General features: G+C 42.6%; 1 protein-coding gene and 1 pseudogene across 6 annotated transcripts; both read right to left on the reverse strand.

Annotated features, from left to right (window-relative positions):
• Window positions 1-1,815: 1,815 nt before the first annotated feature.
• Window positions 1,816-97,517, reverse strand: LOC144227726 (zinc finger protein 37A-like). Of its 6 annotated transcripts, none has more exons than XM_077759479.1 (4): window positions 97,348-97,517; window positions 91,651-91,777; window positions 21,022-21,143; window positions 1,816-1,914 (listed from the first exon to the last, which is right to left on the reverse strand). In XM_077759479.1, the coding sequence occupies exons 1-4, from the start codon at window positions 97,360-97,362 to the stop codon at window positions 1,906-1,908; spliced, it is 273 nt and encodes a 90-aa protein (XP_077615605.1). In that variant the 5' UTR covers window positions 97,363-97,517; the 3' UTR covers window positions 1,816-1,905. The 6 variants fall into 6 exon arrangements, 4 of the variants coding, with proteins under 4 accessions (XP_077615605.1, XP_077615607.1, XP_077615604.1 ...); XM_077759481.1 differs by lacking the exons at window positions 1,816-1,914; window positions 21,022-21,143 and adding exons at window positions 33,808-34,611; window positions 81,480-81,575; XM_077759478.1 differs by lacking the exons at window positions 1,816-1,914; window positions 21,022-21,143 and adding exons at window positions 47,865-50,378; window positions 81,480-81,575.
• On the reverse strand, window positions 75,310-77,672 carry LOC144227725 (uncharacterized; annotated as a pseudogene).
• Window positions 97,518-135,829: the final 38,312 nt, after the last annotated feature.

A 135,829-nucleotide genomic window follows, 5' to 3' on the forward strand; every position in this document is an offset into this window, starting at 1 on the left:
AAGTCTGTAGAAAGCCGCTTTAACAAAAGCCTTCTTTCTGAGTTCAAAATTCAAACTTGGCTGGATATTTGGCTGATCATTTGTAGGAAGGCCTCGGAGGAATTTTGGTCATCTGTTTCCTCTATGGGTTGTAAAGTGTCACTAATCTTTTTAATTTCTCTCTACATTGGGTGGGATCTTCTGAAAATGGAAGTAAAAGGACTTTATCATTTAAAAGGCCACTGCTCGAGTACCTGTGTGGTTCCGTTAAGCGTCTGACTCTTGACTTCGGTTCAGGTAGTGATCTCACCGTTCAAGGGATGGAGCTGTGCGCTGACAGCGTGGAGCCTGCTTGGGATTCTCTCTCCCTCTCTCTCTGCCCCTCCCTTACTCACACGTGCACTTGCGCACGGTCTCGGTCTCTCAAAAATAAACAAACATTTAAAAAAGACAAATAAAAGATCTGCTGCTCTCCTGGCGCATGGCCTTTTCTTCTGATGTGTGTGTGGCATGGTTTAGGCTACATCTGCAGAGGACCCTGCACAGGACTGCCAGAAGCCGGCGGAGCCTTGTTACAGAGCCCTGGAACACAGAAGGAAGAGTAAGCAATGGCATCTGCAAAATTCCTTTCCTCGCTTTTAGCATGTGCATGGCTAACCTGTACACTTTGGGCCAGAGTGCACTCTGCGTATCTCGTAGGGGAAGGCGAGTTCTAAGAGGCAGATGCGGGCCAGCTTTTGAGAGGGGAATTTGTTAGATGTGGACACTAACTTTTATCTTAATTCTAATTTCTGTTGCTTCACCTTGTCACGGGAGTCCGTAAAGCTAACCATTGTATTAATAAGACCACCGAGAATTTGTTTTCTCTCAGAGACGATTTGTAGGATCCATTCTCTGGCCATTGACAAGATGGCTCCCATTAATCTCAATAGCCACTGAAACTGATAAGCTTTTTCATGAAAAGACTCGAAGGTAAATTCCAGGCTTAGGCCACAGACGCCAGGGGACATCCTCGGAGAGGGCATCTATGATATAGTCTCCATATTCCAGAGCTTTACTCCCAAAAATAGTCTAAGAAAGCCAAGGCCTTTGATATATAGGCTATAAGGACAGTGTTTAGAAAGTGGGGTCCCCAGTCTACCACGAGTGCGTGGCACCTCCAGTCGTAGACCTGCTAATCTGGGTCACTGCTCAAGTGCTACTGCAATAGGACTTTTCCAGCGCTAACAAGCAGCAACGGTTAAAATGCCAGAGGCCCCTTGTGGGCTGGGACCGCCATGATAAACTCCCTTGAGAGCTGGCATGGCCAGAGTTTTGCCTTCTTTCTGAGTTCAAAATTCAAACTGCATCCTGGGAAGTGTACCGACAGTGGGGACCAGACAGATCATTCTCACTGGTCACAAAGCCAAGCTCTTAGCACACAGAACTAGATGACAGGAAACATCATCTGGGTTTCACATAGGGGCGTAACCACAAAATTGGTGTAAACAGACACCGGTCAGAACTGTGAGGCTGGCGGAAACAGCAGGTTACAGGTCATATGCCCACACTCTTTTCCCCTTATGGTAATTTCTTTTTATGACAAATACCCAAAATCCAAAACAGTGACCATCTCTGGGAGGAAATGGGTGAGTCACAGCAAGAGTACTCTGCCGAATTTACCAGAGTCCACGAAACGCAAGGAACAAGTTTCACACATTTTTCTCCCACTGACAGAAATTTAGAAAGAGGGAGAAAAAGATCTCTCGCCACTCGTTTCCACTAGACCTGCGGGCTGACATGGTAAAGGAGTCTTACCTTCTGCCGCCTGTTGGTCAGATGTCCCAGCGTCTCTCAGCTGCGGGGGGATCCGGCCGGTTAAAGTTTATCCTGCTGACGATGCCAACAGTTGGAGAGGACATTTTCCCTCTACTCCTCAAAGTTCTTCTACCTGTTCTAAGAACCAAATTGACAGGAGACTAGTTAACAGGAGAGAAACCCACACACACGTACATTTTAAATACAAGCACAAAGAGGCCCAATACTAAAGGTGAGACCCAAAGAAATGATCAAAGTTGGCAGCATTTATACTTTTTAGATAAACAATACATCTGTGAGGAATTGACAGGACAAAGAAAACTTTTGTTGAGGAGCCTCACTTGACAAGGAAATCTAAACTGATTTTTGGGCGGGGGTAATAAGTGAAAATAACCAGGTTTGTTCATATAGCCATTCAGCTCTGAATGTCCTATCTGTAGGGGTTAAAATGTCTGTCTAGGAGCAGCTGGGTGGCTCAGTCAGTGAAGCTTCCAACCCTTGATTTCAGCTCAGGTCATGATCTCACAGTTCGTAAGTTCAAGCCCTGCATTGGGCTCCATGCTGTCAATGTGGAGCCTGCTTGGGATTTGCTCTCTCTCTCTCTTTCTATGCCCCTCCCCCATGCTCTCTGTCTCAAAATAAACAAACTTTAAAAATTTTTTTAAAAAAAATGTCTGTCTATACTTCCTGGTATAGGGAGGGTACCTTTCACATGAGACTTATTTCCTGCCTTCTGGAAACAAAGGGCGCACAGGGTATTCTTGCACAGGCTGCTTACATTTAATTAAAAATAATCAATATGCAGATGTGGTATATTTTGTGCCCCCCTCCCCATGGGCATTTGTGTAGGTTACGGTTTGGAATTATCCAGATTCCCTGGACCCACAATTGCCCCCTTCTTGTGTCCTGGCCTCTCTTTACACTTGTCCCGTTTCAGGTTCCTTGCAGAAGTAATCTGAGTGGTCTGTTCTCATGCAGTACACACGTCGTCAGCCCGTCTAGGAGGCCTGGACGCTCCAGGCCTGTGGAACCAGTTCCTACCACCTGCAAGCCTCCAACACGGAGGGAGCCTCTGCTGAGAAAAATCTTCCAGAGGCGAGGGGACAGCTTTTTAAAAAAATTTTTTTATGTTTACTTATTTTTGAAAGTGAGACAGAGCACAACCGGGGAGGGACAGAGAGAAAGGAAGACACAGAATATGAAGCAGGCTCCAGGCTCTGAGCTGTCAGCACAGAGCGGGACACGGGGCTTGAACCCGTGGACCACAAGATCATGACCTGAGCCAAAGTCAGATGCTTAACCAATTCAGCCACCCAGGCGCCCCAGGAGGTGACAGCTTTAAGCTGGAAATGCTCAGTCCCCATTTGGACTAATGGGGTTCCTGGCTTCTCTAGCAATCAAGGCTCTCAGGCGTCTCTTCTTGGAGGACAGACACACTGGCAAGGCCGCACCATTTCTTCCAGCTCTGCCTTCCCAGGGAATAGGCACATTTGAGTAGGTTAGGGCTTGAGATTGCCAACAGCTTGCTCCCATGACCAGGCTTCTGCTGACACTTGCCCTGTAACAGGTCCCCGATGACCCTGAACTACTGATACCAGCATGTACAGAATGTATCTCATCAGCCAACCTTAGGAAGCCAGGGCACAGCCCGCCTATGCCATGGAGGCTAGTTCTCCTTACCTACACAGCCTCCAGGGTGGAGGGAGCAAAATCTTCCTGACGTGTTAGCTTCACACTAGCAAAAATTCAGCCACCATTTTAACTGGTTATTTGATGGGGTCCTGGGCTTAGTACTAATCAAGGCTCCCAAATGTCTTCATGAAAGGTGTCCCAGCAGCTAGCTAGGCCTCGTCCTGGTCAGACAGTCCAGGCTCCCCTGCTTTACGAGGAAGATGCATATTTGCGTAGGCTGGGTCTACAGAACTGGCAGGCGTCTTCTACCCGCAACTGCCAGCAACCACGACACAGCTCCTCCTGACACTTGCTCTCTTCCAGGGCAGCAGATGCAGATAAAACATTTGACAAAATGCAGCAGCAAGTAATGATAAAAACTCAGCCATCTAAGAATAGGGGGGAACTTCCCCACCTTAATAAAGATCATCTATGAAAACATACAGCTAGCATTACACTTAGTGGTGAGAAATTCCACGCTTTCTCACTATGAACAGGAACAAGGCCGGGATGTCCCCTCTTATCACTGCTTTTCAGCATCACAATGAGAGATGTCAATATTTTGGAAGACAGAAAGTGGATAAGTGAGGAAAACTGACTTGGTAGAGAGCTAGATAATACAAATAGACAAAAAAAAAAAAAAATCAGATTCTCAGCAACTATTTTTTGTGGCTATCAACAAACAGATTCTAAAGTTTATATGCAGAGCCAAAAGACCCAGAATAGCCAGCTTAATATTAAAGGAGAAGAACAAAGTTAGAGGACAGACACTATGACCCTACCTGACTTCAAGATTTACTGTACAGCTAATCTCGACAGTAGTCAAGATGGTGGGGGTACTGGTGAACTAACAGACATATCAGTGGAACAGAATAGAAAAGCCAGAAAATGACCCACATAAACATAGTCAATTGATCTTTGATAAAGAAGTACAGAACACAACAGAGCGAAGACCTTTCCATAAATGGAGCTAGGACAAGACATCCATGTGCAAAAAGAGTGAGTCTAGGCACAGACCTTACAACTTTCACAAAGTTAATTCAAAATGGGACATAGACCTAAATTCACAGATATTGCACCCCCCCCTTTTTTTTTTTTTACACAAATTCTAAGTTTGTGGTAATGCCACATCACCAACACTATTGGTGCCATTTTTTCAACAGCATTTGGTCACTTCACGTCTTCATCTCATTTAGGTAATTCTCACATCTCTAACTTTTCTGTGGTTATTATATTTGTTATGGTGATCTTTGATCAGTGATCTTCGATGTTACCATTGGAATTGTTTTGGGGCACCATGATATAAGACAGCAAATTTAATCAGCAAATCTGTGTGTTGTGATTGTTCCACTAGCCAACTGTTCCCTAACCTCTCTCTCTCTTTCTCTCTTTGGGCCTCCCTATTCCCTAAGACACAGCAATATTGAAACTATGGCAATTAATAACCCTACAATGGCCTATAAATGTTCAACTAAAAGGAAGAGTCACATGTCTCTTGCTTTCAGTCAAAAGCTAGAAGTGACGAAGCTTAGTGAGGAAGGGATGTCAAAAGCCAAGATAGCCAAAAGCTGGGCCTCTTGCACCAAGCAGATAGCTAAGTTGTGACTATAAAAGAAATGTTCTTGAAGGAACTGATAAGTGCTATTACAGCGAGCACACAAATGACAAGAAAGTGAAACAGATTTGTTGCTGATATGGAGAACATTTAGTGGATAAAGTATCAAACCAGCTACATTCCCCTCAGCCAAAGCCTAACCCAGAGCAAGGCCCTAACTCTCTTCAATTCTGTGAAGGCTTAGTAAAGAAGCTGCAGGAAAAAAATCTGAGGTTAGCAGAGTTGGTTCATGAGGTTTAAGGAAGGAAGCCATCTTCATAACCTGAAAGTATACAGTAAAGCAGCAAGTGCTGATATAGAAGCTGTAGCAGTTATCCAGAAGATCTAGCAGAGATAATTAATGAGGATGGCTACATTCAACAACAGGTTCTGAATGTAGATGAAACTGCCTTCTACTTAAGGAAGATGCCATTTGGGACTTTCTTAGCTAGAGAGAAGTCAATGTCTGGCTTCAAAGGATAGGCAGACTCTCCTGGTAGGAGCCAATGAACTGGTGACTTTAAGTTAAAGCCAATGCTCATTTACCATTCTAAATACCCCAAGGGCTCTTAAGAATTATGCTAACTCTATGTTTCCTGTGCCCTATAAATGGAACAGGACCGGACGGCAGCACATCTGTTTACAACATGGTTTACTGAATATTTTAAGCCCACTGTTGAGGCCGACTACTCAGGAAAAAAAAGATTCCTTTCAAAATGTTACTGCTCCTTGACAGTGCACCTGGTCACCCAACAACTCTGATGGAGATATAGTCAAGATTAATGTGTTTTTCATGCCTACGAACACAACACCCAGTCTGCAGCCTGTGGGTCAAGGAGTTACTTTGGCTGTACTGTCTCTTTATTTAAGAAATACATCTCGGGGTACCTGGGTGGCTCAGTCAGTTAGGCATCCAATTCTTGAGTCTGGCTCAGGTCAGGATACCAAGGTCATGGGATCGAGCCTCATGTGGGGTTTCATGTTGAGTGTGGACCCTGCTTGAGATTTTCATTCTCTTTATCTCTCTCTCTCTCCCCCCTGCCCCCGCCCCCACCACTCTCCCCAACTCAGGCATGCTCTCTCTTTCACGGAAAGGAAAGGAAAAGGAAAGGAAAAGGAAAGGAGGAAGGAAGGAAGGAAGGAAGGAAGGAAGGAAGGAAGAAAGAGAGAGAGAGAGAGAAAGAAAGAAAGAAAGAGAGAAAGAGAGAAAGAAAGAGAGAAAGAAAGAAAGAAAGAAAGAAAGAAAGAAAGAAAGAAAAAGAAATGAAAAACATTTCATAAAGCTATCATAGAGAGTGATTCCTTTGAGGTACCTGGACAGAATAAACTTGAAAGGATTCAACATTCTTTTTTTAAAAAAATTTTTAATGTTTTTAAAGTTTATTTCTGAGAGAGAGAGAGAGATTGAGAGAGAGAGAGAGAGCGAGCGTGAGCAGGGGAGGGTCAGAGAGAGAGGGAGACACAGAACCCGAAACAGGCTCCAGGCTCCGAGTTAGCTGTCAGCACAGAGCCTGATGTGGGGGCCGAACCCATGAACTGCGAGATCATGACCTGAGCTGAAGTCAGACGCTCAACTGACTGAGCCACCCAGGTGCCCCAGGATTCAACATTCTTGATGTCATTAGGAACATTTGTGATTAATGGAAAAAGGTCAAAATATCAACATTAATAAGAGGGTGGAAGAAGTTGATTCCAATCTTTATGGATGACTTTAAGAGGTTCAAGACTTCAGGAGAGAAAGTAGATGCAGATGTGGTGGAAATAGCAAAAGAAACAAAATCAGAAGTGGAGCCTGATGATGGGACGGAGCTGCTGTGAAGTCATGATAAAACTTGAGCAGATGAGGAGTTGCTGCACATGAGTCAGCACAGAAAGTGGTTTCCTGAGATGCAATCTACTCCTGGTGAAGATGCTGTGAAGATTGTCAAAATGACCACGAAGGATTTAGAATATCCCATAAATGGAACAGGTTTTGAGAGGACTCCCAATTTTGAAAAAAAATTCGACTGTGGGTACAAAGTTTTTGAACAGCATCGCAAGCTACAGGAAAATTTTATGTAAAAAGAAGAGCCAATCAATGTGGTAAACCTCATTTTTGTTTTATATTAAAGAAATTGCCACAGTCCCCCAACTAGGGCAACCACCACCCTGTTCAGTCTGCAGCCATCATCATGGCAAGACTCTCCAACAGCAAAAAACATTATAACTCGCTGAAAACTTGAATGATGGTTAGCATTTTTTAGCAATAAAGTATTTTTTAATTAAGGTATATATATTGCTTAGACATAATGTTATTGCATGCTTAATATAGTATAAACATATCTTCATATGCACTGGGAAGCCAAAAATTTGTATTTACCATAATATTTGCATAAATATTATATATTATTTTATTATTACTTATTATTTACTTGAATATTTGAATATATACCATACATGAGAANATTAGAATTCCCAAAACTGATTCAGACACAGAAACCCAACGGCTATTAAATGTATGGACCAACGATGGGAAAAATCTCATCCTCCAGGAGCAGAGATTGTGCAACTCAAGTCCATTACCATTGATGCTAAAACTTAATCAATACCTTAGAGCATCTGGGGAAATAATACTCATTTACAAACAGCCTTGACTGGGTAGGAGCAAACTGGAGACTAAGATGGCATAAACCTAACATATAATCCTTTAAAATATCTCCATGGAAAACAGCAGGAGAACCTACTAATATACTAATAAAATTAGGACTATTCACTATGATTTATGATAGAAGACAGACACCCTCACCACCACATACAGTGGCAACAGAAAATTTAAAAAGTTTAAATGCTGTGCCCTCACCCAACAGAACAGCATTATTTACAGTATTTGCAGATGACAGACACAGAATTGATTAATAAGAACTAGTGAGGAAATAAGTCATGATAAATATTATAAATGAATTCAGTTCAGTTGCAGGATACAAAAGTCAATGTACAGAAATCCATTACATTTCTATAACTAATAAAATAGCAGAAAGAGAAATTAAGAAAACAACCCTGTTTACAATTGCACCAAATTAAAAAAAAAAAACACCTGGGAATAAACTCAACCAAAGAGGTAAAGGACCTATATACACACTCTGAACACTATGAAACATTGGTGAAAGAATGTAAAGATGACACAAAGAAATGGAAAGATTCCAAGCTCATGGATTAGAAGAACAAATATTGTTAAAATATCTATACCACCCAAAGCAAACTACACATTTAATGCAATCCCTATTAAAATACCAACAGAATTTTCACAGAACTAGAACAGACAATCTTAAAATTTATATGGAATCACAAAAGACCCCGAATAGCCAAAGCAATCTTGAAAAGGAAAAACCAAACGGGAGGTACCACAATTCCAGACCTCAAGTTATACTACAAAGCTATAGTCATCAAAACAGTATGGTAGTGGCACAAATGTAGACACATCTATCAATAGAAGAGAATAGAAAGCCCAGAAATAAACCCACAATTATATGGTCAATTAATTTTTGACAAAGAAGGCAACAATGTGTAGTGGGGGAAAAATAATCCCTTCAACAAATGGTGTTGGGAAACTAGACAACTACATGCAAAAGAAACTGGACCACTTTCTTACACCAAACACAAAAATAAATTCAAAATAGATTAAGGGCCTAACTGTGAGACATGAAACCATAAAAATCCTAGAAGAGAGGACAGGCAGTAATTTTTCTGACATTGGCTATAGCAACATTTTTCTATATATGTCTCCTGAGGCAAAAAACAAAAGAAAAAATAAACTACTGGGATTACACCAAAATAAAAAGCTTCTGCATAGAAAAGGAAACCAACAAAGACATAACTGAGTGGGAAAAGAGATCTACAAATGACTATCTCATAAAGGATTAATATCCAAAATATATAAAGAACTTATACAACTCAACATCAAAANATAAAAATGGGCAGAAAACATGAACAGTCATTCCTCCAAAGAAGACATACAGATGCCCCCCACACACACACACATATGCCAATTGATAGGAATATTACATGGGCACCTGCACATCACGAGATAGGCTATGCTGGCAAACACAGCAGGAGAACGTGGTTAGAGGCAAGGAACATCTATATCCTTACCAAACGCTTCCACTCTCAAAGAAATGTGCAAATTCCCAAAGATGAATATTGAAGTTCATTAATGAATACTCCAGATTTGGTCAAAACTGATAGACTCTTCTAAATTATACAAATTGTTTATAACAAACTCTTGCCTGTATCAGAGAATAAAATATATCCATGCACCGTTGAAGACACATGGTCAGGAATAGGATTCCCCTATCTTTTCTAGAAAAAATGATTTAAAAAACCAACATGCGAGGATTAGAAAGCTATGTTGCTTGCTGTGGTAGCCCAACCATCATCATCAGATCAGATCAGATCAGAGCACGCACTTCACAGGAAAGAGATACAAGAATGGCCGGAGAAACAAGGCATAACATGGTTGAACTGAAAGACACAGTGGCTCACTCACAAAATTCTCGGTTCCTTACTAACGATCTAGATATGAAAGCTTGGGCTAAAACAATCTGGGAGGCTGCAAGATCTCTAAGTCACAGACATAGGAAGGATGGAAAAACTTCTCTGAATGAATAGTGCAGACACCCACAGAGGTAATAATGAGTACTAACAACACCCCAGAATTAAATTAAACATATTAATTAAAAACATACCGATATATATATTACTGGGAAAACTATAGCACTCAACATTGATAAAAACCAACCTGGTGACTAAAGGAAGAGGCATATTAAATGAAATTACAGAAAAGAATAGGACAGCTCTGTAAAAATTTCAAGCATAAAGAACATCATTTTCGATTATATCGACACTAGGTGCCTTATATTTAGCCTAGCGTGATGTGAGGCAGTTATGCTGGAGTCAGCATCAACACTAATGGACATAGTAAGCATAGATTTCCTTGAGTGGAAAGAATGAGAGAATTGAAAACTGACAGGGCACTATCTTTATGTAGCAGGCGTGAACCCACTTGCTGGCCATAGCATCCCACCAACTTGTCTACCCAACCCCATACTCTCTGCAGCTGTGGATACTCTTCCAACAGCTCCAGAAATAGCAGTCATACTGCTGTTCTGAATTGGAATGCCACCTTTCTGGTCCAGGTGCGACTTCACAGTCTGTGACATCCTCCACTTCCTCTATGGATCATCATCCTGGTCGCTTATTGCAACAGAGGACTCACCGGCATCACCAACACCCGCAGCATCACCAAGACCAGCCCCTCCACTCCGCCCTTGGCTATCAGCACCATCTGCTCATGGGGAAACCCTCAACCGCCTGAGAAACCAGATACTTAGGGAACCCTCACCTCAACCTCCATAAGGATCAAGGGGGCTGATGAACAACACCCCCTATTATGCACTAAATTGGAGGATAAGATTGGCCTGACTACTCACTGGATCTTGGTACTACAACCCAGTGTAAATACCAAGACAACTAGGTACCGACTTCCATACTTTTCCATTATCTTACTGAATTGAATGCAGCATTGGACACATGGTGGATCACCATGATTTGATTCATGAGTTACTTTGCGAGTTGAATTTTTCTGTAAAGGAACAAATTATACCTTTAAATATTAATTGGCAAAAAAACTGATGCTTTACTACACTCCCAGTTTCTACTGTAAACAGTATACCCATAGTCACTATTGGAAAAGATTGTCTAGGGGGTGTGATGACCAGGTCACTGGAACCAGACCTGAGTGAGTAGAGGCTCCTCACATCCTCCCCTGCCCTTGGAATATGGGTGCTGCTTGCCTTCCCTGCTCCTGGAGGCCACTCCTAGACCATGGCCTTGGGACAGTGATGTGTTGAGGCCACCTGGATGGTGTATGTGGCTGAACCTAGTTAAGGCCTCTAGATAAGCCTTAACATGTGGCAGGCCGGTCAGAGATACACTCACCTTTCTTCTGCCCAAGACAAACCTCGTATGTACGTTCCCTGGCTTACTAAACTTGCCACCTTCCATTCTATAATGGCTGCCTCTTTCTTCAGTCTCTCCCTGCCTGCTGAGTACAGGGACTGGGTTCAGATTATTCCTGGGGAGCTCCCACGGAACTTGCAACCCAAGATTGATGAGCCAGAGATGGGACAGAAGAAATGGGCCTTAGGAAAGAGGCATCTGTGGGGGAAATCCCGAGTTGGTCAGGGACCTTTGTGTGGGAGCAGTGGCCCAGAAGTCACATGCCTGTGGACCGCCACATGAGTGTAGGGACAATCTGAAAATGCCAGCCCTTCTAATGCACCTGATGGAGGAAGTGTACCAAGTGCATTGCAGCAGAGAAAGGAAGCGCATGGCTGTGCAGGGACTCCCTCCCCTGTGGGCAGTTCAGCTGCCTCCTGATGCCCAATAAAGGCTGAAGCTGGAGTTAGAATTTTGGAAGGAGAGCTGAGGTTAGGGAAGGATGGGTGTGTCCACTACTCTGTTGGCTTCAGGGCCTGAAGACAAGGTGGGAGAGAGAGCAGGATGATAAATTGGGCCTTCGCACACAATTCTGCAAAACGAGAAAGACAAGATCGCTGACAGTTAAAGCCCGATCCCATGGGACCACACCCAATTGAGAGGCTGAGAGATGGAGTCCCTGGGCAAGGTGATGTGGTGACTGACAGTGAAGCAGACAAAATGCCCCGCGCCATTCAACCTTTAATACAAAAGGCAAAAAGCACAGTAACACAACCCCGCCCCGTGGGCACCGTCCAGGTTAGGAACTCTTATGAGAGGAGCATATCCCACTGAGATCATTAGGTTAGCTGCCAAGTTCCAATAAAGAGCCAGGAGTACCCAGGTGTGGTTAGTGCAGCCATAGGATACGAGGGTTTATGGCAATCTTCTGACTGGGCAGGAGGCACAGAAAATGAGCGGCATCACCACACCCCCCTGCCCTCTGACAGCCCCAGCAGGGCAGGGAAGGTACTCACTCACTTATATAGAGGATCATCCTATCCTGCAGGGGGACCTCCCTGGGCAGGTGGGATGCCGGAAATCTATGGAGAAGGTACAGCAAATTCTTGGGGAGTTGGGAATGAGACAGGCATCCTACCTTCCTGTCTCTGAAGGCCCTGATTCAGCCACATTCACTGCAAGAATGAAGGCCAAGATTCTTCAGCTTGTCCACAGTGTGTCCTATGGGATACTGGTATCCATGCTGAGCCCAGTTGTGGAACAAGACATTTACGATGTTGGGCAATCCATTGCTTTTCTGGGGGAAACAGATAAATCCCAGGAATGGGTCCAGGCTGCGGGAAAGACTCAGGACACAGAGGAAGCTTAGAAAACCAAAAGCTCTCCCAGTTGGCTATAAAGCTTCCAATAATACTAACCCACAAGTAAATGTGGTTTGACCTCATTGCTGCAGGTTGCTCCCTTCTCTGCAACACATAGACTGACAACATAATACTGTGCTTGTTAGCCTGTGGAAAGGTCATATTTGCCCCATCTGCCCTTGCCATCCCTGATGTCTCACCTCTTCCAGAAAAGGCCTCAGGGATACAGTCCCAGGCAGAGGGGGTGCGTCTCTTCCCCAGGTCCAGGATGTGGGCCAAGAGTACCTGCAGGAGAGGACCACGGGAGGCCATCAGGGGCTCCATGGTAAGCTCATCATTCCCTGGTCCTCCAGAAATAAACAAAGGGTGACAACTCTGGCAGATATTGGAGCTGGATGTACTTTAATACGTGGTAGCCCGTGGAGGTTTTCTGGCCCCCTCCATGCCATTGATGGTTAGAAGGGCAGACAGTTATGGTCAGGGAAGGTCCTCTCACACTGCAAATATAGCATCGCCCCACCTCTACTGAGAATACAAGGTTTATATTTCTCCAAGACCAGAGAACATATCGGGCATGGATATCATCCAAGGATCAAACTCTGTAAACCTCTATTAGTGAATTCTGCCTCTTGGTTCAAGTAATCAAACCAGTACTAAGGGAAAGGGGAACTGGGAACGGCTAAGCCTACCATACTTGTAGAGAGTGGTTACTGTTAAATAGTGTAAATTGCCTGGAGGCATAAGGAGATAAAAGAAACCATCCAGTAACTGTACCCAGTAGCTATTGTATGTCCTGCCCATAGTAGTCTCGATAGCCTGGTATGGTCATAAAAAAGCCAAATGGCTCATGGTAGATGACAGTGAGTAACTGAGAATTAAATAAGGAAGCGCCCCCACTCTGCAGCTTTGCCCAACTATGATACTACCTTAGATACTGTGGCCATGTTCCTAGGAGGGTACCATGCTGTGGTGAACTTAGTAAATGCTTTTCCAGTATACCCCTGACCACTCAGTCGCAAGATCAATTTGCACTCGTGGGGCAGGGACAACAGAGTCCCTTCAACTGCTTTGTCAAGACTACCTGCACAGCCCCACCACGTGTCCTAGGATGGCAGCCCGAGACCTGTCCCTCTTCTCCTTCCCAACATCAGTGAATTGGGCCCATTACACTGGGGGGCCCAGCCTGGACCCATTCCTGGGATTTGTCTGTTTCCCCCAGAAAAGCAATGGACTGCCCAACATCGTAAATGTCTTGTCCCACATCGGGGCTCAGCATGGATACCAGTATCCCATAGGACACGCTGTGGACAAGCTGAAGAATCTTGGCCTTCATTCTTGCAGTGAATGTGGCTGAATCAGGGCCTTCAGAGACAGGAAGGTAGGATATAATGTTAACATGTGAAGATTTTCTTCTGCTGCGGGACACCCTTCAAGCTTTACTGGAGCATCTGTGAGGTTGAGGATGGGCAGTGAACCACATAAAATTCAAGGTCTATGGACGGCAGCAAGGTTTTAGAGAGTTGTCTGGTCAGAAAAGACTGGTGTACCAGGAGCTGTGATTGATAAGGTATAAACGTACCCAGCCCCTATGAATGTGAACAAGGCACAAGACTTCATAGGGATTTGGGGGCTCTGGAGAACTTTATTCCACCCCCTGGCACAATGCTTCCGTTCCTTATACCACCTGGTAAAGAAAGGGAACATGTGGAGAGGGGAGCAGAGGAGCAAACCACCCTGAAAAGCTCAACTACTAGTGAAGTAGGTTATAGCTGTGGGCATCTCTCAGGCAGGACTACCATGTGAATTAGATGCGTCCGCGCTCCAGACGGTATGAGCTGGCCATGTGACAGAAACAAGAGAATGAGACGGTGTCCCTAGGATTTTGGTCTCCCCTCTGGAAGGGGACAGAAAGCCAGTACACGCCCATGGAGCAACTGTTCCCAGGACTGTGCACAGTGCTCCTCCAGGGAGAGACTCTCACTAAAGAACAGTCCATGGTGGGGAGGACTTCTCTGCCCGTCAGTGAGTGGGGGGAGAATATGTTCCATTGACCCATCCCTACTATGGCTCAAAACCCCACTGTGACTAAAGAGCACGACCATTTGCAGAAGAGGAACACCCCGTCCACCAGCCTACGGTCTCTAGAAACACAGGTACCACTAGGCCCTGTAGGGTACGTCGGTCCGGCAGATGTCCCCGCTCCTGTTCTGTGGTCCCTGCAACCTGCAGAGCGGGAGCAGGAAATTCTGGCTGATGCCTGGTAGACAGGTGGGTCTAGCCTTTGCGATCTACCACACTGTGGTCACTATACAGCCCAACACTGACACCATCTGGATGGAAACAGGAACCAAGCGCAACAGCCAGTTCTCTCATGGCTGAACTCAGAGCTGCTTGGCTGGTGATCACTTAGGAGCACTGGACATCAACCCTTTGCACTGACAGTTGGGTTGTTCCAAATGGTTGAACCCTATGACTTGGGCAATGGGAATCCAAAGGTTGGATGATCATGAATGAGCCCTTGTGGGATCAGGATATGTGGAAAGACATTTAGGTCTACTGCAAGAGTATGAGGTTTTTCATATCTCCACTTGGCACGGTCAGCTCCTGGCACGAGTAAGTAGATGTTCTAGCTCAGGTACGAGCAGTTACAACTGACTCTCTGTAGATACAGAGGACTGGGTGCACAGAGTGGCCACCACAGAGCCCAGGTGAGATGCCGGATTACTCTTAAAGTGCAGTGACTTGGTTAATACAGTGGTACCATATCCTGTGTGTTTTAAACACCACCCAAGGCAAGAGCCAAAGGGGATTGAGATCACCCATTGGTATTCCTAAGTGGGGAGAGACTGGCAAATTGATTATATTGGCTCCCTCCCTCTGAGTGAGGGTTGTAAATATACTTTGGTTTGTGCGGACACTGCATCTGGCCTAATCCAAGCTTTCCCCTGTTAACCTGCAAACCAGGCTGCCGGCGCTAGAGGATGAGAGAAGGAAGCGGAGTACCGTGGATGGACACTCTCCTCATAGAGACAGTGATGGGGGGAGGGTCACATTTCAAAGGTCATGATGTGCAAGATTGGACAAAAGGTCATGAGAGTGAATGGAGGTCCCATCTCCCCTATAACCGGGTTGGTAGAAAGGAAAACGGGATATTAAAGCAGCAGATTCAACGACTAACTGGTAAAACCACCTTGGCCAAGTGAACTAAAGTACTGTCCAGGCTTTAATACATTTGAATGACCAACCGGTAGGGCCTGTTGCCTCTATATCAAACTGGGGACCCTGCTGAGGTACCCAATACTGTAGAGGTATGGAAATCGTAGGACATGGCCATTGCCCCGACTCTCACACAGGGTCAATGTCCTCTGCTGCTGATAACGGCCATCCCATCACACCTGGGAAAGGAATCATGTACTGGAATTTGCAATGGGAAGTCCTACAAGATTGGGTGAGTTATTTCATAGGAAACTACTCAGTCTCCACTGAGATCCCACTGTCCTGCCACAGCCAGACCTGCTGCAATGCATTATACCTGGAATGGAATATATACCATAGGATGAAGGGAGAAGGTGGGCATCCCTGTTTGGCATAGCCCACAGCTGCCTCCCCCAGCCAACATGGCGGGAATGTACAACTTGGTTAGATTCCTAAGACTGCAGCCACATTAGCATCTAAAGATCAGGCCACAAGTGTCATTCTTGTAGAAGGGGAAGACTTCCCCATACAAGTTCCTACTAAATATCTGTCTGTCAACTTTAGGTTCCACTGCTCTGTGGTGTCCAGGCACAAGATGGGCACCTGAAGGAAAGACCATTCTACAGCAGGCTCACTCATCTGCCCTACCAGGAAGTCAACCTAACTCTTGGGTATGTAGGCAGGTGCCTTTCTCCAGCCTGCCAAGGCTGCCATGGTGGGTACTGTCTGTCCTGGGAAGGGACTGAAAGGCCTTAAAGCATGACATTGAGCAAGAACAAGCTAGAACTGCCACCCTTGGTTCATCTGATATCACCAATACTGATGCAGAAACCTGGTCTGTACACACACTATCAGTAACACACAAGGCATGGGTATTCCTTTTCTACCAAACTATAAAGGCAGCCCATCAGATTGCTGACTGGAAAGGTCCTAAAAAAGACTGCCATCAGAACCATGAGGGGCTATGCTCAGATCTGGGCTGGGCTTATGTGCCTTACTCTGGGTTAAGGAGATTTGAGCACCTGGACACCCCTATGTTGGAAACAGAAAAAAAAAAAAAAAAAAAAGTCACTCTAAATGAAATCAACCCAGTTTTACCAGAAACACAGGATGGATACCACTGGGGTGAAGGGAGAGTGACTGGTTTGGCACTGACTGGTCACACCATGCAGGTATTTATTGGGTAGCCCCAAATGGGGCCTAATGGTTTTGTGGGACAAATCCCTGGCCATGGTTTCCACCTGGGTGGTTGGGCCACTGTATTCTGAGTACAGAGGAGACCTGCCCCATGGTAACAACAGTTGACAACCTCCCTCTCCTTGAGGCCAGATGGGCACACTCTGTCTTTGCCGGTCGATCATTTGGCTGCTGTCTTTGTACCATTGGCTTGGCAGACACTGCAGCATATAGAGCCCTCACTGAATTCTCTCGGTAAGCCTTGAAGGACTGCTGAAAAGCCTGTCCTCATTAACACTGAAATGTCTCTAATGAGAAAAGCTGTTCTCCAAAATACAAGAGCTTTGCGCATTATCACTGCCTCCCAAGGAGGGCTGTGTGCTCATACCTGAGGAGTCTGCTAATGTATCATGTTTATCAAGTCACAGAAGGACGCGAGTAAATGCCCTGAGTGGTCTGATCATCAGCCTTGGGGGTTTAATGCATTTTAAGAAGTTTCCTTGAAATGTGGGTTTTGCTTTACATCTCTGCTCCCAGAGGCTACCCAAGGACATGGCCTGGAGATAGTGAGGTGGTGTTGAGAGCATCTGGATGGTCTACATGACTAAACCCACCTAAGGCCTCTATATACATCTTTAAGAGGTGACAGGTGGGTGTGGGATCTGCTCCTCCTGCTGCTGCTCAAGACAAGGCTTGTATGTAAGTTCCCTTGCTTACTAAACCCACCATCTCCCAATCTGGACAGGCCTGCCTCCTGCTTTGGTCTTTTCCTACGGTTTAAACAGGGGCTGCCCTCACATTACACCTGGAAAGGTCCCAAAGAGCTTGCAAAACAACGGTCAACAGTCAATCAATCAATCAATCAGTCAACCAATAGTCTAATGATTAGGTCATTAACTACAGATCTGCAGACCCTATGTCCCGACTTTAACAGAACAGGGACACTTGCAATGCATACAGGGACACATAAGAAGCGTAGCACATAACACATATTATCCTTGATGGAATGTATCAGGCTTCAATCTCCTACTACAGGTTTCTGCCCCAAGAATATGGGATTCTCGGCTAATAAACCCTGTCACAATCATATTGGGAGCTACAATCGTGGCTTATGAGTTGAACTTTAATAGGCAAGACTTTCTAGACAGATACAGATTCCCCCAGGTGGGCTCAGTTTCATCCAACTTCACCGATGACCAATTTGCAAACTCTGCCCAGATCAGGTGCACGAAAATGAAGGAACCCTTACAGTTCCCTGCTGGCCTACAAGGTTTAATTGGAGCAACAACAGCAACCACTTTTTCTCAATTCCAAATCGATCAAATTGCATTAAGCTCTAAAGGTTTTGAAACCAGACCATCTTAATTTAACACACATGCCACGGCAGCATTGTCATAATTGGGCACACAGACGGATACAATTAGCAGAAGAGAATTTCACGTGGAAGTAACCAGAGCAATGGGAATTCCACAGAAAGCAGCTGGAGAAGTCGCTAAAACTAACAAAATACCAAAAGAACGACATGAATGACGTTTCTCCCATTGGAGACCGACAACTGTTGCAGTTCAGATTGGTTGAAACGAATACACAGTGGAAGACATTGCGGAAATTACGGAACATTTATGATCTCCAGGCAATCCTGGTCCCCTGACACGCCAGACAGCTCAGCCAGAAGTGAAGCAGGCACCACACGTCCTAATGGCCGTGACTCTTTGGGCAACTGTGAAATTAGGCTATTGGCACTTCAAGGAGGAAGCAGGACACTGGGTATCACACTTTCATGGTTTCTCCAATATCAAAAGATAGATGGAGCCTAGAGGCCACAGAAAGCCCTTGATGATAGACAGGAAAACATGTTCCTAAGGATGTGTTGGCAGAATGGAGTGATGAGGTGTTTACACCTTTTAGGCTTTTGACTGTATCTATGGTGCAAGTATCTGTGAATATGGCCTCAAATATAGAATATGGGAATTGGGCCAGGACAGTATGGTCTAAGCCCAGCCTCACCCTAACCTATGGGTGTCAAGGGGAAAATAGGAACACAGCATTATGGGCCATGTACAATCAGAGCAGGTCATGGAGGTAACAACAGAAGGAAATGATATTATTCAAGGCCAGAGAAAATAAAGGAACTATTAAAATAACCAGAGAAATATTTTACACTGAGCCTCCAAAAGTTAATCTAATATAAATAGAAGTCACATGCTAGAAAAATAGAGTAAAGCAACGAGTGAAGTTGAGGCTAATCAAGTGAAGTAATTGTGCTGGAAACGCAAAGAGAAGATACGCATTCCCTTAACAAATGCTGTGATGTTGCAGCATTTGAACACGTGTTTGATAGTGTCCTGTGAGATTGTGTCCCCTGGAGGGGGACTTTAAAAAAATAATTCTGGGGCCCCTGGGTGGCTCAGTTGGTTAAGTCTTTGACTTTGGCTCAGGTCATGATTCCACGGTTTGGATCTTCTGCTTCTCTCGCTCTCTCAAAAATAAACAAACACTTAAAAATAATATTTACTTGAAAACATGATTGTCAAAGAAGTTAAAATGGTTTAAGAAATTTAACTTTTGATCTTCTGGCGATTAGATATGGTACGGCATTAAAGACTTGTTGGGGCACGGGGCGGGGGGTGGCTCAGTGGGCTAAACATCCGACTTGGGCTCAGGTCATGATCTCAGGTCTGTGGGTTTGAGTCCTGTGTCGGGCTCTGTACTGACAGCTTAGAGCCTGGAGCCTGCATCGGATTCTGCGTCTCTCTCTCTCTCTCTCTCTCTGCCACTCCCCCTAGGAGACTCTGTCTCTCTCCATTTCTCAAAACTAAACATTAAAAAAAATGTAAAGATTTGTTATGCTTACCTCATTAGGTATACAGTTGTGTAAGCTGGTCATTAAAGTATGCTGTAAAAGAATGTGCCTCAAAGGAAAAAAACACTCACAAAGTACGATCGAGTGTGATTCAGGTCGTAAGTGACGTGCAGTCTCCGGGGTACTGATATTTCTGTGGACTTGGATTTGTACAAGGCATTGGGCCCTAGTGTGAATTAGTGTGGGAGTGATTTGAAATCACAGGGTGGGATCATGGTGTGTTGATCTGATACAATTTCAAATCCACTTGTTAATGGCAAGCTTCAAAAAAAATTCGTTTTTAGGAGTGAAGGGATTTTGGTTTCAGAAGCCAGAGGCAGGTAGTCTCCAGCTGCGCTCACCTGTACGACGTCAGTAGCTCGGCTGCCGCAGGGACCCACTGGGGGCTTGTGAATGAAGACACGGGAAGAACTATGATCGGGGGACACTTGGAATATAAACACGGAGAGCGTTCGGTCTGGCAAAGCTGACCTCAAACCTCTCTCCAGAGACCTCAGAGCAACGAGCTCCCTCTGAGGGAAAGGAGGGCCTTTTACAGGCAGTGGTAAAAGCCATGCAAAGGTCCTTCAGGGAAGCACTCTCACCGTCAATGCCAGCACCCTCCTTCCCTGAACACGTGCGCCAGCAACACCCAACTTTTACTCCGGCTCTGGCGGCTGGAGGCCAGGGCTTGGCTGGCAAAGGTGTCTCTCCAGGTGCCAATCCCTATAAAAATACCTCGACTGCTTGAACTTCATCGCTTTCACCTCCCTCTGCCTGGAACAACAGTATGATGAATCTAGCATCTGTTTGGAATATTTTTTTTTAATTTTTAATGTTTCTTTATTTTTGAGAGAGTGAGAGAGGCAGAGCATGAGCGGCAGAGAGATGGAGAGAGAAGGAGACACAGAATCCGAAGCAGGTTCCAGGCTCTGAGCTGTCAGCACTGAGCCCGATGCGGGGCTTGAACCCACGAACCGTGAGATCATGACCTGAGCCGAGTCAGACGCTTAACCAACTGAGCCACCCAGGCGCCCCTGGAATATTTCTTTAATGGTAAACGGAAAAGCGTTACCCCGTCTGCCACCACCGGCTGGAGAGATGTGCACGGTGAGCCAGTGTTAAAGATGCTGTTGGTGAGGACAGTATCAGTCTGAGCATTACTTGCCTCCCCAAACCAAGCAGACCTCGGGGGGAATATATGCACTTGTGTAGGTTAGGACTTGGATTTAAGCAGATGCACGTACCCCCCAGGGTCTGCTACTGACCTCACCCAACCCTGCCCTGTTCTGTGTCCCTGCCTCCTGGGACCTGAGGGGCTCACACAGACACGGCATATACCCCGCCGAACTCCCCAACCCCCTGCGTTGCTGTAAGCATGGAAATACCTTTTAAGGTGGCCACTGACGTGGGTGAGGGTCGTGTGTACTTACCATTTTCTGAAGCCCCAGGCTGCTGCCGCAATCAAGGGTCCCCGGAGTCTCTTGCTGAGGACACCAGGGCCGGCGTGCTGGAATCAGCACTTGCAAGGCTCCCAGATTCCTCAGCTCTGCCTCTAGGGGGGAAGTGCACATTTGTGTAGGTTAGCATTTGGAAATAGGTGCCCCGGGCCCTGCTAGCCCCTCCTGTGAACCAGCCTCTCCAGACATTTGCCCTGGACCTGATCCCTGGCTACACTTGCCTATGCAGCACATACATGCTCAGTAAGCACCGTGTCAGCCCACGGCGGGGAGCCAGGCGCCATTCAAGCCTGCAGGGTGTGGGCTGGTCTCGAACCGCCTGCATAGCCTCCAGGCTGGAAGGAACCCTCCACTCAAAAATCTGAGAAGCACCTTTCAACTGGCCGAGCTCCGTCCCCATTTGGAATGGCTGCCTCATGGGTCCCAGGCTTCCCAGCAAGCAGGGCTCCCAGGCGTGTCTTAGTGAAGGGTATTCCTGCAGCCCAGCAAGCCACGTCCTGGCCGGGCAGTGCGGACACCTCTACCCGTGCCTCCAGACAGAGCACGCACGATCACGCAGGCCAGGGCTTGGAAGCGGGGTGCACTGTAACCCCAACAGCCTGCTCTGGAGACCCAGCTCCTCAAGCCGCTTGCCCTGTTCCGTCACTGGCTGCATGGACCTCCTAGCTCACCCATGCGCTTAGTAAGCACCCCATCCGCCCACCAGCCTGAACTGTCTGCCTGGCCGGCAAAACCCCACAAATACCTCCGAGCAGTAGCTTTAAACTGGCGATAAGCAGCCCCAGTTTGGACTGGTGGGCTGATGAAAGCCTGCCTTCTCCAGAACGCAAGGCACCCCCAGGTGTCTTTTACAGGAGGATAACCAGACCCACCTGCCAAGATAGCTCCGTTTCCTCCAGCTCAGGCTTAAAGGGAAACATACCTATTTGTGTAGGTTCAGGCTTGGACACGGTAGAGTTCACATGCCCCCCCCAGCAGCCAGTCCCTGAGACGCGGCCACACCCAACGTCTACCCTGTCCCAGGTCCCCGCGTCCCCTGCCCTGGGCAGCAGCATGCCCTGTCAGCCAGCGGGGGACCTCCAGGCCAGGGGAGGTTCCGATCAGTCCCAAGTCACCCCAATTGCCTCCAGGGGGGAAGCCCTCCCTCCAAACATTTTCTCAAGTGGCAGCTAGAAATGGTGACACACAGGCCCGACTGGCGCTGGCTGCCTGCCTCATCGGGTCCTAAGTTAGAAATCAAGTCTCCCTCAGGTGTCTCTTGTGAAAGGTAGCGTGGCCACACACATCCCTGCAGGCAAGGCAAGGCTCCTCAGCTTTACCTTTGGGGGAGAAACACAGGCATTTGTGCAGGAGAGGGCTTGGACCGAGTCAGGCCTCCTGGCCAGAGGGATCCCACCCCTGAGAGCCTATCAGAGGTGACAGCTTGAATGTGGCACCGTCAGTCCCCGTTTGGACTGCTTGCCCTGTGGGGTCTCCGGCTGGTCTGGGAATCACAGCTCCCAGAGGAGTTCCGTGCAACGGTTCCCCTTGCCAGCTGGCCACCACCCAGCAACCCCCCCCTCACCCCCACCCCGCCGAGTGCCGGCGAGGCAGTGGCCTCCAGATCGCCGTTCAGGGAGAAAGTGTGCATTTGTGTTCACTAAGGCTTCTAATGCGGCAGATGGCAGGGACCCTCGAAGAGCCTGTGCCTGTGACCTGGCGTCTCCCTCTCCGTGCCCTGTTCCAGGCGGCTGGTACCCTGTACCTGTCAGTCCTCAGTTCTCCACCCGGTCATCCAGCAGGATATGCGTCTTTGTGTAGGTTTGGACTGAAATCAGGCAGATGCCGTGTGTCCCCAAGCGCCTGCTCCTGTGACTCGGTCTGTCCCTACAGCTTCCCTGGCTGAGAAGGCTGGGTCCCCCGGCTTATCTGGCTACATTCGCATGCTGGCCCCGTGAGTTGGCCTCGGTGACCCGGTCTGTGGAGTGCGGGCCCACCCCCAACCACCTGCACAGCCTNGACGCTCAGGCCTCCCTGGGGACTGGGCGTCTCCAGCAACCAGGGCTTCCCAGGCTATCTCTTCTTGGAGGGTCCCCCAACCATCCCACGTGGCCCTTCCACTGCTTGTGTTCGCAGGTGTTTAACAACCTGCTGTGACTGTCCTCTGCGTAGGACACTTGTCCTTTCCCACATCCCTAGTCACCCTGGCTCAGGGTGCCCGGTCTATGGACAGTCAGCACCCTGCCAGTTGGCCTTGGGCTGCTGGGTGCACCCCAAATCTGTGGAGCTCTAGCTGGACCAGAAGCACCCAAATGGGCTCAGGGTGCTGGATGTCCACACCCTGAATATTTTTCTGAGACTACATTTTAAAGTGGGCATCTTTTATTGGATATGGTGAGTATTAGAATTAGGCCCATACCAGGTCCTTGGTGTTGTCGCTACTGCGGCCCAGCCTCCCCCTGTGGGCCGGCTGCCAGTGACAGCTGCCAGCATATGTGTGCACGTGCACTGGCCCCTCAAGTGAGGTAGCTAGGGGCCCGCATAAAGTCCTGAAATGGGGACGGTAAGGTCACAGGAGCAGGTGCTTGTGCGTCCAAGGCATCTCTTTGATCCCAAGCACTCTCTGCCATAAACAGGCATATTCATCCTGAAGGCAGAGTTGGAAGAAACTGGAATGCTTTGCCGGGGTGGGGCCTGCCAGGGCTGCCTGGGTGTCCTCCAAGCAAATGCATTTGTGAAACTTGATACGGGAGAACCAGGTCAGGCAGCAGGTTCACACTGGGGACTGGCTGTCGCCAACGTGAAAGTGCTGCCTCAGAGCGGTTAGCAGGAGGGTGGACTCCACTCACCCCGGAAGCTGCAGGCTTTGGGTGCCTGGCCCGCCTGGCCCAAGCTTCACAGGCTTGGAGGGCCTCCTCTCCAAGACCAGCTTTAGGAGGGCATAATGTGTGGCTGCAGCTTTGCAGATCAAGGTTTCCAGGAATCTGGAATATGGAAGGGTCTGCAGATGCCAGGTCACTGGAGATGGCCCTTGGGGACATGAGGCAAGCCTAACAGCAAGTCCAAACTTGTGCAGATGCATATTGTCAGCGAACACGCCCTGGGACTGAAAAGCCAGAGCAAGGCAGGGCTGCTGGTTGGCGGTTCCTCCAGTGAGAGAGACCCGGGGACCCTGTTTCGGGAGAAACCCGGGATCTGATCAGAGAGCAGGTCAACTGTGGATTGAGTATCACAAATATGCCATTTTTGCCTCCGACTGATGTTGGGGAGAAAGAATTTTTCTCTGCCCTTCAAGGTCCTTCTAGCTGGACAAAGAATCAAACTGACAGGAGACAGGTGAAGAGGAGAAAATAAAATTGGGTTTCATAGGTAAGGGGACCCACGCGGACCTGAAACTTGAAAGATGGTCAGGCAATAGGAGGTTTCTATGAACTAAGGAGAGGGCTAGGGGCCTGAGGATACAAAAGGGGAGAAGACCATTAACAAGAACGTGAAGCATGTTTGGAAAACAAAGACTGCCGTATCAGGCAGAGAAGTTTCTTAGGTGAAGAGGAATCTCTTAGTAGCTCTCTTCCTGGTGCAGGCGGGCAGTTGAGGGGGAGGCAAAGAGCTTTTCCTGAATCTGCTGGATTTGGATTGCTTTCCACTCGAAATAATGTCAAAGTGGCTCATCTTGGGCAAGCTGCTCTTGGACTCTCCGTAATTTTGCGGTGCGTGGGCTTTTACCTCCCTGGAGACCCTGGAATTCTTTGGGGCCATATGCTGGCTCCCCGGGCCTAGAGGGCTCCTGACCCAAGGCTGGCTGAAGGAATGTGTGCTGGGCATGGCAGGGGGGACTCCCCAGTTCAGGGGTTCCCACTGTGTGGAACAGGATTAGGTCTGCAGATGCTGGGTGACTGAAGATGGCTCTTGGGAGTGTGTCTAGTCTCAAACCCTAGCCTGCATCACTGTGCGTAGTCCCTCCAAAGGCACGGGAGGAGGCTGCTGCACCGAGGGGCCAGGAAGGGCAGAGCTGGTAGCTGGGGAGTCCCCCAGTAAGAGTCACCGGGGTGCCCTCCTTTGGGAGAAGCCTGGGAGCTGATGAGGCAGCGGGACCAAATGGAAACTGACTTGCCAGCTTGCAGCTGCTGGATCAGAGTGGCTTCCAGGGGGTGGGCCTGCACCGTCCTAGGGACCTGCAGCCCTTTGGGTCCACGCCTTAGTCTCCCAGGCCAGGAGGGCCCCGTCTGCCCAACGTGGGCATACTGCGCATATGTGATCGAGCACTTGAGGGCTGCCAGTGCCCACTGAGAAAAGCAGATGAAACCGAAAAAAGAAAAGGCCTTTTATTTAGGTTCAGAATTACAATTCAGGGAGCACAGATCCTGGCAGCACTGGGGGAAAATTCCTCTCCCCTCCCCCCATGCAGGGAAAGCAAGGGGTTTTATGCGAAAGAGGAAAGGGGGCAATTCTCTGACTTAGATGAAAGGGGTAAAGAATCTACCAATTGGTACCAACCAGATAGGTTGGGTTTGGCTCCTCTGATCAATTACTCTGTTGGTGGAAATAAAGGGAGGCATTTGTGGAGGCCAAGGGCGAGCCGCCCCTACATGGGCCACTTTGGCAGGAAGATTGTTTTGACTTAAAAAGCAATCAAAACATAGCAGATTCAGGAAAAGCTCTTCTTCTCTCCCCAGAACCGCCTAAAAGAATTTATATAGAGGACCTGCTCCAGGAAGACAGCTGTCACCACAGATAACTACAGATTGATATGCACTAGGGACCGTAGACAGAGAGGAACTTAGCTTGTTGGGTCAAAGTCCGCTCTTTGTCCCACGGTTCCTGAGTGGCTCAGCAGACATTTGTTTACCAAACATTTATTTTTTTCATTCTTCTTGAGGATTGCGTTCTTTCCCTGTGAAGTCCCAGACCCCTCCCCTCTTCTCCTTAGTTCAGGATACACATTTCACTGTGCCTGACTGACTGGAATTTCCACATCTGTGCGGGTTCCTCATGTTCATATATATGCTGTTATTTTTTGTTTAATTAACTACTTTTTTAACATTTATTTTTGAAGTAGAGAGAAAGAGAGAGTGAGTAGGGGAGGGGCAGAGAGATAGGGAGACCGAGAACCCGAAGCAAGCTCCAGGCTCTGAGCTGCCAGCACAGAGCCCAACGTGTGGCTTGAAACTGTGAACCACCCGTGAGATCATGACCTGAGCCGAAGTCAGATGCTTAACCGACTGAGCCACCCAAGCGTCCCCTATTTTTTTTTTTTAATTTTTTAAGATGTCTGTTTTTGAGAGAGAGAGAGAGGGAACGGGTAAGAGGGAAGGGCAGAGAGAGAGGGAGACAGAGAATCTGAAGCAGACCCTGTGCTGACAGCAGGGCGCCTGATGGGGAGCTTGAACCCATGAACCATGAGATCATGAGTTGGAGCCAAAGCTGGAGCTTAACCAACTGGGCTGCTCAGGCACTGCAATATGTATGCTGGTAAATTTGATTTTCTCCTGTGACTCTGTCTCATGTCCATTTGATTCTTAGTCTAGCTAGAAGGACCTTGAGGAGAAAGGACAGTCTCGTTCATTCCGACAGATTTATGGTCCAGATCCCAGTCATCCTGCTGAATTTTAAAGAGCAACTATTTGTGAAACAGTGGCTACTTCTGGCCCAGTTCAAAGGTCTTTCTGCCCAGTTTGAGTTCATTAACTATGTGTTTCAAAAAGGAAAATGGAGCCTTTGTCGAGATGGCGTTTTTCATGTACAGGAGTTTTACGTGAGTCCACATCGGGGATCTCGAGCAGAGCAAGGACCTGCAGATGCCGGTCATGGCTGTCCAAGGACAAGGTGGGATGCCTTAGTGACAAGTCCTAGCTTGCAGATATGTGCCGATTCCCCCTGAAGGCAGACCTAGAGGATACTGGACTGCACAGGGCGGGGCGGGGCTGCTGGCTGGTTGCTGAAGTGAGGATCTGCTGGGACTGACTGTTGCCAGTTTGTGGCTGCTGCCTCAAGGTGATTTGGGGGGCTGGGCTCTCTCCACACCCAGTAGGAGTGAGTTGGGTCATGTGATGCAGGAAAGCAGCCCCCACCTGCACTGCACTGCCTGGAAAGCACCAGGTGAAGACCACAGCCTCTCGGGCTTCACCTGCTTTGGTCACTGCAAATCCCTGCAAGCCAGGGAGTGTGTGTGGGGGGGTGGGTGGGGGGNATTGAGCCTTCAGTGGAGGCTCCATGGGGCAGCGACCCGGGGTTTGTTCACGATACAGCCACAGCAGGGCCCAGCTCCAAGGAGGTACCAAAAATGCTCTGTGAAGGATGCGTTCTGCATGGGGTCTGGGGTGGGGGTGGGGGACCAAGAACTCTACTGTGGGCTCATGTCTTCAATCCTAGAGGAGCCCCAGCAAGGGGGGATGTGAAAAGTTGTTCAAAGTGGCTGCTCAAAACCTTTACTGTGGCAGCTGCTTGCCATCAGGTACAATTTCTAGAGACATCTAGAGGGCATGACCTGGAGAGTCACTGGGCCCCCCACCCGCTCCAGGGCATTGGGGTAGCCTCAGTCTGGGGATGCTTGTGCAGGGAGACGGGTGCATGGGGAAAGCTGAACTGGAGAAGGTGGAGGTAGGGGACCTGGAGTAAAGAGGGGAGGGGGCAGAGAGGGAGAGAGGGGAGAGAGGGAGGGAGAGAGCTGCAGCTCTACCTGGCTATGAACCTCACCTCAAATGCTGACACCCCACCACAGCACCACGGTCTTTCATGGAGTGTAGCGCTCATGGCGTGACTGGCGCGGGGCTGGAAGCTTGCAGCTGGGGTCCTAATCTCAATCCTGACAGAGCAAGGACTCCCCACGCAAGAGCCTGTGGTTCTACCTTTTGGCCTCCACAGTTTCCCCTGTCTGCCCCGGGAGCAGGAGGGCGAGCAGGGCAAGGTGGCCCGTGGGGCTCCCGTTCAGAGGCCTCCAGACTCCAACCCCAGAGACCCTCAAGGCCTGGAGTCAGCAGCCCCCCAGCCTGAGCCCATGCTGAGGCTTGCAATCCCACTGAAGAAAAGAGCCTGGGTCTCCATTGAACCTTTGCCTACATCTACGCAGGGTCTTCGGGCTGGGTGTTTTGGGATTCACTTTTTTCTGACTTCTGGCATCCTGGCAGCACCTGGGCCATGAACCACCCTTGTAGGGGCTTCCAGTGCCGGAGGCTGGCCCCAGCAGGTCCAGGGGTCCCCGAAGGATGGACGGTGTCGGTGAGAGAGAGAGTGAGAGAGCCCCGAGATCCTTTCTGATCACCAGGCAGGCATCTTCATCCTGTCGGTTTTGGGGTCTTTATTTAAAGGTTCAACAACAACATGACATCAGAAGACAGAATTTTTACAGGGGCTAATTATTTGTAACAAGATGCTTTGATCAGCAGAAGGTATACAGAAACAGGCTTTACAGAAGTATTCTTGCAGAACCTCCCCATATTCTTGACGTCAGTCCCCCAGATTAAGGTACTAACAAACGTATCTTACTTTGCACGGGTGGGCCTCCAGACAGTTTTTAACCACAAGAGGAAGAATGTGTATGAGGCTCATTCCTAAGTTGCTTGAGCGAGCCTTCTCCTTGATGCTGAATGTGTAAGCACCATGGGGGCCCTGAATGTGTCAGTCTTTGCACCTGGGTTTATGTTTTAGCTGCTCTTCTCCATCCTCATCCCAGCTGCCAGTGTAAGGCAGGGGGTTTGTGGAACGTAGGCCTTGAGGAAGGGACTGCTATGCTTCAGCAATTAGCAAAGATACATGTAGTAACTTATGTTCTGCCCTTATCTGCTCCTTATCTCTAAATTAGGCTCTTTGTCTCGGGGCCAGGCTCAATTGTCTTTGACCTGCAAGGCCCATAGGAAGAGCCTTCTGACAATCATCCACAGAGCTTTCATCTAAAATCTCTTTTGTAAAGGCAGGAACATGCTTTTCCTTATGAGGTATCTGTGTTCGGAATATCGGTCTGATCTGGAATATTGTGAGGCCTGGTCCATACCCGCAGGCTCATTTCCAACATGAGCCAGTAGCAACAGAAGAGATACCAGTTTTCATTTCTCATGGCAGGAGCTGTGCAGACACTGCCATTTCCTCGCTGTGACCGCCATCCAGAGAGGCCGGTGCGGCTCCCAACACTCCAGGACTCACTGTGGTGCCTCCAATTGGAGCGGGTTTGCCAAGAATAAGGACTCCCGGATCTGTGTCCCTGGCTGCATATGTTGGTCCAAGACTCCCGGGCTGGGGTGACCCAAAATAGGGAAGCTCCTGTCACTGCTCATCTCGGACCTGCAAAGTCCACGGTGGCCTATGGTGGGATATAGGCTTCTACACCCGGCCCAAATATCTTTCAAAACTGAGGTAAGCAAAAATCGTGTGGAAAGGAAATGAAACTCTCTCTCTTTGGGGATTACATGCTCCTAATAGCAGAAAATTCCCAACTAATCCACACACAAAAAATAACACGTCGACAAACTAATTCTGTAAAGTTGTCGGATACAAGATAAAGACTAGCTGTTCTACATTAGCAATGAACAGTCTAAAAAGGAAATTAAGACAAGTTTCATCTATAATAGCACCCAAAACAATAAAAATGTCTGTGAATAAATCTAGTTAAGGAAGCAAAAGACTTGTACACTGAAAACTCCATGATGTTGCTACAAGAGATTAAAGAAGGCAAGAAATGGAAAGACAGCCCATGCTCACGGACTGGAAGAGTTCATGAGGTTTGCAGCACACCTGAAGGGGTCTAGACTCAATACAGGTCCTAGCAAATGTTTTTCTGCTATATTTTCTTTCTTTTTTTTTTTTTTTTAAAGCTTATCTATTTATTTTGAGAGAGAGGGAGAGAGTGCATGTGTACAAGCAGGGGAGGGGCAGAGAGAGAGAGGGAGACAGAGAGAATCCCAAGCACGCTCCATACTGCCAGCACAGAGCCCGATGCGGGGCTTGAACTCACAAACTGTTTGATCATGACCTGAGCAGAAACTAAGAGTCAGATGCTTCACTGACTGAGCCACCCAGGTGCCCCTCTTCTGCATTTTCTAATCGCTGTCACTCTCTCACAGTCCACTTCCTTTCAGACACTGTGATTGGCATCTCTTAAAGTTAGACGGGGTCATTTATGTATTTTCCATTTGTCTACTTAACGTCTTGATCCCACAGACTACCGCTTTAATACATGGTTTAATGTCCTTCTCTGGTGATTCTAAAATCTGTGCCAGCTCTGGGTCATTTTCAAATGAGTGATTGGCCTCCTCATTAGGGGTCACTTCCCTGCCTCTCTGCATACCGTGGAGTCTCGGATGGAACGCCAGATGTTTTACCTTGCTGGCTGCTGGGTATTTCTGTGTTGTATAAATTCTGAGCTTTGTTCAGGAAGCGTCTACTTGGAAAGTTTCATCATTTCAGGTCCTGCTTTCAGGATTTGCTAACTGGCCCAGAGCAGTGCTCAGTCCGGAGCTGATGAGCTTCCCGACACTGAGGAAAGACCTCCCTGAGCCCTCCACCCGCTTCCCATGAATTATGAGGGTGTTTTTTCCTTCCAGTCTATCTGTTGGGACCAAGCACCATTCCCAGCCCTGTGTGAGTGCCAGGCTCCGTTGCCTCTAATCCTGTCAAATGACTTACCCCTGACCTTGGGCAGTCTGCCTCACATGTGGGTGCCGATCACGCTGGAGGCCCCCGACACATGTGTTCCTGAGTGGCTTTCTGCAGCTCTCTCCTCTCCGGGCCTCTGTCCTGTGGCCTCTGGCCACCGTGACCTCCTCAGCCTCTCGGCTCAGTGTCCTCAACCCGAGGCCCACTGGGCTCCTCTTCAGCTTCTGCTCCCCGTGTTTCACCTGGAACTCTCTCCGCCGTAAATGGAAGCAACCCAGGGCGCACCTGTTCGTTTCCCCGTCCTTCGGGGCATCACCGTGCTCTTCTGCCTGCTGCCCCGTGTCTTGAAAAATCTGCATTTCACGTATTTTGTCCGGTTTCGTTTTTGATGTTTTCTTGTTGCGGGCAGGAGAGTGAATCCAGTTTGTATTACTCTGAATTGCTGTGGCACCCCTATTTTAAGATCAAGACTGTAAAATGTGGATCTAGATTCTGAATAGAGACTTTTACACAATAGAGAATACAGCCACAGCCAGGGCCAACCCTTGAAGGAAGAAAATCCTTCAAGCTTGCATTTAAAAAGCATGGCGCCAGTTCTAAGTGCAGTTTTTGCTAGACTCTGTCTGGGATTCCAAGAAGCCCCAGGTCCCACGTCCAAGAGCTGAGTGGGTGTTCCTGTGAGCTCTGGGGGTGGAAACAGGATCTCTCCCAGAGACATGCCTCTTTAAAAGACATTCTTTAAAGACTCGATCATTTCTATGCTCTCAAAATTCTTCCAAAGGAAGTAGTAACACCACCACAAAGTGGTTTGATGGGAAGTCCCCACTTTCTCTAAGATTTTATAGGTTGTTTGCTGGGTGTCCCTGGGGAACACTGGCTCAGCCTGACTTCTCTCCTCTGGGGAGTGAGCAAGAGACAGCAGCTTTGCCAAACGGACAAAGATTCCCAGACACCTCAGTACACTGCTCCAGAGGACACCCCGGAAGGGGCTCCACTCACCGGGCCCTTCCCTGAGGATCCAGAAAGACCTTTGTGCATGCCCAGCTGGCCTCTTACTCACACCCCCACTGTGATCCGCATTCACAGCCTGAAGTGGTGCAGTCGCGTTGCAGGCATCTGGAAAACGCCCCACAGGAATAAACAATTCTCAAAAGGAAGGAATAAGCCCAACACCAAGAACTGTAACCTCATAAACTGGCCATTTCCTCCCACTCCCACCCCCTGCTGCTCTCCCACATGGCTATTCCAGCTCTGGTCCTCCCAGCCTCCTCCCTGCAACTCCTGTCCCCAGCCCCTGCCCTGCGCACGCACATATGCACACCCGCGCGATGCACACACACACACACACAGCGGCCAACCCAGGAGAGGCTGCCGGGGCTGCGAAGATAAGAGACTTCCCGCCCCCGGGGAAGCGCGGATGCTCTTTCTGGTTGGTGCCTGGTTTGGACGAGACCTAGGAAGATGGCTTTACCCGAGGAGCCGGGCCTCCGCCGCCACCCCACCCCCAGGCCTGCGAGATGCCGCCCGGGCCAGCCCTGGGCCGGGGGAGGGCGTGACCACACTTCAGCAACCTCTGCACACTCAGGCGGACCCCGCCCCGCGAGATGCGGCCACACGGCATATCCTGGGGGCCCGCTTGTTTACCAGGCTGGGGGTTCCAAGGGAAGGACCGCCGCGCCCCCTGGCGGCCGTCTGGGGGAGGCGCACCAGGATCCCCGGGCTCTGGCAAGGGCAGGTGCAAAGAAAACCATCCCACCAGCCCCCTTTAGATCCAGCTGAGTGCGGTCCTGGCACGCGGACAATCCAACGCCTTCCCTTCCTCCACTACTGCACTCTTCGCCTTGGACGAGATTTCTACCATCAGTCTACTTTGCAGGGGGAAAAAAAGCCACATCTGAAAAACAAAACAATGACTCCAAAGAGACTAGTACTTGTGCGATTTCTATGGTCATCGATGGAGCACTTCTAAGGTTCTAATTTGGCTTTGTCTTCATTCGCTGTTCTAGTCTGTGCCCTAGCGTAATGTCTTGATTTTCCTAAACTGTCAAAATTAGAAAAGGTACGTTTTAAATTTCAATATTTATCAGTTGGCACCTGAGTGAATAGTGTGGCGGGAGGCAGAGTAACCCGCCTTCCTGCCCAGGAGGTCCCCATTCCGGTCCCCGGAACCTGTGGTTGGATCACAGGGCAGAAGGGGCTTGGCAGGGGTGCTTATGTTAAGGACCTTGAGAAGAGGAGGTAATTCTGGACGGTTCAGGTGGTCCCATGTCATTATATGGGGATTTAAGATCGGAAGGGGCAGAAAAGGAGGTCAGAATGATGCCGGCTGAGGGGCCTCCAGCTGCTGTTCCAGTGCTGGAGACGGAGGAGGAAGGGGCCAGAAGCCAGGGAATATGCGGGGAAGGGGGGGGGCTCTCAACACTAGAAAAGGCAAAGAGACAGACTGTCTCCTAGAGCCTCCAGAAAGGAAGGGAGCCCGGGTGGCATTCTGATTTTAGTTCCGTGAGATCCTCGGTGGGCTCCTTACCCACAGAACTGTGAGATAATAAACGTGTCTTCTTCTAAGCCACCAAGTTTATGGTAACTTGTTAGGACAGCCGTAGAAACCAATACAAGTGTCTAGCTGATCTGCTCGAGCAGTACTAGATCTGCTGGGTGTAATAAACCTTGTATACATTTTGCAGAATGTCAGGTGAAGAGCTGGGTCCACGTGTTTAAGTGCTACATTAGGTACTTGCCTTTTCTTTTCCATAGGATCATACCCTGTTCCCTACACAGGGCTCAGCATGGTTCTTATGTGAATTATACACATTGGAAGCCACTGGTGGTCACACAGATTTTTTTTTTAAAGAATGGACTCTGTTTTGGGGCACCTTGGTGCCTCAGCTGGTTGAGGTCTGACTTTGGCTCAGGTCACCATCTCACAGCACATGAGTTCGAGACCCGCATCAGGCTCACTGCTGTCAGCACGGAGCCTGCTTTGAATCCTCTGTCCCTACCTCCTTCTGTCCCTTCCCTGCTCACTCTCTCTCTCAAAAATAAATAAAACATTAAAAAAAAAGATAATGGGCTGTTTTTGTTACCTTACCTAGCAAGAAAGAATGTACCATAAAGAAAGTAAAATACTGAGGCACCCTCCTCTCATATACTTTTTATTTGCAATGAGTTTTATTAGGACACACAGCTACTTTTCAACATTGCACAAAGAGTGGAATGCAAGGATGGTTTTAGAAGTCTTTTCCCGGGGCGCCTGGGTGACTCAGTCAGTTAAGCATCCGACTTCGGCTCAGGTCATGATCTCACAGTACGTGGGTTCGAGCCCCACATCGGGCTCTGTGCTGACAGCTCAGAGTCTGGAGCCTGCTTCAGATTATGTGTCTCCCTCTCTCTCTGCCCCTCCCCCACTCTCTGTGTCTCTCTCTCTCAAAATAAAATAAAAACATAAAAAAAATTAAAAACTAAGTCTTTTCCCCAAATGAGATTAGTGACTGGATCCTGAGCAGATCTGAGATTTACATCGTATGTTGTTGCTTTCATAAATGTCGTGCACATAAAATGGATTTTGTAGAAGCAAAGTAGGAGTTCTTCACAGATTACTGATTTTATATTCTCAATGCCTACCAGCCCTGGCTCCATCCATCTGGATGAAGGAAACATTTCTGATTGCTTGAATAAGCGTCTTGCTACTTTGCCTTTAAGTAATGTTTTATGGTTTTGCGGACTTTTCACCCATTCTGCTGATTCTCCAATGAGCGTCTCTGTATGGACAGCCAAACACGGTCATGGAGCAACTGAAACCACTGAGTGTGAAAGTGGATGTGGAGGCCACTCTGTCCATCATGAAAGTGGGCCATGTCTGCACCCCAGGCAGCAGTCTGTTGGTGGATCTTTTTGGTGGTGGTGGTGGTGATAGTGTTTGAGTTGTTTGTTCTTCTTCTTGTTTTAAATTTTCAACTGTTTCTAGGAAATAACTGTGGAGTGAGCTTTATTTTAGTGCTGGAAGGCAAAAAGACATAACTAAGGACTTTCTCTAAGAAATATTTGAAGATCTTTATGTCAAGATTTATGGAATGACATATACTTTTCAATTCCAAGTTCTCAAAGTAAAACAAATTTACTTACATTTTTAATGCTTATTTTTGATAGAGAGACAGAGAATGAGCTGGGGAGGGGCAGAGGGAAGAGACAGAGAGGGAAACACAGAATCCGAAGCACGCTCCAGGCTCTGCGCTGTCAGCACAGAGCCTGATGCAAGGGCTCGAACTCACAAACTGTGAGATCATGACCTGAGCTGAAGTCGGACATTTAATTGACTGAGCCACCCAGGCGCCCCTATTTACAGTTTCGATTCAATGTTGTGGAACAGTGTTCTGTTAACAGTGGTCTGCAGCCCACATGTTTTAGAACTGCCTGGGTGTTTTTGTGAAACATGCAGATTCTAAGGCTTTACTCCAACTAAATCTCTTGGGACTGGAGCCCAGGAAGTGGCTTTTTCACCTCTGATTCTAAGTCTGCCCAAATCTAAGAACTGCTCTTTCATATTTTCTGACTGGGGAATCTTATAAAATGACAAAGAAGGAAAAATGAATTCTTTTAAACACAGACTTCAAGCATTAGACTGTGAATTTCTTAATGATAGAGTGTTTTTCCTGCTCTCACCCACCTGGCCAGGAAATGGTGCTGAAATTGGAAACAAAGCAGGTGAACAAAAGTTTATTTCTTCATACACACTTTCCATTCATAGACACCAAAAAGACCATTTCATTTCCTCTAAAGGAGCCTCTCCACCAGAGACCTGTTGGCCATCAACACACGACTATAACAACACACATGGATATGTATCGTACATATACATTTATACACACACACACACACACATTCTAAAGCACCATGAGACACAAGGTAGGCATTTGCACAAAAGCCATGTGCAAACGATCATTGGTTTGCTTTACACAAGACTTTCAATGGGCTTGGTCTGGCCATTAGCCCCAGTTGCCCAGAGAGGAGTTAGGATGACAAAATGTGGCAGTATATTTAGAGTGAGGTCGCTACACTTTGGTGATCATAAAAGAACGGCAATAGGAGGTGCTGGGCTAAGCGTGAGATGGCATCTGGGAAGCCACCAGTTTTACCATGTGGGTTCAAAGCACTGGGGTGCTGCAGTGTAGACTGACACCCAGGCTGATGGTGACCTGGCTGAGTTGGCCCTGGGTTAGGCGGGGGTCCAGGAGTAGGGTTGGCTGCTCCATCATGTGCTTCTAGAACTGCCGAGGGGCTCCAGCAGGGGGGGCTGCGTGCCCCCTTCCTAGGAGGCAGGGTCCTGGTTCCCCTGAGTTGACCATCTGAGGAGGGGTGCTGAGGGGAGACGCACATACCACACATGCCATGTGCCCCATGCTCCCAGTGATGCCAGCCACAGGCCTTCATCACACGTATCCATGTTCCTACAATGAGCTATGTGAATATTCAGTGGGACAAATGAAAAGTATGAATATCCTCTTATCAGTTATTTATCATGTTTTGATAAATAATGCTTAACCGACTGAACCACCCAGGCACCCCTATTTTATCTTTTTACAGAACTAGTTCCTGGTTTCATTGGTCTGTTCTATTACTTTTTTTTTAGTCTCTATTTCATTTATTTCTGCTCTACTCTCTATTTCATTTCTTCCACTGGTTTTCAGCTTTGTTCTTTTTCTAGCTCCTTTGGGGGTAAGGGTAGGTTGTTTATTTGAGATTTCTCTTGCTTTTTGAGAGAGGCCTGTATTGCTATAATCTTCCTTCTTAGGGATAGCTTTCGCTGCATCCCACTAGTTTTGGACTGTTGTGTTTTCATTTTCATTTGTCTCCACGTATTTTTTTTATTTCCTCTTTGGTTTCTTGCTTGATCCATTTATTGTTTAGTAGCATGTTATTTAACCTCCAATTATTTGTGTTCTTTCCAGATTTTTTTGTGATTGACTGGCCTCTAGTTTCATACCTTTGTGGTCAAAAAAGATGCATGATAGAATTTCAATCTTTCTGAATTTTCTGAGGCTTGTTTTGTGGCTGAATATGTGATTTATTCTGGGGAATGGTCCATGTGCACTGGAGAAGAATGTGTACTCTGCTGTTTTAGGATGAAATGTTTTGAATATATCTGTTAGATCCATCTGGTCCAATGTGTCATTCAAAGCTACCATTTCCTTGTTGATTTGGTGTTTGGATGATGTATCTATCCAATTATGTAAGTGGGGTGTTAAAGTCCCCTACTATTATGTTACTATCTATGTATTCCTTTATTAATAGCTTCTTTATGTATTTGGATGCCTCCATGTTGGGTGCATAAATATTTACAACTGTTTTATCTTCTTGTTGGATTGTCCCTTTTATGATTATGTAGTGTCCTCTTTTTTTGGTCTCTTATTATAGTCTTTGTTTTAAGGTAAATTTTGTGGAATGTAAGTATTGCTACCTCAGCTATCTTTTCACTTCCATTTGCATGGTAAATACCTCCCCATCCCTTCACTTTCAATCTGCATGTGTCTTTAGGTCTGAAATGAGTCTCTTCTGGGTAGCATATAGATGGGTCTTTTTTTAAATGTTTTTTTTTTTGAAAAATTTTAATGTTTGTATTTATTTATTTATGTTTATTTATTTTGAGAGACAGAGTGTGAGTGTGGGAGGGGCAAAGAGAGAGGGAGAAAGAGAATTCCAAGCAGGTTTCATGCTCAGTGCAGAGCATGACGTGGGGCTCAATCTCATGAACCATGAGATCACAACCTGAGTTGAAATCAAGAGTTGAACAGTCGACAGACTGAGCCACCCAGGCGCACTGGTCTTGTTTTTTTATCCAGTCATCCCCTATCTCTCCCCCACCCGCCCCCACCACCATGTCTTTTGATTGGAGTGTTTATTTACTTTAAAAAATTTATCTAAATTCAAGTTAGTTAACATACAGTGCAGTATTGTTTTCAGCGTTCATTACTTACATATCACACCTAGTGCTCATCTCAACAAGCACTCTCCTTAATGCCCATTGCCCATTTGATTGGAGTGTTTAGTTCACCTAGTGCTCATCCCAACAAGTACTCCCCTTAATTGCCCACTTGATTGGAGTGTTTAGTTCTTTTACCTTCAAAGAAATTACCGATAGGTATGTGCTTTCTGCAATTTTGTTACTTGTTACAGTTGTTTTTGTAGTTCTTCTTGGTTCCTTTCTTCTCTTGCTCTCTTGGGGTTTGCTGGTTTTCATTAGTGATATGCTTGGATTCCTTTCTCTTTATTTTCTGCATACTTATTACAGGATTTTGATTTGTGGTTACTATTAGGTTTATATATAATATCCTATGCATGTAACAGTCTATATTAAGTTGATGGCTCAAACCCATTCTAAAAGCACTAAATTTTACTCCCCACCTCCTCCCATTTTAGGTATATGGCGTCATACTTTACATCTCTGGATCCTACTTGATAATCATGTATGATTATTTATTGTATGTTGAATTTGACTTGCTAATATTTTGTTGAGGATTTTTGTATCTATGTTCATCATGGATAGTGGCCTGTAATTTTCTTTCTTGTAGTATCGTTAGGTTTTTCTATCAGAGCAATTCAGGCCTCATAAAATGAGTCTGAGAGTGTCCCCTCCTCTTCTATCTCTTGTAAAGAGTTTGAGAAAATTTTGATTTAATTTTTCCTTAAGTGTGTGGTAGATTCACCAGTGAAACCATCTAGTCCTAAGTTTTACTCTGTTGGGTGGTTTTTGAGTACTGATTTAATCTCCTTACTAGTAACCTGTCTGTTCTATTTCTTCATGATCCAGTACTGGTAGGTTGTATGTTTTTGGAATGTATCCATTTTTTATAAGTTGTCAAATTTAATAGTGCATAATTCTTCATAGTAGAATCTTATGACCCTTTGTATTTCTGTGGTATCGACTGGAACATCTCTCTCATTTTGGATTTTACTTTTTTCTTCTTTTGGTGATTCTAGCTAAAGGTCTGTCAATTATAGTTATCTTTTCAAAAAAGTGAGTCTTAGTTTCATTGATGTCTTCTATTGTTTTCCTATTCTTTATTTCTACCCTGATCTTTAAATTTCTTTTCTTCTACTAACTTTAGCTTCATTTGTTCTTTGTCTAATTCCTTGAGATGTAAATTTAGAGTGCCTATTTTAATGTTTTGAAACATTAAAAAATGTTTCTTGATGTAGGCATTTATTGTTATGAATGCCCCCCCCCGCCCCCCACTTAGTACTGCTTTTGATTAATATCATAAGTTTTGGTATGTTTTAATTCTATTTTCAGTTGTTGTTTTTTTTCCTCTTTTGATTTCTTTGACCCACAGGTTATTCAGTAACATGCTGTCTAATCTCCACTTTTGATGAATTTTCATTTTCTTCCTCTAATTGGTTCCTAGCTGTGGTCAGAAAAGATGTTTGATTGGATTTCAATCATAAATTATTAAAGACTTGCAATCTGGCCTAACATATGTTCTCTCCTGGAGAATGTTTTACGTACATGTGAGAAGAATGTATAGTCTGTTGCTTTTGGATGGTATGTTCTGTATATGTGTTTAGTCCCTCTGGGCTAACATGCCAATTAGGGCCACCTCTTCCAGTCTCGAGGGAGTGGCCTCATTTAAGAGATGAACCTTGTCATTCAACTCTGCCCTAGCTTTTGGTTGTCTCTCAAGCCACTGTGATTATCTAAGTAGTGTATTTTTTACTTAATGATTCCCAAGAGTTGAGGATAGGCCAACCTGTCCAAAGGGGAGGACCCCAGCACCTTTAGTCAGGCAGCTGGAAGCTAGATACTCAGGCAGCAGCTTTTAAAGTATGTGAATATATTTGGTCCTGTGGCACCATAAGTGTAATCCTCACTGACCACCACAGCGAGGTGATCTGGAGATGTCCCCTGGGTGGTGGTTGCAAAAACACAGGCTCCAGACGAGTGTTTAAGCTTTTTTTTTTGGGGGGGGGGTGGTTACTGGTGAGTTGTAGCAAGGCAGAGGGAGAGTGCAAACATGGTGTCCAACAGCCTACATTCTCTGAGAACACGTCTGTAGGTCCTTAGATATGGGCCATACCAGAAGCCTGCCCTTTAGGCTAAAGCTCCAGGACAATCAAATAGGAGTTTTTCACAAAAAGATGGGGTATGTCTTAGTCTGTTTTCTGAGCAGTGCCCTATGATGGTATCCTGCCAAGAACTCTCTCTCCAACTGTTACCCTCTCATAGGACCCGAAGCATTAGCTCCCCGGGCTGCCAGAGCCAGGAAATCAAAGGGTATCCTCTGGGTGGCAAATGCAAAAAGCCATCACACCAGATGCCGACTATCAGGGCACAACATGCACATAAAAGCTCCTGTCTGGGAAATACTGGTGTCCTGGAGTGCGGCAGAGGGAGAGCATGATGGTAACACCTGCACACCTAGGTCTCTGGAAAGGATCAGAAGCCTACTCCTCAGGCTGTAGGTGTAATGATAAGCGAATGGGCCTTTTCACAGAAAGACTGGGCTACAGGGTCTGCTGACCCTTGCTGTGCCTTGGGTTAGTAGCCATTTAAGAACCTTTCTCCGTGTTTGTACAGTCCTATGCAACGGGACCCATGAACACAAGTCTGCACTGGTCACCAGAGCCAGAAAATGTAGAGATGTCCCCTAGTGGCAGCCACAAAAACTGGGGCATCAAACTAGGGTAGAAGCTCTCTTGCCGGAGATATCGGTGAACTGGAGCAAAGCAGAGGGAAAGCACAAAAATTGTGTCTGACTTATGTTCCTGGAGATCACCTCGATTCCCTGCTCAAGCAAGACTGTAGGATGGATTTCACAGTTGTCTGGCTTCTCTGATCAAGCTTTCTAGATGGTCAGGACTGAGAATTAAAATATGAATTAGCTTCTCTGCTCACTTGGGGCTGCAGAACAGGCTCCAGGATCAGCAAGGCTCTTTGAGAATCCGATCCAAGAAACATGCACACTAAGCTCCCTTGACAGATGAAGTCACCATTTTGGCTCTGCAGATGCAGAGCTGCTGATCAGGGTCTCTGCTCAAGGGCTACTGTAATTGGAGCTGAAGGATGGGCTACTAAGCATCCCAGGAGCTCGGGTTAGGTTTCCTGGTTAGCAGGGTTGGAGGCTGTGTTCAACAACGGGCACGGCTATGAATTAGCTACCCTGCCTGGGCACAACAGGAGGACCTGGATCCAAGCCTGGCAAAGCTCTCTGTGGTCCTGACTCAAGTCGACTCTCTCCACATTCCCTGGCCACATGGGGCCACTGGGTTTGCTCTTCAGATGATCAGTTCTGACTACTGGCCTCTGCTTGAGCACTGCCGGGCTATGAAACTTCCAGGTGATCTGGCCAGTCTTTCTGATTGGGTAGGGCTTAGAACTACACTCGGCAGTGAGCAGGGCCATGACTCAGCCCCCCATCCTGGGCAGAAGATGGGGACAGGCCACGATCCAGGGCTGGAAAGGGTCTTTGAAGTCTTGATTCAGGCAGACTTGTGCCCCACCGGGTTCTCTGGTCATACTGCACCACATCTTGGCTCTGTAGTTTAGCAAAGTCACCGCATGGGAGTACTACTTGGGTGCTGCAAGCAGGAACTTAGTTTCCCCTAACAGAAGCACTGGTAGCTATAAGCTCCTCCACCCTTCTCATCACAGTTTGATTCCCAGTGCTCAAGCCCTGCGGATTCCCTGTGATCTCCATGAAGCTGAACTAGAGTGGGGACTCCCAAGAAGTGAGTTACAATGTTGGGGGCGCTAGACGCCCACCCTGGGCTCTCTTCTCCTATTGTAGGAGGAACTTCAGGCTTCGGGGAGACCTCTCAGTGCAGGGCTGCACCTGCTTGCGGGAGAAGCTGCGTGGTCAGTGTAATGTAGTCTGTCTTCGTCTCCACCAGTGGTGTAGGCAGAATGCTTCAGCTTCCTTCCAATATATGGAGAGTTTTTATCCATGGTGCCTTGTCCAGGGATAGTTTTGTTTGTTGTTCTTTTTTAAAAAATTTGTTTAATGTTTTATTTATTTCTGAGAGAGACAGAGAGACAGTGTGAGCAGGGGAGGGTCAGAGAGAGAGAGGGAGACACAGAATCTGAAGCAGGCTCCAGGCTCTGAGCTGTCAGCACAGAGCCGGACGTGGGACTCGAACCCATGCACCATAAGATTATGACCTGAGCCAAAGTGGGACGCTTAACCGACTGAGCCCCCCAGGCGCCCCAGTTGTTCACTCATTGTTCTAATGAGGGACAGGGAAGTTAAGAAGGACTTACATTGCGATTTGATGACGTCACTCTTGCTCAACAGATATAAGACGTTCTAGCCTCTGCACGAGCATGTAAGACACAGGGAAGGTTGCAGACGAAAAACGGAGAGAATGAGATGAAGAAGATGCAGAATAATTTATAGTGGGTGCAGTGTGAGTCCCTAGTCAGAATAAAATGAAGAGGAAGCAGCCACAGAGAACAAGATACAGAAGAAAGACAGAGGCTACTGTTTGCCAACAGGCTCGGCAGTGCACAGGCGCGGCTGGAAAAGTGGAGTCAAAAGTCTCCAGATACCTTATCTTAGAAGCGAGGAGACTAGGCTGCAGACCTTTTTTTTTCTTAAACAACTTTATTCACACACAAAATTCACCCACTTCAGGTGTACAATTTGGTGATGGCCAGTAAATTGTACTTAGTTGTGCAGCCATCGCCGTAAATCATATGAAAACATTTTCATCACCCCAATAAGATCCTTCCCTCAGTCCCATTTACTATGAATCCTCATTCCCACTCCTATTCCAGGCAACCAATGCCTGTCTCTGGAGCTTTTTGCCTTTTGAAAAACTTTTTTTCATAGAAATGGAGTCAGACTGTTCTCTCACATCCAGCTCTTTTCACTTAGCGAGGCTCACCCGCGAAGTAGCATGTCTGTAGATGGCTCCCACGTACTGCCGGGTAGTATTCCATTGTATGGATTCACCACACTTGGCTACCCTTTCACCAATTCACAATTGGGTTATTTGGCATGGAACATTCCTAACGCCCTCTAGCGTTTCTTTGGTGTCGTGTCCAGTGAAGAACTGGCTGCAGGTCTCTCTCACTGCGAACAGGACGCAGAGGAGACCTAGCCGGGAGGCTGGAAAGGCAGAGAAGCCAACAGAACCCTCCCCGCCGCAGCCGTCCCTACAGCCGACCTCACGGAGCTTCAGAACACCCCCTAAGGAACAGGGTGCGTGCTAACATGAAGGATTCACAGATGATGGAAATAAGCCCTACAGAGGGGGAGTGTCTCAAAGTTTGAGCAAGGAAGTTGAGAATCTCTAATTTCTGGCCCAAATCTCTGGATTTAGCAGTATTTGCAGCCGCACACTTCTCATCTGATGGTCTGTTGTGCCGTAAGGAGGAAGAAGCAAGGATGAGGCTAAAAATCACAGCACCAAGCTCTCTCTCTGGCTGCAAGGGGGATCACGGAAGGAAGACACAGGATGGCTCCGTTTCCCCATCTCCCACTCCAGCACCCATCGTAAGCAGGGAGGAAGCCCATCGGCTGCAGGGGTGTGTTGGGAGATGACTGAGCCTGCTGCTCCCTAAACAGGCCAGGCTTAGAGCCTCTCCCCTCTTCCCTCACCAAGTTCTGCTCCTCACCTGAACACACATCTCTATATGATGTGCTTCTTCCAAAGTACACACATCGCAGTAACAAACGCAGTGGCTCTGACCCCGTCCTCCGCCCCACGCACCGGGTGTAGTGCTGCGTGGGGACTGCATTCTAATCTTTTTTTTTTTTTTTAAATGTTTTATTTCTTTCTAGGAGAGAGAGAGAGACAGCGTGAGCAGGGGAGGGTCAGAGAGAAAGGGAGTCACAGACTGAAACAGGCTCCAGGCTCTGAGCGGCAGTCAGCACAGAGCCTGACGTGGGGCTCAAACCCACAAACCGCGAGATCATGACCGAAGCGAAAGTCGGATGCTTAACCAACTAAGCCACCCAGGCGCCCCTTCTGCATTCTAATCCTTATCGGCATCAACCCTTTCTGGACTTCAACCCTCCCAAGACCTGAGCCCTCGTACACGGTTGTTTCCTTTGCTCCTCACAAGAGGTTGCAGGAAGTGTTGTTTAGCCTTCAGCATTCCATGTAGCAGGTGAATCTCTGCACCTCTTCAGGGGGACATCGTGTGACACCTTGTTCTGGTATCTCCATCCCCTTTGGGCAAGACTGTGTCAGGCTCATGGGGCCGTGTGATGTAAGGATAGAAGCTAAAATCCCAGCCCTTTACCTTCCAAGGTTTCACTGCAGGTGACAAACACGAGAGTTCTTGGCAAAGGAGTCAGGCCATAAAGAGACCCGAGACTAGAATCTTTGGGGGGAAAAGGAAAGCAAACCCAGACTGATAAATACACTGAAGAGACCTTGGCTGTGAGGCCCAACCCACCTCCTGAACATGCCTGGTTCCCACTGGAAAAGCATGTGAGCCTCCCAATTCAACACTAGTCACTGGACACGGCGAGGTCTCTGTGCAGTAGGGCAGCCCTCCTGCACACGGGTCTCGTCTGCCTTTGCTTACGTGTCCTGTGCCTCCAGCAGCTTGACACTCTGCACGGCGGCTGGGGCACCCTTACATACAGGTCTCAGCGTACAAGGCAAGGGGTCCGGCCGATTTAGCCTGAACTCCAGCACCTCGGGTGCAACTGTCTTCTTGAAGCTTATAGTCCAGACCAGCCCGGATGGAGTGAAAGCCTGAGTCCTGCACTCCAGAAAATGGCCGCTGCAGCGTACTGTGCTTGAGCCTCCCCCACTCACAGTAAGCAGCTCTAATTCAGAGACACCTCTTCTCTAAAATTAGGGGATTCTGCTCCAGATTTAACAGAAATATATCTGTGATGATGCTGGATATCTCCTCACCTCCCCTACCAGTAATAATTTTTTTTAATGTTTATTTCTGAGAGAGAGAGAGAGGGAGAGAGAGCGTGAGCAGGGGAGGGGTAAAGGGAGAGGGAGACCCAGAATCCAAAGCAGGCTCCAGGCTCTAAGCTGTTAGCACAGAGTCTGACCCGGGGCTTAAACTCGCAAACCGTGAGATCATGGCCTGAGCCGAAGTCGGACGCTCAACCAACTGGGCCACCAGGCGCCCCTCCCCTACCAGTACTAACGGGAAGACTGCCAGATCTCCAGACCTGCAGCGTCACAGAGAAGCCCCCACATTCACCTGTGCTGTGGCCTTGCTGACTTACGACGTCTAGTATCAGCCTGAATTCTGCCACTTCTGCTGATTCTCATTCTCAGTAACACAGGGCTTGGCTTCCCTGCTCAGCTTCATCCGTAGCCTGAGGGCTCTGCCCTGTCGCTGTCACAGTGCAGGGAGTGCTTGTCTGGTAACCAAACCCGGGCCAGGAATCTGTGTTGGCCAGACCCGGACTGTGGTAAGAACAACTGTGTGATTCTTTTGTAAAAATGTTTATTTATTTACCTGGAGAGACTGAGCAGGGGAGGGGCAGAGAGGAGAGAGCGAGAAGGGAGAGAATTCCAAGTAGGCTCCGTGCTGCCAGCAGAGCCTGTTTGTTGGGCTCAAGTCCACAAACCCCGAGATCATGACCTGAGCTGAAACCAAGAGTCGGACGCTCAACTACCGGAGCCACCCAGGTGCCGCCAAACTGTGTGATTCTGTGAGGAGACAACATAAGATTTCTACTGAGAGACTGAAGATTCTAATTTCCTGCCACTTCAAGTAAAAAGTTCTGCTGTCCTGGCCATTAGGGGGGTGGCCGAAGGGTCAAGAAGACTCGTATGAGACGGCAGGATGGGAAAGACAAAAATCTTTCTTTGGACAAGCTGCTCATTATGCACAGGGCCCATGGGGACACGAGGCCGAAGGAAGGAAGGAACAGAGAAATGGCACAGAGACAATCTGGGGAGTGACATACAGGTAAGGCCCAAAGGGACCAACCAGAGGAGAGGAGGCTCAGCACAGGCCTGACAGGGTTTATTAGATGCTATCTAATAAAAAGTAACAGCAAAAGTTAGAAAGTCTTAGGTCTCAGTCTCCTCCACAGGCTACATCCATCCGCCCCACACGATTCGGCCTCAGGTACCAGATACCCCATGTCACCCCGGACAGATCCAGGAGAAAGGAGAGCGTGGCTAATCCAGCACCCCTGCACCAGTGCAGACACCATCACCTCATGAAAGCACCGGTGGAGATGTGTGTGTCCAAGGATTTACAATTGTCTGAAAGATGTTCCACGCGGTGACTGGCTCATTCCCAGAGAATCCCATTCACCACATTCTGATTTGTAATCCTAGGTCGGGAGTTGGTCTCCCCAGCAGTGATGCCTGGAGATGCGTCCCACCTTACTCCTCTCTACGTGGCTGGATAAAGTGGGGAAGATGGTTACTGTGAGGTCCCTCCTAGCCAGACTCACCAGGCCAAACCATCCATGTGAAAAGCAGAGAGTAATTAAATACGCCCCTTCCCAAATACTGAGATGATCAACGTTTAATTCATGCCCATTATACACTGAATGGGTCAGATCATGATTGCTCTGGGAATCTTTAATACAGAATTAAACTGGATCAATTCCATCCTTTATTTTTAAGAGAATGAACTCCTCACTAAAGCTTTACATTTCTGCCTTTGGTTGCCCTGAATCACCCCCATCCCTGTGGTTTTACGTATCTATGAGAGGGGGCTTACTGGGGGCAGGTCAGGAGGAGAAACAACTGACAGATGAGGCCTCATCCCGAGAAAGAACCAGATGGATACAAATAGGAACTGTCCATGGTGATCCTGGCCAATGTCGTGGCCAGCCTGGCAGGGCAGAGGGGGGATGGGGCCAGGGCACCCGTGGATGGCTGAGTCCCTGGCTGGGTTCTATGCATGAACTGGAAATACCAGGAGCCAGCTCCTACTCATCTCCTCTCCTCCATGTATCTGGCAAACACTGACCATAGTATGGGGCTCTGGCCTTTTTCCATCCAGGTCCTAAAAAATGGGTGAAAACCCAAGACATGGCCATAGATCCCAAGGGACTGGCAGCTGATACCCCAAAAGAAGGAAGGGAGGGCTATTATAGTGAGACACTAGAGTAAAAATAGGAGCTATTTTAAAGGAGGAAGATGCTCACCTAATAATAGTGGAAAGATGTTAAATATTTATTCAGTTTTTGTCTGTCTTGTTGATTATGTTCAGTCTCCTTGAGAAAGAAGGTCCAGAAAGACAGAGCTTTTTCTTTTTTAATAAACTTTATTTTTAGAGCAATTTTAGGTTCACAGCAAGACTGAGAGAAAGGTACAGATTTATCCCACACACCCGTCTCCACACATGATTAACTTCCACCAGTATCTACATTCTCCACTGAAGTGTACATTTGTGTCAATTTATGAACCTATATCGACACATGATAATCAGCCAAAGTCCACAGTTGATGTGTGGGCTCAATCTTGGTGTTATACAATCTACAGGTTTGGACAAGTGTACAATGACATATGTCTATCATTACAGTATCATACAGAGACGTTTCAGTGCTCCACCTAAATGTCCCTCCATTCACCATTACCCTGGGCAACCACTGATCTTTTTACAGTCATCGTATATATTAATAACTATACAGCTGCAATCAGAGTATCATATAATTGGAATCATACAAACTGGTAGCCTTTTCAGATTGGCTTCTTTCACTAGTACTATGCATTTAAGATTCTTCCATGCTTTTTCATGGCTTGATAGCTCATTTCTTTTTAGCACTGAATAATATCCCATTTCCTAGGTATATCCTAGTTTATTTATCTCTTTACCTACTTAAGGACATCTTGGTTGCTTCCAAATGTTGGCAACTATGAATAAAACTCCTGTAAGTGTCTGTTTACAGGTTTTTGTGTGGAGGAGATATTTCAACGCTAGGTAAATAGCAAGGAGCACAATTTATCAGATGGTAAGAGCATGTTTAGTTTTCTAATAAAATAGCAAACTATCTTCCAAAGTAGTTGTAGCATTCTTCATTCCCACCAGCAATGAATGAGAATTACTGTCACTCCACATCCTTCCCAGCATTTGGTGGTGTCAGTGTTTGGAATGTTGACCATGCTAATAGGTGTGTAGTGGTATCTCACTGTTGCTGTAAATTTCCCTAACATATGACGTAAAGCAGCTTTCCATGTGCTTATTTACCATCTGTATTATCTTTTTGCTGAGGTGTCTGTTAAGATTTTTTGGCATTTTAAAGTTTATTTATCTTAAGAGAGCATGAGCGGGGCAGAGGGAGAGGGAGGGAGAGAGGGAGGGACGNTCTGACCCTCCCCTGCTCACACTGTCTCCCTCTCTCTCTCTCAGAAATAAAAAACATTAAAAAATAAATAAATTGACTTTTCTTATTGAGTTTCAAGAGTTCTTTATATATTCTATGTAACAGTCCTTTAACAGATCAGTCTTTTGCAAATATTTTCTCCCAGTCTGTGGCTTGTCTTCTCATTCTCTTTGCATTGTTTTAGCAGAACAAAAAGTTTTAACGAAGTCCAGCAAACTAGTTCTTTCTTTTGTGAACTGTGCCTTTGTGGTCTTATTTAAAAAGGTCATCACCAAACCCAATGTCATAGAGGCTTTCTCCTATTTTTTAGACTTATAGATTTATATTTTATATTTAGATTTGTGATCTACTTTGACTTAATTTGTGTGAAAGGTGTAAAGTCTAGATTAATTTCTTGCATGTAGATGTTTAGTTGTTCTAGCATTTGGTGGAAAAATTATCTCCTCCATTGTGCTGCCTTTGCTCCTATGTCAGGTATCACCTGACTGCATTTTTGTGGGTCTTTGTACCGTTGTGGGTTCTCTATACTGTTCCACTGATCTGTCTGTCTATTCTTTCTCCAATACAACACTGACTACTGTATCTTTCTAATTAAAATTCTTGAAGTTAGGTACTATCAGTGTCTTTGTTCTTCTGTCTCAATATTGTGTTGGCTATTCAGGGTCTTTTTCTTCTCTAAGTAAACTTCAGAATCAGTTAGTTGATATCCACAAAAAAGATTCTGGAAGTTTTATTAGAGTTGCATTAAATCTATAGATCAAGTTGGGGAAGAGTGAAATCCTTCCTTTTCATTAACATGAAGTATTTCATTTATTTAGTTCTTTTTTAATTATCTTTAATCAGGGTTTTGTAGTTTTCCTCATAGTCTTGTACATATCTTGTTAGATTTATACCTAAGCATTTTATTTTTGTAAATGGTTTGGTGTTTAATTTCAAATTCCACTAGCTCATTAAAGGTTTAGAAGAAAGGTATTGACTTTTGCATATTAACCTTGTATCCTGCAACCTTGCTATAATTAGTCATCTTAATATTTTTTAACTTTTTAATCTTTATTTGTTTTTGAGAGAGAGAGAGAGAGAGAAAGAGAGAGAGAATGGAGGAGGGGCAAGGAGAGAGGGAGACACAGAATCTGAAGCAGGCTCCAGGCTCTCAGCACAGAGGCAGATGCAGGGCTCGAACTCACAAGCTGTGAGATCATGACCTGAGCTGAAGTCAGATGCCCAACCGACTGAGCCACCCAGGCGCCCCATAGTCCAGTTTTATTTTAGATTTTCTACATATACAATCATACCATGTTTGAAAAAAAGATCATCTTATTTCTTCTTTCCTTATATGTATACACTTTTTTTCTTTTCTTAATCTATTAGCTAGTCCTTCCAGTGTGGTGTTGAAGAACAGTGTGAAAGAGAACATACCTGCACTATTCTTAATCTTTTTTTTTTTTTTTTATGTTTTTTATTTATTTTTAGGGGAGAGACAGAGAGAGAGACAGCATGAGCAGGGTAGGGTCAGAGAGAGAGGGAGTCACAGACTCTGAAACAGGCTCCAGGCTCTGAGCTGGCAGTCAGCACAGAGCCCGACGCGGGGCTCGAACCCACGAACTGTGAGATCATGACCTAAGCGAAAGTCGGACGCTTAACCGACTAAGCCACCCAGGCGCCCCATTATTCCTAATCTTAATAGGAAAAGTCTCAGTTTCTTACCACTAAGAATGTTAGCTGTTGGTTTTTGCAGATACTCTCGTATCAAGTTCAGTTTGTTCCCCTCTAGGTATACTCAGAGTTTCTATATTTTGTCAAATACTTTTCTACATATATTGATACAGTCATGTGATTCTTATTTAGCCTGTTAATGTGATGGGGTACATTAACTGATTTCCAAATATTGAGTCAGACTTGCATACCTAGAAAAATCCCATTTGATGGTGGTATACTATTTTTTTTATATGTGGTTGCTCAATTTGGCTTGCTAATATTTTATGATTTTTCCTCTATGTTTGTAAGAGATTTCATCTGTAGTTCCTTTTCTTGTAATGCCTTTGTTTTTTGGTATTAGAAGTGTGCTGGCAGGGCACCTGGGTGGCTCAGTCAGTTAAGCATCCAACTCTTGACTTCACCTCAGGTCATGATCTCACAGTTGGTGAGTTCAAGCCCCACATTAGGCTCTGCATTGACAGCACAAAGCCTTCTTGGGATTCGCTCTCTCTCTCTATGCCCCTCCCTTGCTTGCCTTCTCTCAAAATAAATAAAAATAAACTTTAAAAAAGTATGCTGCCCTATAAAATGAGTTAGAGAGTATTCCCTACGCTTTAATCTTCTGAAAGGGATTGTACAGAATTAGAATTTCTTCTTAAACTGTGTGATAAAATTCACTAGTGGAGTCATTGGGGCCTGGTGCTTTCTGTTTTGAAAGATTATTGATCCAATTTCTGTCGTAGCTGTAGGTCTATTTACATCATCTATTTCTTCTTGTGGAGTTTTGACAGACTCTTTTTTTTTTTTCTAGGAGAGAGAGAGAGAGACAGCGTGAGCAGGGGAGGGTCAGAGAGAGAGGGAGACACAGACTCCGAAATAGGCTCCAGGCTCTGAGCTGGCAGTCAGCACAGAGCCCGACGCGGGGCTCGAATCCACAAACCCTGAGATTATGACCTAAGCGAAAGTCGGACGCTTAACCGACTAAGCCACCCAGGCGCCCCAGACTATGTCTTTTAAGGAGTTGGTCTATTTAATCCAGGCTATCAAGTCTGGAGCACAGTATGCCTTGATTATCCTTGCAATGTACATGGGTGCCGGGAGCCGCACCGGCCTCTCTGGATGGCAATCACAGCAAGGAAATGGCAGTGTCTGCACAGCTCCTGCCATGAGAAATGAAAACTGGTATCTCTTTCTGCTACTACTGGCTCATGTTGGAAATGAGCCTGCTGGTATTGACCAGGCCTCACAATATTCCATATCAGACCCATATTCTGAACAGATACCTCATAAGGAAAAGCATATTCCTGCCTTTACAAAAGAGACTTTAGATGAAAGCTCTGTGGGTGATTGTCAAAAGGCTCTTCCTATGGGCCTTGCAGACCCAAGACTTGCATAACACAAGAGTTACAATTGAGCCTGGCCCTGAGACAAAGAGCCTATTTTGGGGCTAAGGGCAGAACATAGTTACTACATGTATCTTTGCTAATTGGTGAAGCATGGCAGTCCCTTCCTCAAGGCCTGCATTCCACAAACACCCTCCCTTACACTGGCAGCTGGGATGAGGATAGATAAGAGTAGCTAACACATAAACCCAGGTGCAAAGACTGACACATTCAGGGCCCCCATGTTAGTTTCCACAAACAAATCAATTCAGAAACATTCATCCTCTTGAGAGCCGGAAAGAATGACTCCTAGCTTATCTATATACAATTTAACCTATATGTTATCCTGTTTTTCACTAAGAGCATCCTGTTAATTCCTTGGTTGTAAATTCACTATGACTGGAATAATTCTGCAGAATATCAAAACCTTGTTATCGCAAAAGGCCTCCCATTGTATAAATTCCTTTCTCTGACCTCATGTTGTTGCTGAACCTTTAAATAAAGACACCAAAACCAACAGGAGAAGAGATGCCTGCCTGGGGATCAGAAAGAATCTCAGGTCTCCCTCACTCTCTCGCCAACACCGTCCATCCTTCAGGGACCCCTGGACCTGTCGGAGGCGGCCTCCAACACGTGGGGTCTGAAGTGATGTGCATTCTTCAATTTCTAATTAATTACCAAAGTATTAGTAACTTGTGTGTTCTCTTTTTTCTTGATTAGCTTGGCTAAAGGTTTATCAATTTTATTGATCTTTTCAAAAACAAGATTTTTAGTGATTTTTTTTGATTCCCTGTTTCCAATTTTATTATTTATGCTCTAATTTGTATTATTTATTTTCTTCTGCTTACTTTGAATTTAATGTTCTCTTTCTAGTTTCTTAAGGTGAAAGTTTAAATGACTGATATTAGATCTTTCTCAATATATGCATTCACTGCTATACATTTTCCTCTAAACACTGCTTTCACTGCATCTCACACATTTTGATTAGTTGTGTTTTCATTTTCATTTAGTTGAAAATAATTCTAAAATCTTCCTGAAGATTTCTTTTTCGTCTCATGTCTCATTTAGAAGTATACTTTAAATCTTCAAGTGCTTTGGGAGTTTCCAACCATTTTTCTGTTTACTGATTTCTAGTTTAGTCCATGTGGCTTGAGAGCATATACTGCACAATTAATATTCTTTTATTTCTTATGGTGTGTTTTGTGGTTGAGTGTGGACTATTAAAATAGTTCCATGTGAATTTGAGACAAATGTGTAATGTTATGCTATTGCATTAGTCTATTGATAGTGCTATTGATTTTAACCACATCTTCAGTGATTTTCTGTGCATTTCTAAAGCAAGTGCTGAGGTTCCCAACTCTGAGAGTGAGGAGATTGGCCTCTTTCTTCTGGCAGTTTTCCCCTCACATATTCTGACATTCTGTATTTAGGTTCACACACATTAAAAGCGGTTACATCCTCCTGAACAATTTGCCTTTTATATTATAATATAGTGGCCCTCTTTATCCCTGACAAATTTCCTTGTTCAGAAGTTTGTCTTGCATGATACTCCACCAAGAATGTGCTAGAGCTGATCCATGAATTCAGCAAAGTCACAGGATATAAAAATCAATGTACAGAAATCAGTTGCATTTCTTTTTAAAAAAATTTTAATGTTTATTTATTATTGAGACAGAGAGAAACAGAACATGAGTGGGGAGGGGCAGAGAGAGAGGGAGACACAGAATCTGAAGCAGGCTCCAGGCTCTGAGCTGTCAGCACAACGCCCGACGCGGGGCTCAAACCCACCAACTGTGAGATCATGACCTGAGCCAAAGTCAGACGCTTAACCGACTGAGCCAGCCAGGAGCCCCAGGAATCAGCTGCATTTCTATATACCAATAATGAAGCAACAGAAAGAGATATCAAGGAATTGATCCCATTTACAACTGCACCAAAACCCATAAAATAACTAGGAATAAACCTAACCAAAGAGGTAAAAGAGCTGTACGCCAAAAACTATAGAAAGCTTATGAAAGAAATTGAGGAAGACACAAAGAAATGGAAAACCACTCCATGCTCATGGATTGGAAGAACAAACATTGTTAAAATGTTGATACTACCCAAAGCAATCTACATGTTCAATGCGATCGCTATCAAAATAACACCAGCATTCTTCAAAGAGCTAGAACAAAGACTCCTAAAATTTGTATGGAACCACAAAAGAAACTGAATAGCCAAAGTAATGTTGAAAAAGAAAACCAAAGCTGGAGGCATCACAATCCTGGACTTTGTCCTATATTACAAAGCTGTAACCATTAAGACAGAATGGTATTGGCGCGCGCACACACACACACACACACACACACACACAGAGATCAATGAAATAGAGAACCCAGAAATGGACCCAGAAATATATGGCCAACCAATCTTCAACAAAGCAGGAAAGAGTAGCCAATGGAAAAAAGACAGCCTGTTTATTAGCAAATGGTGCTGGGAGAACTGGACAGCAACATGCAGGAGAATGAAAATGGACCACTTTCTTACACCATACACGAAGTAAATTCAAAATGGATGAAAGACTTAAATGTGAGACAGGAACCCATTGTAGGAGCCCGACAGTGGNGTCCTATATTACAAAGCTGTAACCATTAAGACAGAATGGTATTGGCGCGCGCACACACACACACACACACACACACACACAGAGATCAATGAAATAGAGAACCCAGAAATGGACCCAGAAATATATGGCCAACCAATCTTCAACAAAGCAGGAAAGAGTAGCCAATGGAAAAAAGANACAGGGTATAAAAATAAACCGCAAGGGGACTTGCGGAGAATTTTTTCCCTCCGGCCAGAGTTGTGTCTTTGTCTTTTGTGTGTCTTGTCTTTGTGTCATTTTGCCCGCAACATCTGGCGCCCAAAGTGGGGCATGAGCGAAACCGAAAGGGTGAGTACCCCTTGGGGACTGTAGGTCCAAGGCAGGGGAACTTTCGGGAAAATTATGGGGAATTCCCCATCAGCAAAGGCACAATACATGGAGCTAGTCAAAGGACTTCTCCACTCCATCGGGGTGAAGGNCTTTTTCAACAATGGTGGAAAACACAAAATGAAGGTACAAAGAAGGATCCTACTCCCACGGCCCCTCCCTATGCTTCTCTTTTTCCGGTATCTCATGGGGCTCCAGATATAGACCGAGAGGGGCGTTCCTTCTCATTTCCCATGTCCATGTTCTATGATGATGATATCCCTGTGCCCTCTGGTGGTTTCATAGATCCTCCACAATTATTTACAATTCAACGGCAAGCAGCTCCCAACAATATGATTAATGTTCAATATTCGCCTTTTGAATATAAGTTTTTCAAGGACCTTAAAGCTGTTGTCGCTCAATATGGTCCCCAATCCCCTTTTGTATTAGCTATGTTAGATTCTGTAGGGAAAACAAAATTGGNCTTCTACAGATAGTGAAACTAAATCTACAAAACCTGAGGTGGTTTATGAGGCAGTCCCTAACGAGAAACAAAAGGAATCAGATGCTGCCGCTTTAAATGACGCTTCCGCGGCCGCTGCTTTGCATTCCAGGTCTGGGGAATCAGATGCCGAATCGGATAGTTCTAGTGAGTCCTCCTCGTCGTCTGACGGGAACGACGAGGTTGATAAAGTGACCCGACTTTTTCAACAATGGTGGAAAACACAAAATGAAGGTACAAAGAAGGATCCTACTCCCACGGCCCCTCCCTATGCTTCTCTTTTTCCGGTATCTCATGGGGCTCCAGATATAGACCGAGAGGGGCGTTCCTTCTCATTTCCCATGTCCATGTTCTATGATGATGATATCCCTGTGCCCTCTGGTGGTTTCATAGATCCTCCACAATTATTTACAATTCAACGGCAAGCAGCTCCCAACAATATGATTAATGTTCAATATTCGCCTTTTGAATATAAGTTTTTCAAGGACCTTAAAGCTGTTGTCGCTCAATATGGTCCCCAATCCCCTTTTGTATTAGCTATGTTAGATTCTGTAGGGAAAACAAAATTGGTTCTTCCCCTGGATTGGGAGGCCATAGCCCAGGCTGTGCTTGAAGGATCCCAATGGTTGCAATTAAGGAGTTGGTGGGAAGAAGCAGCCCGAAAGCAGGCTCGAATTAATGAGGGACAGAACCCTCCTGGTCCTCTACAGGATAAACTGATGGGAGAGGGACAATTTCGAGCCTTAAGAGATCAGGCTCAATATTCTGACCAGGATTTACAACAGGTGCGCCAAGTATTTCTTAGGGCTTGGCGTCATGTTGTACCTACTGGCCACGCTCAGCCTTCTTTCACAAAAACTTTACAAGGACCCAATGAACCTTATACTGATTTTCTTGCTAGATTGCGGGTGTCTGTTGAGCGGGCTGTTGGACATGATGAAATCTTGGAGATACTTTTGCAGACACTTGCTTTCGAAAATGCAAACCCGGAATGTAAACATGTTTTGGGTCCTTTAAGAGGGCAAGGAGCTTCTGTAGCTGAATATAGTAGAGCTTGTTCGGGAGTGGGAGGAACTGAACATAATGCTACTGTTTTTGCTACCGCCTTGGCTCAAGCTATGAAGCCCTCTAAGGGCGGAAATTGTTACCATTGTGGGAAACCTGGACATATGAAAAAGGATTGCAAAAATTTTAAGGCAAAACAAGGATATACAAAATAAGCCCCCTGGGCTTTGCCGCCAATGCGGCAAGGGGCTTCACTGGACCAATGAATGTCGTTCTAAAACTGATAAATACGGCAATCCCATTGGTAACCCACATTCGAGAAACTACTTAGCGGGCCTCAGTCCCCAGGGCCCAAGAACAATGCCGGGGACTCAACTGGCCACGCCTCCCACTCCTCCAGTAACCCCTTTGTTTCCCAACAACCCTTAGAGATGACTACTACATCAGGAATAACCAAACCTTTAATGGTGTCAGATTTACGCTCTGCAACTTCAGGAAGTGCTGCTGCTGATTTGCCTCTCGCTGAAAATGTTTTGTCTCCGGGAGGTGGCATTTATAAATTAAGAACAAACATATTNAAAACTGATAAATACGGCAATCCCATTGGTAACCCACATTCGAGAAACTACTTAGCGGGCCTCAGTCCCCAGGGCCCAAGAACAATGCCGGGGACTCAACTGGCCACGCCTCCCACTCCTCCAGTAACCCCTTTGTTTCCCAACAACCCTTAGAGATGACTACTACATCAGGAATAACCAAACCTTTAATGGTGTCAGATTTACGCTCTGCAACTTCAGGAAGTGCTGCTGCTGATTTGCCTCTCGCTGAAAATGTTTTGTCTCCGGGAGGTGGCATTTATAAATTAAGAACAAACATATTTGGCCCATTGCCTAAAGGCACCTTTGGCTTAATACTGGGCCGCAGCAGCGTGGCTTTAAGAGGTCTAACCATAATTCCTGGAGTAATAGACTCTGATTTTGTTGGAGAAATTTTAATCATGGTTTCTACTTCTATCGTTTTCACTATTGGCTGGAGAACGTATAGCACAAATACTTCTTTTATCTCATCTTCCCTTTTCTGCTCTTCCTAATGAAAGGTCAGGAGGTTTTGGAAGTACTGGGCAACATATATTTTGGGAGATGCTTATCACGGATTCTCGCCCTATTCTTTCCTTGACCATACAAGGAAGGAACTTTGAAGGGTTAATAGACACAGGGGCAGATGTTTCAGTCATTTCCTCTCAACAATGGCCCCAGGACTGGAACAAAGAAAAAAGTCCTCTAATGCTGACAGGATTAGGCTCCATTGCAGATGTTTGGAAAAGTACTCGTCCTTTACAATGCCAGTTCCATAATGGAAAAACAGTTTTTGTCACTTTTTATATTGTTAGTATACCTATTAATATATGGGGAAGAGATCTTCTCTCTCCCATGGGGGCTTCTGTAACCATTCCGTCGGGAAACTAGTGGCCTCTGCTCAAGGTCCTCGAGCACTCCCAGTAAAATGGATAATTAATACTCCTGAATGGGTTGAGCAGTGGCCATTACTAAAAATGAAGCTCCAGGCCTTAGAGCAATTAGTATCAGAGCAACTTCAACTTGGCCATATAGAGCCCTCTACTTCCCCTTGGAATTCTCCTGTGTTTGTTATAAAAAAGAAATCTGGAAAATGGAGAATGTTGACGGATTTAAGAGAAGTTAATAAATGTGTTGAACCTACGGGAGGCTTACAGCTGGGCCTTCCTTCTCCCGCTCTTATTCCTCAAAATTGGCCTCTAATGGCACTAGAGCTTGAAGATTGCTTTTTTACTATTCCTTTACAATTACAAGATAGAGATAAATTTGCTTTCACGGTTCCTGTTCTTAATCACGCTCAGCCTGTGAAGCGCTACCAATGGACAGTCTTGCCACAGGGAATAGTCCTACCTTGTGTCAAGAGTTTGTAGCTCGTTCTTTACAGTCCATCCATCAAGAGTATCCTAATTATATTCTCTATCATTATATGGATGATCTTTTATTGGCAGCTCCCAGTATTGCTGAATGTGATAAATTCTTCTTAAAGGTACAGGAAGCTTTGAAACAATATAACTTGCATATAGCACCAGAGAAAGTTCAGAAGGATTTTCCCATTTCTTATTTAGGGACAATATTAGAACAACACCGAATCCGGCCTCAAAAATTACAAATTAGAAGAGACCATTTAAAAACTTTAAATGACTTCCAGAAATTATTAGGAGATATTAACTGGCTACGCCCGGTACTTGGGATACCTACTTATCAATTACGACACTTATTTTCTACTTTAGAAGGAGACACAGCTTTAGATAGTCCCCAAATCTTAACCCCCTTGGCTTTGCAAGAGCTTCAATTTGTTGAACAAATATTAAATGACGGTTTTTTAACATGTATTTCTGCATCTCAACCTATTTCATTCATAATATTTCATACCCCTCATTCTCCATCTGGTGCGACTGCTCAAGAAAAAGGATTAATAGAATGGGTTTTTTTACCTAACAGTTTCTCCAAAAAATTAACTACATATATGGATAAATTAGCATTTCTTATACAGAAGGGTCGCAATCGTATTCTACAATTATCAGGGAAAGAACCACACCAGATTGTTACTCAATTAACGAATGCTCAGATATCTTCATGTTTACAATTTAATGAAAATTGGCAGATTTCCCTTGATTCATTTCCTCGTTCATTTTCTAATCATTATCCGTCATCTAAATTGATTGATTTTCTTCGAACTAACCCCATGATACCTCAATCTCCAATTTCAGATGTTCCAGTTAAAGGACCCACTGTTTTTACTGATGCAAATAAAAACACCACTGGATACTGGACTTTTGAACGTTCTAAAGTCCTTCCCCATTCGTTCTCCTCTGTACAGCCTGCTGAGTTGTGGGCTATTTATTTAGTTTTGCAAGATTTTCCTCAACTTCCTGTTAACATTGTTTCAGATTCTCGATATGCTGTTCTCTCTTGTCTACAGCTTCCTCAGGTTTCACTGCCTATAACTCTTAAGACAGATATTGATAAATTGTTTTATCAGGTACAACAATCGCTTCTGTGGCGTTCAGAATCAATTTTCTTTACTCATATCTGTGCACATTCTGCCCTTCCTGGACCCTTGTCCTTCGGAAATGCTACAACTGATGCATTACTTTATCCTATAGAAGCAGCAAAACAAGAGCATCGTCTGCAACATACTAACTCTAAAGGATTAAAAAAATCTTACTGTTCGCTCTTGTTCCATTTGCGTGCCTTTTACCTTACCATTTACCCCACCAGGTGTCAACATAAGAGGATTACAAGCAAATCAGAAATAGCAAATGGATGTAATTTTTATTTCATCTTTTGGACAACAAAAATGCATCCATCATACTATGGATACATGCACACATTTCCAATGGGCTACTGTATTACATTCTGAAAAATCTGACGCTGTTATTACTCATTTATTATCTTGTTTTGCAGTTATGGGGGTACCAACTGAATTGAAAACTGGTAACGCACCTGCCTACCAACCTGCAAAATTAGCTCATTTTTTATCCCAATATCATATAATTCATACTTTTGGCATCCCTTATAATAGTCAAGGACAAGCTATCATTGAAAGAGCTAATCATACTTTACGTGAGTATATTGAAAAAATAAAAAAGGGGGAACAGGAGAGATTTATGAAACCAAAAGACATCTTGAATAAAACCTTACTTTAAATTTTCTGAATATTTGGAGCAAAGAAAATCTATCAGCAGCAGAATTGCATTTTCGAAGGAAAGAAGAGGATAAGAAGAACTTGAATACACTCATTTGGTATAAAGATAAAGGTTGGGTTCCAGCATCACTGATACATTTGGGGCGAGGTTATGCTTTCATATCTATGGATAATTTTAGGTTTTGGGCACCAACTCAATTGATCAAGATTCATAATGGATGATCACTTTGTGCGAAAATTTGAAGAGCTTTCTGCACGGTGGAGCCTTACCTTCCCTACCCGATCTGCGTCGCCTCCAACATGGGGGCAACTGAAGAAGCTTACACAGGAGGCTGAGAAAACGCTCGTTAATGCTGGTCAACCTCGTAATCCTACTAATTTGCTGTTGGCTATGATGGCNCGACACCGATGAGTCACCATCCTGATATCTTTATACCATTATGCCCTTCTAATTTTTTTATTCCTTCTATAGAATCTTTGGAATGGGAAAGTTGCCGAGGTCATTGGCCTTTTAAGGTCATGAACTATTCTGGATTTGTTATTGTAGACTGGAGCCCTGATCATGGCCAAATTTTGGAAAAATGGTCTAACAAAACTCTCAAATGGCATCGAATTAATGGTACTTTAGTGGGTAACAGTAATGAAACCGTAAAATGGCAGCAGTTTGCACTCATTCCCCCTCAGTTGCAATTGTTAGGGTATCCCCACTTTCAAGGGAATATTTGGAAATTATGGGCAGTTTCAGGGAATCTCACTATATGGTCGGGAAACTATACTTTCAATATGACTGACAGTTCAGGTCCCTTTCATGTTAACTTGCATGTTAATAAATCTTATTCTGCTACGGCTTGTCTAAAATACCCCTTTGCATTGTTGTATGGGAACTGGACTTGGAATGCTACAGAGGGATCTATATCATGTAATCATTGTAATTTAACAGAATGTGTAAATCAGTCATGGTGGAAAAATTTTGAAACACAAACCAACAACTCTAATTTTTCACTGGTGGTTGTTAAAACTCGAACCGAAGTATGGCTACCTGTAAATCTGACAAGACCTTGGTCGGATTTTTTTGCTGTATCTCATTTGGTGACTGCTGTACAGACCTTGCTTCACCGGTCCCGACGCATGCTTGGAGTAATCATAGCTTCAGTTCTTGCAGTGGCTTCAGTTACTGCAACCACTGCCATGGCTGGACTTGCTTTGCATCAAGGAATCCAAACAGCAGACTTTGTATGGGAGTGGCATAAAGACTCTCATTTATTATGGCAACAATGAGATTTGGATGCACAACTTGCAACTGATGTACTCAATCTTCAACATAGTGCTTCTTGGCTTGGGGATCAATTAACTGTCTTATCCACAAAAAGGGTGTTGAAATGTGATTGGAACTCCTCTCAATTATAACACCTGTGCCTTTCAACATGAGTGAGGGTTGGGAAAAGCTGAAACGGTCATTAATAGGGCATCAGAACCTAACTAAGGAAATTATGGAATTAGAGCAACAAATTTTGTCTACATTTAGCAAAACGCTACCTGACATTACTGGGTCCGATCTGTTAAGGGATTTACAGGAAGGGATGAATAATTTGAATCCTCTTGGGCATGTATCTACCCTAATTGGAACTACTTTCGGGAATACCTTGTTCATAATACTCTTATGCTGTGTTATTATTCTAGTCTTCCGGTGCTGGCGAAGAGGGCAACAACCAAAAAAGGATAGGCAACGCGTTCTCGCCACCTTACAGCTTGCTACTGCTTCTCACAAAAAAGGGGGAGATGTGGGAGCCCGACAGTGACCACGAGAAAGAATGGTTAAGGAAACAGAGATGTGCCTGCAAACAAGACTCTCTGCTTGGGTAGATCATGCTTGCAAACAGGATGTTCTGCCAAGAGGCCTGTACACAATATCCAAGGTTAATGATCCACTCGCATACGAGGGAACATGCCCTCCTTAAAAATAAGGAAGAGGCTGGAGTTCCGGGCAGGCCTCGGGCAGGCCTCTTAGTAAACATGCTGTGGTCACTTCCTCCCTTTGCTCCCCCCTCCCCCGTCCTTGGAATGTGCTTGGCTTTTTGTCCTTATTTGGTAAAAGAATGCATTTCTTAGATTCCGGTATGTGTCCAGCTACCGGGGTATAAAAATAAACCGCAAGGGGGCTTGTGGAGAATTTTTTCCCCCCGGCCAGAGTTGTGTCTTTGTCTGTCTTTTGTGTGTCTTGTCTTTGTGTTATTTCGCCCGCAACAACCATCAACATACTACTGGAGAAAACAGGCAGCAGCCCCTGTGACCTAGGCCTCAGTGACTTCTTACTTACCATGTCTCCAAAGGCAAGTGAAATAAAAGCAAAATGAACTATTGGGATCTCATCAAGATAAAAAGCTTCTGCACAGTAAAGGAAACAATCAGCAAAACTAAAAGGCAACTGATGGAATGGGAGAAGATATTTGCAAATGACGTATCAGATAAAGGATTAGTATCCAAAAATCTATAAAATATTTACCAAACATCCAAACAATAGTCCAGTAAAGAAATGGGCAGAAGGCATGAATAGACACTTTTTCCAAAGAAGACATCCAGATGACAAATGGACACGTGAAAAGATGCTCAACATCACTCATTGTCAGAAATACAAATCCAAACCACAATGAAATACCAGCTCACACCCGTCAGAATGGCTAAAATTAACAACTCAGGAAGCAACAGATATTGGGGAAGATATGGAGAAAGGGGAACCCTTTTGCACTGTTGGTGGGAATGCAAACTGGTGCAGCCACTCCGGAAAACACTATAAGGTTTCTCAAAAAGTTGAAAATAGAACTACCCTATGTCCCAGAAATTGCACTGCTAGGAATTTATCCAAAGGATACAAAAATGGGGATTCAAAGGGACACATGCACCCCAATGTTTATAGCAGTGCTATCCACAGCAGCCAAATTATGGAGAGAGCCCAAATATCTATCAATTGACAAATGGATTAAGATGATGTGGTAGGGGCGCCTGAGTGGCTCAGTCGGTTAAGCATCCGACATCAGCTCAGGTCATGATCTCGCGGGAAGTGGGTTCAAGCCCCGCATCTGGCTCTGTGCTCACAGCTCAGAGCCTGGAGCATGTTTCGGATTCTGTGTCTCCCTCGCTCTCTACCCCTCCCCCACTCATGCTCTGTTTCTGTCTCAATAATAAAAAACGAAAAACAATTAAAAAAAAAGATGATGTGGTATATGTATACAATGGAATACTACTCAGCGATGAATGAAATCTCGCCATTTGCAACAATGTGGATGGACCTGGAGGGTATTATGCTAAGTGAAGTCAGAGAGACAGATGTCATGATTTCACTCATATGTGGAATTTGAGAAGCTCAACAGATGAACATGGGGGAATGGAAAGAAAAATAAGATAAAAACACTGAGGGAGGCAAACCATAGGAGACTCTTAAATACAGAGAACAAACTGAGGGGTGCTCAAGGGAGGGGTGCGTCAAATGGAGGATGGGCATTAAGGAGGGCAGCTGCTGGGATGAGCATGGGGTGTTGTATGTAAATGATGAGAATCACTGGGTTCTACTCCTGAAGCCAAGACTACACTGTATGTTAAGTAACTTGAAAATAAATAAGTTTGTCCTGTCTGAAATATAGCTACTCCTGTTTCCTTTTGCTGTTAGCATATTTTTCTCCATCTTTTACTTTTAATCTACATCTTTATTTAAAAGTAGGTTTCTTATAAACAGCATGTAGTTGGGTCATGTATTTTTTCCCCCATTCTGACAATGCTTTTGATTAGTGCATTTAGGCCACTGATGTTCACCATCAGTACTGATATAGCTGGACTGATACCTATATTTGTTACAATTTTGTTTGTTGCCTTTGTTCCTATTTTTGTCTTCTACTCTTTTCTGCCTCTCACGGTTTCAACTATTTTACATCATTCCGGTTTCTCTCCTTAGCATAACATTTATTTACTTATTTTTACATTTCTTAGTATAACTTTGTAATACATTTAAAACTAATCAGAGTCTACTTTTAAGTAACACTGTTTCACGGGTACTAAAAACCCATTATAATACTCTTAATTTCTATATAAAGTGTATCTGTGTATATTTTTGTCCGAGAAAGTATTTCTCCTTCACTTTTGAAGGATATTTTCACAGGGCATATAATTCTAGGTTGGTGAGGGTTTTTTTTTTTTAATCTTCTTTTGTTTTGTTTTTGTTCTATCAAGACTAAATATTTCACTCTTCTCTCTTTTTGCTGGCATGGTTTCTTAGGAGTCAGATGTAGTTTTTATCTTTGCCTCACTATAGGTATAGTGGTTTAAAAAAAGTTCTTTCAGGACTTTTTCTTCGGTTTTGGTTTTCTATGGTTTGTAAATGATATGCCTTACGTATAGTTTTAGCATTTATCGTGATTGTTCTCTGAGTTTCCTGGATCAATGGTTTGGTAGGAATACAGGGTAATTTTCAGCCATTTTTATTTCAAAAATTGCTTCAGGTAGTTTTCTTCTCCTTCTGATATTTCTGTTAGGTGTATGTTACCCCTTTCATAATTGTCCCACATTCTTAGATATTCTGCCAGTCTTTTTTTCTCTTTGCTTTTCAGCTTTGGAGGTTTTTATGAATAAATCCTGAATTCAGAGATTCTTTCCTCAATCATGTCTAGTTACTAGAAGACCCATTGAGGGCAATCTTCATTTCTGTTAGTGTTTTTGGTATCTAGCATTTGTTTGATTCTTTCTTAAAATGTATTATATTGCCCATTTGTTCTTTCATGGTGTCTACTTTTTCTATTAGCACACTTAGCATATTTATCATTATTTTATATTACTAGTCTGATAATTATAACCCAGCCATATATGATTCTTGTTTTAGGTCTTCAAAGTTTTAAAAAAGTGGGCCTTGTACATTTTTCTGGAGTCTGGAAGTGATGAATTGCCTAAAATAAACTGCTGTCAATGGGCCTTTAGTAATTTGGTGGCAAGGCATGGAGGAAGGAGGTGTTCTATAGTCCTATGGCTAGGTCTCAAAGTCATTTTGTGAGCTTGTGCCTCTGGACTGGGAACTAAATATGTGCTTCTGCTCCCCCTCTACTTAATGGAACAGGACAGCTAGAATGGGCCGTAACTGGTTATTTCTTTTCAACCACATGGAAGGCTAGGGGGGACTGGAAGTGTTTCCTTTTCTTCCCAAAGAAGGTTAGAATCCGTTGAATTTGGGTTATTTCCCTTCCCCCATGTCAGTTAGGCTCTGAAAAACCTCCAGGGGGTTTTAAATTTGGTTAAGTATTTTCTCCTTAGGACAGACCTTTTTAAGAATGGAATGCTGTGCTGTATTTAAATATGGTTCCTTTTGCCCTTCCTTCAATATGGTTCCTTTTGCCAGAAGCATGAGGGGATTTTTCTCCAATATTCACTACGAGCACCTTATAGAAGTGGGCAGTGCTATATTCACCCAAAGTGTGTCCCTCTGGAGCCTTTAACTCTCAGACTTGTGCACACTGACCTTCCAGCAGTTAGTGAATTACAGTATAGGTTCCCCTACACCAGCACCTATTCCTGTGGAGGCTGACACTCTGGTAAGTTGTGAACAGCACAGGTTTTTTTATTCACTGATGTGTACCCAGTGCCTGGAATAGTCCTTGTGTACAGTAGGCACTCAAGAAACATTTTAGAATCAATGCATGAATGAATGAATGCACAAATTTGCTGTCAGTTGCACAGAGGATGATCGGGCGGGTTTACAAACCAGCATAACTGACCAAGAAAAGGTAGAAAGTACCCCAGCCACTGCTCTGTTGTTTTTGCTTCATAAATCAGTATCTGTCCAGGCCTGGGTGTCTATGCCTCTCACATCACCATTCCTCAGATGATGCTTGTACCCTGTGGGCACATGTGTGCCCCATCCTGATGTGATCCTAGCTGCTTGGATCATTACACAATTCTTTTACTTCAATGCAACTTTCATTTAACTCATTCTAGCTCAGATTAATAAGTGAGTTTATTATACAGATGTATGGGTACTTTAGGTTGAAAAAGATATTATCTGAATCTCTAATGACCAGATTGGGTATGTTTAAAATGGGGCAGTTGTTAGTCCATTAAATACCTATTAAGGAAATAATTACAAATGTAAATACATGTTACCAAATTCTCTAAGGGCACAGTTTAGGAAAAGTTACAAATAAATGGATATATAAATAAACCAAATCTCAAACTATTTACAATTAAGAAGCACACACAGAGAAAATGAGATCACTGCCCAGGGACTCAGTAAATTTTCTGTCCACAGAACACCACCCGCTCCAGGTCTGCAGGAGGTCAGCTGCTGGAGGCCACGGGCTGCGGCACAGGACACCTGCACAGCGTCCGGGGGAGCAGAGATCAGGCAGAAGAGAGGGAAGTCTAGGCTGGATACAGACACTGTCGGTTACTCTTGTTCGCTGGCCCTGGGAACTGTGGGAGCAACAAATGTTTCCGGTGACATTAAAGGAAGGAAGGCTGGACTGGATGAGAGTGGAAGGGCAGCGTGGCCGACCTCCCGGCCCACTGTATGTAACGAGAGCCCCCTCCTCCTCTGCCATATGCGGCACTCTGCCGCTCGTCCTGTGAGTTGTAGCTGGGACCCCTCATCTGAGGCCTTGGTGATGTCACTCTCACCCCATCAGGCACATTAAAAACAAGATGATAGGTCCAAAATGGAGTTGCTTATGCTGAGCCCCATGTCACCAAAATGAGACAACTTAATTACAGTTTTGGGTATCCCTGAAATGGAATCTTAAAGCAGCTATTCAGTATCACCTGGTCAGCACTAGTCAGGTAATCTGCCCGACAGACTCCTGTCTTCCCTGAAAGGAAAAGAACCTACCTTTTTGCCCTTGTATTACTTCCTTCATCCTGCTCCCTTCTAGCTAACTTTGCATACTTCCTTAGAACTTCTATCTGCTAGATGGATGCTGCTTATTTCAAACAGGTCTGTCCTCAAACTCTTAAAAATCTTAATATGCCTCAGTTTATCTTTTAAAAGTTCTGGTGTCTGCTTCTCCAAAGAGGACATCCAGATGGCCAACAGACACATGAAACGATGCTCAGCATCCCTCCTCATCAGGGAAATACAAATCAAAATCACACTGAGATACCACCTCACACCAGTCAGAGTGGCTAAAATGAGCAAATCAGAGAATTCTAGACGCTGGCGAGGATGTGGAGAAACGGGCACCCTCCTACACTGTTGGTGGGAATGTAAACTGGTGCAGCCCCTCTNTCTGGTGTCTGAACACTAAACTGAAGGAGACCCCCCAACAGCCACAAAGGGCAGTAAGCAAGCAGGTGTACTTCCCCTTGAGCCCCTGTGCTCACTGCTTCCCTGCTACCTCTGGAGGTTGTAGGTGACTCTGTCGCAGATTCCAGCCCTGCAGCTTATGAGCTTTCAGGTTTTATTTGAGCCTTTAGTTTCCTGGACTGTGTCACCTTTTTCAGTTTTTTATTTTGAGAGAGAGGGAGAGTGTGAGCAGGGGAAGGACAGAGTGAGAGAGAGCCCTGACATGGGGCTCAACCCATGAACCATGACATCATGATCTAAGCTGAAGGCAGACACTCAAGCTACTCAAATATCCATTTTCTTAAATTTTAAATTCCAGTTGTCCTCTGAATTTGGTATATAGAAAAGTGATGTTTGGATACTGAAATTAGAGGCTATAACTCTGCCAAATCTGTGTATTAATGCTGAGTTTTTTTGCAGCTTTAGAGTTTTCTATATAGACAATGATGTTATATATAAAAAAGATACTTTAATTCACACTGAACCAGATTCTAATCAAATTGTTGAATGCCAAAGCACAGAGTGAATCCTGAATGAAGAAGAAAAGTTACTCATCAAATGCAGGGATCCTCAGTAAGATTATCAAGAGACTTCTTGGCAGAAACATCACAGTGCTGAGAGAAATCTATAGTTGTAAACACATTAAAAAAAGATCTCAGATGAAGAACCTAAACTTTAGTAAGAAAAAGAAACAAATATTCCAAACCTAGGAGGAAGAAAACAATAACGATTATAGTCAAGATATAAACAAAACAGAGAAAAACAATAGGGAAAAAACAACAAAACCAAAAGTTTGCTCTTCACAAAGATCCAGAAAATTTACCTTTCTTTGGTTACAATAAAAGAGAATAAACTCAAATAACTAAAATCAGAAATAAGAGGAAAACTACTGCCAATTTTACAAAAATAAAAAGGATTAAAAGAAAGTACAATGAACAATCATATGCTAACAAACTGGATAACCTAGTTAAATTAATAAATTCTTAGAAATGACCTACCAAGGGGCGCCTGGGTGGCTTAGTCGGTTAAGCATCCGACTTTCGCTTGGGTCATGATCTCGCGGTTCNCTACCAAGACTAAAAAACAAAGAAAAAGAAAATCTTAATTGGCCTAATACCAATAAGTGCATGAAATCAGTAATCAAAAATCATCCAATAAAGAAAATCCCAGGACCAGATGAATTCATTAGTAAATTCTAACAATTCTAGCATTTGAAGACACCAATTCTTCTCAATCTTTTCCTTTTAAAAAAGTGAACAGGGAAAGATTTTTAAGTTCTTCTCTGAGGCCAGCATTACTGTGATACAAAACATAGGAAAAGATGGTACAAGACAAACCACATACCATATCACTTAGGAAAACTAAAGTTAAAACTACTCAACAAAATACTGGCCAACAGAATCCAAAGGCATATTAAAAGGATCATACACTGTGACCGAGTGAAATTGATTCCCATAATATGAGGATACTTCAATATATGAAAATTAATCAATGTAATACACAATGTTAACATATTAAAATCAAAAGAAGCAATCATCTAACTTGATGCAGAAAAAGCATCTGACAAAATTCAATACCCCCTCAAGAAAAAAAATCTAAGGAAGAATCTCTAAACAATAAAAACTATCTATGAAAAATCCACAGCTAAGATTATACTGGACATGGAATGACTGAAACTTTTCCCACTAAGGTCAGAAATAAAACAAAGGTGGCTGCTCATGCAACATTTATTCAACACAGTATTAGAAGTCCTAGCCAGAGCGGTTAGGCAAGAAAAAGAAATAAAAAACAGCTAATTTTAAAAGGAAGAAGCAAACTTATCATTGTTCAGATGGCATGATCTTAAATACAGAAAACCCTTAAGATTCTACACACACACACAATCTGTTAGAATAAACAAATTCAGACAAGTTGTAGGATACAATAATCAGTAACAAAAAAATCTGTCCTTTTTAAACTTGAACAATGGAAAATCAGAAAATAAAATTAAAAATAATTTACAATAGAATTTAAAAGAATAAAGTGCTAAGAAATAAATTTAAAGAGGTCAAAGACTTGTACAGTGAAAACTATAAAACACTGCTGAAAGAAATTAAAGAAGATACAAATACAAATAAAAACAGCCAAGTTCATGGCAAGACTGAAAATTGTTAAGATATCAATACTATCCAAAGCGATCTACAGATTTAATGCACTTCCTATCAAAATTCCAAAGGCAAATTTTTAAAAAGAGAAATAGGAAATACTATTATAAAGTGTGTATGTACAATAGGTCAACTAGTCTTCGACAAAGCAGGAAAGAATATCCAATTGAAAAAAGGCAGTCTCTTTGACAAATGGTGTTGGGAACACTGGACAGCAACATGCAGGAGAATGACACTGAACCACTCTCTTATACACAAAATAATAAATACACACTATACACAAAAATAAATTCAAAATGAATCAAAGACCTAAATGTGACGAGAACACAGGTAGCAACCTCTTTGACCTTGGCCAGAGCAACTTCTTACTAGACACATCGCCAGAGGCAAGGGAAACAAGCAAAAATGAACTACTGGGACTTTGTCAAGATAAAAACCTTCTCCACAGAGAAGGAAACAATCAACAAAACTAAAAGGCAACCTATGGAATGGGAGAGGGTATTTGCAAATGACATTATCTGATAAACAGTTAGTATCCAAAATCTATAAAGAACTTATCAAACTCAACATCCAAAAAACAAATAGCCTGGTTAAGAAATGGGCAGAAGACAGGAACATTTTTCCAAAGAAGGCATCCAGATGGTTAACAAACACCTCACACTTGTCAGAATGGCTAACATTAACAATACAAGAAACAACAGGCATTGGTGAGAATGTGGAGAGGTGAGGATCTTATACTGTTGTGGGAATGCAAACTGGTGCAGCTGCTCTGGAGAACTGTATGGAGGTTCCTTAAAAAACTAAAAATAGAACTACCCTACAATTCACAATTGTGCCATTAGGTATTTACCAGAAGGATACAAAAATGCAGATTTGAAGGGGCACATGCATCCTGGTGTTTATAGCAGCACTACCAACAATAGCCAAACTATGGAGAAAGCCCAAATGTCCATCCACTGATAAATGGATAAAGACTGTGGTATACATGGAATATTAACCATAAAGAATGAAATCTTGCCATCTGCAACAATGTGGATGGAACTAGAATGTGTTATGCTAAGTGAAAGAAGTCAATTAGATAAAGACAAATGCCAGATGATTTCACTTGTATGTAGAATTTAAGAAACAAAACAGATGAACATATAGGAAAGGGAAGAAGAGGAGAGGGAAACAAACCACAAGACAGTCTTAACGAAAAAGAACAAACTGGGCTGATGGAGGGAGGTGGGTGGGGGATGGGCCGGATGGGGTGAGTACTAAGGAGGGCACTTGTTGGGATGAGCACTGGGTGTTGTATGTAAGTGATGAATCACTGAATTCTACTCCTAAAACTCCTAAATTTTGCACTGTATGTTAATTAAAATTAAAATTTAAAAAATTAGGGGCACCTGGGTGGCTCAGTCGGTTAAGCATCTGACTTCACCTCAGATCAGTATCTCACAGTTCATGGGTTCAAGCCCCGTGTCGAGTTCTGTGCCGACAGCTCTGAGCCTAGAGCCTACTTTGGATTCTGTGTCTCCCCCTTCTCTGTCCCCCCTCCTCCTACCTCTCAAAAATAAACAAACATTAAAAACAATTTCAAAAAATTAAACCCACAAAATAAAATAAAATCATTTTTATTAAAAAATTTAAGAAGTTGAAAAAATTTGTATGGGTCTTCTGGGACTCTGAAGACACAATGATCTTGAAAAAAGAACACACTTGAAGTCTTGCACTATCTTATTTCAAAACTTAATACCTGAAGAATTTCCAGGTGAAGAGACACATCAGTAAGATGGCAGAATAGGAGGTCGTCTACTCTTGTCACCCCTCACTCACAATAATTTGGCAGAGTGCAAAAGTGCCTCTGTAGGAGCTTTGGCTCCAATAAAAAACTATAAAACTAGGAACCCACCAGGAGACACACCAGTCCCTGTGGCCAGAGGTAAACACACTATATAAAGATTAAGGTGTCAACTCATTAAGACAATATAACAATTTTAAGTATATAAGTGCCTAAAAATAGGGACATCTAATCATACAGAGTAAATATTACCAAGAATGAAAGAAGAAACAGGCAGCAATATAATAATAGAAGGGTACTCCTATGCCACACTTTCATCAGTGGATAGATCATGTAGGCAGAAAATCAATGAGGATACACTGGACTTGAGTAACACTATAGAGCAAAGGGATGTAACGGACATACACAGGAAATATTCCACCCAATAGTCGCAGAATGCACCCTCTTCTCAAGTGCACATGAACACTCTCCAGGATAGATCATATGTTAGATTACGAAACAAGTCTTAATAACTTTAAGAAGACTGAATTCATATCAAGTATATTTCCCCAACCACTGTGGTTTGAATCTAGAAATCAGTAACAGCAAGAATGCTGGAAAGTTACAAATATGTGGAAACTGAACACACTCTTGAACAACCAATGGGTCAAAGAAGAAATAAAAAGGAAAATCAGTAAGTATCTGGGACAAACAGATTGAAAAAAACAGTATACTGAAACCTATGCAAAGCAGCAAAAACATTTCTAAGGAAGAGTTTACAGTGATAAAACCCTAAATCACAAATAAAGACAGACATACAGTTAATAACCAAACTTTACATGTCAAAGAACTAGAAAAAAAAAAAGAAAAAGCTAAACCTCAAATTAGCAGAATAATACAAATTAGAGCAGAAATGTATCAAATAGGGACTCAAAAAACAATGAAAAGATCAATAAAACCAAAAGCAATTTTTAAAAATGATAAACTGAGATCTTTAGCTAGATTAACCAAGAAAAAACCAGGACTCATATAAATAAAATTATAAATGGAAGAGGAGATATTACAACTGATACTACAGAAATAAAAAGAATTGCAGGATACAACTGTTAGCAAATAAAAGCCAACAAACTGGATGACCTAGAAGAAATGGGTAAATTCTTAGAATCACACAAGCTAACAAGACTGAATTATGAAAAAAAATCATCTCAATAGGCCAATAATGAGTAAGAAGATTGAGGCAATAATCAAAATCCTCCCAACAAAGAAACATGTAAGACTAGATGGCTTCACTAGTGCATTCTACCAACACTTAAAGAAAAATAATGCAAGCTGTTCTCAAACTCTTCCAAAAAACTGAAGATAAGGGAAGACTCCCAAACTCATTTTATGAGGTCAGCATTACCTTCATACCAAAGCCAAATAAGGACACTCCCAGAAAAGAAAGTTACAAACATGACAAACATAGATGTGAACATCCTCAACAAAATACTAGCAAACTGAACTCAAAGGCGTTATTAAAAGGAGCATACACCATGATCAAGGGGGAATTTATCCCTGGGATGCAAGGATGGTTCAACATATGCAAATCAATAAATGCAATATCCTACCTTAATAGAATGAAAGCTAAAACTTATAAAATCATCTTAACAGAGGCAGAAAAAGCATTTGGCAAAACATCCTTTCATGATAAATGGCTCAACTTAATAAAGGCTATATTTGGTAAGCCCGTAACTAATATCATACTAAATGGTGAAAAGCTGAATGATTTTCCTTTAACATTAGGTACAAAGCCAAGGTTGCCTACTTCTACTCAATGCTAGTACTGGAAGTCTTACCCAAAGCAGTAATGCAGGTAAAAGAAATAAAGGGCATACAAATCCAAAAGGAAAAAGTGAAACTGTTTGTAGATTATGTGATCTTAAACATAAATTCTACAAAAATTCCACCAAAGATATGTTAAAATGAATAAATGAAGTTAGTGTGGTTGCAGGACACAAAATCAACATTCAAGTATCAGCTGTATTTCTACAGGTATCAACTATCAGAAAGAGACTTAAGAAAACAATGCTAAATAGCTATTTACAACAGCATCAAAATAAAAAAAAATATTTAGGAAGAACTCTAACCTCGATGATGAAACATCTGTACACTGAAAACTTAAAATTAACTTTGATGAAAGAAACTGAAGATACAAAAAATGAGAAGATATTCTATGCTCATGGTTTGCAAGAATTAATACTGCTAAAACCCATACTACCTAAAGCAATCTACAGATTTAGTGTTTGTTACTACAAAGCCACCATAATCAAAATAGTGTAATGACAAAAAAATATATAAATCAATGGAACAGAGACCAGAAATAAATCCTCACATATAAGGTGAAATGATTTTTGACAACGGTACCAAAAACATTCAGTGGCGAGAGGAAAAGTCTTTTCAATGAACACCACTGGGAAATGTGTAGTATGAAACTGGACTCCTATCTTACACCATATTTAAAAAAATTAATAGATCAAAGATCTACACACTAAGAGCTAAAACTATAAAACTCTTTGAAGAAAACATAAGGGAAAAGCTTCATGACATTAGATTTAGTAATGATTTCTTGAATATGCCCAAAGCACAAGAAAGAAAAGAAAAAAATAGAATGAGATGCGTGAAAGATTCCACCAACAAAATGAATAGACGAGCAAGCCACAGAATGGGGAAAATATCTGGAAACCATATATCCATCAAGAGAGTAATGTCCTGAATATACAAAGAACTTCTACAATTCAACAATAAAACAAACCACTTGATTAAAAATGGGCAAAGACCTGAATACAGAGTTTTCCAAAGAAGATACTCAAATGCCAGTAAGTACAAGAAAATATGTTCAACATCACTAATTGTTAGAATTAGTATGGCTATTAACAAAATAACAGATGACAAGTATTCGGGAGGATGTGAAAAAAAAAATCAAAACCCGTGTGCACTGCTGGAAGGAATGTAAAATGGTGCAGCTGCTACAGAAAATGGTATAGTGTTTCCTCAATAAACTAAAAGTTGAATTACCATATGATGCTGAAGTTCTACCTCTGGGTATATACTCAAAAGAGTTGAAAGCAGGGTCTTTAAGAAATTATCTGTACACTCATGTTAACAGCAGCAAAATCCACAGTATCCAAAAGGTGGATGTAGTCCAACTGCCCACTGACAGATGAATGGATAGATAAGACCTGGTATATACATACAGTGGAGTATCATTCAGGCTTAAAAAATGAAGGAGATTCTCACACATGCTATAGCACTGATGAAACCCGAAGACATTTTGCTAAGAGAATCAGTCACAAGGGAACAAGCAATGCATAATTCCATTTATATGATGTGCCTACAGTAGTCAAATTGATTGATAGACAGAAAGCAGAATGGTGTTTGCCACGGTGCGGAGGTGGGGTAGACTGAGGAGTTAGTGTTTAACAGCTATGGAGTTTTAGTTTGGGAAAATGCAGAACGTTCTGGAGATGAATGGTGGTACATGGTTGAACAGCACTGTGAATGTATTTAACGCCACTGAAAAGTTACTTTGGAAAATAATTAAAATGGTAAATTTTGTTATGTATACTTAATCTTGATAAAAAATTAAAAATAAAAAAATTACCAACAAATATCAATAAGAAAACACTTCATAACTACACAAACATGTTTTGAACTCATCAGTCACAGAGTAGCTTTTGGATACTTCCTGGCAAGTCTTGCTTGGTAACTGCACACTATCTTTTAGAATACGGAACAGTTCCAGCTAAGATCCTGTGGCCCAGGTAAACTGTGTCAGAGAATTTCATATCAACATCCTGGCACAGCTTGCGACCCAACCTTTCCATTTTCGTTTTTCCTTTTCCTCTAAGAAGTTAGAATTTAGACGCATTTCCTCTATTCCTTTATTCCAAAATACCTGACCAAAACCAGGAATGAATACATTTTAATATCAAGCTATACATAAATGAAACTGAATGAATGAAGTACAACCATCCAAATCAGGATGTATGAATGTTAGGTACATCACACTGAATTAAAAAAAAGCTATGTCACAAAAGCAGGACATGTGACCATTCTAATTATTTTCAAAATAAGTAGAACCAAACAATTATTGTTTATAGATTCATAATTCATGGTATTGTTTTTTAAAAGGCAAATCAGTGATACACACGCGTGCACGCGCACACACGCACACAATTTTGAATAGCTGCTGTCTCTGGGCAGGAGGGGATAGACAGGGAAAGAGTATTCCAGTAGATACATTCACAGTTTCACAGCCAATACCATTATGCTTAAGTGAGGTAGTGGGTTCATAGATTGCATTCTACTGTGCTTCACAGTCTGCATGTTTCTCACAGTCTCTACACACAGAACGTTTTTGTTTTTCAGAAGCAAGAGTCTCAACGACAAGTCTGGGGAATGGGCATGGGAAGGAGGAGAGCGTATGAAGGGATTCTACCTTGCCGCTTCTTCAGAACTTGGTTTATCCATTAACAAGTCAGGAGACCTGGGGCCAGTTTCTCCTATTTGGGCCCCTAACACCAACCATGAGCATGTTTTCCTCAGGTTGGGAGGTATTAGAAATGGTGCAAAGGCCATGTTCCAAACGAATGAGGTTTTCCAAACTCCACTTCTACCACAGGGAAATCAAAGTGCTTATCTGCAGCTTCTTGCCTGTGAGCATCCCCATAATCTAAAGTTGAACATTTTCATTTTCTGTGCCTCCACCACAACTGGCTTGAGCTGCATCCTTCCTTCCACCTCATGGAAACTAGCAAAGGCCATCTCAGCTTTTTTGAACTTCAAGACTGGTGAGATAATTTAGTCACCGGAAGACCCCAAGTGCTGAGTCTTTCCTACACCTAAGAGGTTCCCTCAAGTCATTTTTCTAATGTCAGAGATGATTTCTGAAATTGACTACTTCATATATATATATACACACACACACACACACACACACATATAATTTTTTAAGCCACTGTTCTGTTTCTATAAATATTTTTTCAATTAGTTTCTATAGATGGCAAGTTATAAATTGGTTTCATTTATTATTACTGATATAAATTTTTCTTTTAAAATGTGTTCATAAATCAAATTACGAGTTGCTTTAAATAAAAATAATGTAGTTGGGCTCCACGTATTTTAAAGATTATAAAGAAACTGCAAGAAAGGCTTATTAGTCAAGAAACCTGGACTTCACCCAAATCCTTAGTGCTGGCAACAGAACTCCCATTTCCAGCCCACAAAAATCTCAAGATGGTTGCTGTGGCCCTGAGCTTGTGTCTGTGAAAACCAGAGAAGCAGGTCTCTGAGGGCAGTTTGCCACCACTGTGGTTGACCAGGGAGAGTCGAGTCATGACGGGATGAGACCTGGCTGTCCCGCATGGGAAGGGCCCAAGAAGTAGCGCCACGAGCCCCACCGAGCACTGTAGGGATGCCTCTAGCTCAGATTTCCACCCCTCCTTCAGATCTCTCGCTTTCCCTTCAAGTTCCTGTCATCTCCATACCCCTGCCTGTTCTTTCCCCTAACTTTACCTGTAAGCATCTCTTAGGAGGTGTAAATTATGTAAGACAGAAGGGAACGGATATTGCTCTGTTTCCACCCGGTGCCCTTTAACCCTTGCAACGACCATGCACTACAGTTCACAAAGAAGGGAATGGAGACTCAGGGCAAGGAGGTCATTGGTCTAGTAAGTAGCTGAGTCAGGATTACACCCAGGTCTACAGGTTTATACGAATCCACTGAACTCCTGGTTCTCTATTGGGGTTATGGGACCCAGGGAAGGCTGAAAGCTACACACATGCTCTGAAAGGGCTCAACTGTTTGGTAATTCAAAAAGCATTCTTGTATTAGCGACACCACATCAGAGGTTTCATGAAGCCAGACACACACACGTGTGAGCAGAAGTAGGCCAACCTGGGCTAATATTCAGACAAATGACAGGCCCTGGAAAACTTCTAGAAAAGCAGTTTGAAGCCTGTAACACAGAACAGCTACAGTTCTTTTGTGTATCTGGTTTGCAATCAATGTCTTCCTTCCCTCAGTAGGGTCATAAGGCTTTCCTGGGTGTGTGATCCCTGAGGTAAGTTCTTCTACATTCATTCCATTCAGTGTTCCTTTTACCGTGTAAGTCCTCTGACGTTTTCTGAAGCCTGAGTTATGGCTGAAAGCTTCCCCACATTCAACACATTAATACATTTCTCCCCTGTAGAAGCTTCCTGATGTCTTCTGAGGAATGATCTGTAGGTGAAGGCTCGGCCATGCTCTCTACATCCATACAGCTTCTCCCTTGGGTGAGTTCCTTGCAGCAACTGAAGCCAGTTTTCTCGCTAAAAGCTTTCTCACATTCATCATATTTAGAGTTTCTCCCTTTTATGAATCTCCTGATGTCCTCTGAGGATTGATTTGTAGGTGAAGGCTCTGTCACACTCATTACACTTGAAGGGTTTTTCCCGTGTGAGTTCTCTGATGTATTCGTAAGCCAGATTTCTCACTAAAAGCTTTCCCACACTCATCGCATTCGGACGGCCTTTCCCCTGTGTGAGTTCTCTGGTGTATTCGTAAGCCAGATTTCTCACTAAAAGCTTTCCCACACTCATCACATTCATATGGCTTCTCCCCTGTGTGAGTTCTCCAGTGCTTTCCTAAGCTTGACTGATGACTGAATGCCTTCCCACATGTATAACATTTGTACGGCTTCACCCGTGTGAGTTCTCCGGTGTTTTCCTAGGCTTGACTTCTGACTGAACGCCTTCCCACACGTGTGGCTTCTGCCCTGTGAGTTCTCCGGTGTATTCTTAGGCTTGACTTCCGGTTGAAGGTCTTCCCACACTCCTTACATTCATAGGGCTTCTCCACTGTGTGAATTGTCTGATGTGTTCTGAGGGTTGAATTCTGAGCAAAGGTTTTCCCACATCTGTTACATTTATAAGGCTTCTCCCCTTTGTGAATTGTCTGATGGGTTGTGAGCGTTGACTTCTGCACAAAAGTTTTTCCACATTCACTACACTCATAGGGTCTCTCCCCTGTGTGAATTCTCTGATGGACTCTCAGGCCTGACTTACAGCTGAAAGCTTTCCCCCATTCCACACATTCATATGGTCTCTCCCCTGTGTGAGTTCTCTGATGTTTCTGTAGGCTTGACTTGTGACTGAAATCTTTCCCACAGTCATTACACCTGTAAGGTTTCTCCCCTGTGTGAATTCTCTGGTGCATGAGGAGGTACGGTTTCTTACAGAAAGATTTCCCACATCCGTGACACTCATAGGGTCCTCTGACATACACTGAAGCCTGACTGGGGGCAGAGGATTCCCCTACATTTGTTATAATCGTCCAATTTCTCTGTTGTGTGAGCTGAATTATGGCTGAAGTTTCGTCCACATTCAGTGGGTGCCACCTCTGCCTGATTTCTCTGGTTTGCTCTTAAGTGTGACCACTGGCTGAAACTTTTCCCTCCTGTGTCAGTTCTCTGAAAACGAGTAAATAAAACTTGCCACAAATGTCTGTTTTGGATTCCTTGGCTCTTCTCTAAGAGGGTATCATGTTGCCAGTCTTCTAAAAATGAGAAAATTAAAAATACCTTATGAATCTTAAGACACATTCCTCATGGGAGGGAGCCTATATACATACAGTCTATTATGTACTTGACTCTGGTTCTAGTCCAGTCACACAAGATTAAGTAATTTAAGTATGTATTTCCTATATTGCTTTCATTTGAAAATAAATTGGCTGGAGTGGGAAATATTGGAAAACAATCTGGCAATGAATATAGATGTATATATGACATTTAAAAATATGATTTTCAAAACTACATGGAAGAGAAGTGCAGGAAAGAAACTATGGACACACAAGAATAGTTGAATTCGGGAATTCAACAGATCGAAGAATAAATTCCATTCAGCAAAGCTTATGGACAGGAAGTATGGACAAGGAGGACTGTGAGGAAGGCTTTCAAGGGATACGTACGAGACAGGGTGGACCAGGGACCCTGTATTACACTGCCAGATACAGATTATGGGGTAGGAAACTCATTAGCCTCCATGCTTCTACTGGGAGCTTTCTTTCTTCCCCCTATTTATACATTAACACCAAAGTACACAAATAATAGCACAATTTCCTTCCAATTATCAAAACACAGGTCTCTACCCCAAACTCAAACTCCCCTGGTTGCTATTCACAGGAAGACAAACATATAAGGAAGGAGGAGTATAGAACCACTGAGAAGAAAAGCCATCTCTCAGCCTGGAGTGAATTTCCTGCCCTACGCTGGCTCTGGTGACTTGGTACATGGTATCAGGGTTATTCAAATAACGATACTCTCCTGACCATCAAAATATAAGCTTTCTTTCAATGTGCTTGAAACAAGCCCATCTAAGAGTCATCTATAAGTCAGCATTCCATCAATGTTTCAACATACATAGTTTTACTGGTTTCTGGAACCTTCAGGATTATATTTCACCTTGTTTCTAGACTTCAGACATTCTTTATGTTCATTTATCATAAAAGACTTTACTTTTATCCACGGTATGCTTGACTCCTATTACTCAGCTGTTACCCACAACAGTTCCAGCAACAATTTCAGGCCTATACTGAAAATCTAAGATGGTCCTAAAACCACTGCCCCAGGCTCCATCAGACAAGAGTCAGGAGACATTCTGGAAGACAAAGTTTTGCACCAATTCAGGAGTGTCCGCTGTTCAAGCTAGTATTATGGAAGTCCACACTGTTTTCCGTGTGTAGTCTGGCTAGGCTATTTGACACCCTTATAAGAACTCATTCCAGCAAAAATCTTGCCTCGCATTATTTCTCTAAGTTACCATGCACTTCTGTTTTTACCTCAAACTCTACATATCCTTCAGGGCAAGACTATTTTCTCAAAAAAAAAAAAAAAAAAAAAAACCTTCTTACATCACTCCATGAATTTAAACACCATTTGCTTTAAATCTGAAAGCAATTAAATTTACTCCACTCATATGAACAATAGACACATGAAGAGCGGTTATATATACTGGGACACAATTTTTTTAAAGTAAATTACTATCACTGCAATCACAATGCAGCTCAAAATTGACGACACCTGTCCATATCTTGACCATATCTAAAATAACATTTTATCTTTTAACTGATGGTATTTTAAATGCTATGAAATTCATTTTTGCAGCTCTGCTTTCCTTTATCCAAAACAAAACCCTGATGCTCTGATTTTTCCTTGCACTCCTCTGTGATACAGAGGGTCCTTGAAACACAATGTGCCTGGAGCTCCCTAGACCGCTTAGTGACCCATCAGCTCAGGCGTAGTGCCAGTGTAGACCTGATGATTCACAAGTCACAGAAATGTGGCCGGGGCATTTGCATTTAATATGAAGTATCTTTCGCCTAAACAGCTTTAGGGTCAATCACAGTGTAGTGATAAAATGTCACATATTACATTCCAGAATAGGGAAGGGTAAAAGAGATTATTATTTTTGGTAGAACACACACACACACACACACACACACACAGTATGTATTTATATTTAGTTTTCAGTATACCCAAATATATGAATATATTTTCTATATGCAAATTTTTGGAATGTGCTTCTTCATGCCAGGTTTCTTAGAATGATCCACATCACACACTACAGCTATATAATGATCCATTGTTTGAATATATCTTTAAGTTTACTCATAAACATGGAAGTTATTTCTAGATTTGTACTTATACCTTCAAACTTTTCCCAGTAATTGTGCCAATTTACACCACTGCCTGCCTTGTGGACGTTTCTCTTGCATTACCTAATTATTCTTACTACTAGTGGAATAAGTCCAAGATCATTGTACTGTGGTCTGAAGGTGCATTCCTGAGATTGCCAATGTTACATATTTTTCATGTTTATTAGCCATTTTTATACCCTCGTTGTCCTTTATTTCTAATGAATTGACTTTATATTTGCAATTCTTGGAAGTTCAATAAGGTAAACCTATTTGAATGCCAAATTACATACCAAGAGATGAGGCACCAAGCACAACAATAAAAAAAACACTGCTTCTCAGAAAGCATATGTTCCAGTAGAAAAAGGGAGACAGTGAACAAAACATAATGCATATTGATATATAGTGTTAGACAACGACGGTTTTGAAGGGAAAAACATCCAAAAATGATCCTAGCATGCACTTTGTTTTGGCACAGTGATTTACTATTTTTCAATATCAAACTTTCCAAATATCGAATATCAAGCTATCCTTCAGGTCTATCTCTGATAAAATCTGATAATATATTCTCACAGTCATTGGCTTTAACCCATTTTCATTAGTTGCTAAGGCAGCTAGTTTTCTATTCATGTTGTACTGCGTGCTTAACAAAGCTTTATAAAAAATGTACTGAGTAATAGGCATGTTTGTTTTGTGAAGTGAGTTTTTCTTCTAATAAGCAAGAAGGGTGTATTTTGCCCCTCACAGTCATCTTTATAATCTAAAGTAATTCCTTAACCATCTACCTCTTAAGTCAGTATTTAGTAATTCCCTAATACAAAATCAATATTAAGTTACTTCTCTCTTCCCATTCATTAACCTCCAGTTTTATATGCTTTTCTAATATTTCTTAGTTTTTACCTTTTTTTAACTGTTCCATAGAACTCTATTACTTGATTTTTCAATTAAAATTTTTTTTAAATGTTAATTTATTTTTGAGACAGAGAAGGGAGACAGAGCATGAGCAGGGGAGGGGCAGAGACAGAGAGAGAGAGAGAGAGACACAGATTCCAAAGCAGGCTCTAGGCTCTGAGCTGTCAGCAAAAAGCCTGATCCAGGGCTCGAACTCATGAACCAGGAGATCATGACCTGAGCCGAAACTGGATGCTTAACTGACAGAGCCACTCAGATGCCGCAATTTTAAATAATCTATACTCAGGCTCCCAGCTTTTAAAGATGAGAAAATGATCTTCATTGCATTCACCCCTTGTCTTAGACCTTCTCCTCTCATATGCTGAATATGATACATTCTTCCAAAACACCCACATACGTAGGGGCTCTATAAGAAAGTGTTGAAATTATTTCATAGTAGACATCACTCACTGACCACTCTGAGTCTAATTTACCCTGAACACTTTCTACTCGTACTTGACAACTCACCTGAAGATCTCCTGGTTAGAAATGCTTTCTCTAATGAGCATGGGTCTTCTGCTTGCTCCAACCTTAAGATCATTTCTGGTTTTGTATAGCAATATCCTGTAAATGGGAAACAATTTAAGACTTGGGCCTGCTGCATGGGCTTCTAGGAGACACATTTTCAGGGATGGCAAAACAAAGATGCTCATTTGAAGCTTTCTTTGCAGAGCTGACAACAAAAATGTTTTTCTTTTTTTTCCGATACTCAAAAAGTATGAATCTCCTTGAGCTAAATCACAGCATACATACTATTGAACTTAACAGGGATCTACTACATGGGGCTTCCACTTCTCGCCATGACGGAACAGCATCAGATGACAGGCACTGCAGGCTAACGATCCCAGAAAAAGAAGAAAGAACGGAGTTTCAGATCAGTATACGGCACACCAAAACAGAACGCAGAGGCCTCCGTAAGTTGAGACAGAACCAGAAATTCAGAGGCCAACACAACTACCATTTGTGGTGTAATATACTGGAGACAGAACTGACTGGAAGAGACCGTGAGTTTATGAGTCTTGAGTCTTTGGCTGAGGATGGTACATGCAGGGCAACTACCTGCGGCTACAAAAAGAACCACATTAAAACAGTAGATTGAACAACGTCTGAAGTACATGGGGAGATGAGAAGTTTGTAAATAGGAGAGGATGTACTACTGCACAGGCAACTAGGTACTCTGCCCTTGGAAGTGTATGCTGTCTTAATAGTGGGCTAGAAAGTATTCTGAAGTTTGTCCTGGACCCAATTAAAAAAAAAAAAAGTCTTGGAAGTATCAAACTACATGGAAGGAATGTATGGAATCTGAGAAAAAAATGTCCCGAAATTTAAAAAATACAAAAAAAAACCCCTAGCACCCACAATATAGGAGTAGAACCCTGAAAAGAACAGTCAAATACAGTTATGGTTGGATACGACACTTCGTTCTCAATCATAACCATACAAGAAAATGAAAACATAATGATGTAGATATAGAAGACTTGTAGCAGTAACAGCCACTTGAGTTCATTCTCACCTATAGAACACTAGGTCCAAAAACAAGAAAATATATCTTTTCATGTACACGTGGAACAGTGACCAGGATTATATACGGGTAACAGAAGTCTCCAGAAACTAAGAAGGACTGACAATGTTTTCCAAACAAGAACAATTAAATTAAAAATCTATTAACATGTTGACTGCTGGTCTCTGGTCCAACATGTAAGGAATTTAGAACTTGCCATTCCATCCTAACAACAAGTAAAAGCTAAATGAACTGAAAAATTAATGAAACTTCTTAGATCTATCACAGAAATCAGGTCACGGGGCAAACACTGGAGACAGGCAGAAACACAGATTCAGAATCTCCCAGAGCAGAAACCTGCATGGGAGCTAAGGCCAGGTTTGAAAGTCTGAACAGTGACAAACGGTGAGAAGCTCAGTGTGGATCAGTCTGAGAACGATATGGCAGGGACAGGACAGGGGGGTGGGGTTCCTGCTTTTGTGAGTTTTGCCCGCAGAAGCCCTACAAAGTGTTTACGGTGAAAATCAGAGAAAATTCTTCTCATGCTCCCAGCACAGGGAAGGGAAAAGAAACCGTTGGATATATGCCAGAGCATTCTATTCTTAACGAAGCCTGCCCTTAGAGGAACCTATTTACCTAGAGCCCAACCTGCTGGGGGTTTGTCAGAGCCTAACCAAACTGGGAGAAAGGGAATTCTTCATTCTAGTTCTCTCTAGTCTTCTGCATAGGCTTCCGTGTGCCACTGGGCCAAGCTCCAAGCTCCACGAAGTCAGATGCTCCTTTGTTTGGGGCCTCACCCTATGTATCTCTTCATCTCACAGTTGATTCACATCTTTTTGTCATATCGTTTAGTAAACTGGGAAACCGAAGTGCTATCCTGAGTTCTGTGAGCTGCTGGAACAAATTAATTAAACCTAAGGAGGAGCTCTTTGGAACCCCCAATCTGTAGCGGTTGGTCAGAAGCACAGGTAACGGCCTAGAGCTTGTGACTGGCATGTAAAGTGAGAAGTGGGGTCAGTCTTACAGGCCTGAATCCTTAACCTGTGCAATTAACCAATGCTATCTCTAGGAAGACTGCATCAGAATTTATTTAAATTCTCAGACACTCTGAAGACGCCAGAGAACTGCTTGGTACTGCGTGTGAGGGAAGCCCCCCACACTGCAATTGGATCTGCACACCCTAAAAGAAGTCTTTCTAGCCATCCCGTTCCACCTTAACTAGCTCTTCACACACCTTAAAAAACTCAGAAGTGCCCGTGAAGTTCAGGGTCTGGGCCCACAAAAAGACTGATCTAATTACAGGACTACTTAACATTTCTCTTGTCCTACACCTCACCACTAAATTACTAAAGGCCTATGGCCTCAGATTCTTTTACCTAGCACATCATATCCACCTTATGACAAAAAATTATAAGAGACGCCAAGAGGCAAGAAATACAGTTTGAAGAGGTGGAACAAACACCAGAATCCAAGTTAGATATGGTAAGAATGCTGGAGTTATCAGACCAGGATTTTTAAAAAAAACTATGATGAATATGTTATAAGCTTTATTAGAAAATTAGATGACAGACAAGAACAAATGGGTAACGAAGTCAAGAGTTAGAAAGTCTAAGAGGCAACAAGAAATGCTAGAGGGGAAGAGAAAACACTAACAAGTGAGGAATGCCTTTGACGAGCACATTAGGAGACTGTACATGGCTGAGGGAAGAGTCACTGAGCTTGAGAACCTGACACTGAAATCTTCAAAAGTGAAAAACAAAGAGGAAAAAAAAGACTGAAAAACAATGAACAGAAAACCCAAGAATGGTGGGACAACCACAGAAGGGTAACATGCGTGTAATGGAAACACTAGGAAGAGAAGAAAGAGAGGGGAACAGAGCAGTGTTTGAAGCAGTAACAACTGCAGCTTTCTAACTGGTACCAGACATGAAACCACAGATCTGGGAAGTGCACAGCACACCAAGCATGACAAATGCAAACAACAAGACCACACTTAGGAATGTTCTTTCAGAACTTCAGAGTACCAAAAATGAAGAAATCTTGAAAGAAGCCAGAGGAAAAAAACTCTTAGCTACAGATGAGCAAAGATAAGAATTATATCCAATTTTTTCTTTTCTCAGAAACCATGTAGTAAGGAGAGTGAGATGAAATATCTAGAGTGTTGGGAGAAAAAAACCTCCACCAATGTTGAATTCTGTACCATGAAAATTATCCTTCAAAAGTGAAGAAGAAATACTTTCTCAGAAAAACAAAAATTGACAGAACCTGTTAGTAGACCTGCCTTGCAAGAAGTGTTAAAATTAGTTCTTCAGATAAAAGGAAAATGGTACAGGTTAAACTCAGATCTACACAAAGAAAGAAAGGATCCTGGAGAATGAATAAGTGAAGGTAGAATAAAAGCTCTTATTTTTCTTACTCTGAATTGACCCAACAGAAAAAGTCTGCTCTAAATGATAACATATCCTATTATCTATACCTGTATACATACAAGTAGAATTAGTGACAGTCCTGTTAAAAGGAATGTAAGAAAGAAACTGGGAATATTCTATTAAGGTATCCATACCACCTGAGAAACTGCAGAATGTTACTTGAAGCAGACTTAGGCTACTTGGGGAGACAAAAATAGAAACAAAGGTGGAGGGCAAAAAAATAGACAACAGTAACAAATACGGCAGTTATTAATCCAACTACATAAAAAATCAGTTTGAATGTCAATGGTCTAAATATACCAACTAAAAGACAGAGACTGTCAAGGTGAATCAAAAAACAAGACCCAAGCACACGTTGTCTTCAAGAAACCCACTTTATTTTTTTGAAGAAACCCACTTTCAATACATAAGACACATGGAGATTAAGAGTACAGAGATGAATAAAAAATTCACTAAACTAACATTAATTTAAAAAGGGAGGAGCAGTTATATTAACTTTCAGAATGAGGAAATGTATCAAGGATAATAAATCAGGGGATTACATAACAATGAAGGAGTCTAAAAGATTTAACGACCTACTGTGGAGGCACCTAAGGACTGAACGACTGAAAGTCAAAGTATGTGAGACAAGCGCTGATGGAACTGCAGTGAGAATCACACGGATCCATGATCTATGTATTACAGTTGGGGACTTCAACACCCCTCTGTCACAAATGGATGGATCACCAGGCAGAAAACCATCAGGGACACAGCTGAGTCCAAGAGCACCATAAATCCACTGGATATAAACTACATCTACAGATTTCCTCATTCAACAACAGCAAATTACACATTCTTCTCAAGCTCAGAGGGAAAAATCTCCAAGACAAACCACACTCTGGGCAATAAATCACACGTTAACAAATATTTAAGAAAACAGAAATCATACAACGTATGCTCTCCAACCATAATGGAATTAAACTAGAATTCAACAAAAAAGTGGGAAAAAACCCAAACCACTTGGAGATTAAACAACACACTTAAAAAAAAAATTTTTTTTTAATGTTTATTTTTGAGAGAGACAGAGTGAGAGCAAGGGAGGGGCAGAGAGAGAGAGAGGAAGGCACAGAATCTGAAGCAGGCTGTCAGCACAGAACCTGACATGGGGCTTGAACCCACAAACTCTGAGATCATGATCTGAGCTGAAGTCAGACGCTTAACCCACTGAGTCACCCAGGTGCCTCTACAAAGAACTCTTAAAACTCAACAGTAAGAAAACAATGCACCCTATTACAAAATGGGCAAAAGACCTTAACAGACCTCACCAAAAAGATATACAAATAGCACATAAGCATATGAAATGATGTTCAATATCCTATGCCATTAGAAAGTTCCAATTAAAAGAACAATGAGATCACTACTACCCACCTATCGGAAAGGCCAGAATCTAAACCAATGGCAACACCAAATGGTGGTTTGGAATTGGAGCAGCAAGAACTTTCACATACTGCTGGTGGGAATGCAAAGAAAATATGAGGTTCTTCTATGGTAAAAACTAACAGAAACTAAGCACCAAATGATAGTAAATATACACCAATTCTTCTAGAAGACAGAAGAGGGAAGCTTTATCCCACTAAGAGAAAAAAAACTCTGTGAATTTTTTTTTTTTTTTTACAAACAGGTAAATAATCTCTAAGAAACTGTTAGTAAACTAAATATAGCAAAACGTAAAAAGGATGACATATCACGGCCAAGTGGGGTTCATCCTAGGAATATATGGTTAACATTCCAAAAGAAATATAATTCATAATATTAACTGATAAAGAAAAACCATAAAGCGACGTCATCAATATAAAGAAAGAGCCTGAAAAACTTAACACCTACTGATTAGATTAAAATGAGGGACGGGAACTTCCTTAACCTGGTAAAGGACAGGTCTGAAAAACTGACACTAACATAGTACCTTGTGTGCCCCAGTTCAAGATGGTGAAGGAAGATCTTGCTCACCTACTCCCAAGGACGCTGAGTCTACAGCTACATACCGAACAATTTCCTCTTAAAACAATCTAAACGCTGGCTGAGTGATGAATAGAAACGGGACAAAGAGAAGAAAACCACATTAAAGTGGATAGGAGGGACTGGGACACAATCTGGTCAGAAATCCCACTCCAGTGTGGCAACTCCCAAGTGAGAGGGAACTCAAAACGTAGAGCTTCTCCCTGTGCAGTGGAGTTCCAATCTTGCAAGAGGAACCCCAACTTTTAAGTCCTGCATAAGAGACGTGAGCCCTGAATACGTGTAACTTTAACATGTATTCCTGAGACCCACTACTGACCTGAGAAATGGCTCTTTATAAAAGGCTCCTGGGCCTGCATTCACCCAGGGCCCATCACAGAGGCAGTGACAGCACCCACACTTAAAGTGAAGGAGGCTCATCTACTTATGTTAAAGCACTGGCCTGATGGGCACACACCTAATTTAACACACACATCTTGGGGCTTATTGGAACTCTCTCTGGGAATGGAGATGGAAAGGCACCACCTCTGCATTCTCCCTATATGGTGCCCCAGTACACCCGTATCTCACTGAATGAAACTGTTACATGCATCTGGGGTCCCAATTTTTGCAGCTGCCACACAAGGGATGCCTCCTGATCACCTGGCTCTGCAGGTGCTCCTGGTCTCATCGGGCTGTAATATTAGGGGTCATCCACAAAGGAGCTCAGACCATTGCTGGTGCACTAAACCATGTGGCTGCCATGGGGGGACACCGCACATCACCTGGCTCTGGTGCAGTGGGGCTTAAGCTCATGGGTCCCACAGGACTGCAGCCAGCAAAGAGTTCTTAAATAGATACCACCCCTAAGGCACAGCATGAGGCAACACACCCAGAATCTCAATCTTTCTGTGAAAGAGGCTTATTAGCTAATCAGCATGGTTGTGATGGGAGAGGCAGGCTTCTAATTAAACATACAGGTAGGCTGACTACTCTTTTCCAGAAACCTCAGGGAAGGGGCCACACACAATCTTCTCAATCTTTCTCTGTCATTCTCCAGAGCACCTGTGTCTCCCAGTGGGGAGTTTTACATGTGTCCAATGGCATTCTTCACAGAAATATAACAAACAATTCTAAAATTTGTATGAAAACACAGAAGATCTCAAGCATCCAAAGCAACCTAGAGGAAGTAAAACAAAGCCAAAGGCATACTACTTCCTTTTTTGAAACTATATTACAAAGTTACAGTAATCAAAATGTATGATATTGGCAAAGAAACAGACACACACACACAAAAATGGAACAGAATAGAGACCCCAGAAACATACCTACACCTATATAGCCAATTAATTTAAGACAAAGCAACCAAGAATATAGAAGAAGAGAACAAACTCTTTAACATACAAGTGTTGGGGAAACTAGATAGCCACATGCAAAAGAATGAAAATGAACCACTATATTACACCACACACAGAAATTAACACTAAATGGATCAAAGATTTAATGTAAGAACTGAAATCATAAAACTCCTTGAAGACAGTAAGCTCCTTGACAGAATTTGGTGAAGGTTTGTTTTGATGACACCCAAAGCCAAGGCAACAAAAACAGAAAGAGTGGAATTAGATCAAACTAAAGATTTCTGCACAGCAAAGGAAAATCAGCAGCAGAATGAAAAGGCCATGTACTGAATGTGAGAACATATATATCTGATAAGGGGTTAATACCCAAAATACATAAGGAACCCGTACAACTCAATAGCAAAAAACCAAACAATCCAACTTAAAAATGGGCAGAAGATCTGAACAGGTATTTTTCCAAGATGACATAGATAACGAACAGGTACATGAAAAGGTTCTCAATATCATTAATCATCAGGAAAGCGCAAAACCAACCCACAATGAGCTATCACTTCATGCCTGTCAGAACGGCGATGGTCAAAAAGACAGGGAACAAGTGCCGTGAGAACGGGAACGCTTGTGCACTGGTGCTGGGTAGAGAACTTGCTGCAGCCACTGTGGAAAACTGTATGGAAGGTCTCAAAAAACTGAAAATACAACTACGTATGATCCAGCTATTTCCACTTCTGGGTATTTATAAGAAAACTACCTCAAAAAGATACATGCGCCCCATCTTCCTTTGAGCCATTATTTACAACAGTTAAGATATGGAAAAAACCTGAGTGTCCACTGACGGATAAATGGTTAAGGAAATCACGATATACATACAGAACAGAATATTATTCAGCCAGAAAAACAAATGAAATCCTGCCACTTGTGACAGCATGGTTGGACCTCAAAGGTGTTATGCTTAGTGAAATTAGGTAATCAGAGAAGACAAATACCATATGACCTCACATATATGTGGAATCTTAAAAACAAACAAACAAATCTCCACAAACACAAAAGCCAAGTTAATAGACACAAAGAACAGATTGGTGGTTGTCAATGGATGGGGGTGGGGGGGAGAAATGGGTAAATGGGGCATTAAATAATTGAAAGATTAAAAAACCCCTGAAGTGACTAGGGGAACAATAACAACAAAAAAGAAAGCATAATAAAGAAAACTTTGTAAGTGGCTGAATGTTTGCCCTTCATATTAGGAACAAGACAAAGTTGTCTTCTCTCATCATTTATACTCAGCGTACATTATACTAGAAGTCTTCATAAGTTTCATAAAGAAAAAGAAATAAAGGGGGAACCTGGGTGGCTCAGTCAGTTAAGCATCCGACTTCGGCTCAGGTCATGATCTCATGGATACTGGGTTCAAGCCCTGCGTCGGGCTCTGTGCTGACAGCCAGCTCAGAGCCTGGAGCCTGTTTCAGATTCTGTATCTCCCTCTCTCTCTGACCCTCCTCTGCTCATGGTGTCTCTCTCTCTCTCTCAGAAATAAATAAAATATTAAAAAAAATTTTTTTAAAAAGAAAAAGAAATAAAGAACATAAAGACTGCAAAGAAAAAAAGGAAAAAATATTCATAAATGGCATTATTATATGCATAAAACACATTTAGGAATTTTCTAAACATACTACAAATAATGAGATTAATAATGTCATAAGATATGATGTTAACACAAATAAATTACTTGTATTTTGATATTTTCCCAACAATTAGAAATTCAAATTAAAAAACCCATCACTTAAAATAATATTAAAATCATGAAAGTATGGATAAATCTGATCACATAATTGTTAAGATGAAAAGAAATACTGCAGAGGAAAATTTTAAAAGCCAAATGAAAGAAGAGCTATAGATTCAGGGCAATCCTGATCACAATCTCAGCAATGTTTTACGAGAAAGTGACAGGTGCTTCTAAAATTTATGTGGAAAAGCAAAGAACAAGTAATTATTAATACAATTTTGAAAGAAGTTATAATCAGAATATTCACCATAACTTATGTCAAGAGTTTACACACAGGTGTGTTAACGAAAAGAGTGTGGTGTTACCATAAAGATAGAGAGCAGGTTCAATGAAACAGAATGTGTTCCAGAAATAAACATGAGTCCATATGGTCCATTTAGTTTGGACAAGCCGTCAAGGCAATTCAGCCGGGGAAGAATAAGGTCTGCAACCAAAGTGCTGCTGGAGGGACCCCAAGATGCATAAAAGCAGCACAATCGTACTTAATAATATAGAAAAACCAACTGGGAAACATAAAACCTAAACATAGCAGAAAATCTCACTGACTTTTTGTTAGGCAAGGGTGTCTTAAATAGGGGGGACAAAGAGCATAAGATATAAAAGATGACAAAACGGTAAGACTCCAAGGTGAAATCTTTGGTCTTCCAAAAGACTGTTAAGAAAAAGGCAAGCCACAGATGTGGAGAAAAAGTTTAGAAAACATTTATCTTATAACGGTCATCTCTATTTTGTATTCTTTCAACCTAATAAGACCACCCCCCCCCAAAAAAAATGATAAAAAAAAAAAAAGAAAATGAGCTGAAGCTCTGAAAAGAAAAATATGCAGAGCCAAAATGCAAAAGATATCACAAAAGATATACAAATAGCCAAAATCCACACGAAAAGATGTCCATAATCATTTTTTGCCAAGGAATTATAAAGTCCAGTAAGATATAATGTGATCCCAAATGAACTGGTTAAAATTAGTCAGACTTATGAAACCAAGTGTCGGTGAGAACGTGGATTAGCTAGAATTCTTGTATATTGCTAATGGGCCTGAAAAGAGCATAGTCACTTTTAAACCAGTTGACAGCTACTTATAAAAGTTACAAATACCTTTGCCATAATACCTAGGAAAACCACTCCTCAATCTTCACACAAGAGAAATGAAAACCTATGTCTGCACAACAACTTGGAACAATAGCATTGAATTTGAAACGACAGAGTGTATTCGAAAGGAAACCACTCACTAATATAAAGAATAGATTGACACCCAAAACATACGTGAATCTTAAAATAATTATCTTCAGTAAAAGAAGTGAAGGAAAAAAATTTATTCTATGATTCCATTTATAGGAGAGTCTAGAAAAGGCAAAAACAATCACAATAGAGCACAGATCAGGGGTTGAAGGGAGGATGAAGGGAAATGGCTGCAGCAAGAAACAAAACACTTTAGGGTGGTGCAAATAAGCCCTATACCATGATTTGGGTGGTGAGAATCAAGTTATATCTAGAAACCTGCTGAGTCTTACGTTTTTGTTAATTACCCTCCAAAAAAATGAATTTAAAAAAAGGAAGGAAACAGGTTTCATGTGAGAGACGCACAGGGTAAACTCACCCACTGAGACAAGGTGGCTGTAGTTCTCCAGCATCACGTCTCTGTACAGAGTCCTCTGCTTGGGATCAATTTTCTGCCATTCTTCCTGGGTGAACTCCACAGTCACGTCCTTGAATGACACGGATGCCTGTAACAGCACATTTCTGTTCAGTCTGAACAGTTCAGAAGCAGGTGACATGGAAAATACCTTTTGCAACTAATTATAGTAGAGTTTAAAACAAAATGTTACAAAGGATGCCTGTCATGGCCCTGACTCTTGTCTTCCATTTTGGGGATACCACACAATGAAAAGTCGTTTTTGTGCCCTGATTCACCTGTAATTACTTATGAGTTACACACATGCATCATCTGTTAATCTGATACTTTTAATGCTTAGGTTTTTTGCTTTTTTCTTCTTTTAGATAAAGTAACTAAAAGAAGATCTTCCTGTATTTTCTCCGATACCCAAGGTTTTGTCCTGAGCCTCTTGAGGGTATATAGCACTCCCACTCAGAGTCTTCTGCTAGGGCAATGGGGAACCAATGAAGAGACCAATGTAAGCCCTGGATATATTCACACTTAACTACATAGTTATTTTAGAAAATGTGATCTAGAGGAAGAGTGGAGTATGTTTTAAGCAGTAAAACAGAAGAGATCAATTTAAGAGCAGCCCACCTGTACTGAGGCAAAGCACTGGGAACGAAGTACCGGAAATTAATTCTTGGAGAGAAAGAAAGACTAACATTTTGGTCAGCTACGCAGAGAAACAGGGTAACCAGAGGGGCAGCTACTGACGTCACATACTGAGACTGGAAAAAGAGGCTGGGTAGAGGATCACAGCAAGGCCCTTCTTGTTTATGTGGTACTCAGAACATGTGTGGACACACAGAAAAATTATCCACTGCACGCCTGGTTGTATGATTTTGATGCATATGAAGTCTACAATGAAGATAAGGATTTAAGAGACATTAAGGTGGTAACTGAAATCATAAAACAGAATTCACTGACTCAGATAGGACATATAAACTGAAGGGAGATCAGGCCCAAAACTAAATTTCAGAGAACACCAATATTTACCAGAAAAAGAATAAACCAAGAAGTCAGAGAAAAGGTTTATTACTGGTGATAAGAGAAAATGAGCAAAGTAGACTATTTGAAATTAAGAGACTGTTTCAGGCATACATGATCGCTCTAGTTCAAGATAATGGACGAAACACATGCATTTACATCCAGTCTCCTAAGCACACTCAGGTGAAATACAAAACCTACAATAAATGTACAGCAAAGGAAGACAGGGAACACCACCATTGAGACTGGGAAATGTAACTGAATTCTTGAATGTAAAGAATAGACAGGATCCTTTCAGCGACGCCATGACAGTCTATGTGGAAAACCCCAAAGACTCCACAAAGAAACTTCTAGAACTGATCCATGAATTCAGCAAAGTTGCAGGATATAAAACCAATGTACAGAAATTGGTTGCATTTCTATACACCAATAACGAAGCAGCAGAAAGAGAAATCAAAGAATCAATCCCATTTAAAATTGCACCAAAACCCATAAAATGCCTAGGCATAAACCTAACCAAAGAGGTAAAAGATCTGTATGTTGAAAACTATAGAAACCTTATGAAAGAAATTGAAGACACACAAAAAACGGAAAACCATTCCATGCTCATGAATTGGAAGAACTATACTACCCAAAGCAATCTACACGTTCACACATACATACATATACCTATCAAAATAACACCAGCATTCTTCACAGAGTTAGAACACCCTAAAATCTGTATGGAACCAGAAGACACCGAATAGCCAAAACAATCCTGAAAAAACCAAACCAAACCTTGAGGCATCACACACAATCCTAGACTTCAAGCTGTATTACAAAGCTGTAATCATCAAGACAGTATGGTACTGGCACAAAAACAGACATATAGATCAATAGTACAGACTAGAAAGCCCAGAAATGGACCCAGAATGTATGGCCAACTAATCTTTGACAAACCAGGAAAGAATATCCAGTGGAAAAAGGACGGTCTCTTTAGCAAATGGTGTTGGGAAAACTCAACACTGACATGGAAAAAAATGAACCTGGACCACTTTCTTACACCATACACAAAATAAACTCAAAATGGATGAAAGACCAAGACTTATGATAGGAAGTCATCAAAATCTTAGAGGAGAAAACAGGCAACATCTCTGACCTCAGCTACAGCAACTTCTTACTTACAGCAATGTCTCCAGACGCGAGGGAAACAAAAGCAAAAATGAACTATTGGGATCTCATCAAGATAAAAAGCTCCTGCACAGAGAAGGAAACAATCAGCAAAACTAAAAGTCAATGGATGGAATGGGAGAAGATATTTGCAAACGATATTACTTGATAAAGGATTAGTATCCAAAATCTATAAAGAATTTACCAAACTCAACACCCAAACAACAAATAATCCAGTAAGGAAATGGGCAGAAGACATAAATAGGCACTTTTCAAAAGAAGACATCCAGATGGCTAACAGACACATGAAAAGATGCTCAACATCACTCATCATCAGGGAAATACAAATCAAAGTCACAATGAGATACCATCTCACACCTGTCAGGATGGCTAACATTAACAACTCAGGAAACAGATATTGGTGAGGATGGGGAGAAAGGGGAACCCTCTTGCACTGTTGATGGGAATGCAAACTGGTGCAGCCACTCTGGAAAACAGTATGGAGGTTCCTCAAAAAATTAAAAACAGAACTACCCTACGACCCAGCAATTGTACTACTAGGTATTTATCCAAGGGATACAGGTGTGCTGTTTCGAAGGGCACATGTACCTCAATGGTTATAGCAGCGCTATTGACAATAGCCAAAGTATGGAAAGAGCCCAAATGTNAAGATCAATCAATCAATACATTAAAAAAAATGAAATCTTGCCATTTGCAACTACATGAATGGAGCTGGAGGGTATCATGCTAAGCCAGAGAAAGACAAATGTCATATGACTTCACTCATATGAGGAATGTAAGATACAAAAAACAGATGAACATAAAGGAAGGGAAGCAAAAATAATATAAAAACAGGGAGGGGGACAAAACATAAAAGACTCTTAAATATGGAAGACAAACAGGGTTACTGGAGGAGGAGTGGGGGGGGATGGGCTGAATGGGTGAGGGGCATTAAGGAAACTACTCCTGAAATCATTGTTGCACTATATAACTTGGATGTAAATTAAAAAATTAATTAAAAAAAGAAAACAGCATTAAGCAAATGAAAAGATAAATATGGATTAGGAGAAGACAACCATAAGACATATTCCCAATAAAGGACTTGTATCCGGAATATCTAAGTAAGTCTCAACATTTGAGAATAAGAAAAAAATAGACAAAAGATTTGAGAACAGATCTGACATTTCACCACAGTGGAGGTACAGAGAGCAAATAAGCAAATGAAATGATGCATCCTTAGGCACCAGATTAAATACAGGTACAATGAAATACCTGTACATACCTAGCATAACAGCTTAAACTGAAAACCAAACCAAACAAAAAAATCCACTACTTCCCCACCCAAAAGTGACAATACCAAATGCTGGGACAGATTGACAGCATCTAGAAATCTCCATGGCATGGCTACTTCAAAAACAGTTTGGCAGCATCTTATGATGTTAAACATGCACTTACTCCAAGAGCCAGGATCCTACACACTCTTAAGCATTTTCTCAAGAGAAGTGAAGGTATCTGTCCATGCAAAAAGACTAAAAAATGAACATTCACAGCAGCTTTATTCACAAGGCCAGAAGCTGGGAACACAAATGTCTGACCCGTACACGAATTAACCAACTGTGGCAGAGCCATTCAACGGAAATGACAGACGGAACAACACGGACGGATCTCAAATGCACGATGTGCACGAAAGTGTCAGGGCCTTCCGTGCCCCACGTGATCTGTCCTCCTTTACCTACTCAGCCACACTGGCCCGATGGCCTCGCTGTTGGTAGGATACCTCTGGTACCACTATGCCTCAGGGCCCTTGCACGGCCGTTTCCCCAGCGTGATGTGTTCTTCTGCAGACGCTGGCAAGTCTTCTTTCCCCACACTTGTCACGGGCTTTCTCCAAATGTCTTCTCAGAGAAGCCTATCTGACCAACTTATTTAAAAGTAAAATTGATCCTTCACAACCCATTCCTGGTTTCATTTCTTCTACGTCAACTATCAAATAACAAAGTCTTTTAATGATCTCCCAACACCTGAAAGTAAGCTACCCGAGGGCAGAAATCTTTGTCGCCTGTTTACGCGGTCATCACAACAGCGCACGGAGCACCTTAGGAGCTCCACAGCCAATTAGGAACAAACACTTCACATGCAGGAATACAAATATAACAACCCCTGTGGAGGGCGGCATTTACAGATTTAACAAGATGAAACTGCATTTAACCTCTGACCATTTTAGCTTATAGCTTCACCCCTACAAGCACGTAATTATAAACAACTCAAATGTCTTTCAATAGAAGGCTGATTAAATTACCTACAGTACTTTCACATATTAGACCACCAGGAAGCTATATAAAAAAATGAGGATGCTTAAGTATCAATATGGAAAAATGTCCTCTTCATGAAAAAAACTTTAAAGCAAGACTATATGGTATGCTATAACTGTTGGTTAATAACGTTAGCGGGGAGCGTCTAGGTAAATCACCCGACTTTGGCTCAGGTCACGATCTCACGATTCGTGGGTTTGAGCCCCACATTGGTGGTCTGTGCTGACAGCTCAGTCTGGAGCCTGCTTCAGATTCTGTCTCCTTCTCTTTCTGCCGCTCCCCTGCTTGTGCTCGGTCTCTTTCTCTCTCTCTCTCAAAAATAAACATTAAAAAAAAATTTTTTTTAAAGACTGGAAGGAAATGAAAATACAGTCATATTTAACTGTCACTTTGGAAATAAAAAATGGGAGGGTGTGATAAGCTTACTGTGAAAATAGAGGACATCACGTAGATAGGAACAGAGATCCAAAAAAAATTAAAGAAAATAAAAAACTAAAAAAAAAAGATGTTGGCTAGCAGCAGCAGGGCTCCTCAGTATGTATCTCAGAGCCATATGAATACATTATTTGTCCAAAATTTAAAAAAAAATGGACAGCTGGATACGCAGAAGCAGGACCAAAATGTTGAATATATTTTCCCTTAACTCACAGTATTTAGTGCACTGTCAGCATAAAATCGGAGCTCACGCTCAGACCCTGAAATTCTAATTTCACATTTGGGCCAACTAGAACATAAGTTCTGCACGTTTATGACTACAATAACATCTTAGCAAACTGTTATGGGGGTGGGGGACTCTAAACTGGTAAGAGATGCCTACTTGCATTTAACATTTAAAATTAGGATTAAGGGGCGCCTGGGTGGCTCAGTCCATTCAGTATCCGAGTGTTGGTTTCAGGTCAGGTTTATGATCTCTGGTTTGTGAGCCTGAGCCCGGCATCTGGCTCCATGCTGACAGTGCGGGGCCGGCTTGGGATTCCCTCTCTTCCTTCTTTCTCTGCCCCTTCCCCACTCACTTGCTCTCACAATAAATAAGTTTAGAAAAATCAGAATTAATGATAAACAGTATAAAACAGTGTTAAAGTCAAGCCTTTATAGCTCTAAACCTAATTCTACTTTTCTGAATGTATGGTTTCCTTAGAACTTCTGAAATCCTTCATCATACAAAGTGAGGAACGAACTGAAGGCTCACCTGAGATGCGCTCATTTCCTGCACCTCCGGGGAGGCTGTGAAGCATCTGGCCTGCCTCGCAGCTTCCAAATTCGCTTCCACAAAGTCTCCGCATCCCAGATGGGGGGGGCAGGCTCCCTACCGGAAGAGGGCGGCTGGACCCTGGAAGAGAGACGGCAACGAGTGTGCAGAGCCAACCAGGACGGTCCACAGGAGTCCCTCAGGTGTGGCATAAGCCTGCAGGTTTCTAAAATGTTTTTCTACCAAGTTAAAAAAAAATCCAACTACTGATCAGAGTATACGAAAGGATAAAGCACGGCTCTTTCATTAAAATGAGCACAGAAAACAGACGCAGGCTCCACCTTTATCCAGGGTCCTCGGAATATCATTTTACCCCCTGCGGTGGAGAAGCGGGAGAGCGAAGCGAACGGGGCAGGGCCGCGGGCACCTTGCTGCCCTCAGCCTGTGCGAGCTCAGCAACCCGAGACTCGGGTTTCCCGCAGCAACCACGCGCACCCGGCATCAGGCCCAACGCTTCTCAGGTGAGCTCTGGGCTTAAGTCTCAGAGAGACGCCGACAAGCGGGCAGGATCGTCCCTACCGACGTTTCCAGAAGACCCGCCTCCTTCCCAGGTTCCTTCTCCCGCCCCCGTCACAGGCGGCACACCTGGAAGCTACCCGGTCTCCGCCCCCCTCCGCGTCAGGAACGCGCTCTCCCCGCGCCCCGCTGCCCGCAGACGGCCGCCCCGGCCGGGCTGCANCGCTGGGAGGGCACATGCGCAGAAGAGGACCCAGAAGCCCCGTTCCCAGAGTGCTGCGCGGTGGGCCGTCCGGATTCGACTACATTTCCCATCGTCCTCTGCCCTTGCTTCTTGACTAACTCTTGAGTATTTTAACCTTAGGGGGGAAACACTGTCTTGAAGTATTTTCTCCTTTGGGGGAAGGGGATTGTGGGTGACCATTTTGCTGCCCACGTTCTTTTAGAGCCCCCAGATGTTCTAGATGCAATGTGACCTTTGTAATCCAGTGCGGTGCTTGCCCCTGGGTTAGATCCCGACTGTGAAAACGGCAGGTACCGCAGACTATGGGAGCAATTTGAGAAATATGAACACGGACTGGGAATTAGGAATATTAAGAAGCACATGATTACCCCTGTTTGGTGTGAAAATAATGTAAGAATCCGATAGGAAATATATGAATATGTTTAAAGGCAAGAATAGTGAAGTGTTTCGGATTGAAATTACACATTTGTAAATTGGCTTTACTTCCTTAAAGCAAAATGAGACAGCATATATAGCCAAAAAAAAAACCTTTTAAATCAAAGAATGGTTGTTGTTTTTTTGCTATATTCTAATCTTCTGTGCAGAAAGGAGTACAAAGTAGAGAACAAAATTTTAAATGGGGTCTTGTTCACTAGCGTGCTTATTGAACTAAAAATGGCCAAGAGAAATCAAAGGACATAAAAATTTCTTTTAGGATTAGTGTTGTGAAGTGTATATGTTACTAGAAAATGGCGGACAGAAATCCAATGAAAGACTAACAATCTTTTAACCAAAGGGAAGAAACAAAGGGAGGGAAAGGCAAGCACACTTACCAAAAGCAATTAATATTACTTTCCAAAATTAAAAAATTATACAAAGCAAAATAAAAATGATCAAGCAGATGTTCAGGGAGATGTAAATCATCCATTTTTCAGAAAGGGCTTTCCAGGATACACACACAGGCATACAGCAAGAAAACCTGAGAACTTTCATGTGGGAGAAACAGTGTTGCACAGCAATTGAGACCAGGGGAATATTCAATTAACCTCCTTAGGCCTTGGCATCTGGAATAAAAGCCAGGCTACGTCTATAGCTCAGACATCACCAATAACTTTTACAGGGATTCATATATGAACATTTAAAAAATTTTTAATGTTTATTTTTGAGAGAGAGACAGAGCATTAGCAGGGGAGGGGCAGAGAGAGAGGGAGACACAGAATCCAAAACAGGCTCCAGGCTCTGAGCTGTCAGCACAGAGACCCACTTGGGGCTTGAACCCACAGACTATGACATCATGACCTGAGCTGCAGTCAGTCGCTTAACCGATTGAGCCACCCACATGCTCCCAAAATACAAACATTTCTAAGTTCTTCATGGAAATGCTCTATTTATAACTTCAGCTTCTTTATCAAAAAATGTTCATCCTCCAGCCTGTCTTGATGCTCAACAGCCAGAGGACCCACCAAACCCTTGTTTTTGGCCATCAAATAGTATTAAGTTCTACATAGTCAGATTTGTCAGTCTTATTTTTTGGCCTTTAGTCTTGTGTCATGTCTTGGACATCTGTCCCAACTTTATTTTCTTTTCAAGAAATTAACCTATTTTTGTATCTAAATCTTTGAATATCTTTAATTTATCTTGAAATAAAAATTGAAAGAGAGATGCAGATTTATCCCTCAAATTAATTATGATACAAAAGGAGACATAATTTCATTACTCAACATTTCCATATTAACATGAAATGTATTGCTTTTTACATTTGTATTACTTTTTACGACTCATTATTTACTCAGATCTTTTTATGAATTTTATGTTCTATCCCCTTGGTCTGTCTATCATTGTACCATATATTACAGTGTGTGAATTACTGTAGCTTTATTATTACTTACTATTCAGAAAAACGAATCCCCTCTTGTTGACTAGTACTTTTCAGGATCCTCCTAACTGCTGTCAAATGCTAGTCATCTAAATAAATGTTTTAAGGTCCAACCTCTTAAAAACTTACGTTGAGGGTTTAATTAGCATCAAACTACATTTATGAGTTAATTTGTTAGATACAATATTTTTATGATCTCAATGACATCTTCCAATCTAAAATCAATATAATTTTCACCATTATGTTTGTTATCTTCTTTAAATCTGAATGTGGCTTGGGGCACCTGGGTGGCTCAGTCGTTAAGCACCCAACTTCGGCTCAGGTCATGATCTCACCATTCAGGAGCCCGAGCCCTGTGTCGGGCTCTGTGCTGACAGCCCAGACCCCAGAGCCTGCTCCCAATTCTGTGTCTCCCTCTCTCTCTGTCCTGCCCCTGCTCACACTCTCTCTCTCTGTCTCTCTCTCTCTCAAAAACAAACATTTAAAAAAATTTAGAAAAGCTATTAATCCATGTCGAGATTTAATGTTTATTAGTTGTGATGTAAACATTCTCAACTAAGTTTACTATTTTCAGTTTGATTTTGATATGATTACTTTTCAAATATATTCTAACATGTATACTTATTTATAATAGGAAAGCTGTTTATTTTTATACTTTAACATTATTGCAGAATTCTATAATTTCACTTGATTTTCTGTTCATTATCTTGGATTTCAGGCACATAATGACAAATTTGCCTGTTTCTTCCCCAATATTTATGATTGTCATTTTTTTCTTCTCTTCTCTTTTCTTTTCTTTCGTTTCTTTTCTTTTTGAGAAAGAGAGGGGGCACAAGTGACTGAGGGACAGAGAGAGAGACAGAGAGAGGGAGAAGAGCGGGGCTGATCCGAAGCAGGGCTCATGTTTTACCTGAAGTGGGTTTATGTTCACCTGAATGGGACTCCCGCTCACCCGATGTGGGACTTGAACTCACGAATGTGAGATCATGACCTGAACCAAAGTCAGATGCTTAACGACGGAGCCACCCAGGTGCCCTATTTGTCAATGTTCAGTGAATTAGAGATAGTTAAGCACAGAAAAGCTGCTGGGGCTATATAAGTCATAATAGAGCTAACACGCAGATCACTGATGGAAAGTGGTCAGTACACACCTTCATGCAACATATTTATTGGAAATCTACCAAGTGACACACATTCTACATGCCAGAGTAAAAGCAGGGGAATAAAATAAATAAAAGGCCCTACCTCAATGGAATTTATGATTGTAGTTGGTGAAGAGAATCTACTAATCAGGATCTGAGCAACAAGTGTTACCATTACACAGGACAACTGAGAAAATTCAATCAAGCCACTTTTGACAAAGCACAGGAAGTGTTAAAGGAAAGGAAGAGGGGATGGTAAAGTACCAACTAGTGGCAAGAGGAAGACATTGTCTCCCCCCGCCCCCCGGGCCTGAAGGTAGAGAGAATACTAACAGAACCTGGCAGTAAAGGCCTCCCCAACCAGAGCGATGATCTTTCGTTGAAGAGCCATAGCTCACTGATGGCTCAGCACAGAGGGGAGGCAGGAGCAAATATAATTCTCATCCATCTTCTAATCTCCTCTCCCCTGATGCACATTTCTATCTCCCCATTCTGCTCCTGTTGCTAGAGTCCATCCACGTACCTTTACTCCAGATCTCCTGATCACCAACTTTCCAGCCTATTCTTTCCTAGTCCTCTATTACCATTGAGTAAGGAACCGTTGACCATAAATCAGCATTAATCTAAAGTCAAGACATCCCGGGGCGCCTGGGTGGCTTAGTCGGTTAAGCGTCCGACTTTCGCTTAGGTCATGATCTCGCGGTTTGTGGGTTCGAGCCCCGCGTTGGGCTCTGTACTGACTGCCAGCTCAGAGCCTGGAGCCTATTTCAGAGTCTGTGACTCCCTCTCTCTCTGACCCTCCCCTGCTCACGCTGTCTCTCTCTCTCTCTCTCTCCTAGAAATAAATAAAACATTAAAACAAAATAAAGTCAAGACATCCCTTCTTCAACAAACACAGACAGCTAAAATACCTCCCCCAATTCTGTGCCCTGGGAGGATTTGCCCTCACCACTCCCTTCCAGGGTGACCCCTGAGTGTTGCCGTAGTGAGCAGCTTTTCACTTCTAGCTGAGGCCCCCATACTGTGCAGACACTTCTATAAACCAGTTTTTTCCCTCCTTTGTTAACTCAGTATCGTGAACTCCCTATAGGGCCATAAGAAGAGTTGACAGACAAGGAGTTGAGGAGTAGGACCAGTTATCACTAATGTAAACCATTTGCTCCTGCAGATCCCTTACATCTTCTGGTCCTGTTTTGGTCAGTCTCGTATTTACAATTCCTTTTACCAGAGTACTAGCACGACACACAGATTATCGCCTTCATGATGGACAATTTTGGTCACGTAGTCTTCACCATCCCGTAATCAGTAACTTAGTGTGTAGCAGGGCACAGTATCAAGATAGAAGCTGCTGGTTTCAATGGAGAGTACTTAGCAGCAGCAGAAAGCATGGCTCCCTCCAGAACTCTAGGAGCCTGGACTGTATTCCTTCTGTGGATGTTACCAGAGGCTCCATCCACGCTCGATCTCTGACTACACAGACTTCTATAATGCCATTGGGACTAGTGGGTTATGGGCTCACAGGACAACACAGCTTACGTCACGTTCTAGATCACCTGAAGAACTTCCTGTTGCTCCAAAAGTGTAACTTACCTCCAGAAATTAACAATGTCCATCCAAACCTTTTGCATCATCTACGTGGTGGAGAGCAGAGATGATGCAACAAATTGTTTCACACTTTTGAGGAACTATTCGAACGTATTCCAGACTACCAAACCTCTGGAGATCTCATTTCTGTAACAGTTCTTTTAGTTTTAAATACTACTTTCCACTGGTTGTTATGATGCTTTTTACTTAGAAATCTAATGTGGTTTTGTTTCCTGTTCACCAGTTTTCCAATTAACATAATGTCATCTATTGTAGACCAGTGAAATATGACAATAGTACAATAAGCTGTGTTTCAATAAAGTAGGAGAGTTGATACAAGCTTCTCGAGACAATGACTATGCTCAATTGTCCTTTACAGAAACAAAGCAGCTTCTGGTTTTCCATATAACTGAAGACAGAGGAATAAACACTTGCTAAGGAGTCGCTTGGAGGGCAAAATGCTAAATTGCCTAAAGATACCACATCTGGAATCTCAACCATGAATAGCATTACTACCAGAATAAGTTCATGGTTCTTGAGTTACTCTCTAAAATCATCTGGCTTTCCTCAGCCACAGAGCTGAGAGAAATGCGGATATGTAGAAACTATCACTATAGCAAATTTTGAATTTTCGTGGGTGGCACTCATCTCCACTATTCCCTCCAAAATATTGTAGTGCTGTGGTGGATGTCCAAGAACTTCTTCCTAGGCCTTCATACCCCATTAACTCTACTTCGTTGGTGAGGAAACCTATGCAGAGATCAGCTCATTATGGGGTTGCGTTACAGAGTACATGTAGTCACTATACATTCTGGGCCTGTGGAAATAACCACAGACTGCATCCACTTCCAAGTGAAGCAGTTTCCAGCAAGATTCTCCACTCTAACTGGAGAAATGTGATCATATTTTAGATCTCTAGGGAGTAGTATCACTTCACAGTCCGTATATAAGAACAACAAAAATAGTATTTAGATACTTCCTCCCCTCTCCAGAAAAATGCAGACAGACACCTTGGTATATGACCATATGGAATGTTTAGGGAAAGATTCCTTCTACATATGTGCGCCTATGATACAGGAAACTTTAAGAAGCCCAGGCTCTCCTTGAGTGGAAGCCTCTAGTCTATAAACTGGATTGTATCAGAAAAATGGGGGGAAAAAGCTATAAATATTTAGTATGGTGACTTCTGTTATTTTATTCTTCATTTGTCCTGAAAATATATGTACATAATATATACTTTGAAGTACCATGGTAAAGTCAGTATCGAGTTCATTTCAATGGACCTAATAATCAAGTAACCACCAAGACAAATCCCTACAAGTCTTTTGGTTCTCAAAATTTGCTACAAATTGATTATATCCAGCGAGTTTAAAAAACCATGTTTCTGTCCTATTGGAGAGAGATTTATTTCACTGATATGAAATGAAGCCTTGGCAGTGGGACTTCCCTGACTTGCCCTAAGGAGGACTCATGTAAAAGCCTGCTTGTGAACCATAAAAGCCTGTTTTTGAACCACCACTCTAGCTCACGTCACGGATAGACACTCCGCCTCTGCTGCTGATTGTGTTAATTGCACTCATCTTGCCACTGAGAGCTAAATGCTGTCACTAGGGCTTTGCTAATCCTAATGAGCTCAGTTCCCAATGAAATCTAGGGACCAATTTCAACAGATGTCTTTATTGCCATCGTTATCAACCTAAAAATATGGTCATCACAGAGCTACTTGAGGTCTCAGATGCCTCCCTCTTCAATGCATTTTATGTTGATTAAGGGAGTGTTCTCCAGGCCTTTTGGGGACATGTTTAAGGACTGCTGGGCATCCTAAGCAATATATTCACTCTTTCATTCCCATCACCACGAACCTTCATTTTACTCCTTTATGTGTATGTTGGACATTCTGGAATCTCAGTCCTACATACTGTAGACCAACATTTAATCCTTGATTCAATAAACCAGTCTGGCAAACTGTTAGAGTTCCTCCCACAGACTCAAGGTAACGCATTAATTCCTGAATACACAGCTGGTGCGATCATATCCATCAATATGACTTGATCCAAGTTATTTTATCCTTTCAAGTCTAACATCCTAAGAATCTGTTTTAACATATGCCTGTTGTTGGTTTTAATCAGCTATGGTAAGGTGACAGACATGGAGCGAGCTGCCTTTGAAAGGGGAGTTTATTACCTACATTTCCAAGAGGCAGGCATACTATGTCATGCAAGGTTACATTGATAAGTGTCAGGGTCACTCAGGAGGCAGAAAGAGCAAAGAGAGAGCGTGGCCCAGGGCCTCTATTATAGTTTCCATGGGAAAGAATGAGCAAAGGAGGGTATGCAAGTCTGAACAAGGTTAGAATTGAATGGTTTGACAGTTCCATTGTGCTATGGGCTATAGGGATGGTTTAGTTGCCTACCAGCTAACCCTACTGCGATTTTAGGGCAGGGTGTATACACACATATATATTTTTTTTCTTCCTTAGAAAGAGAGAGTAAGTGTGAGTGGGGGAGATGGGCAGAGGGAGAGAGAACCCCAAGCAGGCTGCAAGCTCCAAGCAGAGCCTAATGCAGAGCTCAATCCCACAATCCTGGGATTGTGACCTGAGCCGAAATCAAGAGTCAGAAGTTCGACCAACTGAGCCACCCAGGTGCCCCAAGGCAGGGGAAATATTGTCTTACCGTGTGAAAATGAAATAAAGGAAGTAGTTGTGGATGGGGTCTTTGGGTTTGTTGGTTTGTATATGAAAAGTACATATACTGGAGAAGCCGTTTACTACCTCTAGGAAGTAGGTGGCCATGGGGCAGGCAGTCAGTCTTTCCAGGCCACTGGATGTCAAAGCAATTTAAGATACAGGAAATAAATCACATGATTAATACAGAGTCCACTCTCAAATGTGCCACGCGGCCTTTGTCTCTATTATCTGGCAAGATTCTGAAGGATCAGGATGCCCGGTGCAGTCTCTTTCTGGAGATCAGTTCCTCTGTGACCTGCTAAGATTTCACTCTCCTGATGGACGTAGAGCAATATGGGGAGGTAAGCCGCTAAACAGATAGGTGAGAAGTGATTCTCTTTCTTTTTGTTTTTATTTTTTTACCGTTTATTCATTTTTGAGAGACAGAGACCGAGCACAAAAGCCCTTTGAGTGCACATTCTTAAATTCATAGATACTTAGGATAAAAAATCGCTTCTTTGAAACTTGAAAGCTTTACTGTGAACTAACCTCTGTGTTATTTCCAATTGTGGGCTATTATGAGTAATGGTGCTAAGAATATTCTTGAATATTTCTTGGGTAAACATATGTCTGTGTTTATGTTGTGTATAAGCTTTCACATTTGTGCTCTGAGCCCTTTGCCTGGGAAATTAGACTTTCAAGGCCCACTGGGTAGGATTACTTATAACTGGCACACCTTCAATAGTTTCAAGGTCTTTCCAGTTTTCCTAACAATTGTTGCTTGTGGAAAGCTGAGAAAAAGAAGGGGGACTAAGTAATCCCAGACAGTACCCTCTTCCTCCCTGCTTTTCAAATTCCAGAGTCTTGTCTTAGAGTGACTCACCTTAGAAAGGGAATCACTTAGGGCAACCGGGGGCTCAGTCAATTAAGTGACTGACTTCGGCTTAGGTCATGATTTCGCGGTGTGTGAGTTCGAGCCCCGCATCGAGCTCTGTGCTGACAGCTCGGAGCCTGGAGCTGCTTCAGATTCTGTGTCTCCCTCTCTCTCTACTCCTCCCTTGCTCACACTCTCTCTCAAAAATAAACATTAAAAAATTTAAAAAAAGAATGTCACTCAAAATATTTTAAACAATAGTAAAGCAATAAAAATTCCCAAATCCCAAACATATTAATGGAGATATTAATAAATTTTTCTTTTATAAATGTTTCTATTTAAATTCTAGTCAACATATAGTGTAATATTAGTTTCAGGTGTACAATATAGTGATTCAACACGTCCATACAACACCTGTTACTCATCACAAGTGCACTCATTAATGCCCATCACCTATTTCACCCCTCCCCCCACCAACTTCCCCTCTGGTGACGATCAGTTTGTTCTCTGTAGTTAGGAGTCTGTTTCTTGGTTTGCCTCTTTCACTTTTTTCCCCCTCTTTGCTCATTTGTTTCTTAAGTTCCACATATGAATGAAATCACAGAGTATTTGTCTCTCTGACTGACTTATTTCACTTAGCATAATACTTTCTAGCTCCATCCATGTCATTGCAAATGGTAAGATTTCATTCCTTTTTATGGCTAATATTCCATTGTATACATATATTATCCATTCATCAATCAATGGACACTTGGGCTGTTTCCCTAATTTGGCTATTGTGGATAGCTGCTATAAACATCAGGGTGCACGTATCCCTTTGATTTGTATTTTTCATCCTTTGGGTAAATACCTAGTAGCACAATTGCTGGATAATAGGGCAGTTCTACTTTTAACTTTTTGATCAAACTCCATACTGTTTTCCAGAGTAGCTGCACCAGAAAACTTTCTTATGGGTAAATAAAACAAACTGAAAAAAAAATAATATGCAAAATATCAAAGAAAAATATATGTATAATTGAAATAAAATAGATACCTGCAATTAATAATTACATACTTAATGTTTATAAAATAATACAAAAATAAAGTCTCAAATCAAATAATCTATACTATAAGAACACGTTACCTGAATGTAACATGATAAAATTATAAATTGTTTATAAAAACTCAGTCAATAAATGTCCCGCACTATATTTGGAAACTAGAAAGTGACACTTCAAGTACATATGTGCCACTAACGTAGAACCTAGGAGAAAATTTATATCCATAATGTCGTATATTTAAAAACACGGGGCGCCTGGGTGGCTTAGTCGGTTAAGCGTCCAACTTTCGCTTAGGTCATGATCTCACGGTTCGTGGGTTCGAGCCCCATGTCGGGCTCTGTGCTGACTGCCAGCTCAGAGCCTGGAGCCTGTTTCAGTCTGTGACTCCCTCTCTCTCTGACCCTCCCCTGCTCACGCTGTCTCTCTCTCTCCTAGAAATAAATAAAAATATTTTTTTAAAAAAGGTGTTAAGTTTAATAAAGGAAACATTTGAAGATAAAGAGTTAAAAAAGAACAGAGTCAACCAAAGAATATAAATGGTAGTTGATGAAATATGAATAAACACTTATAAAGGACTAAACAAAACAAAAAATCAAATAGTGTTTGCCAATAAAATTTAATTGAATAAGAAAGTATTTTATAAGACTAAGAGAAATAGAAAAGAACAAACAATATTAATAACACAAAGTGATAAAAATTTTATGATCACTATAGATTCAAAACTAATAACAGAAGAATGTAGACAACTTTATGTGAAGAAACTAAAAAATATGTACAAATGGACAATTTTTGGATGACCATGTTTTAAAATGTAAAACATTATTTTGAATTCCACTCCCACATAAATTCTACTCTCATAAATCAAGACAGAATTTATGTATTCAGAGACATTCTCCAAATACAGAACACATGAAAAAATCTAGATAAAATAATATTTACTCCTAACGTTATTTGTAAGCTAGCAGTAAATTAATTGAAATATTGACATTAAAAAGGATGAGGATAGGACAGTTAATAAGCTTAGAGGCCATTTGCACTATTTAGAGAATTTGCAAATGTCTGAGGTACTGGAGTTTAAAGTTTATGGGTCATATATTTGAGGAAGACAGAAGATAAAGCCTGGTGGTGTTCCAAAATGGCGAGCCATCCGATATGAGATTCTTTGTAAATTCGAGACCTCTGTTAAAGAAAATAGCTTTAGCGGTTGGAAAATGGAAACTACTGTATCTTGTACAGTACAAACATAGATATTTCAGCCTAATTTGTCTCAGGAGCATTCCAAACCACAGACCCACTGTTATATGTACATATGAGTATAATTCACACAACGTACGTGGTGCCAACAAACTCCGAATCTGTTCACCAGGAGGTCGGTAAAAATGAATGAAATTCCTTTGCACAATAACCTAAAAGCAATACTGAAAGAATTTTCAGAGGTAAAATTCCAAGGAATTTGTTTTGACAATCAAATTCTACAAAACATACCATGAAACAAACCTTTCTGATGAAAATTAAAAGATAAAAACAATAGCAGAATTAGAACAGAGATGACACTTTTGGGACTACAGATAATGGGAATATCATATAGAAAAAATGTATGTTTAATATGCCTAAATAAACACATTAAAGTCAGACTCACAGTCTGAATAATCTTAATAAAATAAGATTTGGGAAATACAAAATATAAAATCTAGGGCATAGTAAATGTGGGGAGTCTAAAATGATACCCCCACATAAAAAACGAAAATTTAATGTGAATTAAATTTACTGCGCAGAAAGGGACAGAATGGAACAGGTATTATCTTCAACTTGGTGTTAAATAAGAAGAAAACCAATTTCCGTTAAGAATTCATAACCAGCAGAATGATGTCACCAGGATGGTGACAAAGGTCCTTCCTGATTTTACTCCTTCTCACAGGAAGAATGACTAACAGCTATTCCTGAATAAGAAGCCATTGAGAGAATTCTAGAACATGGGAGTGGGGCTGAAGTACCCCCTGCACCACAGAGCCTAAGACAGACCGTGTGAGGGGGGTAAAGGAAATGGGCACGTACTGACTGTGTCGTCCCTCCCCGGGGCTGACGCAGCACCAGGCACAGAGGTCTCTTCTAAGCCTATACCTGCAGTGGGAAAAGAGAGCCCAGGGTTGATATCCAGCCCCTTCAGTGTTGTGCGTCACTTTGTGGGGACCCTGCTCTGGTCTGGCCCCACAGGAGTTGCGTAGGAATCTGACTGTGACAGAAGGGGGACCGTCTTCCAACAACTAGCACGTAGCTCTTGGCAGACCGAGGTCCTACCTACAGAGCCTAAAAAGTAGTTCCATCCAGTGGCTTTGGTCCCCTGTAGAACCAGTCAGTAGTACAGGGCGACCAGGGAGGCAGTGGGGTGCATGTCTGCCTTATTCAGGTCCTGGAATGAGGAGTTTGCTGCCCAGGAACCTGGTCTACCCCTGCCCAGGTAAGGAACCTGAGTCACAGGTCCACTTGCTGGGGGGGCATGGCTCCTGGTCCCCTCTAAATAGGAGAGCTGTTAAAAACACCTGGAAGTTGTAAAGCTTGAGCGGGTGGGCAGAGCTGATCACCCCCAGAGCAAAGGCAGTGGCCCTTTTGGGCCAGGGAACTTGGATCACAGTTCAGCTTGAGTTAAGACCACCAGCAAAAAGCCTTGCCAGCCTTGGAGCTGCTTCTCGGACTGCACCTGGGCAGAGGACGAATCTGCAGACTCACTCGTTGCTGAAGATAGCCTCCAGCTTGCCGGACCAGGGGGCCTAACCAGAGGCCCTGGGCAGCTGCATAGCCCGCCCATCAGCCTTGCTTCTAGTTACACTTGAACAGAGAGCGAAAGCTGTGGCTTTCCCTTTCTGCAGAGCAAAACTTGTGGCATCATCCGACCAGGTATTCAGGGTCCACTGCTGCCCGATTCAGGTCCCCAAACAATAAGCCATGCGGGGCTGGTTTTATCCTGCTACCTGCCAGGCCAGGGAGATTCAGCTATAGCCCCACCTACTGCTGAATATAGTACCCAGTCCTGACCTACGAATCCCGACAACCTTGGAAGCCATCCTATGGCCTCACTTGGGCAGGCAACCACATCAGCAAGTCCAATCCAGCTGTTATGAGCCAACGGCACAAATCACCCCCAAAATGAGCTTGAACAGTTATCTTACCTAAAAATAGACCTTAATAGCAGGCCCCGCCTGTCCAAGAATATAATCAGCAGACATGTCCAGAAGCCTAACCTGAGCTGACTGGCGAAGAACTATATCTGAAAAGGCAAGCCTGTAAATGCTGGGAGAGGAGCCCGTTTTCTCAAATGCAGATACCAACATAAGGAATCCAGGATCAAAAAAATTAGGCAAACAGGGCACTATCAAATGAAACTAATAAAGCTCTATAACTGACCTTATAGAAATGGAGATCTATGAAACGTTAGACAAAGAGTTGAAAATAATCCTCTTGAATAGGTTTAGTAAACTACAAGAACACACAGAGAGACAACTAAGTGAAATGGGGAAAATAATGCATGAACAAACCAAAAAGTTCAACAAAGAAATAGAAACCATTAAAAACAAAAACAGAAATTCTACAGGTGTAAAATACAAAGATTGAACTGAAGAATTCAATAGAAAGCTTGTCTATGTATCTTATATAAGTACAGTTAACTATGCCTTTTTTTTGATTATTACCATTTGCCTAAAATATCTTTTTTCATCCCTTTACTTTCAGTCTATGTGTGTTTTTAAGGCTAAAGCGAGTCTTTTGTAGACAGTGTATCATTAGATCTTGTTTTTTTTAAACATCATCTGTTCTATATATTTGAATGGAGAATAATATTTAAAGTAATTATTAATTGATAAGGAATTACTATTGCCATTTTGTTCATTGCTTTCTGGTTGTGTTGTAGATCTATTGCTCTTTGTTTCTTAACCTACTGTCTTTTTTGTGTTGTTTTTTGATGTCTTCAGGTATCACTATACTTCCATCTTTATGATGGGTTTTCTGTGTAATTACTATAGGTTACAAAACTAACATACAGAAATTAGTAGCGTTTCTATACACTAATAACAAATTATCTGGAAAAGAAATAAAGAAAATGATCTCATTTATAATAGAATCAAAACTAATAAAACATTCAGGAATAAGTTTAATCAAGGAAGTAAAAGATACCTATTCTGCAAACTATAAGATATCGATGAAAGAAATAGAAGAAGATTCAAATGAAGGGAGAGGTATCCTGTGTTCATAGATTGGAAGAATTAATATTGTTAAAATGTGAATACCACCAAAAGCCATCTATAGATTCGATGCAATCACTATCAATGTTCCAACAGCATTTCTTACAGAAGTAAAAAAAAAAAACTCCTAAAATGTATATGGAATCATGAATAGGCCCTGAATAAACAGAGCAATCTTGACAAAGAAGAGAGTGGAAGTCATCACATTTTATGATATCAAGCTATACTATAAAGCTTTATTAATGAAAGGAGTATAGTATTGGCATTGAAACGGAACACAAAGAAAAACCCCCCACAAAATTGGTAAAGGACCTGAATAGGCATTTTTCCCAAAGAATATCTGTGAATCACCAATAAGCACGTGAAAAGTTGCTCAATATCACTAGTTGGTAGGGAAATGCAAATCAAAACTCCAGTAAAATATTACCTCCCACCTGTTACAATGGCCACCATCCACTGACGAGAACAATGAGCCTGGCTATAATTCAGCAGTTAATGAAAATGTGGTGTTGACTTTACCACATCCCTATGGGACTTTGGATGTCTGAGAACGTCTGCCGAAGTCAGAATGGCCAAAGAGTAGTTCTGCCCTCCTTCTAACCCTGTTAACAAGACTTGCTTTCCCACCCAATCCTTAAACCAAAGTTTTAGACTCATCACTAAGAGTTTGGTGATGAGCACTTTTCATCATGCAGTGAGATGTCCCATTTGCTTATGTTGCTTTCAGCCTGTTCCTACGGATGTACGCCGTCACTAGGAGGCATCTGAAAACTGATCAGACGTTTGTTACAGTCCAGCTTCTCAGACAGAGGAACTCATTGTATCTCCGCCATCTACTCGAGCAGCCTGTAGACAGCAGGAGCCAGCGGGAGCCATAGGTACGACTCGTGACCCCGGTGTCTTGTATTACTCACGGAGAAGCATAGACCTGTCACAGTCTAGACTAAAAGAGAATCAAGCCCCCTGACCTGGGGACCAGAGCCCTACCAGCAAGACCCCAGGACACGCCCTTGCCCCCAGCTATTTCTCCAAAGCCTCATTATCGTGGCATTTCAGACATGATGCCTCTTCCTTGCCTGGGCTCGCTGGAAGCCCATGTGTGATGATTGCACAAATAACTGAGTGCACGTATAAGGAGCCTCAACAGGCCCAAGTGCTCTGATGAACTTGAATTTCACCACGGCCTGATTTACATCAGCAGACCTCACGACCCTGAGGAGCAGCTATGTTGGACACGCTGATTTTGCAGCCCCTTTGCGGTCTCTCTGTGTTACTTACAGTGGAATGGTGAGCCACGGAGAGCCTCAAAGATCTGGGCCGAGAGAGCATGCCATAATTTCAGAGGCTCTTGTTTTTAAAGTACACAAGCCCTTCTCTGATTCCTGCAGGAACTCAGCAAACAACTTACCTAAGGCTTTAAAAATAGGATTACCTCGAACTGTTGGAGATTATGTTTTTGGTTTCACTTTGCCTAGCGCGTTCAGTCATCTACGTGCTCAGCTTTTACCGAAGCAAACTGGCGTAGTGAACCAGATTGTCCAGAAGAGGGGGCCCAAAACTCAAAAGATGCAAAAAGATTCATTAACCGATGAACCAATATTGAAGAGAACAGGCGGGTCCCCTGCAAAGCCCGGAGCTCTCCCAGCCACCCTTCTGTGCAGCTCCCTAACGATGTAACAAAGTATCATTCCCCTGTGGAGGCTGAAAGGTGTGCTGGCCTCTGAAGAAAGTGCAGAGCTGACTTGGAAAAACAGATGCCAGCCTCTGAACAAACACAAATACAGGTGAATCTTACATTAAAAGCAACACTGGATGCAATTATACACAACTTCTGCTCCAGTGGGTTTTTTGTAGGTGGGTTATGTTCACCAGCAGGTTATGGTTTTAGAGAAATTTTACGTTAATTTTGGTTAGAATTTGCATGGACAGCATCTTCTAACATTTTAATTTTGCATTATTTTTGTTGCTGCTGTTTTCCAGGACCCTAAAATAAGGAGCTTGTATTACTGCCCACGTAAAGATGCGTCGACATAAATCACACTTAAAAGATAAACTCTGATAAATAATTGTCAAAAATGAAAAAGAATCAATTCTAGGGGCGCCCGGGTGCGTGTCTCGGTTGGTTAAGCACCAGACTTCGGCTCAGGTCATGATCTCACAGTTAGAGGGTTTGAGCCCCACGTCGGGCTCTGTGCTGACAGCTCAGAGCCTGGAGCCTGTTTCAGATTCCGTGTCTCCCTCTCTCTTTGCCCCTCCCCTGCTCACGCTGTCTCTCTCTCAAAAATAAACATTAAAAATTTAAGAAAAAAAAAGAATCCATTTTTTTAAAAAGAAATAATCTCATAATTTAACTGATTTTTCATTTTTAGTATATTCCCTTTTTGTATCACCAAATTATAGCACATTTATTTCTTAGAAAATAAATTTGTTTTCTGCTGTTTGTAAATAGAAAATACACTGGTACAAAATTCAAACAGAAATTAATAAATAATAATAAATGATAGATAAATACATGTTCATTTTCAATCCACCCATGAAGATGAACTGTATGTGACAGTTTGTTACCTAGCTTTTTTTAAAAAATGTTTATTTATTTTTGAAAGAGAGAGAGAGAGTAAGCAGGGGAGGGGCAGAGAGAGAGGGAGACACAGAATCTGAAGCAGCTCCAGGCTCTGAGCTGTCAGCACAGAGCCCGACACGGAGCTCAAACTCCAAACCGTGAGATTATGACCTGAGCCAAAGTTAGACGCTTAACCGACTGACCGATCCAGGCACCACAGTTACCTAGCTTCCTAAACACTCATAGGTATGCAGCATAACTGGATTAGACCCCTTGCCACTTACTTTTGGCACTTAACACCCCATGCCTGTTTTATAGATTAACGTAATTCATCTATTTTAATCATGGCTACAAGATGTTCTGTGGTCTGGGCATATTGCGTTTATTTAATCAACTCCTACTTGATGGAGGCGAGATCGGCTGAGCTGGAGCAAATGGAGACTGGCAAGGAAACAGGCGCGTCTATACTGTCTGGAGCTTTATCTACGTCATCTGGGGATTGCATTTTGCCTGGGTTTGGAGAGGATGCGATGACTGAAGAAGTCAGCAGTGGGGAGATCTAAGGAGATCAAGCAAGGATGATCCTGGAGACAGTTGTGGGAGGGGAAGCAGGAGACAGGGGGATCTCAAAAACTCACAGCAGGTAGCTTGCTCCCCGGCACAGGCGTGTCACGTCACTGACAAGGTAGAAATTAATACCTCTACTCCCTATGTCTGCACAGCTGCTCTTTGGAAAGCTTCAAACAATCTGCGAATGGAAGGCAGTTCTCAGGGTTCTCTTTACCTTGCAAGAGCAAACCTTGAGGACCTTATTTTTATAGATTCCTCAGATTTAAAAAAAAATCATTTTTTAAAACATGTTTATTTATTTATTTTTGAGAGAGAGAGAGACAGAGGCAGAGAAGGCACGAGAGAGAGAGGAAGCCACAGAATCTGAAGCAGTGTCCAGGCTCCGAGCCCAACGCGGGGCTAGAACCCATGAACTGTGAGATCGTGATCTGAGCTGAAGTCAGATGCTTAACCAACTGAGCCACTCAGGCACCCCCCAGATTTTTTAAATTTTAATACATGCATTTTAGACCAGAGATAGCTAGAATGCATTGTAAGTAAGGAAATATTCTCCACAATAAGAATTACCAGTATTTACTATATTCTAGACACTAGCCTGTGTTCTCTAATCTTTAGGTTAAGTCTCAGGCAGCCTCATTAGCCTATTAATTTCATTTTACCCAGATGCTCAGTTTGTACGGATGTGGCCTGAGCATGACACAATCAGTGCCTGCCAAACCCCAAAACCATGCCTCGCAGCCATGCCTTGCGTACGTGTTTAAACCATATGAGAAAGCTATGATAACAGATACTTAAAAATATCGCCAGATATATTCAGAGAATCAAATCACACCTAAAAGTTTTTCTATTGATCTGTGTTTCAATTGTTCTGATATTCCAGAGACGGATGTGAGTCGCACGCTCCCATTTCACAGTGGACGGCGGCTCTCGGCACAGACCACAGGAGTCACGTAAAGTGACGCTCTGCTATTCCTCTCGATGTAGTAAGTAAAGGTGCGAGACTCGTCCCATGTGCCCCCGTCTGTGGCAGGCTCCGCACGTCACGCACATGGCCACAGGCATTGCTATCGTCTGACAAGCAACCCCCAAACCTCTGGAGGGAAAGTTATTTAACACGAAGTGTATTTCTTGTTTGTATTTCAGACTGTAGTCACATAAGTGACCAAGGGACCTGATGCTCCTGGGTCCTTTTATCCAAGGGATCTCTCATGGATCTGGGCTCTTTCCGTGAAAAAAAAAATGATAGGAGCACGTATATGTAAAATTTCCCCCACTTTCTGATTGCTGCCTCCCACTCCCGGGCAAGGAAAACTAGCATCACAGACTTGCCCTGGGCACGAATGTAGTTTGTTGCAACGGTTCTGTGTTCCCGAGCCCCCACGGCTGCCTCCAACGTTGCAAGTGTGCTGTGATGTGTGATGTTTACTCCGTGATGACCTCTCTTCCTGCAATTTATTTGTGTTCTGAAGAATGGCTCGCACCTGTCCGGCTGACAGGACTATCCAAGGGATAGTGCTAGACTGGCCACAGACGAAGTATAGGGAATCGAAAGTGTGGAAAGCTCAATGGGCATTAGGGACTGGCTCCCGGGACAACTGGCCAGCACGTTTGGACCAGGAGCCCAAGGACACGAGGATTGGGGACACGAATGGCTCCAGAGCATCTGAAGGTTGGAAGAGCCATTCTCAGCATCCCTATGGGAGCCCCACTCTAACACCAGCACTGAGCAGCAGTTAACATACATCACCCAAGGAGACAGCCCTGTGTGCTGAAAGTGGCTTGCTGTGTTTATTCCTTGCATCTGGCATAGCCTCAGGCAGAGGACACAGAATGTTCTGGTAAAATGGTGGTAGTGAGTGGTCATTACCCACGTTGTTTGGTTCTTGAAAATCATTTGCCCTGTCACTGTGAAGAATGGAACGCACAGATGATGAGGGACAAAGACAATCTTGGGACAGCCTTTCCTTTTGTCCAGTGCGCCTTCCTCAAGCCGTAGAATGAGTGAGATTTTTTGAGCACCAGCGGCCCCTGGTCTTCAATGTGGAGGGTGATATTTCTTGTCATCAAAATAACATGGGCTCACACCTTGTGTTCCGCACAGAAGGTCGCGTTGGTCATCCAAATACCGTTCTCTGAGATTTAAAAATAATTCCAAAATAGCTATAACAGATGACAGCTGTTGTCAGACATACTGTCGCTGGTCGATCTGTTTGTCGGATGCTCGTGATTCTCAGATGAGGATTTCCTGACTCTCCAGATTTAACTACTGGGTTGTTTTGGATTTGACCCACACTCTGGGGGGGGTGTTGGCTTGTGTGCTGCCTGATGAATCTGAGGGGTGCTCCCTCGGGTCACTGTGTACTTGAGCCTGACTGATTCAGAGCAGAGCCAGGGAGCTGAGGGGCTCAGGAGAAGGGCTCCAAGGTGGCATGGGCATGACTTTCTGGCCAACAACTGCAGAGAATCACAGTTGGCAATTATTTCTTTCTGGTGTCTCTGCCTAAAACCAAGTTTTGGAATTTTGCGTTATTATTTTTATGTTTTCATTTTTATTTGTATTATTTATTCAGTTCAAGTCTAATTAACATATAGCGTTGGTTGCAGTTGTCCAAAACAGTGAGTCAACAATTCTATACATTTCTAAGAGCTCATCAGGATAAGTGTACTCTTAATTCCCTTTATTTTACCCATTCTCCCACCAACCTCCTCTCTGGCAACTACCATTTTGTTTTCTGTATTTAAGAGTCTTATTGTTTCTTTGTTTGTTTTGTCTTTGTTGATTTTGTTTCTTAAATTCCACACATGCATGAAATCTTATGTATTTGTCTTTCTCTGACTTATTTAACATAGCATTATACCCTCCAGGTCCATCCATGTTGTTGTAAATGCCAAGATTTCATGCTTTTTTATGGCTGAGTAATATTCCATATATATACACACATACCATATATATGTGTTGTATATATATATGTGGTGTATATATATATGTAGTGATGATATATACCACATCTTATTTATCAATTCATCTATGGATGTACCCTTGGGTTGCTTCCATATCTAAGCATAAAGATGCTGAAGTCTTTTTCTTAGTCTTCATTTCCTTATGAAGACTTTTGCATCATGTAAAACTTATATGCTTTACTCTTGTTAATGTCTTTGTCAGTTTCATTTTTAGACCTATCCAGGGACCCTAAGAGGGTGGACAGAAATTTTCCTTTTTATATCAGATTTTTTATATTCTTCTGTTATTAATTTTTACTTTCACATTATTACCACCTAAGAACTTTACATGATTTAATTTTATTACTTCAGATTTATTATGATTTGTTTTGTAGTCTAGAATATGGTCTATTGTGCATTTGAGGGAAACTTGGATTCTGCTGTCATGAGATGGAATGTTCTGTAAGTATCAATTGATTTAGGCTAGTTCATAGTGCTGTTCATTTTACTTATACTGTTTGATTTTCTGATTACTTTTTCTATCAATTCCTAAGTGAGAAATACTTAAATCTCCACCTGAAATTGTGGATTTTTCCACTTTTTCTTTAAGATTTATCAGTTTTTGCTCATGTATATATTTTAAATAATTTTTTAGTGTTTGTTTATTCTGTCAGCACAGAGCCTGAAGCAGGTCTTGATCTCAAAAACCATGAGATCATGACCTGAGCCAAAATCAAGAATTGGATGCTTAACCAACTGAGCACCTAGGAACCCCACTCATATATATTTTTTAATTGGGTTGAAAGTCATACAACATAAAATTAACTTTTTGAAGTGAAAAATTCAGTGGAATATAGTTCATTCACAATGGTGTGAAATTAGTACCTCTATCTTGTTCCAAAACATTTTTACCACCCCAAAAGGAAATCCCATGCCTATTAACCATTCTTTTAGCTCTTTGTTTCTCAGCCCCTAACAACTATCTATATGTTTTCTGTGTCTGTGTCTTTACTTATTCTGGGTATTTCATATAAATGGAAGTATTCAATATGTGACTCATTTCTTTCACTTAGCATGTTTTCAAGGTTCATCAACTTTGTAGCATGAATTAGTGCTTGAATACTGATTCAATCTCCTTGCTTGTTATACATCTATTCTGATTTGCCATTTCTTCTTGAGTCAGTTTTGGTAGTGTGTGTTTCTAGGAATTTTTCTATTTCATCTAAGTCATCCAAAATGTTGGTGTACAGTTGTTCATAGTTTTCTCTTATAATCATATTTTATTTCTGTAAGGTCAGATATAATGACCCCATTTTTTATTCTTCATTTTAGTTATTTGAGTTTTATTTCTTTTTCTTAGTCAGTCTAGCTAAAGGTTATCAGTTTTACTGATCTTTCAAAGAACAAAATTCTGATTTTATTAGTTCTCTGTTTTCTATCCTGTACGTCATTAATCTCTGTTTGTGGTTACTATTTGCATGAAATATATTTTCTGTTTTTAACTCTCAATATATTTGTATCTTTGAATATAAAGTGAGTCTGTTGTAAGTGACATATATCTAATAATTTCAAAAGCCATCAGCCCATGTCTAACTTTAGATGAGAATTTAAAAAAAATTTTTTTTAATGTTTATTTATCTTTGGAAGACAGAGAGAAACAGAGCATGAGCCGCGGAGAGGCAGAGAGAGAGGGAGACACAGAATCCAAAGCAGGTTCCGGGCTCTGAGCTCGGATGGACCACGAGATCATGACCTGAGCTGAAGTCAGATGCCCAACCAACTGAACCACNGCAGAGCCCCATGCCATGATCAAACAGATGGACCACGAGATCATGACCTGAGCTGAAGTCAGATGCCCAACCAACTGAACCACCCAGATGCCCTTAATTAGAGAATTTAATCCATTGATATTTATATTAATACAAAACTTACTCCTACCATGTTGTTATTTATTTTATCCCTCCCTTTTACCTTTTTTGGTCTCATGGACCACGAGATCATGACCTGAGCTGAAGTCAGATGCCCAACCAACTGAACCACCCAGATGCCCTTAATTAGAGAATTTAATCCATTGATATTTATATTAATACAAAACTTACTCCTACCATGTTGTTATTTATTTTATCCCTCCCTTTTACCTTTTTTGTACCTCTTTTCCTATGACTGTTGTTTTTTGGTTTTTAATTGATTTTTTGTAGTGTGCCATATTGATTTCCTTCTCATTTCATCTTGCATGTATTTTCGGATAATTTCTTAGTGGTTGCCACTGGAGTTACAATGAACACTATAGATATATAACAATCTAACTTGAATTGATACCAGTTTAGCTTCAACAGGATACAAAATCTCTGATCCTGATAGTTCTGTGTCCTTCTTTATGATGTTATTGTCTAAAATTACACTTTTGTACATTGTACACCGATGAAGATAGATTATAATCATTGTTTTATGCATTTGTCTTGTAAATCATATATGAATTATACAACAACAATGACAAAGACAAAAAAATCATATGAGAATTGAAATGAGTTACAAACTAAAAGTATAATCCTGGTGACTTTTATATTTACCTACATAGTTACCTTTACCAGAGTTACTTACTTGTATGGCTTTGAGTACTCATTTCAGCCTGAAGGATTCTCTTTAGTGTCGGAGACCAGCTCCAACCGGGGCCCAGGGGTCCCTGAAGGATGGACGGTGTCCGCGAGGGAGCGATGAGAGAGGCCACGAGATTCTTTCTGGTCACCAGGCAGGCATCTCCGCCCTGACTGGGGCTCAACTTTATTTTATAATTAAGTGTTTGGGGGACGGCACAGAAGTGGCATTTGCCTTAGCAATGACTTCTGGTGACAAACTCCTTTTTATGTAAGAATTTCCCAGAACATAGATTCGTAGAAGACTCCTGCATAACCTTTATCAATAGTGACTGAGGTAGGGGATTTAGATGCTTATCCTATGGAGAAGGAAGGTATCTTTAGCATATCAGACAATGTTTTTAGCATAAACAGCCACAGACATGGTGAAGTTACTTCTTTGTGAGCAGGGGTCAAACAGGTCTTTTAGGAAACACCTCTGCTCCCATAATCACAAAAGAAGAACTTCCTCAATAGGTTCCTTCACAGGGAGCAATCAGCATATTCAAGGCCAGAATAAGTCACTCCAAATACTGATAACAAATGTCTTGGGGGGGAGGGCAGTGCTCCAAGCAGAAACAATTGGGTGGGGGTGGATATCTGCCCTTAACTCTAAATTAGGCTCTTTGTCTCAGGGCCAGACTCAATTGTAACTTGTGTTCTTAGCCCCCTTTATTATGTAGGTCTTGGATCTGCAAGGCCCATGAGAAGAGCATTTTAATAATCATCCACAATGTTTTCATCTGAAGTCTTTTTTGAAAAGCAAGAATATGAGCAATCCTTATGAGCAATCCGTGGGGGATATTGGTCTGATCTGGAACATTGTGAGGCCTGGTCAATACCGGCAGGCTCATTTCCAACATCAGCCAGTAGTAGAAGGAGATATCAGTTTTCGTTTCTCTCATGGAAGGAGCTGTGCAAACGCTGCCATTTCCTCGCTGTGACCGTCATCCAGCGAGGCCAGTGGGGCTCCCAGCCCTTTAGTATTTCTTGTAGAGTAAGTAATCCATCAACTCCCTCAGTACTTGCTTATATAGAAATGTTTTAATTTCTCCTTCATTTTTTAGGACAGTTTTGCCAGATATAGAATTTTTTGTTTACAGTTTTGTTTTTCCATTTTCCCCCACTCTTTTTTAATCTATTCATTTAAATATGGGAAATTTCTATGAACCTTGATTCTTACCTTGGCCATGTTGAGTCTGTTGATGAGGCTGTTGAAGATATTTTTTTAGTTTTGTTAAGTGTTTTTTATTTCTACCATTTCTATTGCATTCTTTTATTATCGTATATTTCTCTGGTAAAATGTCCATGCTCATTCCATATTATATTTATTTGTCATTAGAGACTTTTTCACATTAATCATAGTCATTTTAAATAGTCTGATAGTTCCAACATCTGTGTCTTATGTTAGTTTGGTTCTGATGCTTGCTTTATCTCTTCAGACAGTGCCTTTCATTATCTCTCCTCTTTGTTTTCTTGTTTTGGAATCTGCTCATGATATATAGAACAGTAGATATTGAGGGGTTTTTTTCATGACTGGAGAAGAGTACACATTTCCTTTTTAATCTCTTCTTAATCCTTAATGTGGGGAGTTTTGTTAATGAGTCAGAAGTTGGGTTTGGTTTGATATTTGTTGTTGCTGTGGTTGCCAGAGTTGATGGTGGTTGTTCTTATGAACACCTGTGACATATACCTTGAACGACCTGTTTTTGTCTCTGTGCTTGACTTTGGGTCTTCCCTGTGTTCTAAAGAGGAGGTCTTTTTGCATCTCTCTAAGCTATAGACCTCTGTCCTTGGTAGTGGTCATGGTTCACATAACCAGCTTTTGAGTTGGTTGCTTGCCATGTAAATAGAGCTTTCTGATGTGGTCAAGAAAAGTCGTCAATTAACAGTTTGTTTAGGTTTTGTCTTGTTAAGAATGGAGCAAGAGCTTTCTAACACTACATCACAGAGGTGAGCGCTCTTTCTTTTCTCTAGCTTGATTTTCACTACATGTGGTAGCTAGTCCTCATGTTTTGTGCTTCCATTTAAAAATGGCTTTTTTTAAAAAATATTTTTATTTATTTCTAGGAGAGAGAGAGAGAGACAGCGCGAGCAGGGGAGGGTCANTGCTTGATTTTCACTACATGTGGTAGTTAGTCCTCATGTTTTGTGCTTCCATTTAAAAATGGCTTTTTTTTTTTAATATTTTTATTTATTTCTAGGAGAGAGAGAGAGAGACAGCGCGAGCAGGGGAGGGTCAGAGAGAGAGGGAGACACAGACTCGGAAACAGGCTCCAGGCTCTGAGCTGGCAGTCAGCACAGAGCCCGACGCGGGGCTGGAACCAACGAACCGCGAGATCATGACCTAAGCGAAAGTCGGACGCTCAACCGACTAAGCCACGCAGGCGCCTCTAAAAATGGCTTTTTTGAAAGTTAAAGATAGATTCGTATTTCTGCTTCCTATTCCCATTTTTAAATGTGAGTATAGTTGACATACAATGTTACATCACTGTCAGGTGCACAGCATAGTGATCAACAAGTCTATATGTTAGGCTATGCTCAGCATGGAGTAGCTGCTATTGTCACCATACAATGCTGTCACAATATCATTGACTCTATTCCCTACATGGAGTTGCATTCACTCCATAAGAGGAAACCTTCACTATTTTGCCCATCCCCTTACCCCTTTCCTCTGGCAACCATCCATTTGTTCTCTATATTTGTAAAGCAGATTCTGTTTTTTGTTTGTTTATTAATTTTGTTTATTAGATCCCACACACAAGTGAAATCATACGTATTTATCTTTCTCTGTCTGACTCATTTCACTTAGCATAATACCCTCTAGATCCTATTCCTTTTATTATGGGATATATTTGTGGTATCTTACTCTACCTCTTTAAGACCAGAGCTTTTAGTGTTGTTTTGGTGCTCATTTACGTAATTCATTGTGTAGGAACATTAATATATTCCTATTATTAGGATGGAGGGAGGGAGTCTGTTGGCAACCAGACTCAGCAACTTACTGCCAGAATAATTTATTACAAATCCTTGGTTTTATGTTATTAAACAAATTATTTGAAAAATAAAATTCACCTCTGTAAAAGCTTTTACTTTTTACATTTACTTGGAAAATTTGGAAGAAGGTTAGTCTGAGACAATATGGTAGCTCAAAAGGGAAGAAGAAAGGATGAACAGTTTATTATCAAACATTAAAGTTTTGGGTAAAATGGGAAGTTGCTAGTAAATTTTAAAAATAATTCATGATGGAATGCCTTTTGGTAATTGTCCAAGGACTTATCTGATGGTATTATGACCTGTTTTATATAGAAGCCTTCATACTTGGCATATTTGCACTTATGTATTCATTACTATATCTTGGAGAGCACTTTTATTTTTTATGACTTAGAGGGTGTTTTTTTTGGCAAATAGGTCTAATATAATTAAAATATTTCCAAATTAGTCAGATGCAATTTGCTGCTAAAATATTGGTAGAGATTAGAGAAAGCAAAATAAAATGAAATTATGGTAAACATCTGGTATATACCTCTGTGCTGGAAGGTAAACATAAACTAAAAATCCTATATTTAAAAACTTAAGAATTTAAATCCACAGGATACATATTCATTGCCAGCTTTTAAGTACTAGCACATCTGTTGGATGATACATATAGTAAACATAGTTTATCAAGAGAATTCTGAAATTACACAGAAGGTAGCTTCATGACCCCAAAAGAGTAAATCTTCATGAAGGAGAATCTTTATGGACTTTTCTTAAGCACCAAAAAAGAAAATCAGGTCATAAAACTTTTCTCTCCTAATAGAAAGAGAGTTGAATCCCATTCAGTGGTGTGAAATTCACTGTTTTGTTTATGATGCAAACATTTAGTGCTTCTATGAAGTGTAAATATGATATTAAAATTTAAACATATAGCTTGCTTGCTGTGAGTGTATCTGAATGCCATTTACAAAATAGGACTCCTCTTAGTTATGTTTATTACAGAAAAATCTGAAAAATAAAGACCACCTGTGAATGAATGACTGAATAAAATCTCTTATACTTTTGCTCTACATAGCATTGAATATACATCATTATATTATATATTATCTTTCTATTTTATTAAGCACTTTGGACAAGATCGTTCATATTGTTAAGAATGTCAATAAATATGTGCTTTAGTGTTCTATGAGAGAAAATTTGATATCAATTAAACCTTCCAGTTGCATAGAACTTTCTCTTTTAGGAACATATCCTAAGGAAACAATCACAGATACATATAAATATTAGGAATTATTTGTAATAGTAAAATATGGTAATCGACCCCAAATATCCAACATTTGCAGACTGATTTGTGGAGTGTTGGACAGGTAATCAAGGCGGATAGTCTGATCCATTGGGGCATAGCAGGGAACAGGGTAGGGAGAATGTGGACAAGCTGGTGAAAGGCAGAAATACAGCCAAAACATTTCAGCATTTGGTCAAAGAAAGGCAGCACAGATTAAATGGTGAGAGGAAAGTGTAAGTGAAACCACGGATTTCAAAGGAGCTGGTTTTGAGAGTTAGGGACACACACAGGGTTATGAGAGGGAAAACGGTCCTCAGTGGAGAGAGGCGGATGAGTGAGGTTCAAAAACAAAACACACAAAATTGATACTGAAGAATGAGTTTGGCTTCACATGGAAAATGATAGACGCAGCCATGTGAGGATCTAATACATTATTTTCCTCTCTAAAGGGTCTTATGTGGGACCCAGTTAATGGGCACTGGTTCTGTTTGCTGAGGAAATTGGCTTGAAATGGCTTCCGCAGTCCTCAGGGCGACGGTGCAGGTTGCTGATGTTGTCACTATCATCAATCACCAGAGACGGAGAGGCTCTGCACTGTGGTGCCAGCTGGGCAAGAGAGAGCACTTAGCTGAGTAGCAACAGGACTGAATCAATAGCCACGGGGGCTCGGCGCTCCTGTGGTCACCTTAAGCATCTGGGTGATGTAACTGGAGAAGCATGGGTGAGTCAACACCCATGGGAGACAAAGAAAATAGTAAGGAGTCAGCACATACATTCTTTTCTTTTTCCGCCTGCATCCCCATACTGTCCTGAGATGCGTTCGTATAATTGGTATCTCTAAAATTACCCTGTGTGATTGAGTAATTGGCTACACTTCCTGCTACGTGTTGGTCTGATGAGCGATGCTCTCTCTTCTGCTTCCTTGGGATTTTGGTCCTCAGTACCATGTTAGCATGTCAGCTGATCTCAGGACACCAGAGACATTACAGTTTATAAGTTTTCAGAACTTTTTATGAAAAAGTTTATGCTTTTTATAAAAATAAAAAGTAGAAGAACATCTATCACATGATGGGTTTAGGCATTTAAATATTTAACTGAACAGAAATGAAGGAGAAAGCACCCAAGGGGAATTGAGCTCCATGTACTAGATTGTTGAGAAGGAAAGTACTCAAAGTAATTAGAGGGAAAAGAGGTGAGGTAGAAACAATTTTAGGTTAGACCTCAAGATAAATTTTCTGTTACTAAGGGTGCTCTTAAAGGATCAGTAAGCCAGTCAACAAGCACTTAGTCAGCTCCTGCAGGCCTGGAAAGCATGTTAGGGAGGATGGACTCTTCCTTGGTTATTTCTAAATGGGAAAAAAAAAGTCATACAAACACCAGAGAAGATAATTCTTACAAAAAGTACACAAGCCCAGAGTTTCATAGATTTCCTTTTAGTCTCTCACTCTGTGACTGTGCAGTTTGGCAAAAAACCCAAGAGCCTTTGCCAGCCTTCAGACAGAACAAAAGAGAAGATGCCTAAAGTCTCTTGTGAGTAACAGATCTCATGATCAGGGCAGGAGAGACACTGATTGGGGAAATGACACTTGGAAATGAGAAAAGGAAGAGTCACAGGTGGCAGATGTACCGAGAGAAAAATAGAATGGCCTACATTTAGGACAAATGATCAGGGAAAATGGAGAGAAATAAGACATCTGCAAAGACCAAAAATAAAACCGAGTTCATAATGAGCAAATCAAGGGAGGAAATGTCATAAAACACAATGACAATCATTCACTGCCCTCAAAGTACCAGTTCTGAACCATTTTAGAGAAGATATTAAAGTATTCATGTGGCTACAGATCATGGGGCTGTGCTGACGAGGGACAGGTCTTAGTCCCCACTAGAGAACTTAGATCACCCTTGGGGCCCTCAATTCCTCTCCAGGTAGACAATCTTTATTACCTGAGTGCCCTCGGGTCCTTGAAGTGTTGCAGGAAGAAGCTCTATGCTAAGCAATGGAACATCGAACAAAGAAAATTAGATTCCTTCCATAAAACTAAAAGGAGACTCAAATCGTCTTGTAAGAGGCTTCTAAATAAGAAATTCATCCACTGTGTATTTCTAAATAACTTGATGTGTTTAAAAATAGAAGTTAATCAAGCTGAGGGGAAAGGTGAAGAATGTAGAGGACAGTCCTAGCGACCAAGATTCGTCCTAGGCATGCAGAGAAAGTAAGGGACCATTAACTGTCTCCTTGTATGGTGCCCTTTCTTCTCCTTGCTGAGTGCAATAGACCGAACATTTGTGTCTCCCCAGAGTTTATATGTTGAAACCTAATCTCCAATGTGAGGATATTTAGAGGTGGGCCCTTTTAGAAAAGATTTGGTCATGAGGATGGAGCTCTCAGGAGTGGAATTCGTGTCCTTAACCTTATTAGTTACAATCGAAGGGTCCTTATCCTTATTAGTGCCCCAGAGAGCTCCATCACCCCTTTTGTCGTGTGAGGTCAACCAGAAGATGGTCCTCTACGGACCAAGAAGCGGCATCTCACCAGACATGGAATCTACCAGCGCCTTGATCTTAGACTTCCTGGCATCCGGAGTTATGAAAAACAAATTAAGCCGCCTAGTTCATGATATTCTGTTATAGAAGCACAGATGGACTAAGGGGGTGAAAGCCTTCTTCCAGTCTTTTCTTGCCTCATGTGCTGAACCCCTTTCCTTTTCTACCGTCCACCTTCTCAGCACTAGGCTGCCTTTAGGTGCTTATTTCATGTGAGATTTCTTTGAAACCATCTTGTTTCACCTGGCACCTTCTTTCCCACTGTGTAGAGACTGGCCCTGACCACAATGCCCATTAAAGTTCTCCTTAATCTAAAAGAAAATTTTGGAAAGAAACTTTGCTCCACTTTTATATTTATACATTCCTGATTGAGCCTGTTGAAATTGATTTCTTGAATTCTTAATTCTTTGAATGTAGAATATATATTGGATCTTAGTGGATTATTTTATATTTAATCGACCTCTACTCTTGAATCTCTGAGAATTCTCAATACTTTTCATACTGCCATTTTATGTCTATTCAGGAATTATAAAAATGATTTGAGCTGAAGAGAAGAAATAACTGAGTTGACGTCATTATAGAACTGTAATTCTTGGCTTTTTCAGGTCATGAATATTTTTGAGAATCAGATGAAAAGCATGGAATGCATTACATAAAAACAAACCTCATTCATCCACACACACTCACCCACAATTGCATACAAAACTCCCCAGGTTTTCCAACCTCTTGAATCTGAACCACAAGCTAGTGTTGGAATCTCTAAGAAGGATCACATGTGTTGGGAGGTAGGATCTAAAACAAAAGGAATTAGTGATGTCTGTGAGGCTACTTGATTTTTCTTTTATGCTCTTGAGATTTTAGTCTCTGTTTCAGTGGAAACATTGGAGCACACACAATAATACTGGAGAATACTTATGTCACTGCTTAGTCACGAGAGCCTGATAGAATAATATTTGAAAGGCAACCTTCTGTGTAATAAAAGCAATGGGAACAATACAAATTGAGAATTCAAAGAGTAGCAGAGGTAGACACTGGGACACCTTAAACTGATGGAAACTCTCCCATGGAGAGACTGAGTAAAGCTACAGCACCAAAACAATAACGGTGGGATAAGCTCGAGAAGGAGTATGGAAGGAAATCACGGATGCTTAGTAGGATCTTAATTCCATGTGGACACTGGCATGAACAAGCAGAGAGCTTCGTAAAGACAACAATATTTAACTTCTATATGTTGTCTAGTTTGTATTTCCTGTCAGTCATCATTATCGTCTTTGGAGACTTTGTTTTTACTACTTTTTAATTTTATTTGATTTTTTAAAATTTTATTCTTAGCATGCTGTAATTCAAGTATACAATACTGTTCTTATCTTAAAGTTGAAGAAAGTTAGATGCAATTGGAAAGACATCCAGCCAGACCGGGAGAACACAGCACACTCCACGTGGCCTTAGCCTGGCTTAGCAGAGTAAAAAGAGCAGCACCCCAGTTTCCTCACCAATTTCATCAAATGTTCTCCATCTCGTGTTCAGAATACTGAAATAACCTATTCACTTATTTTCATTCAATAATACATTTTAACAAGATTTTTAAATTCAAAAGCAATCCATGGTAAATTTGAAAATGTAGAAAATACAGAAAACCGTAAGAAATAATCTAAATAACACCCATCCTCCTTCCCATTACAGAAAACCCCATTCAATGTGTATCCTCTAATGTGATTGTCTTGCTGTTTTCCAAGATGTTCTCTTTATGTTTGACTTTCAGCATTTTTACTATGGTTTATCCTACTCGGATTTGGTCGATCTTCTTGGATGCGCAGATTAATGCTTTTCAGCAAATTTGGGACGATTTCAGCCATTAATTTCTCAGAATAAGTTTTCTACTCCTTTGTCTCTTCTCTCTTCTAACACTCCTACCACACACATATGTTGGTGTACTTAACGGTGTCCCAAGTTTCTCTGAGGCTCTGTTCACTTTTCTGCATTCAATGTTTGCTCTGGGTTTTTTTTTTTTAGATTACTGATTACTCCTTCTACCAGTTTGAATCTACTGTTGAATCCATCCAACTAGTTTATAACTTATTTATGGTTCTTTTCAACTCCAGGATTTTCATTTGGTTCTTTTTTATTTCTTTTTCTTAAAAATTTTTAAATGTTTATTTATTTTTGAGAGAGAGAGAGAGACAGAGCATGAGCGGGGGAGGGGCAGAGAGAGAGGGAGACACAGAATCTGAAGCAGGCTCCAGGCTCTGAGCTGTCAGTACAGAGCATGACGAGCATGACACAGAGCTCGAACCCATGAACTGTGAGATCATGACCTGAGCCGAAGTCAGATGCTTAACTGACTGAGCCACTCAGGTGCCCCTGGTTCTTTTTTTTTTTTTTTGGTATTTCTTTTTTGAAAAAAATTTTTAAATAGTTTCTGCCTCTTTTTTGGAAATCTTTACCTGGTGAGACATTGTCTTCTTTAAGCATGATTGACTTCAAGTTTTGAATATATTTTTAAAGGCTGTTTTCAATATTTCGTCTATTAAATATGACATCGGTTCTACTCAAAGGCAATTTCTGTTGCCTGCTTTTTTGCCTGATTATGTGCTCCTATCCCTATTTCTTTGCCTTCTCGAACTTTGTTGTTGTTGGAAACTGAACATTTTAGGTAATGCATTGTGGCAAATCTAGATACTGATTCCCTTCCCTGTTGTACAGCCTCTTGTTACCAGCTTGTTTATTTATTGTGTGACGTGGCTAGGCTATTTTTGTGAAGTCTATTTCCTTTTATCTTTTCTTTTTTCAATTTTTAAAAATGAGTATTTATTGTTGAGAGAGAGAGAGATAGAGAGGGAAGCACAGAATTCGAAGCAAACTACAGGCTCTGAGCTGTCAGCACAGAGCCCAATGTGGGACTCAAACCCACAAACCATGAGATCATGACCTGAGCTGAAATCAAGACTCAGACACTTAACCAACTGAGCCACCCAGGTGCCCCGTGAAGTCTGTTTCTTCCGCAGAGTGAAGCAGTGTGTATTCTCAGAGGGTGAGGTCCGGGCGTGTGTTCAGTTGCCCTGGGAGGGTAGGAGTTTTATCTCTCCATTACGTCTCTGTTAAACCGTCCCCTGCATTTTGGTATTACTCCTCCTACTCACTCATGCTCATTTGGCTGCACTAATTACCTTGTGATTTCTCCACCGTTTTCCACGATGTGCTGGGCATCAATTGTTCAACAGTCTAATCCAATTAAATTTGGGCAGGGGTAGCTCTTAGGCCGGTCTTTAAGGTTTGTTGAAACCCTAGGAGGGCTCCTCGCAGTCTCTTTCCCTGTGTCTCTTGGGTGAACTAGCTGGCTGATGACTGAGCTTGTCAATGTCAATTAAGAGGAGCTATTTTTGTCTTTGGCCAACGGCTCACCTTGTCAATCTCCATTAAGAGGAGCTACTGTTGTCTTTGACTTGCATTTCCCCACACTCTTTGTGGAGAATTCTGGAGCTCCCTTTTCTTACGGACTCAGGCTCCTCGCGGGCAAACTCTCTGAGCCACACTCTGGGCACCCAGCAGGACAGTAGACTGGTATTCTCAGAGGGCTGAGAGCCACTCCACAGGCGAGCCGCAGCGAGGGTGGCCAGAGCCCCAGGCTTCTCGGTCCACCATGCCTCCGTTTTGTACATAGGGGCTGTCAGAGGAGGAAAGTCTTGGCGTCTTGGCCACACTTAGCAGGAGTTTAACTTCTTTAACTTGGGGTTGAAGGAAATGAGACATGCGAGTGGCCTCTTCTTCTTGGTGACATACTGTAAGTCTTGACTGAGAGCAGAGGGAAGAGGGGGCCCTATCTTCTTGGCCATGCCCACCTGGACATGACAGACAGAGCTTTCTTCAAGCTGATCTGGGGATTCTGCTGGTGAAGGAGAATATGGTTGGTGGTTCAAACGCCACGCTATTCACACACGGTTTTAGGTTTTCTTGAATCAATGTTCCCTCATTTGCTACCAGCCCTGAGGACAATTTCCAGATACTGTTACCTCTTAAATCTAGTTTCCAGCAGCTTTGCCGGTTGCAGCAGGGAGCAGGGCCATGGGGCTTCTCACACTGTCATCCGGGAATACACCAGTATTTGTGACTCACTTTTTTCTTATGTTGATCTTGAATAATTAAAAAAAATAAAATTGGAAACATTACAACAGAATTTAGAATTTTGCTTTTTTTTTCCCTTTAGTATCATATACATGTCCTTCTTCTAAGTAACATTACATTTGTTTTTAAGATCATGATTTTTTTTTTAAGATCACAATTTAAAAAAGATTTTTTTTAATGTTTTATTTATTTCTGAGAGAGAGAGAGAGAGAGACAGTGTGAGCAGGGGAGGGTCAGAGAGAGAGGGAGACACAGAATCCGAAACAGGCTCCGGGTTCTGAGCTGGCTGTCAGCACAGAACCCGACACAGGGCTCGAACCCACGAACAGTGAGATCATGAGAGGGAGGCACAGAATCCAAAACAGGCTCCGGGCTCTGAGCTAGCTGTCAGCACAGAGCCCGACGCGGGGCTCAAACCCACGAACTGTGAGATCATGACCTGAGCCGAAGTCAGATGCTTAACCGACTGAGCCACCTAGGCGCCCGTTAAGACCATGATTTTTTAATGACTGGCTTGACATTTGATTCTACGGTGGGACCACAAATTCTCTGGGGGACCCCTGGACTATTATCGCCACTACAATTTTCTGTGCCTTCTGTGCTCTGCCGTCCTATGCTGTCAGGAGAGTTGTCTTTCTGAAGCACATATCTGATCATATTTCTTTCTCCAGAGACCCTTTACTAGAGCGTTGTTTGTATAGGCAAGTCCGCCACGTGCAGGGATCCACTGCTCAGGCTCCCCATGTGTCCAAAGTGCAGAACGCCATTACTGTCCTGCGCATGGCCTCCAAGACCCCTCACATCCTCCCCCAGCCAACTTCTCCAGCCTTTTTCACCAGTTAATCCCTCATTTCCTGCCAATACAGGCACTTGCCTGACACCTTGCATACTCTTGCCTCTGTGCACCATTACGCCGACTTTAATTCCTATCTCCCTCCTGTCAGAGAGTTACTGCTATGGACCATTTCTTGTGGCGTCAAGCCCACACTCTTTTTCTCTCCCCCATCCGAGAGTAGCTCGTTGTGATGAGGATTTTCTAGGGAGATTCGTGCTGGTCATAATTATCACTTTAGATGACTGTGTTCCTTTAGACATTACTTTAGGCATCTGGTCATTCTCTCCTATTCCTTCTTCCTTGTCTTTGTTAAGGAACTCCTATGTGCCCAGCGCCTCGCTAAGGCTGTGTCCTGCACTGTTACAATGAACAATGGACAGAAATGTGGCTACGTTTTCTTCCCTCCGCCATCATTGCGGCCTTTTAAATAAGAATTCTTTGTTTCTCATGATTTAAACCATGGAAGACTATTTTATTTTTCATAAAGGGCCTTTGCAGATACAAGGAATCATTTACATTTTCTGGAAAATAAAAATAATGTGGGGGTTGTGTAAGGCATCGGGCAGTGAAGGTCCTCTTCAAAGAAGAGCAAGAACTCTGACTGGTTTTGGTGTGGATGTGGCAACTTGTTTTCATAAAGTTTGAAAATAGTTTTATTCAGTAGACAAAAGGAGGGGAAAAAAACTTGAGAGACACAGAATTTAACAGATAACTTTGTATTCATTAAACACGTACTGACAGGATTGTAACCCATTAGTCTGCAGACCGAAATTGGAGTCAGGCTCTAAGCCAGTCTCAAATTTATCTGCCTTCTTCAGGATCACCTCAGAGAATATTTCGAGTGTGCTATTTGGGGTTAGTGGGGCGGGCAGGTGTATCAAGGTGCAGGAGCTAATTAAACACTCTGTGACTGCCGTATTTAGTGAAATTGAGTTAAAATCTCCCCAGGAACTTTTTCTTCATTAACTTGACCTTCAATGACTTTTTCTCTGGCTCTGCTAAGGACATCTTAAAAGCCTGTGTCATTTTCTCCCTGCAAAATCTGCTCAGAGGAGCCTGAAGCAGTGCAGACTTTAAAGATAGAGGAGTCTTCTGTTTGTTCTTTGGACAAAAGGTTTTCAAGTATTAAGAGCTTTACTAGCAACCCGATGCCTGACGACTTAGGTAAAGGTGCCTAAGCATGAAGAAAGTTACATGCTTTGAAAATGTCTGGTAATGATGTATCAGGCTGCTTGGGTTGCTTTAACAAAATACCGGAGATTGGATGACTTTCAGAACAAGCATTTATTTCTATTAATTCTGGAGCCTGGGAAGTCCAAGATCAAGGTGCTGGCAGATTCATTTCCAGGTGAAGACTCTCTTCCTGGATTTCAGCTCATTACCTTCCTGCTATGTCTTCACATGGTAGAGAGAGATAGAGATAAATAGAGAGAGAGAGATTGAGAGAGCGAGCACGAGCGAGCTTTGATCTCTTGTTAGAAGGACATTAATTCCACCATGGTGGCTCCAACCTTATGACATCATCTAAATTTAATTACCTCTTGAAGACCATACCACAGAAGAGCATCACACTGGGCTTTAGGACTCAACATACGAGTTTGGGTTAGTACCAAACTTTCAGTACATAACAGGTGAACTTTCTCATTTCCCATTGGACTTTTAGATAATCATAGAGCCCACTTCCCTAGCCTCCTAGGTATGTGTATTTCTGCACACTGGGGGGAGGCTTAACCACCTCCCTCTGAGAAACTGCATTCAGTAGCCCCAAGAGAAAACATACCAGGTAGGAATCCCATTTTCTCTCTTTCTGTCTCACCTTCTTTGACATGTAACTCACATGCCATGCAATTAATCCATTTCAACTGTACAACTCAGAGGAAGAAACTCTGTGCAAGTTTTGTGGGAAGGCTATTTTAAAATAAACAAAAACATGGGGCGCCTGGGTGGCTTAGTCGGTTAAGCGTCCTACTTTCGCTTGGGTCATGATCTCGCGGTTCGTGGGTTCGAGCCCCGCATCGGGCTCTGTGCTGACTGCCAGCTCAGAGCCTGGAGCCTGTTTCAGAGTCTGTGACTCCCTCTCTCTCTGACCCTCCCCCTGCTCATCCTGTCTCTCTCTCTCTCCTAGAAATAAATAAAACATTTAAAAAAATAAATAAATAAAATAAACAAAAACGTGATCAAGGAGAAAACGTGGTACTTTCACACATAATGGGAGTTGATTAGTGACAGTGACATCAGTAGCTTAAAAACAGTGACACTTGCACTGTGAGCTAGACATCTAGGTTATTTTGTGAGAAAGGCTTCCTGGATAGTTCTGAATGAGTGCCGGCTGTTGCTCTTCATTGGTTTGACTACAGGTCTTGAGCATTTGCACCTTTCTATTGTTTTGGGTGGTTTCTTGTGTTCAATGCATTTCAAAGTAGAGTTATTCGCAACAGAACAAAATGGGGGATAATTTTACTGTGGTTCGAGCATTTGGTAGAACAGAAATGAGAGGAAGGTTATGGATCAAAGGTAAGAGCTTGGGGAAAAGAAGAGTGGAGGCTTGGCTGAGGCAGCACGAAGTTGTTAACAGGGAAGCTTCTGTGTTTCATTGGGAGTTTTCATAACGTAGAATATGACTGCACTGTCTGTCTTGTTGGGGAGTCTGTGTGGGGATGGGGTCTGTCTTCTTCCCTGCCCTCTGCGTGCTCTTCTGCCTGTTGCCTGGGTGTGCGGACAGGCAGGTGCAGTGACGGCATGTAATAAATCAAGTGTGGAGCTCATGGCAGGAGTTGCAAATCATTCACGACTTTCACACGAGAGTTTGGACTAAGAATACCCAGGTAATGCTGCAATCAGTCACAGCGTAGAAACGCTGCCTCAGTCTGCCAGGGGAGTCGGGGAAGGCTGTCTCAGAACCTTGCCGAGTGACCTTGTGGTAGGTTAACCAGCAAAGGGGCCAGTTCATGGACATCATGGGGCAGTAGGACACTATTCTCAGCCTGTCTCTCCCAATGGAAGTTTTGAGCGCATCACCTAGATTTTTCTTCTTTTCTAGCAGAAACAGTTGTGATCCAATGACTTTGGAAGAGCCTTTCAGACATTATGAACATTAGATATGTGGAGTCCTGTGGGTTAGATATTGTTAGATTGGTAGATGCTACGATAATCCCTGATTCCTTATACACACACCCTGTGTGCAATATATGGCTTTGCCGACCCTTACTAAGAGGCAGAGTCTCCCCCTCCCCCCCATTTGTATACTTGGAATGGCCTCGTGGCTGCCTTTGACCTAAAGAATGTGGATTGAGTAATATTTGTGACAGCTGATCCTAGAGCTTAAGAGTCACTCAGTGAAGCTTCCTCTTCCTGTTTGAAAGCTGCTGCCTTTGTGCGAGGAAGCTTGGAATGGCCTCCTGGGACCCAGGGACCGACATGCTCTTCCTCTTCCAGCTGGAGCCCCCTCCCCCAGATGAGCCGGACCCTACTTGAACAGCCACATAAATAATCCCAGATGAGATGACCAGAAAGAACTTCTCGGCTGGGCCTGGCCCAAGTAGAACTATGAGCAAATGCCAATGTCATTTTGGGCCAATCAGTTTTGGGATACTTTCTTAGGCAGTGACAGATAATAACTAGCACAATTATTCAAAATGCCAGTGTGCAGGGTAAAGTCTGTAAAAGGCCTGAGGATTTGTGATCATGAGTGTTTTCTCTCTTAAAAGCTCTATTTAACTTGTTTTTGGCTTTTGATCAACTGTTGTAAGGCACTACATAGTTATGAAAGCTAGCATCATCAACCTGCAATGGGCTATTCTTTCCTTTTTTCTTTTTCTTTCTTCTTTTTTTTTTTTTTTTTAATTTTTTTTTTTTT

Source organism: Crocuta crocuta, unplaced genomic scaffold (genome assembly GCF_008692635.1).
Source record: "Crocuta crocuta isolate KB4526 unplaced genomic scaffold, BGI_CrCroc_1.0 scaffold41, whole genome shotgun sequence".
Taxonomy (NCBI): domain Eukaryota; kingdom Metazoa; phylum Chordata; class Mammalia; order Carnivora; family Hyaenidae; genus Crocuta; species Crocuta crocuta.

What these genes read in the sequence shown, in the direction of transcription:
- LOC144227726 (XM_077759478.1), bottom strand. An exon ending in CAGCCACCTTGTCTCAGTGG is followed by an intron (nt 81,576 to 91,650) that starts GTGAGTTTACCC and finishes TCCCATTTACAG; the next exon opens with GATATTGCTATACAAAACCA. An exon ending in TCTAACCAGGAGATCTTCAG is followed by an intron (nt 50,379 to 81,479) that starts GTGAGTTGTCAA and finishes TCTCTCTCCTAG; the next exon opens with AAAAAAAAAAAAGAGTCTGT.